This window comes from Pan paniscus, chromosome 8 (genome assembly GCF_029289425.2).
Source record: "Pan paniscus chromosome 8, NHGRI_mPanPan1-v2.0_pri, whole genome shotgun sequence".
Taxonomy (NCBI): Eukaryota; Metazoa; Chordata; class Mammalia; order Primates; family Hominidae; genus Pan; species Pan paniscus.
The window spans coordinates 135,850,992-135,993,757 of record NC_073257.2 but is presented as its reverse complement, the minus strand read 5'-3'; the positions used below and the strand labels follow the sequence as shown (position 1 = coordinate 135,993,757).

Sequence of the window (142,766 nt, the reverse complement as noted above, 5' to 3'; positions counted from 1 at the left end):
GGCCTTCAAGAAATTTCATTTCCTTGAGGACGTGGGTTTGAATTTCAGATTTGCTATGGATCCTCTTAATTTTTGTGGGTAGACCCTGTCTTCTTTCAAGGACTCAGTTTGTTCAACTGTAAAATGGATGTTGGTTTTGATCAATGGTTTTCAAATAGTGCCCTGCAGAATTCTAGTTCTGAGAGACATTAAGAGATGTTACAAAAAAAAAAAAAGAACCTAGTGAATAATATCGTTCACTTGGGGCAGGCTGATTTTGCCCCTCTGGGGCTACTTGGCAATGGCTGGAAACATTTTTTGGTTGTCATAAGGTGGGAGGATGCTATGGCATCTAGGAGGTGGTGGCCAGGGAGGCTGCTAACATCCCATAATGCCCAGGATGGCTCCATAGCAAAGAAGCATCCAGTCCCAAATGTCTATAGCGTTGAGGTTGAGAAACACAGCCCTAAAATTCTAGGTCTCATTTGAATATTAAAGGCTATGGGCAGGGCTACAGTAAAGAGCTCCACTTAACTTTTAATCCAGAATTCCTTACATTCATTTGCAGGCAGATTCCCTTTTTCCCCACCAGTCTGGGATTAATGTTCCTCAGAGCATGCTCAGGAAACTCTGAACTAGATGTTATCTACCATTTGTTCCAGCTCCGACCATCTTGGACACTATAGTCAGGGAACAGAAACCCCAAGAATGACTCTGGGACTTCTCATCACCCAGCTCTGGTGCAGGGCGTCTTGCAGGGGAAGTGTCCAGGAAATTCCGGGAAAGTTAAATTGAAGCTGGTCTTAGGGCAGGTTCCCTGATGCAGAGCCTGAAACAGAGACTTATTCAAGTGGTTTATTGGAAAGGAGCTCTCAGGGAAGAGTGACGGGCAGGAAAGGAGCTAAGCAAAGGGGTGGCCTCTGCTGGAGACCTGTTTCTGCCTGAACCCCAGGAGGTGGTGGGGTGGGCTGGAGAGCTCCAGAGCTTGGGGAGCTCGGGGTGGGGGTGGTGGGGTATGAGCTGATTACAGTGTTGAAGTCACCTTGAGTGGGAGGCCCATCTATCCTTCCTTCCATGGGTCCTTCCTGCACTGGCCTTGGCCTATGAGTGGGCATAGCCTCCCAGGTAAAGCTTCACCTCTCTGGAGGTGGGGAAGGCTGTGAGCTGTTAGCAGGCCAGCCTCACAGCTTCCAGGGGCTGCCTGCAAAAGCAGGTAGAGAGGAGACCTGGGAGAGGCACCAGCAGCCCCTACTACAAGGTGTAGCACAGCATGCAAGCGCTTAGAACTCTCAAAGAGCAGGGAGCCCCACTGGCTGGAGGAAAAGGGTGGTCTTTGCTTACCCGAACTTCCCTGGACTTTTAAAACTTCTCTCCCCCAGCTTTCTGGGATGCTATTGCTGCTGAAAATCATGGAGCCCCCAAGAGTCAGAGGGCTGCTAGGGAAGAAAGTAGAGGGGGAAACCAGCCACTAGCAATGTCAGCCACTTGGTGAACACCTGCATAGACCAAGCCCTTAGCCAGGGGCTATTTCAGAGGAGGCGCCTGGGTTCTGAGCGGTCCACGATCACACAGCTGATGGGTGTCGGAGAATCAAGACTTTTGGCCTCTCTTCACACTGTTCTCCACATAGGCCATAAAACCTCTTCAGAATGGCGGGGTGGGGTTGACAATGAAGTAAACAAGGGTAAAATATGCAAGTACATGATGGAGTTATTTAATTAGCCTCATATTTGGAAACATGTGGCTTCAAATTGGATGCTAGTGAAACATTCTGGCCCACATCCCCTGCTCTTCTTCCCAGCCCTGAACCTCATGTTCACCATTTCATGGGAGTTAGCCACTGACACTTCCCCAGCTGTTCACAGCCATTGGAAGGTGGAGGCACTTTCTGGGCAGACTTGAGAGGCAGCCTCTCTTTGTGGGAGGACACTGGACTTGGAGTCAAAGATTCCACTGCCATGGAATGACTAACAGTGGCATTGTATCGCTTCATATGGGTTTACTGTAATTTTCATGAGTAGTAATTTATTAGTGGACATTTAGGGTATTTTTTCCAGATTTCCCAATATTATAGGTAACAACACAATAAATATCTTTGTATATTCATCTCCACCTACATCTTGACCAATTCCCTCAGGATAAAGTCTAAAAATAGTTACAGGGTCAAATTTACCCACATCTTAAAGGCCTTTCAGAAAGACTGTGCCAATTTCAACCCCAGCATTAATCTAGGGAGATCTCATTTCTTTGCTTCCTCACTGGGCTAGGTCTTATCTTTGTTGATCTATTAGGAGAAAAATGACATCCTAGTGTTTTAATTTGCCTTTTTTAAAAAATGGTGTTAAAGAACAAAATTTCAACAAATTTTGTTTAAAGATCAAATTGGCTTTTATTTGTGGTTCATGAACGGGGAAGCATCCCATTCTTGTAATAGGAAGGAGCTCCTATGGACGGAACAGAGGAGGCAGACTTTACAGGCAGAAAAGGGCTAAAGAAACAGAAACAAAGAACAGTTTGATCACTTTGTGGTGACTTTCCTTATAGGGTTAAAGCAGACAGGACTTCCCTGATGCTGGCTAAAACTGGACTGTTTGGGAATTTGGCTATTGTCTCTCTCCCAGTTTCTCAGCGTGTCAGATAACTTCAGTTGGGTGACATGTGACTTCATCTTGGTGAGGCCTGGGGCCTTGTGTGGGAGCTCTGTCCGAATCCATGGGCTCCCACATGCTCTATGTAGCAATTGTGAGGCTGATACTTTTTCCCTGTGCGGATGACCATTCGCATCTCTTCATTGGAGGTCGCCCCCTCATACGCTTGGCCTGCTTTCCTGCTTGTCATCTTCTAAGCACACTTTTCTATTAAGACTCTCAACCCTTGGCAGTGAGCGGTCTACTGACTTTTTCCAGTTCATAGTTTGCCTTGTCTTCATTTTGCTGGAATCTAGTTTTGAAACCTCAACCATCCAGGTAGAGATGGTTCCCCAGGAAGTGGCTATTGGCAGAAACGCTGGTTTAAGGAAATTTCTCCCGCCCCCCCCCCCCCCCCGCCACTCCCACGTTTAAAAATAAAAGCTCAGCTAGAACTGGAGAGTTCAGTGGGGAAGAAGTTCAAGGGGTCAAAGCATATCCTGTTCCTCATTTCACAAATCATGCTGCTAATTGCCCAATTTAGAGAGATTTGGTGGCAACACTTGGCAGCAGGATGTGAATTGCCTCACACACAGGGACAGCTGAGGATGTTTTCATTTTGTTGGGTAGTGTGCACAGGAAGTCCCACGGGGGCTTCTGGGGCCCAGAACACTGGTCCTGGAGTCAGCAGACCTGGGTGTGAGTTCCGGCTGCACTGCTGATGGAGCTCTGTGTGACCGAGTTGTCATTTAACCCCTCTGAGCTTTCTGCGTCTGTAACATAAGCCCTGTAGCATTGTCGAGACCACCCAAAGGCGGGGAGATGTGGCATGGTCCTGCCTGCATGTGGTGATCCCAGGCCTTTGAAAGGACTCCCTGGCACCACCCTTCCCCTGATTTCTGAAGGGCGGCGTGATGTATCTTTATTTCTGCCCTCACTCCATGTGCCGGGATTCCATTTCCTCTCTCCATCTGTAAAACAGAGTTGTTTCTCACAGTGCTGAGGGGAATGTGGCCACCACGTCTCTGGACTGTTTGGTTTCTCTCTGAATAGACCTCTGGGTCTTGTACTTCTCAGGACTCCCCGCTGGCTGCCTCCAGGTCCCCACTTTGCAATCACTCTTCCTGCAGGAAATAGAAACGCAACAGGGGCCTTTGTCACTAAATACACACAAATCTTGATACGGTAATGGCTCACAGCTGCCGAGCACTTCCCGGGTGCCAGGGCCTCACTCAGGGCTGCTGAGGGGTCTCCTCACACGGGCCGTCCATAGAGTGGCCCCATCAGTCTTCCCTCTGAGGGACATTGGGAGAGGACTCAGAGACCAACAGGCAACCAGATGTGCACACACAACACATACCCAGTCACATTCATACAGACTCATATTCTCATACATCCACATCCACACACACAGACTCCTGCATAAAGACACACAAACATACACACCACATAGACATACAGACACACTCTTACACATTCTCTCACACATACTCACACAGACACATAGACACACACATGCTCAAACACATTCATACAAACACAGACACATCCACACAGACATACCCACTCTCATATATTTATAAAAACTCACACACACACATACACACACTTAATACACAGACTCACACATTCTCACATTCACACATGCAGTCTTACATAGTCACCAAGACACACACACAAACTCCCATATATGGGCACATTCAAAGACACACAGACATAGATACACACAGGCACACACTCACACAATGGTACCAGAGCCTGTCTGTTCTGTGCACATGATCTGGTTTCTGGCCACCACATATGAAGAAGGACACATAGACAGAGGTTCACTCTGAGGAGGGTGGTCAGGGTGGCCCCCGTGCCTCTGAGGATCCATGAAGATGCTGGGATGTCCTGTGAGGAGAAGAGATGACTCAGAGGGCCACCAAACGCTCTTGCAATGCTCCGTGAACTTTCCTGTGGAAAATCGAATGTTCTCTGAGGCCCAGAGACGTGACAAATGAGGACTGGAGGTTGGGGGAAACAGAAATAACTATTTGTTAGTGAAATGTGTGTGATGCAACTGCTATGATTTGAATATTTGTCCCCTCCAAACTCATGTTGAATCTTAATCTTCAATGTGGCAATATTGAGAGATGGGCCCTTTAAGAGGCGAATGGGTCATGAGGGCTCTGCCTTCATGAATGGATTCATCTATCCATGGATTATGGGTGAATGGATTAATGGGTTACTGTGGGAGTGGAACTGGTGGCTTTTTAAGAAGAGGAGGACAGACCTGAGCTGGCGTGCTCAGCCCATGTGAGGCCCTGGGCTGCCTCAGGACCCTGCAGAGAGTCCCCACTAGCCAGAAGACCTTCACCAGATGCAGCCCCTCAATCTTGGACTTCTCAGCTTCCAAAACTGTAAGAAATAAATTGCTTTTCTTTATAAATCCCCCAGTTTCAGGTATTCTGTTGTAAGCAACATCTCTGAACCAGGAGCTAGGATAAAGCCATGAAGAGGGCATGGTGCCATCTTCCTCAGTTTCTCAAGTTCACGCTCTCCTAGAGAGGGACCTCTAAAAGGATGACTCAGTTATGGTCTCTGTGACACTGACAGGGGATGTGTGGGGACAGAGCTGAGGGCGGTGGCCTGAGCCCCACTGTGGGAGTGGGCTCCCTGTTACTGGCTGTATCCAAGCAGGATGGGCAGCTGGTGGACAGGGATGCTGGGGCAGGGCCTCGAGACCTGGGTGGAGGCTTGGATGAGACACACATCCCTGGCTCACAAGTTGCTGCTGTTTTAGGTTTCTCACTGGGTGAGTCTATGGAAAGGAGATCAGAAAGAGGAAGTAACGACTCCTTCATCTCCCTATCCCTCGACCCCGGCCTCTGGTGGCCTTATCTGAGCATATCTCTAGTGTCAGTGGCTGGGAATAAAGACTGGCCGAGCAAGAAGTTCAGGTGATCAGTGCCTTAGTAAAACACAATAACAACAACAAAAACCCGCCAACTTCATGTTTCAGCAGATAATCAGTTGAGTTGGGGGATGGCCAAGGGGCAGAGGTTGAAGGAGGAAGACCCCCAGCTCTGCAACTGATTTGCTGTGCCTTTAGGCAAGGCACCTGCCCTCTCGGGCCTCTGCTATGATTTGAGGAGTTGCACTAGTTGGTTTTATGGCCACCTCAGCTCTGAAGGGCTGCACGTAACCCTGTACTGACTGAGCCCACAAAGGGTGGGTGGGCGGCACACCCTGCAATGGCTGCCAGGCCAAGATCAAAGGGCCAGGCAGGAAAGTTTCTGGAACGATGCTATTTATGCCTTTCTGGGTTTCTGAACAAAACCCCAGAAGCAGAAACCACTTACTTCTTAGCCCCCAGAGGTTTCTTTCCGAGGGTAAGCACACTTTCCAATGTGCTAACCAAAGACAGCTGCATCAGAACCGAGACTTTTCTTTAAACTGTCATCTGTAAACCTCCACACTGGACACAGCATTTGCCTACTGTAAAGCTTGGACGATAGCTTTAAATAGATAATCCTCAGGCTTTTGCATTTCAGCTGAGGCAAAATCCACAGCCAAAAGTAAATGGGAAAATTAAAAGCTTTCAGGAGCTTACATTTTTAAAATTGCAAAGTGCACCCAGTGAGTTATATGAAATGACTCAGTGTTACTAACTGGTCCCCAACCTCCCAACCCTTGCAGGAAATTGATGCTGGTCATGCGCCCACCAAGTAGGCATGAACTTTACATGATTTCTCTAAAGGTCATAAGACAGTTTGGTGTCCACTCCTTCAACCAGTCCTCACCCCAGGGGACCCAAGCATGGCCAGCTTTATGGGTGGGCACAGGGCTCTGGGCTCAGAAAGGCCTCCTGCTTGATTGAAAGTTCTGCTGGGATTGTCTCAAAATTCTAAATAATTTTTGAACAAGGGGCTCTGTGATAATATGACACATATTGAACTTTAAAGCAAAAAAAAAAAAAAAAACTCAAAATATGTAAGATGAAAACAGAAATAGAAAGAGAACTTGAGGAATCCACATTCATAGATTAACACAGCTCTATTGATCAAGCAGACAATAAAAGTGGTACAGATAATGAATTAAGTTAGATTTTATGAAAGAATACAGAAATAACCATGCAGCCAATATATAGGTATATAATTTTTAAGAATATACAGATGTTTATAAAAATGTATCATGCAGTAAATCTTGACTAAAGTCTCAACAAATACCAACAAATTAACATTATCTTAATGCTCTCTGTGAGCACAAGCGATTACATTAAAAATCAACAGGAAAAAGATAAAAAGCATGTTTGGAAGTTGCTATTGTCTGAATGTTCATGTCCCCTCAAAACTTGTATTTTGAAATCCTAACCCTCAAGGTGATAGGATTAGGAGGTGGGGCTTTGGGGAGGTGATTAGGTCAAGAGAGTGAAACCCTCATGAATGGGACCAGTGCCCATATGAGGGGCTTGACAGAGACCTCTTACATCTTCTAACATGTGAGGGCACAGCAAAAAGGTGCCATCTATAACTCAGAAATCAGGCTCTCAGACACTGTCTCTGCCAGCACCTTGATCTTGGACTTTCCAGCCTCCGGAACAGTGAGAAATAAATTTCTGTTGTTTATAAGCCAGCCAGCCTATGGGATTTTGTTACAGCAACCCAAATGGACTGACACAGAAGTTTTAAAATGTTGCCCAATAACTCATGCGTGAAAGAGGTAATCAGGGGAATTATAAAATATTTAGAACTAAAGAATAAAATAACATGGCCGGAAACAGTGGCTCATGCCTGTAATCCCAGCACTTTGGGAGGCCGAGGTGGGCGGATCACCTGAGGTCAAGAGTTTGAGACCAGCCTGGCCAACATGGTGAAACCTTGTCTCTACTAAAAATAGAAAAAATTAGCCGGGTGTTGGGGGAGGCACCTGTAATCCCAGCTACTCTGGAAGCTGAGGCAGGAGAATCACTTCAACCCAGGAGGCAGAGGTTGCAGTTAGCTGAGGTCCAGCCTGGGCAATAAGAGCGAAACTCTGTCCAAAAAAAAAAAAAAAAAAGAATAAAAGAACAGTCTAGTCAACTTTGGGATATAGCTAAAGCAGCACCCAGAGGAAAATGTGTAGCCTTAGTTATAAATAAGTTAAGGGTTCAACTGAAGTCCCTAGAAACAACCTTGAAGTAAAACTAAAAGAAAAAGACAGGCAAGAAAATGATAAATACAAGAGCAGAAATTAACAAAATAGATAATCAATTGTTATACTTGAGATACTTGAGAAATAGATAAACATGGTTCTGGACTTTCTTGTTTTCTTGGCATAAATAATTTCTTTAATAATCACACCACAAGCATGGTTATTTGTTTAATAGCTGTATTCCCTGTAAGACCATATTCTTTGCTTGTTTTGTTCACCATTTTATCTCCACAGCCTGAACCTTGATAGACAGATGTTCATTAAACATTTGGAAATGGAATGAGTGAAAGGAATCTTAGCCCTGCCATTTACTCTGCACCATTGAGCAAGTTATTTACTGAATCGGAGCTTCTCTTTCCTCATCCGTCAAACAGAGAGAAGGAAGCCTCCATCATGGGCTGCTGTGGGAACACGTTAAGCTTTTGTGCAATTCCCAGGGTAAATAGTCAATCAATGGAGAAAGGTGTAATTATGAGCCATGGAATTGGCTCTGACACTGGAGAATGCCCTGCCTGCCCAGCAGCTCCACCTCCATCAGGTCCCTGCAGCTTTCTGAAGGCACAAGAGGCAAGCTTGAGAGGAGCTGGAAAATATGGGAAAAGAGAATCACAAGGAGGCTCAACGAGGTGGCCAGTGCCGGAGGTGAGTCCGAACTGTAGAGGGGAGCCAGTGCATCCCACCCTGCCTCAGCTGCCCTGCGTGCCTTTTGCTGGAATTCTTACCCCCTAGCACTCGCATGGGTCCCTCCTTTTATCAGACGTGTCTTGATTCGGTCATTACCTTATGTTCTGGCCGTTTGCCTGTTAGCCCTAAGATCTAGCCTCCACTTTCCCCTGACCCTACTGTATATCCCTGGGTGGCTTCTGCAAAAAGTTTGCATTTCCCTGGGGAAGATGCATTTTCCAGGCATGTTTAACCTTTGGTTTCTGGTTATGTTCAGCTGATGGGAGATGCTCATGGCAGGTTGGAAGGCAGGGAGAAGGGAGAAGCCAGGATGTTTCTTCCCCCAAACCCCTCTCTGCTTTAGGAACTATCCCAGGCAGCTGCCCCATCTCCTCTGGGTTCCACATGCTACTGGGCCACTCTTCCTTGTATGTTGCCCTCTCTTGGGTTCTGGAAGCCCTTCCCTTTGTCTCTAGCTAGGGCTGGTAGCAGCTGCTGTTGTTGCTAATCTCTGGATAGACTCACCATGTCCTTTGCCCTTTCTTCTCTTCCAGCACCTTTGGACCTAGTTCTCTATATTAAAATTCTTTTCTTAAACCACCTGGTTGGGATCTGCTTTCTTGATTAGAGACTGAAGTTTCTTCTCAGAGAAACCTTCCCTCACCATCCTGGGAAAAGTAGCTCCAGGCTCTTTCCATTGTCTTATACCACTGGTAACCTTCTCAGCACTAACCAGTACCTGAAATGGTGAGTTCATGAATTGCTTCCTTGTTTATTGTCTTTCTCTTCCAGCGAGAATGCAGACTCCTCAATGGAGGACATGTGGTCACCCTTATATCCCCAGCACCCAGCAGAGGGCTTGGTGCATAGCAGGTGCTCAGTGAATGTTTATGTTCTGTCATTGGATGCCACTAATCTAATGCGTGGCCTTAGGTTACAGGCACTTTCTGTCCCAAGTTCTCATATTCTCACCCGCCAGTAAGAGTTGGGCTTGATGTTAAATATCTGAGATTCCGTGACTTTGCTTTGCAATTACTATTATAACTCAGCCAATTTGGAAACAACTCAAAATTTCAAATTTCCTTGTCCAGAGTTGTCAGCCTGGCTAACAAATGTCAGAAATCACTAACTCCTTAGAGTGCTTTGTTCTACTGGAAGGCCATTTGTCCTGGAAAGCCATCGCTCTATATTAAGTGCTCAAGTGTGTGTACTCATTAGGAAGAAATGGAACAGAGAAGCCATCATTCAGTTTAAGCAATGACCTGACAACATGGGCAGCTTGCACAAGCCATTCCAAATACCAGTAAATACGTAATTAAGGCGTTGGAGGCCAGCAAAACTCAGCCAAGTTCATTCGAAGCTGTCTCTAGCAATGCATGGGAAAGGCTGGAGGCTTTGTGTTTTGAACTCCAAGGCAGCCACATGCTGAGCAGTCATTTTTGTGTGGACACACCGCAGCACTAGGATTCTGTTGAAACAGGCATTGGGTACTAAGTATCTGGGCAGCTTCTCTCACCCCATTGCCACTGCACTCCTCGGGGCCCCCTCAGTTTTTGGTCCAGACCTTTCTCCCATGTCTCACTGGCTTTTCTGCTTCCAGAACACCCTCTCCTCTGCCCCATTCCCCTCAATCCCTCCTCCACAGTGGACTTTCTCAAATGCTTGGAGGACTGAATCACCCACCCACTTAATACCCTTAATAAGTTCCACTGGCTTCAGGACAATTTCCTGGCTCCTCAGCACGCATGCCAGGTTACTTAGGGTCTATTCTCCAACAACCTCTGATGCCTGACTTTAGCCACCCTCTCTTGGTGTGTGCTTTCTTTAATTTGATTTTATATATATATATATATTTTACACAGGGTCTCACTTTTGTCTCCCAGGCTGGAGTGCCGTGGTGTGATCACGGCTCCCTCTAGCCTTGAGTTCCAGGACTCAAGTGATCCTCCCACCTCAGCCTCCGGAATAGCTGGTACTACAGGCACCTGGCTAATTAAAAAAAAAATTATTTGTAGAGATGAAGTCTGACTATATTGCCCAGGCGGGTCTCAAACTCCTGGGCTCAAGTGATTCTCCTGCCTCGGTTTCCCAAAGTGTTGAGATTACAGGTGTGAGCCACTGCACCCGGCCTCGATGTGTGCTTTAAACACCATGTTTCTTGTGGTCTTCCCCTTCTACCTCCTGGTTTACCCTCCAGTATCTTTGCTTATGCTTCTGTTCCCTCCTAGAAAACCCCTTTCTTCCTCCTTCATCTGATGCTAACACATTCCTTTTTTTCCTCAATTTTTCAATAAAGTATGTGGTATCCAAGGGATATAAAGAATACACTACCAAGCTTAAGAAACAAAGTGTATCAACATGGTTAAAGCGCTTTGTGTATTCCTTCCTAATCCTTTCCTTACTGCTCCCAGGTAACCATCATTCTGAATCTTGTGTTTTACCTTTTTATAATGATCTTTGTAGGTGAATGTATGCGTGCATCTCTAAGCAGTATGCACTGTTGCTTAAAATGCTTTCACATGTTATGTGAATGATGTCATACTCTCTATATTCTCCTATAACTTGCCATTTTTGCCCTCTATCATGTTTTTGAGGTGCTCTGTGTTAATGCATAGAGCTCCAGTTCACACCCATTTTCAGTAAAGTACAGTATTTAAATGTGTGTGTGTTTCTGTGAGTGTGTGTGTTTATTCTCTCGTGGGACATTTGTTTTTGCTATTATTAACCTACTGCTGTGCACACTGCTAACCACATCTCCTTTGCACATGGACAAGAGCTCCTCGAGGGTATCATGCAGAAATGGAAGTGCAACTCATAGGCTCAGCATATCTTCAGTTTTACCGTATGTTGCCAAATAATTTGTTAAAATAGAGCAGTTTATATGCTGGTCAGTGGTGTATAAAACATTTCTCTTCAGTCTACATGGTTGCCTAACCTTTTCTATTGACAGGTTTACAAATTCTGACAGTAAATGGATGTAAAATGGAATCCCATTGTTGTTTTGACTTGATATTTTCCTGATTGTAGGCAGACTGTTGTATTTCCTCTTCTGTGAAATGCCTGTGTATAACTTTTGTCTCTATTTCTGTTTTGTCTCTAACAAGTTTTTAATGATTTGAAATATATTTTGGATAATCTTTTTAAAAGAGATGCAGGGTCATGGTGGTCTTGCTGTGTTGCCCAGTCTGGCCTCAAACTCCTGGACTCAAGGGATTCTCCCACTTTAGCCTTCCTAGGAGCTGGGACTACAAGCATGCACCCCTATGGCTGGCAATTTTTTTTTGTTGTTGGTGATATATTGCAAGTATTTTTTCCCTGTTTGTGGTTTGCCTTTTTTTGTTTGACAAAACATTTTTGTATTATTTGTATCTGATTAGCAAAATTTTTTTTATTTACTTAAATTGTTCTATTTTTTTCTTTTATGATTTATGCTTTTTGTCTTTTTTTCTCCCATATAATCTGAGGTAGGGATCCAGTTTATTTGTTATGTGGATAGCCAATTTTCCCAGCACCATTTATCTAATAGTCAACCCTTCCCCCTTCCAAATGAGTCAACTTTTTTGGTTGAATAAAAGCAATGATCTCAGATATTCTTGCCTATTTTATAATTTTAAAAGGAATGTTTTTCAGTGCTTTACCATCAAATATGATGTTTATGTAGCTATTTTAAATTTATTCTGTTGGATTAAGTAAAGTACCCTATTTTTCTAAATAGCCAGGAACTTTTATCATGAATGAGGGTTAAATTTTATCTAATGTCATTTTCTGTCATTAATAAGATGCCAATATTTGCCTTTAATCTCTTAATATAGTGAAATTACCAATAACTTACTAATAATAAACCATCTTTATTTCTCAAATAACCCAATTTGATGATGATGTATTATTATTTTATAGGCTTTGGTAGATTTGGGTTGTTAATGTCCTGCTAGTACTCTTGCATACATACTTCTGAGAGATGTTAGCCAGAGATTTTCCTTTCCCAAATGCTTTTACCTGGTTGAATTACCAAGGTTACACTAGCTTCACAAAATGGTCTCACCCTTTCTAGTCTCTGAAAGAGTTTATGTAAGTTGGAATGAAAAGTTTGGTAGACCTCTCTGGTAAAAACATCTGGGCCTTGCAGTTTTTGGTGGAAACTAATTTAATTTGTTTAGTGGTCATAGAACTGTTCAGGTTTTCTATTTCCTCCTGAGTCAGCTTTGGTCACTGTGTTCATTGGGACTTAAGAATAAGCTTGGCCGGGCGCAATGGCTCAAGCCTGTAATCCCAACACTTTGGGAAGCCAAGGCGGGCGGATCATGAGGTCAGGAGTTTGAGACCAGCCTGGCCAACATGGTGAAACCCTGTCTCTACTAAAAATACAAAAATTAGCCAGGCATGGTGGTGCAAGCCTGTAATCCCAGCTACTGGGAGGCTGAGGCAGGAGAATTGCTTGAACCTGGGAGGCAGAATTTGCAGTGAGCCGAGATCATGCCACTGCACTCTAGCCGGGGTGACAGAGCAATACTCCATCTTGGAAGAAAAAAAAAAAAAGAATAAAGAATAAGCTCAGGTGCAGTATCCTGCAGGAAGTCTTCTGTGACATCCCCTGCCCGTAATAGACTAAATTATCTTCCTACTAACTTCTACATTGTATTGTCATTCATTCATTCATTCGTACAATATTTATTGAGCATCTACTATATGTACTGTTCTAGGTGCTGGGGAAAACCAGTGAACAAAATAGAAAAATTCCCTGTTCTCACAGAATGTACATCCTAGTGAGTGGAAGGGCCGTCAGTAGACAATATACATGAATGACTTGTATGACAACTACTGGAGGAAAAAGCACAGCAAAGAAGGGGTCCAAGGAGTGTCAGGACAGGCAAGGCTGCAAGTTTTAATTCAGCAGTCAGAGATGTCACTGCACACACTCCTTCTTTAGGAAATATTTATGGAGTACTTACTAGGTGCTAGGTACTAGGATTACAAAGAAGAACGAAATAGACAATATTCTTGCTTTTGTGGAGTTTATTATCTGGTGGAACACAAGTGATACATAGGTAAATAATCAAATAAATAGAAATTATAGCTATTGATGAAATAAATCAATAGGTGCTTTGATAAAGATAGCAGGAAAGCTGGTGTTAAATAGGATGCTCTCTCTGAAGGGGTCCTTTGGGGCTTGGACCTGAAGCATGGGAAAGAGCGAGTGGGACAGAGCACCCCATGGAAACGATCTGCTCACCTCTTGTCTCATCCATGTGACTCTGAGCTCCTTGAAGGAAGAGATCATGAATTATTCATTCCTCATTTCCAGCATGGCACCAGGCCTGGCACATTAGAGATGCTCCACAAATGTTTGTTTACCTGTTAGGTAGAAGAAATCAAGAGTAAGAGCTGAAAAACATTTGAAAATTGCCGTTTGTTGGCTGGAAGAAACAAAGTTCATCATGCAGTTGGCTGACATTTATTCAACAAACACTAACCGTGCCTGGCAGTGGGTTACAGGTTGCGTGGAAGACCCCCTCTTTGAGGCGTTTTAATCTGGACGGAGAGGCAGACTGGAGTTATTCTCATTCGAGGCAGATCCAGGCCCGGGCAGTGCCAGCAAAGGGGTGGGTGTGCGGTCTGGCAGTGGGCCAGGGGGTGTGCTCCCATCAATGTTGCCCAGCCTGGGTGTGCCATGCCCTGTGGATGGAAAGGTGGATGTGGTGTTTGAGCTGGCCTGGGTCCTCCCTGGCTCAGGGCCCTGGAGACAGATCTGAGTAGTGACCAAACTTGAGGGAAGGGTCAGCTCCTGCTGCCAATCAGCTGGGCTTCTTGCTGACAGCAGGACACAGCCAACCTTGTTGAGAAGACAGCCACACAGATGTCATGGGGTGTCCAAAGACAGTGTCTAGCTCCTTCTAAGGCACCGGGGACACTCCTCTGGCCATCAAGTGGCAGTGTTTAAATGGCAGAAACATTTGCTACCTTGTCTCAGGGAGCTTCGTAGGACTAATGGGTTGATTTACACTCTGCAAGGCAGAAAAACGTCCTCCTTTGAGATGTGTCATCAAAACGGTGACAGCATTGGAAATTAACTGGGCAGGTCCATGTTTCTTCATTTCCTAGAGGTGTCCAAGTGACATTTTCTGCCAGTTTGCTTCATGCAGCCCTCCTCAGATAATCAGAAATGTGTTTACGGGCTTGGGCGTTTGCGTCGTTTGACTAGTGCTTCATGAGGGAAGCCAGCATGTATGGGAGTAAGAAAAACAAATGTTTAAAACACCTGAATGATAGCAATACCTTGTTGGATTATTTACTCACATTTTGCAAGTATGGGTTTCTAAGACCTGAGAATCTGCTAATTTCTTTCAGATACTCTCCATAAGTATTATGCATATTGAAAGTAACAGCGCTCTCCTCTACTAAAACAAAACTTCAAAAGGGATTTCCAACTGCCATGTGCTGCTTGTTGTGGGGTTGCTAGATGCCCCTCTCCCCTTCCCACCACACCAGCCCCTGCCCCATGGTAGAGAGATCCAGTGTTGGTAACCGCAGGTGACCACTGACTCTCTACTCTCCTTTTTGCCCAGGCTGGCCCTGTGCAGGTATTTCATGCTGGAACAATGCTTTTGTTTTTTCCCCTGAAAAATTGTGGGATTAAAGCAACTGGTGGTTTGGGAAGTGTACAAATGCTAAAAATATGTAGAAGTACCCAGGCAGCTTTAAGTGGTGCCATTACCTTCAAAACCAAGCCAGGCACATAGCTCGATAAACATTTGTGCAGTGAATGAATGAAAATGTCAAACCCTTGAAACATGGGGCAGGAAAAATGATTACACGGTAGCCGACTTCTTAAATTCTCTACTTTAGCTTGTTCTTGCTTTAAGAAAAGCACACGTGCCCATGTTAATTTTTAATATCCAGGAACTTCCAAGCCTCAGCCTGAGGCTAACTAGAAATATCAGTGACTCTGGAGAGATCTGGCGAAGTGACAGGAGAAAAAGTGTAGAAACGGCTTCCACCCAAGCGTCTGCAGGGAGGTCCCAGGACGTTGAGTGCAATGCTATCAATGACGCTATTTCAAAAGACTTTTTTCCTGACTTCATTTTTTTGAGCTACTTGGATTCCTTCTTTATCTTCTTATCCCATTGCTCGTGACCCCCAGGCTCCTATCACCCCTCGCTATTTTCCTGCTTTCTGGGTTCATCTCTGTCCTCTGGGGACTGGATCACATAGCATATGCGTGGTGGTGACCTGGAATCTGGGAGCATGAGGGAAGCTGAGAGAGGAGTGAATGACAGGTGGGAAAGCCAAGCAGGGGAAGGGGAGCAGGAACAGGAGCTTTCTACCTGCCCGTCCTGTTGCCCTGCAATGGGGTCGCTGGTGCCTGTCCCTCAGGCTTCAGACCCTGCGCCCCAGACAATGGGGCAGCACCTGGGAGCATGTGACTGTCCTGCCTCTGATGTGCTAGCCATGAGCCCTGGGTGACCGGGCTTTTCCACCATTCCACAGCATCAGGGTGCTCTGCATTCCTGGGTGGCTGCCTCGGTTTCCCTGTTCAGCAAACCAGGTCTTAAGCCAGTCCTAAAACGTGTCCTGAGCTGCGGCCTTCTTGGCTGGAACACTGACCAGTGGGCCTCCCTCCTGCTCAGACAAGGCAGCCTCTCTTGCAGCACCCACAGCTGGGTTATTTTCCAAAGTCCCTTTACACTTTCCTCTGACTCCAGCAGGTGAGTGGAGGCTCTGAGGCCCCTGTGCATCTCAGGGCTGAGCCATTGTGCATGACAGTGGGCTTGGACTGTGCACAGAGACTGTGGGGTCCCTCTTTTCTTCATCCCTCCACTCCAAGGAAGAGGCAGTGCCTCCCAGCTCCCCCTGGGAAGGCTCTAGGAGGGGTGGCAGGTGCTCAGCAGGAGATGAATTTGTTCATAGTGATCTGGCAGCTCCTAGGGCAGGGAGAGGGGAATGGCATTTGGAGAACACGGCTTAATCCTGGCCCTGCTATTCCTGCTAGTGCGTGTGACACTGTATAGGATGCCTAGCATCTCTGGGGCTCGGGTAGCACACCTGTAAAACCAGTGACCTACTTCTCTTGGCTGCTGCAAGAGTGGGGCACCCTGGCTGGGAATCGCACTGAGGCTGCATCCTAGCTTTGCTCTCTGGTGGCGAGAGCCGGCTGCCCCTGCTCCTCCAGCCTCAGAATCGGGCAGTCTAGTTTCACATCGCTTCCCCTTTGGAGACCAAGAATCACTCTTTATAAAAAGAAAGTGGAGAGGGAGAAATGGTGGCCTAGCACTCTGGGAGAACCCAGGCAAGGCCTTCGGGTGGGGTATGCTTTTGGGACAATGGCTGTCTCCCTCCGTGGATTGCACCTAGACATAGGCCTGGATCCTAGCAAAGTGGGACTCCTTCTTTAACAATCCCTGGAACAGATGTAAGTGGATGGGACTCCTCAGAGGACACACATAGGCAAGGCTTAGGTGCTTCTAGGAGTATCTCAGGAGGATTTGTAGGAGGAAATCAAAGCTGAAGCAGGAATCATCATTGGAAACCCCTTTGTGACATTAATTACTCCTCTTGGAGATGAGAGCCGTGTCTTCCCAGGAAGCTTTTAACATCCTGCATTATGGCCATGGATGTCTCAGGGCTCCACCAGAGAGAAGAAAGCTCGTCAATTATACATGGCCCGCTGCCCCGAGAGTGACTTGGTATTGACAGGCGGGAGTCTCAGAAGGATGATCTGCTGGGAGAGGGGATGGAATGCGGCTCATTTCCCAGGCTGCCCCAGCCTGGCCTCGCCCCACATAGGCTGAGCCTCCCCTCAGAAGTTCCTTGGGAGTGAAAAAAATATTATTTGTAGGTTAAAAGGGAAAATAGCTGTTTGGAGATGTGTGCAAAATGGGGCTAGTCAACATGTGTGGACGTGGAGCAGGAAGAGCTTGCTCTCTGGCTTTCCCGGGCCTGGGCTGGACCCTGGAGTTTGGATTTTTAAAAGCTTCTGCAGGAAAGGCCTTGAAGGACATCTAATCCATGTCCCCAGTTTACAGTGAGGCTGCACAGAGGGCAATGCAGTCGCTTAAGGCCACACAGCAGGTCAGAGAGAGTGAGATGTGGCAAAGCTGAAGGTGAGCCCAGAGAGGCTGCTTGGAAGGAGCCTGGGAGCCTGGGGTGGGGCAGAAAAAACTGCTCACCCTGCTAGGTTTTGTGGCATCACAAATACGGGAGGCCGAATGTCTGCTGGTTGCTCCTGGCCAGGACTTCAAGTGTCCTGAGGCCTCCAGACCCTGAGGATTTGGGGAGAGAACCATGACAGCAGAAGAGGAAGGAGACAGCAGGGTCAGAGGAGGGGTGGGAGGAGACAGAGCTAGGCATGTGATGGCGACCTGGGCACAGGAGTGGGAGTTGAAGCCGCCTGTGTCCTCTGCAAAGAGGAGGCTCTGGATAAGTATTTTCTAGGCACAGACCCTGCACCCAGCAAGGGCTAAGCACTTGTCACATGTCACCTGCTGGCATCCTCTCAATGGCTGCCCAAGACAGGTACAGTTGCTATCCTGTTAACTAGAGGTGACAGTGACCCTGGCTGCAAGAGGTCAGGGACCTTTCCCAGGCTCCCAGACAGCAGATGGCAGAGCCAGCCTGGGCCTGTCTTCTTAACTAGACAGGCTGTTCCACCTCCTCCAGCTGTGGGCTGCTCCCATGACCCCATCCCACCCCGCTGTCCCCACCACAGCCCTGCCTTCCCTTCTGGGCCTGCCCTCCCCTTCCAGCATGTGGAGGGAGAGTGCTGGGCTGAAGTCCAGGACCTGGTTCTAGTTCTGCTCCATGGCCCAAACTGTGGTCGCAGGCAAATCGTTTGTCCCCTCTGGGCTGGGCTGTCCCATCTCAGACCTCTCCCGGGCTGGCATTCACCGAATCCATCTTCTCTGGTGGATTCCAGATGGTTCTCACCCACCCCTCCCACCCACAGGAGCTGGATTCTCCTGAGTTCTCTTGTGACCGCTATCCCCACCCTCAACACCCCCATCCTCATGAGGAGGAGAAGAGGGCCCCAAATCAGCCCTCCAGGTGGGTGTCAGAAGTGGCAAAGTAGTTTCTGTCCACCCTGGGGATTGGCCCCAATTTTAAATACACACTGGTTAGAAATGTTCTCAGTGCATTTTGAGATTCTCTCCAAGCAGTAGTCATTGCTGAGCACCCTATGGGCAGTTAGGGCAATGTAGGACCAGGACAGGCCTGTGCAGGCACAGCTTGCAGTGCCCTCCAGCCTCCTTTGCCTCTGTCCAGGGCCTGGCCAGCCGAGCAGGGTGTAGGGCAAGGCTCTGTTGCAAGGAAGGAGTGGCGAGGGAGGGAGGACGATAACCCTGTGCAGGCCTGGCCTTTCCATAGCACGTTGACTCACAGCCACCCGTGAGGCTCACTGGGTCATCTCCTTTCCCCAGAAGAGGAAACCAAGGCCGGGAGTCAGGAACAGCGGTGCCACAGTTAGAGGCAGCAGCTGCAGAGTGGGGACTGGAGTCTAGCCTGCCATCCTGAGACTTGCCCCCAACCTGACCAATGTGGGATCCCAGGCCATGCCAGGAAGCTCCGGCTGAAGCCTGCCCATACCTGGCACTGTCCTCAGTCCTTGTCACCACGGATGACCTTCAGTCCCACTGGCCAGCCCTGCTGTTCTAGGGCCAGGATCTGTGCAGCCCCCAAGAGTGTGTGGAGTGGGGAGGGTGGCCGTCCCAGTGGCTACCTGGTCACGGGGGAGTGGGGAGGGTGGCCGTCCCAGTGCCTGCCTGGTCATGGGGGAGTGGGGAGGGTGGCCGTCCCAGTGGCTACCTGGTCACGGGGGAGTGGGGAGGGTGGCCGTCCCAGTGCCTGCCTGGTCACGGGGGAGTGGGGAGGGTGGCCGTCCCAGTGGCTACCTGGTCACGGGGGAGTGGGGAGGGTGGCCGTCCCAGTGCCTGCCTGGTCATGGGGGAGTGGGGAGGGTGGCCGTCCCAGTGCCTGCCTGGTCATGGGGGAGTGGGGAGGGTGGCCGTCCCAGTGCCTGCCTGGTCATGGGGGAGTGGGGAGGGTGGCCGTCCCAGTGCCTGCCTGGTCATGGGGGCCACGGGGCCCATCGAGAGGTTGGAAGGAGGCTTTGGAAGGTCAGGCTGGGCTTGGTACTGCCCTGTGAGAGGAAGATAATGGCAAAGGAAGGGGGCATTAGGGCTGATTCTGGACAAGGACTTATGTCTTTCCAAAGGAATGTTGCCACCTGGTCATGGTGAGCATCTAAGCAGGTCACTCTCCTGCCTCCAACCCCTGGAAGCGTGTCATTTCCCATTTTCCTTGGGGGCCAAGGGCCGAGCCCTCAGCATGGCCTGGGGACTGCACCGAGCAGTGGCTGTGGCTGGAGCCTCATCTTTGCCCACACCCAGCTCACCGGCCAGGGCCCCAGTGTCTGCCTCACCGCTGCCTTCCCCTGCCTCTCCAGTCCTGCTGCTGAGCCTCCTGAGAGATATGTCCCTGCTTTCCCCCTCTGCTGACCCCTCCCTCCTTCCCTTTGCACCTTGCTGGGGTTGGGAACAGAGCTCAGCAAAGGAGTGCTCAAGCTCAGAGGAGGAGGCCGAGCTTCTCCCAGCCCAGTCCACCTCCACCGCGGTGCTGGGCTGGCTCTGCAGGGGGGATCCTCTTGGTCCTTGGTGAGGCTGGTGCCCAGCCTGGCATTCTGGGTGGCAAATAAACCATGGACTTCTCAAACCACCAGCTGGCCAAGGCTGCAGCTGAATCCCAACACCAGAGCCTGGCCAGGTGAGGGGGCAGGAATGGCAGCTGTGGCCATGTTTTCAGAAGCCCCTCTGTACCCACAGCAAGGAAAAGAACAAGATGAGGGCCTGGGGTAGGCTGACCAGCCAGTGAGTGCTAACAGGAGGAGCGGCTGGGAGGCTGATGGCTGTGGAATCTTCCAGGGGCCGCTCAGGGTTGAGTGGATGGGGGGTTGGGGAGGGATGATCCTTCCTAGGCCACAGCGGCTAGAGGGTGTGGGGTGGGGTTGGAGGCCCTGGTGAGCACAGACTGCAGACTGGATAAACAGTTCATTTCTGTAGGCAGCTGTGCCACCCCTCCCCCAGGGTCCCACTTTGCTGCTCAGGGGGCCTCCTGGGTGAGGCCCAGGTAGGGTGAGGAAAGCCCGGTCTTGCCCACAGGGTCATCACAGGGGCTGCCGCCTACTCCAAAGAAAACCCTGATGGCGGGGCTTGTCTAAGGAGATTCAGGTTCCCTGGGGCCAGGGTCCCTCAGGTCCCTCAGGGACCAGGGGAGGCTGCAGGGCTGGTGATGCAGCAGGGGGCCAGGCCACTCCCCGCCAGCAGGAGGGCCTGCTTAGAAGGGGTGACTGGTAGGACCCTGGTAGGAGGGACCCATGGACAGCAGGGTTAACAGATCCCTGGGCTGCTCACTGAGCACCTGTGCTGGACTTGCTGCACCAACTGTGGGCTTGACCCAGTTCATTTCTCCCTCCCAGTCTCCTGGTCTACAAGCCAGAAACCCAGACTCACTCATGTTCTGATCTGGTGTGTCTGGAAGCCTGCACCCCCTTGGTTGGGCCAACTGCCCCTGTTGTCATCCTCTCGATGATGTCCTGATCATAGGATCTGGAAAACTCTTCTAGGCTTATCCAGTGCAACCCGTGAAGGGTGCATGAGAAAACTGAAGCCCAAGGCCCCAGGGCCAGGAGGGTCAGAACTGGGAGTGGAGGGGAAGCTGCCTTCCCGACACCCTGACCCAGGCAGTGAGCTTCCTTTAGAGTTGAGGCCAGCACCTCATGCAGTGGGGACGGAGGAACTGCCAGGGCTCTGTGGAAGACCCAAGGCCCGGGGCCCAGGAGAAGGGCTGCCCGTAGGTCTAGAGGATCCAACAGCTCAGAGGCACACTGGCGTTCCTGATAAAGAAACCTCAGCTCTGAGGTGCCAATTACGAACATTTAGACAAAATGCCAGCTTAAGTTCTCCCCACCGTCAGGCAGGGTTGGCAGAGAGCTAGACCACGGGCCCAGTGCAACCAGGAGGCAGAGAGCTAGACCACGGGCCCAGTGCGACCGGGAGGCAGAGAGCTAGACTATAAGCCCAGTGAGACAGGGAGGTAGAGAGCTAGATCATGAGCACAGTGCGACCAGGACTGCTGCTCCCCTGCACACAAAAAGGTGCTCAGGGCATACTGGGTGAGTGGAAGGCGGTGGAGGGGACAAGCTTGGACATCTGGTCTTGGCCTTGCATCCAGGCTGTCCTCAAAAGCTGCTCTCGGTCTCCAGTTCCTCATCCCTCACCAGAGGGTGGAGTGAGGCCATCTCTTGGGCTCCTTCCTCAGGCTCCAAAACCTCCCACTGCTGGTATCTGCTGCCATCCCAGAGTGCTCACGTCTGGCGTCCCCGTGGGTGCATGGAAAAGGCATCCACAGGGACCTTGCAGGAAGGCCCAGGCCACAGGCATCACAGGGCTCCAGCCAAGAGCCCCACGTGCTCACCCTGGGGAAGAGGCTGCTGTGGAGCACGACCACATGCATCTCTAAGTTCTGCTTCCACAAATGGGCTCCATGCAGTAGCTGAAGAAAGGCCAGGGTTTTGTAACTATGAGTTCAAAATGAGAATAGATTTGGTGTCTGGCAAGAATACCATATTGAGGAGTAATTTTTTTCCTGTTATAAATCCATTAGGAAATTAAAAATCTAGGCTGCGACTTTAAAATATGGAATGGAATTTTCTTCTGAGCCCCCTAGGTAAATTTTTTTCCTTGTTAAAGGCAGAAATCTAATGAATCTAAATCTTCTCATTGAGGATAATGTTCCCAGAGGCGACTGCTGTGCCTTAGCTATTCACTGACTTGCAGCTAGGATCAGATTTTCAAAAAAAAGTTAACATAAAATCTGACAATGTTTGCCCTGGGCTGGAACTGAAAGCTGAAGGGTATTAAGAAATACCTACTGTGTGGCAAGACACAATGGGTGCTGGGCCAAGGCGTGGAGAGGGGAGGGGAAGAGGGACGGGAAGACTCTGACATACGATCAGCCCTCAGCAGCTCCCAGCTCAGTGTGGGAGGCACAGACTGGAGAGAAACAGTACAGAGATGGTTTGACGAATGAGCATATCAACCAGGACAAGTGTACAACCAGGAAAAGTTAGTGTACAACCAGGATTAGTCAGTGTACAACAAGGACAAGTTAGTGTACAACATGTGAACACCCTAACACTCCACCAATCTAGAAATCAGAATGAGCAAACCTGGACCTAGAATAAACTCGAGACGTGGATCTGGGGCTGCAGAGAGAAGCCAAGTCGGGCTCTGCAAACCCTGGCATTTGACTGTGTGGGCAGAGCAGCTTCGGTCCTCCCTCATTATCTGTTCTTCTATGAAGGATTGAGTGGCAGCAGCAGCACCTCCATCCTCACCAACCAAGCCACCAACAGCAGCATGAACCAGAGAAAAGACCCACGGCGAGGCCCAGGGCTCAGAGCCTCACGCGCCACCTCCGATGGAGCAGGTGTCTTCATGTTAGCTCATGCCCCTAGTGGTGATCTTAAACTATCAAGAAAATTGCAGTCATCCTATTACGTGAGAATCCAAGAAATGCACAAAACACTTTATCAAGGTTTTTGATCAATGTGGTTGAATTTTAAAAACGTGTATCACTGGTCTGGGATAGTTGATTTCATTGGATGCACATTCCCCAACAATGCTGGCTGAAGTGCAAGTGTGTGTGTGTGTGAGATATGTGTGAGTGTATGCATGGTGTGCATTGGTGTATGTGTGAGAGTTTATGTGTGGGTGTATGTGTGAGTGTGTGTTGGTGGATGTGTCAGTGTATGTGTGAATGTGCATGGGGAGGGGTTATATGTGTGAGTGTGTGTTGGTGTGTGTGTGGGAGTGTGGGAGTGTGTGGGGGTTATATGTGTGAGTTTGTATGTTGGTGTATGTGTCAGTGTGTGGAGTGTATGTGTGACAGTATATGAGGGTGTATGCGTAAGTGTATTGGTGTGTCAGTTTGTGGGGGTGTGAGTGCATGTATGTGGGTGTGTTATATGTGTGTGTATGTGTGAGTGGGTGTATGTGTGTGCGGGTGTTGGTGTATGTCTCAGTGTGTGTGTGTTGGTGTGTCAGTGTGTTTGTGGGTGTGTGGGTGGGAGTGCATGTGTGGGGGAGGGGTTATATGTGTGAGTGTGTGTGTGTTGGTATATGTGTGTGTAGGAGTGTGAGTGCATGTGCGTGGGGGGGTTATATTTGAGTTTGTATGTTGGTGTGTGTGTGGGTGCATGTGTGTGTTTGGGTATGTGTGTGTTGGAGTATGTTTGAGTTTGTGTGTGGGTGTATGTGAGTGTGTGTTGGGAGTATGTGTGCGTTTGTGTGTGGGTGTATTGTGAATGTGTGTTGGTATATGTGTGAATTTGTGTGGGGATGTATGAGTGTGTTTGGGGGGCATGAGTGTGTGTGTGTAGGTGTATGACTGTATGTGGGGGGTGTGTGTGTGTGTGTGTTTATTTGCTGACTACTGAAGTGCCAAGGAGATGTCAACCATGGGCGTAAATGGTCAGGAAGGGTTTTAAAGAGAATGGGAATTTGCGATGACCTGAAAGGTGGGGAGAGTGCGTTGTAAGCAGGAAAGGCATAAGCACGTGAACATACTGTTTTGACCTCCAAAATCAGTTAACAGTTTTCTCAAAATATTTTTGCACAACTTGGTTGCATCTAAGCCCTATCAACAAAAAGACATCCCCTTGGCAAACATCCCAACAGGGCCATTGGAGGTTTAAGAATGCTACAAGGAACTTGTAGAGGTAATTCCTGAACAGGGAGCTCTGTCATAGAATCTCTGCAGTGCTAGGAGACCAGGTTATGGTTCCATCTCTGCCCCTGCCTAGCTGTGTGACCTGGTACGATGATCTTTCTGGGTCTCATTTTCCGTAAAGTCTGTAAAATGAGGAAGTTTGTCTAGACACCAGAGGATCGTGATCAGAGTTTGCATCAGAACCACCTAGGATGCTTTTTCAAGATGTGCATGTCCAGACCATACATGAGATCTACTGAACCAAGACATCCGGGGTGGATCTCAGGGGACCTAAGATGTCAAAGAAGGTCCACATGTGATTTTAGTTGTGAGCCGAAGTTGGGATCCTGTTGTGTTAGATAACACTGGCTCCTGTAACAAACAATGCCTCAAATCTCACTGTTCAACATGATCCAAGTTTGTTCTCATTCATGTGTCAATCCGTGCAAATGCACCAGCAGCCAACCAGCTTCCAGGTGATGATCAGATGACCCTGCTTCCTCTGCCTTGTGTCTGTCATCTTCAGTGTCATCTTCAGCTACCTCCATGGTCTCAGTGGGGTCATCTCCATGCTGGTGAGCTGGAAGAGGAGAGAGTGTGGAACATACTATGTGGAAATGTGTTGATGGGCCAGGCCCGAAGTAGTGTACACCACCCCCACTTCTATCCCTATGATGGTCACGCAGTCACCGGCCATTCCTACCGCACGGCTAGCTGCGGAGGGGGGTTGTCCACAGGAAGCAGGGAAATGGGTTAGGGTCACAGCTGTCAGTCTCTGCCACCAAACTAACATGAATGATTTTTTTTTTTTTGAGATGGAGTTTCGCTCTTGTTTCCCAGGCTAGACTGCAATGGCATGATCTCGGCTCACTGCAACCTCCGCCTCCCGGGTTCAAGCGATTCTCCTGCCTCAGCCTCCCGAGTAGCTGGGATTACAGGCATGCGCCACCACACCTGGTTAATTTTGAATTTTTTGGTAGAGTTGGGGTTTCTCCATGTTGGCCAGGCTGGTCTTGAACTCCTGACCTCAGGTGATCTGCCCACCCCAGCCTCCCAAAGTGCTGGGATCATGGGTGTGAGTCACTGCACCCGGCCCATGAATAATTTCTAAGATTCTTTTTAGCTGCAAAGTTCTGGAATGTTTATCTTTTTGCTGCCACAGTCCTCACTAAGAACCTCTACAAAGAGCTAGTTTCTTTCCACCTCGCATTCGAGTGTTTATCTGTGTCATCATCCGCCCCAGATGGTGCTGTCCCTGAAGCAAGGGTTGCACCTTATTCATCATTGCTTCTGTTCCCCAAAGCACCTAATGCAGTCTTTTGCACATATTATGAACATAATATTAACTGAGTGGATGACTTAAATGCATGATTTAGAAAAAGTTCATTAGCCCAAGGAGGAAGGGCAGGAGGCCTGGTGTCTGCAGACACAGGATCCGTCACAGCGCTGTCTGGTACTCAACTCTAGAGCCCTCCCTAAGCCTTGGTTTCAGTAGAATTTGGCAACAGCAGAACGGGCCTCATTAAGTTGTTGAAAGGATTAATGAGATAATGGTTGTGAAGTGCTGAGCACAACATCTGGGTGAACAACTGCATCTCCTTTCATCTTGGCATGGGCTCGTGCTACCTCAAGACAGTCTCCGCGGAGGTCATATTCACAACCGGCAGGACCGGGACTGATCAGCTCCATTTTGTATTTGCAAACGGCCTGGAAGTTTGGCATCATGGAAAATCACATCTAGGATGGTTGATACTTTATCCAGGGGGCCCAGCAGACTCTTGTGAAGTCCTGGCAGGATGAGGGACAACGTAACTGTCGCTAGAATTCCTCATATTTATGCAGTGCTTTGTGGTACTCATGGATCTTTTACATTTGTTTTCCCAGTTCAGGGTTCAGAAAACATAGTAAAAATTTTAGGCTTTGCAGGCCGTAGAGTCTCTGTCACGACTACACAACTCTGCTGTTTTAGTGTGAAAGCAGACACGGACAATGTGTGAATGAATGGCTGAGGTCATTTTGCGATGAGGTTTGATTTACACAGACAGGTGGCAGGTCGGATCTGGCCTGCTCACAGCCCCGCTGAAGGCTCAAGCTTGGTCACCTCGGCGTCACGCGACTCTTCCTGCCGCAGCTGATGGACCAGGGGTGACGGAACCCAAGACCAGCCAGGGTTTGGCCAGTGACCAGTCAGATTCTTTCCTTGGAGAACTGGAAATACCAAGTGAGCACATGCGGGCCGATCTGCCTACTCACTCTGCATCCCTTTTGCTTCTCAGTGCCTGGGCGTGGTGGGCACCTTTCGGTTACCCAGTCAGATGGAGGAATGGCCCAAGCAACCTGGAGACTAGTAGAGGGAATGTCAGCACTGCAAGACCCTGCACACTGGATTCTGCACACCGGGTCCTGCACACTGGATCCTATATGCTGGATCCTGCACACTCAATTCTGCAGAGTGGGTCTGATCAGAAGAGAAAGCAGAGAGGCCATGTGGCCCAGGAAGAAAGGAGAGGGGAACGGTGAGGCAAAGAGAGACAGAGGCAGAGACAGAGATGGAGACAGAAAGACACTGAGTCCTGTTGACATTCCAGCTCCACCTGAATTCTGCTGATTCTTAAGATAAACTCCCCTTTCTGAGCTTTCTCGTGTGGGTTTCTGTCCTGGCCAAAGCAATGGTGTGGTGAGAATCAGGATTCAGGCTTCCCAAGTCTATCCGGGCAGTTTTCTGCTATCAACAGCTCTCAACCCTTTGCCTTATAGTCTGTGAGTGGCTCTCCCAAAACCCCTGGGCTCCTCCACGCTGGACATGGAAGCAGGCTTCCTGAGAGCGTGGCCCCAAGTCCTGGGTGTCCTGGGCTCCATGCTGTTCCAAGCTCCTGACACCTCACTGCACGCCATCCTCCCACCCCCAGACTCACTCTGGGCCTGGAGAGCTCCTGGGGGTCAGGACGCACCTCAGGCCACCCCATCCATGGGTGGGCTCACTCCACAGCCTATCCACACACCACACACACACACACACACACACACTATACATCCATATACATACCACACACACACCCCACACACACATACCACACACACACCCCCCCCACACACATACCACACACACTATACTCCCATAGACACACCACATACCCACACCCCCATATACATACCTCACGCACACACACCACACACACCCCACACACTATACACCCATATACACACCACACGCACCCCACACACACCCCACACACTATACACCCATATACACACCACACGCACCACATACACACCCCACACACTATACACCCATATACACACCACACGCACCACATACACACCCCACACACTATACACCCATATACACACCACACATACCACACACACCCCCATACATGCACCACACACACTATACATTCATTTACACACCACACACCACAGACACCACACACACCCCCATACACACACCGCAGACACCACACACACCCCCATACACACATCACACACACTGTACATTCATTTACACACCACACACACCACACAAATGCACCACACACATCACACCACACATACATCTCTCACACACACACCACACACGCACTCCACACACACACCACACCACAGACAGCACACATACCATACACCCACATACCCCACACCCCCATATATACCCCACACACCCATATATACACCCCACACACACTACATACCCATGTACACACCACACATACACACACACCACGCACACCCCCATACATACACCACACACACTATACATTCATTTACACACCACATACACCACAGACACCACACACACCCATACATACACCATACCCCACACACACACCCCACACACACCCCACAAACACACACCACACACTCACCACAAATACACATGCCATACACTCATACCACAAGGACACCACATACCACACACACCACAGACACCACACACATCACAGACACCATACATATACCACATCACATATTACACACACCACATATCCATACCACAAATACACACCCCACAAATACACACCCTTCCACACACCACCCCCACCACCCCCCGCAGACACCACACAAATGCACATACCACACACCACACCACCCATACCACAAACACACATCCACACACAAAGCACACACTATACACACACCACAGACACCCCACACACACCGCAAACACACACCCCATATCCCCCACATCCACCCCACACGCCGTGCACAACAGAGACACACACACCACACACACACACCCTATATATGCACCACATGTCACACACACATCAGACACGTCCAACACCCCCGACTTCCTGCACCAGTTCCTGTTTTTTTACTGTCAGGCCCACCCTCTTGGGCCTCCTCTCCACACCACCCGCATCTTCTATGCAAGGGTCCTGAACAATTGGGCAGGATTCGGGCAGAGTTCCCAGGCCTCCTCATTTCCGCCTATTGTTCCCGGGGACTGTGTCTGGTGCACGTGGGTTTGTAAGGCGGAAGCTGCAGCAGGATGGCCTGTGTTTGTCTGGTTTATCAGTGATGGGGACAGTGGCTTCCAATTCTAATTTCTGGAGAAGGAACACAGAGGGGAGGCAATCCCAGTTCCTTTCTTTCTGGGCACTTTTTAACACATTTAACACAAATTTGCAAAATATTTGTGCAAGTGCCTGGCCAGGCACTAAGAAATGCTGGTGGGAACTAGGAAATGCAAAGGGAACTGGGAAAGGCCTGGCCTCGGGGGCATGAGGGGCTGCCCATGGTCACGAGGGGCTCAGGGAAAACAACACCGTTTGCTGGGCACTTGTGGTGTGCCTGGGACTGTGCTGACCACGCTCTTCCCCCTGCAGCCCCAGGAAGGTAGGCTCCGCTTCATCCCCACTTTAGAGATGATGATGAGGCTCTGATAGGAGGCTACACAGCTACTAAGTAGAAAAGCTGAGACCTGAACCCGGGTCTGCCAGGGCTGGGTCACCAGCGGCCCATGAGACAGGAGCTGGGGTACAAACAATTTACCCCAGCAGTCAGGGTGAAGAGCAGGCTCCTTGGCAGAGGAGGTGCTGAGGGAGGTGGAGCAGTGGCCAGTTCTGTGTTCAGAGGGGAACCTAGGAGCCCGGGGTGGTGGGAGTGCCCATGCCAACCATGAGGCTCCTAGGGCCAGGCCCTGCCCGGGGTCAGGGGCTGAGTATCCCCTGCTGCATCGGGGACCTTCCTTCCTGGCCTAAAGGGGCTTGGACCCAGCAAAGTTTCCTCCCCTGGCCTGCCTCCCCTTACCTCCTCCTCCCCACCTCCCACTCCTAGCCTGCCTCCCCGTCCCTTCAGGCACAGGTGGTGGGTGCAGTGTGATGAGCTGGGGCTCTTCGTGTCTGGAATGAGCTTAAATGTGAATGTTTCCCTAGAAAATTGCTTATTTCACTATGTGACAAAGGAAGAGCTATCTTTCTCCAATATATGGAGCCCTGGTCTTAATAATACCCTCCAGTGAGAAAGGGAGATGGCTCTGAGCCATCCTTCAGAGCACTGGCATACGCGGGCTGACTCACCTGCAGTTGGGAAATTAAAATGGCACAGGTGGGCAGAAGCTCCACTTGGGCCACAGCTCTGTTACCAGGGAAATCAGGAGTTCGCCTCCCCCTCGGACCCTGCGTGCTGCTCCCAGAGCCTGGCCCAGGCAGTGCAGGGAGCTGGGGTCCTGCTCAGGCTCTGAGATCAACTCACGGTGTGACCTGGACAAACTTCTCTCCCCTCTTGGCTTCGGTTTCCCCGCCAGCTCAGTGAAGCAGTTGGACAAGACAATGGCTGCATGTTAGAATCTATGAGGAGCTTTAAGAACACGACTAAGCCCAGCTCCAGCCCCAGAGATTCTGACTCCATTTGATTGGGGTGGGACCTGGTTATTAATTTTTTTTGTTTGTTTGTTTCTGCTTTTGTTTTCCAGGATGGAGTCTCACTCTGTCACCAGGCTGGAGTGCAGTGGTGCGATCTTGGCTCACTGAAACCTCCGGCTCCCTGGTTCAAGGGATTCTCCTGCCTCAGCCTCCCAAGTAGCTGGGATTACAGGCACCTGCCACCATGCCCAGCTAATTTTTGTATTTTTAGTAGATTCGGGGTTTCACCATGTTGGCCAGGATGGTCTCGATCTCCTGACCTCATGATCTGCCCACCACAGCCTCCCATAGTGCTGGGATTACAGGCGTCAGCCACTGTACCCGGCCAATTAGCACTTTTAAAAATGTCCCCCAGCAGATTCTATCATGCAACCAGGGTGGAGGGCCACAGGGCCAGATGGCTGCTCCCGTGCTCCCCCAGTTCACCTGTGGTGGGTGGGGTCTTTTTCTTGGAAGGAGACATGAGTCCATTTGAAAATCAGAACTGCTTCACCTTCCTCTGCATCTTTATTTTGTTGGTCAACTCAGAGAGTTTGCAGGTAACGTCATTGCATGGTTGGCTAATGCTATTGCATCATTGGCTAATGCTATTGCATCATTCTGGAGTGTTGGATGAATGGCCAGAGTGGTTAGAGTTGTGCTGTCTGACACGGTAGCTACCAGCCATATGCGCCTACTCAAATTTAAATGGATAGAAATTAAATAAAAAAGCCAGTTCCTTGAGTGCTCAATACCCACACATGGCTAGTGACAGCTGACCTGGGCACACAGATGTACAAGTTCCCATTATTGCAGAAAGTTCTACAGCACCGTGATGATCTAGAGGTTATAGTCCAGCCTTTTCACTTTACAGGTGGGGAAACTGAGGCCTGAAGCAGCTAAGTGGCTTCCTCTCTGTCTCAAAGCTGAGTGAGGCTGGGAATCCTGGGATCCTGACATTCCGTGCCAGAATCCTTCACTCTGGGGGAACTGGGGAAAGAGTTTGGACATGCGAGACTCAAGCCTTCCTGATCTACACCTTGTTTTTCTTCCTATCTGCCTCACCCGCTAACATGTACACTCAGTGTCTCTTCGCCCCTGCCAGGGCCTGGCCCAAAGCGGGTGCTCAGATATCTACTGATGGAATAAGGAAGAGCAGGAAGCTGGATGGAACCCTGCAGGGGTGTGCATGGTGCGAACAGGATGGGAAAGAGACCAAGGCAGAGAGGGAGGGTGGCCCCTAGTGACAAGCGCTGTCCAGAGGCTAAAATCAGGACCAAAAGTGTGCAGGGGCCTTGAGGGCATTTCATGGCATCAGGGCTGAGGGCAAGGACCAAGGCAAAGGACCGAGTTTGGGTGAGGCCAGGTTTGCACAGCCCCTGGCTCCATGTTTGGCTGTGTTCCTATCCTTCTGGAGACTTCTGTGCCAGGGTGTGTCCCAAAAGGCTTCCACTTCCTTGCCCTGGATCCCCATTCAGCTGAGGCCGGCAGAGCACTGGCCTATGAGGGGAGCAGACCACGCTGGTTAGCTGAAGCGCTGCCTTACCTGGCAGCTCCCTTTCCTGCCACACCAGGTGCAGAAGAAAGTGGATCTTCCTCCGAGGTCCCTCGGCTCTCAACCCCAGAACCTGGAGCTCCATAAGCCTCTTGACAAAAGAGTGCTGATTTGATCAAGCGTGGCTCGGAGCCAAGTCTGTTATCTGAAGAGAGGCCTCAGCCGGGCTGCTGTTAGCCCACGGCACCTGGAAACAGCCTCCCACTGCGGCCTCCTCCTCCTCCTGCAGGCCTGGCCCAGGCTGTCCCCTGGAGCCCCCACAGCCATGTCTTCACACTGACATGAAATCTCAAATGGAAGGTGTTTTTAGAATAACATTGAGTGGTTTTGTAGAAGTACAATTTCATTTCCTTTTCTTTTTTCATATTCTCAGAGGAACATATAACTATTAGTATTTTGGGGTTTTTTTAGTATTCAGGGGGCTGAGCCATGGCAATTAGAACAGTCACTTCAAAAATTCCACCCCAATGCTCTACAGTGGTGTGCTAATGGTGATCAAATTATAAGTGTTAGCAGGCTTCCTGCTGGAAGGAGGAAAAGAAGGGAGCAGCTTTGCGAGTTTATGTTCTGGTTTACGAGTTGGGAGCAAAGAAATAACGCTGGTGGGAAGGTGCCCTCGCCCCTGCAACATGGTTGAGATGTTACAAGCCAACAACACAAAGATGTGTGCTGGCATCCTTCACATCCCCATTGCGAGGTGGGAAGGGGGTTCTGACCGCCTCTTGAGAAGCAAGGCTGCTCCGTCCTTAGGGAAACCACACAATGTGCACAGTGGATGGGCTGAGGTCAGATGGCTGGCTTCCCTGGTTAAGTTGCCGAGTTCAACTGAGAGCTGGAGTCACTTGGTGTCATGCCACATCCATATAGACTCCAGTGGGGATGGCATTAGGTTTAAGAGGCCAAAGAAGAGACCCAGAGCCAGTGAATGAGACATGGGGTTTTACTGGGGGCTACATACAGAGGAGACAGTCCAGGGCCAGTGGGCTGGACAGGAGAGCCACAACCACTTGCAAAAAGCATGCACTTTATGTAGCATTTTCACTTAGCACCCTCCCCCTAACGACCTCCACCTGGCAACCTTCATGTGACCCAAAACAAAGGGCCTCAATTCCGTGTATGGCCAATGCTCCACGGGACAGGCCGGAGACTCAGATGTTCCTCATAGATGAGGAATGAGCCTCTGGGTTGGGCATTCCCGATTCCTTAGCTCAAACTCTGAACTGCATTCAGGTGCGTCTTCCATACAGGGTCATTCTCAGGGGATGCACAAGTTATTGCTGTCAGGTGCATTTACCATACACTGGGGAGATCTCTCAGCCAATAAAGGTGAAGCTAGGATTTGAACCCAGATTTGGGACTCTAAGTCACGCAGGGTTTTGCCTCAATGCACTGCAAAAAACCATCCTTTGGGAAGGCTTCCTCCTCTTTGTGCCTCAGTTTTTCTACCAGTAAATGGGTTTATTGGATAGACTCGACGAATAGTTTGTAAACGAGGTAGGATCACTACCTCCAAGCAGGTTGGGGGTTCCACGTGTGGAAGGGGTATTGGGGAGTGGTTAAGAGCCTGGAGTCAGACTGCCTGGGCACATGTCCAGCTCTGAGGCCACCTCTGTGGATGGGAGCAAATTACTTAACCTCCCCAGCCATGCCCATGTGACTGGAGAATGGTATTAATTCTCCCTTATTATCTTGTTAGAATTAAGAAGGACAGTCTACGCACAGGGCTTAGAACAGGGCCAGCCGTGTGTAAACATGTGAGTAGTCCCTGCAGCACTATTTGTCAGAAGCTCCAGGAAGGTGAGTGATTTGAAAAGTACCCCAAAGTGTCTTCTTCTAAAGGGGCCATAGGAGCCTGGAGGGGGTTGCCATCCACCCACCCATCCACCCAACCATGATCTCCTCACCTGATTGTGCTTAGGGGAATGTTGGCCTCATAGGAAAGCCCAGCAAATACTTGAGTGAAGATTTGCCCAAACCAGAGCCACAACTGGTATTTGAACAACCACCCCCTGCCTTGGTTTATTCCCATCCAACGATCCACTGACCCATCAGGAGGTTCTGTCCCTTGGTCCTTCTCACTGTTCCCCACCCCATCCTCACCCAGCTTGAATTCCCTGGGCTGTCATTATGACCACTGCCTCACATCCTCTTCCACGCCCCAGCCCCTTTTGCTTTTTTGTGCTTTCTGGGTCAACTACACCCCTCTTGAATCTACCTTTCTGCTACCTACCCTGGCCTGCACTCTGGAAACCAAATGTGGCTGGAGGAAGACACAGCCACAGTGCCTGGTCTGCCTTGGGATGCTGGACCAGGACCACACACAGCTGGCCATATGTCCACTCTCCTGTCCCTGCAAGCCCCAGGGCCTCTGCCCCATCTCCGCTCAACACTGAAGGCCTTGTACCTACTTTAACGAGAAAATTAAAGCAACCCAAGAATGTCCGTAAGCGCCCCACCCACCAGCCTGTTGGCCCTCATGATCTTCTCTCCTATTACTGTGGACAAACCATCTCTGTGTCCAGCTAAGGTCAATCCCTGGTGCCAGATCCCATCTTCTCTTTCCTGCTCTAAAGGACACTGTTCTAGAAATTTCCCCCTCCTCCTCCTTCAAGGAGGTTTCTTTCTTCATGGGTTCATTCCCATCAAAACCCAAACATGCCATACTTTCTCCTTGTAAACGTAAACCCCTCCCATGACCCCACCTGCCTTCCAACTCCAACCCACTCAGTTCCTTCCCTTCACAGCTAAACTCTTGGAGAACCTGGTCTCTACTCACCGTCTCCAATTTCTGTCCTCTTATCCTTTTATTTCTCCTTCCCTGATGTATGTTTTCTCTTTATATTTTTTTGCCACTGAAGTGCTACACATTTTACTTATTCGTCTCATCACCTGCCTCCCTACTAGAAGCCAATCTCTCTAAGGGCAAGGATTCAGTCTGGTTTACTCATGACTGTAAGCTTAATACCCAGAACAGTGCTGATGTACTAGGGCTAAATATATATATTTAGATTTAATATATATTAAATAATATATATAAATAATATATAAAAATAATATATATATATTAGATTGCACCATTGCACTCTAGCCTGGGTGACAAGAGCAAAACTCCGTCTCTCTCTCTCTCTCTCTCTCTGCTACCTACCATTTTGTGTCTTTAAGGGGTCTTTAGAAAGGGCTAATCATCTGTCACTGCTCACTGAGACATGTACATTCCAGCATCATCACAGAGTTATCTCCTTCCTTCCGTCTCTCCCTCCCTCCCTCCCTTCCTCCCTTCCTTCCTTCTTTCTTTCCTCTCTTCCTGCTTGCCTTCTTTCCTGCCTTCCTGCCTATCTTTTCTGTCTCTCTCTCTATAGAGAGAGAGAGAGAGAGAGAGACGAAGTTTTGCTCTTGTCACCCAGGCTAGAGTGCAGTGGTGCAATCTCGGCTCACTGCAACCTCCGACTTGCGGGTTCAAGCAATTCTCCTCCCTCAGCCTCCTAAGTAGCTGGGATTACAGGCATGCACCACCACACTTGGCTAATTTTTGTATTATTAATAGAGGTGGGGTTTCACCATGTTGGCCAGGCTGGTCTTGAACTCCTAACCTCAGGTGATTCACCTGCCTCGGCCTCCCAAAGTGCTGGGATTACAGGCGTGAGCCACTGCACCCTGACAATAAACATTTTTAAATGAATGAGTAGATGCATTCATAGATTACAGAATGCTTTCATGTACAACAATGAGTTATTTCACTGGATTTTCACAAATGAGGTGGTTCTCAGTGGGTCTCACTTTGCAGCCAAGGGGACAGAGACATAGGGGGTCACATGAGGTAGGATGAGGGTAGGATGAGGGTGGAGGCAGCCTCGCATGCACATCTCTGACTCCTAGTTCAGTGCTCCATCCTTTGCCCACAGCTCGCTCCAGCAAAGTGCTCCCATCTCTGTGTTCTAGGGCCCTGATGGGAGGGGCTTCCTGCCCACCAACTTTATTGATGGCCAAAAATGAGCAGGAGGCGCTGCATTGAGCCCACTGCCTGGTGCTTTAGTGCTCCCCTGCCCCCGCCCAGGGCTGCACTGCCATCGCCTTCCGAACCTGCCTAGTTCGGCAAAGCATCGATTGCATGGTGCATTGGTTAAGATATTACATGTGGGGGTGTCATTAATTCAAAGGCAATTAGGTGTTCGATATTTCTTATTCTGCCTGCCAGTAGGAATTAATAGAAAACCTTTCAATCAGCAACAACTGCAAAACAACTTCTGGCCCCAAAGATAATCAATATTAGCCAGCGGAGCCTTCTTCCGTCTTCAGGAGGCTATTCATTTCTGGTACTTTCAAAACCAGAAACGGACATTTCCATTTCCATCTTCTTCAGAAGCCCCTGCCCACACAGTTCTTTAGACACAGTCTTTAAAAAGACACAGTCATCTATACGGCTCTCTCAGGCCCTCCCTCCGCATGTCATGTTCCCAGTGCTAGGAGTATTCATAGAATAGCCTGCCCAGTGGGAAGCAGGTGAATGATGTTTGAGTTCTTTGGAACATTGGTTGCCACCTTCCCCTGAGCATCCCGACCAGAGTTGCTGGGGCCCATGATGGGAACCTAAGGATATAAGATGCTAATCTTGCCACTAGGTAGTATGTCCTGGAAGTCCTCCAGAGCCAGTGAACGTGACATCATCCCAGGAGACCCTCTGGAGCACTTGATGGTGTCTTCCCTTCCCTCTGCTCTGCAGGCCCAGTCCCAGAGCTGGCCTCTGCCTCAGTTTCCCTGCTTGGCAAGGTGCCTGACATCCTATCCAGCTCTTGCCAGCCCTCCCCCCTGGATGGGGCTGAGAGGAGGCCGTGTAGAAAGTTTATTGTTGAATTCTACTCCCTCTATCTCTTATCCCCCGACTTTTCCTGAGCTCACATCAATATTCTGCTCTCAAGCCTGCAGGAATTATGAGACGGACTCTTGAATAATGTCCATCAATGGCCTGGGAAGGTTTTTCCTCTGCTATTAGGGGCAGTCGATCTCAGACCCCCATATATACAACAGGGTAAGGGGGACTCTAGGTCAATCAGGTCACAGAGGAGATGCAGAGAATGATCTAGAACAGAGGCATCTTTTGCACCAGCTTCTCAGATATGTGGATTCATTGGAACCGACATCATTTATGTACTTTCTGGCTTTTCCATCCTCTTGTGGAAACTCCACAGGGTGAATACCCAGTACTTTGGGTTCATCCTAATGCTGGCCACATAGGCTGCTGTCTTGGAGACACCATGGGAGTTTTGAAAGCTGATGGAAAAATGACCATATAAGCACCTCTGCTGAAGCTCCTCACCTCCCCACTCCTTCCCTGACCCTTACATAAGGGCAGGGGACATACGAGGCTCAAAGAGTGTGAAGTCAGAGGTGAACCGTGAGGGTGTCCCTGGCCAGCTGAACCTGAGGGTGCTGGTGAAACTGGAGGAAGCCTGTGAATCCATCAGGGCACTGACAATTTTGGTTTGTGATAAGGTGGATTAGGGAGGGGTGTGGCTCAGCTCCGGCCAACACAGTAAGTGCTTCATTGGACTTTCACAACTGAGATAGGCCTCGGTGGTTCTTATTTTGCAGATGACTGATAAATAACCTGTTTAAGCGGAACCCAACAATGTAATATTGAATCTACGGCAGAGAATAAAATTTTAGGAGGCTAAAAATTGTGGTGAGAAAACATGAAAAAGCCAGCCCTTCTGTCACCTACACATTATACCCTCCCTCCCTCCCAGCTGAACTCCCTGCTTTCAATTCCTCCAGGGAACCCAGCTCCTCCGCTCTCCCTGACATGGACCTAATTCTTACAGAAAAAAGCCCCCCTCAAACCGCCATGTTACACTTGCCAAGGAGAGACCACCTCAAGATCATCCAGGCGGGAAATGACAGAGCCGTGATATAAGCCCAACCAAGTGTGATTCCCCGTTCCTGCCCCAATAGGGTCTCCCAAGAGATTTCAGATGAACTCCACACCAATGTCCCGTAAGCACCCTGAGCATCTGTTGTCCATGACCCAACAGTTAATGAGCATTTAGGATAAACAAGGTGGCTGCCTCGGGCAGGGTGGCTTATTGGAGTAGCAAGCATACAGGAGAGTAAATGCTCTAATTTTGTGATCTGTTTTCTTCTCCCAAGTCCCCACACTGACATTTCTTGGGCTTTAGGTCTGAGATTTACTTCTTCATTTATTAAAGGGAATAGGAGGTGATGGCTGTGATTATGTGGTTGTGTTTTCAATGAAACATGCTTTTTAATGACTGTGCTGACACAGTCAGACACACAGACACTCCGCTTGTCTCTGTGGGTGGAGAGACAATGCATGTTGTGTCTCTGCAGAGTTTTACTCATGTCGGCATGACAACAACAGTGGGAGCCGTGTTGCACGGGATGCCTGATGTCCCTCTAGGTCATGGCGCCATCTCAGCAGCTGGATGGGCTGACTGCTCCATGGGGGGGCTTCCCATCTCTGGTGAATGTTCTTTGCAAAGATGGGGCTGGCATGGACTGGTAGGCCCCTAACTCCTACTAGATTCCAATCCTTCCAGCTTCTGGCTCCCGAAGCCTCCTCCTGACAATCCATTTCCTTTATAGCAGCCTCATGTTTTTTGACCAGGAAGTGACCATCATCCATCCATCCATCCATCCATCCATCCATCCATCCATCCACCCACCCATCCATTGATCCATTCATCCATTCATCCATCCATCCATCCATCCATCCATCCCTCCATCCACCAGCATTCATTATCTATTCTCCATTGCCCCAGGATAAGACCCAGACTCCCAAAAACATCCTTAGGATGATGTTGTTATAAGCAATAGAAGGTCTCAACTCAAACTAATCTAAGACTTAAGGACATTTGTCATCTGACAGCCCAGAAATCCTGGCAGGGCTTGCTCCAGACAGGATGTCAAAGCTCTGACTTCACTTCTCCTGGATCCCATGAGCTCTGCCCATTGGCTGCATCTTCAAGGTGGAGGTGAGGTGCAGCTGCTCTGGGCATCACAGCCAGACACAAACATGACAGTATCCCAAGGGAAAAGAGGGGCTCTCTCTTCCACTGTCTCCTTCCTGCAGATGGTGGAGGTGGGTGGGGCAGGAGATGGCTTTAGGCTGTGGATTTTCTAATCCCCAGGAGAAGCTGATCATGAAGAGTGAATTCAAACCCCACAGGCTGTCTCAGTGGGTCTTCAGGCAGGCCAGGCAGAGCAGAAAAAGACAAACAACTACCTTCAGTGGGTTCCCAAGGTCCAGTGACTGGTCAATTGGGTACAGCCATGCCAACAAACCCATGCCCATGGAAGGCAGAGTCCCTCTCTTCTGCCCAGAGCTTGACACCATGCCACCAGTCATGGAAGGACAAATTCCAAACTGTCTGCTCACCTTGCAGCCCTCCTCCTTCCACCCAAACCCCCTCCCGGAGCTGACCATCCACCCACCCCCAACTCCTTGGGGACTCTCAAACAGCCTTCTCACTTGTCACCTTGGCTGTGCTTTTCTTTTGCCCAGGAAGGAAGACAATTGGCATAATGGTTCTTTGTGCTGGATGTGTCACCAGAGCAGAGGCTGTCAGAGCCCCTGCAAGCTCCCCTCTTCATCCTGCCTCCCAGCGCCCCACCCAGTGGCTCAGGCCCAGCTCAGCCATCTTGTCCTCCCTCCCCCAAACAGAGGTGGTGAGGGGCAGGGGCAGTCACATGGGCGCTGCTGCCAGAGGTCCTGAGGCCAAACCACAGCCTTCAGATGAGTGTCAGGGTGGAAGCAAGCGGTGAGGACTGTGGCCAGCCCATCCTTCTTTGTTTTCCTTTTGAACGAAGAAAGGAAACAAAGGCCCCATCACAAAAGTAACCTGCAACTTGAGTTGAGGGAAAATGTCTGGAGTCACCTGCCCTGGATGTACCTTCCTGGGCACAACTTGCCATTTGTCCCCAGTGCCCATTGGGAAACCCCCTCACTCACCCAGCCCCAGGCTCCACTGCGTAAAACGAAGGTCGGAAGGTGGAGCATCTTTTAGGTATTCGTTCAACAAACTTCACCAGGCACCCACTGTGGGCACCCCTGTGCTAAGTGCTGGCTGTAGATACAGATGTGGAAAGCATGTGGGCTTGGACAGGCTGTTCCTCAGTATTGGGGTGGCTAAACAAGCCACTTAACCTATGAGAACTCAGTTTCTGGGTTGGCAAAATGGGAATAGTATAGACCTCAGAGGGCAACTATTGGGATTAGATGAGATGTGTAAAGCATTTAGACAGAGCTCAGAACATGATAGGCAGTGATGGCAGCAATGACTGTATTAGTCCATTTTGCATTGCTATAAAGGAATACCTGAGGCTGGGTAATTTATAAAGAAAAGTGGTGTGATTGGCTCATAGTTCTGCATCATTCTGCAGGCTGTACGAGAAGCATGGGTCCAGGATCTGCTCCTGGTGAGGACCTCAAAGAGCTTCTGCTCATGGAAGAAGGCGAAGGGGAGCTGGCATGTCACGGAGTGAGAGGGGAGCAAGAGAGAGGGGAGGAGATGCCAGGTTTTTTTTTTTTTTTAACAACCAGCTCTCATGAAAACTTGCTCGTTACTCTGGTGGATGGCACCAAGCCATTCATGAGGGATCTGCCTCCATGACCTGAACACTTCCCACCAGCCCCCACTTCCAATATTGGGGATCACAATTCAACATGAGATTTGTAGGGGACAAACACCCAAACTCTATCAGACACAAAGCTCCTTCCCTCAGGGAGATCACAGGATACTATGGAAGCACTGGTTGGACTTGAGTTTAGCTGGGGGCTCCTAGAGGAGTGACTGAGCTGGGCTTCACCAGGCATAGCAGTCCAGGTAGGCATAGCAGTCCACATATGCGTACTTGGCATCCAGGTGTCTTTGCAGTGACTCAGGGACCGTGGCTGCTTTGCCCTTGGAGGTCCTTGGTCTCATCCCGAGGGAGACAGCACTTGGGGAGCTCCGCCTGCTCCTCTGGGCCTCAGCTGGAAATGACACTGACCCTCCTGCTCTCCGTCCCTGGATCAGGACTCGCCACGTGGCCCCGCATCATTGCAGAGGGGCTGGGAAATGCAGGAAAGCACATGGATACTCGACCAGCAGTAAATGTGCACCACTCAGAGGGTGGAGCCAGGGGGCTTCCAGGCTGGGGGAGCTGGGGCGAGAGGCAGAAGGGCATCTGGGAGCCGTCAGTCCTCCGGGTGCCTTCAGGGTGATGGCAAGGAAGGCGGGTGGGGGCTGCTCGGTGGCAAGGATGAGACGGTGGGTCGGGCTGGGCTGGGCCGGGCTGGAGAGCTCTGGCTACAATGAAATGAAGGCAGTGGAGTGTATAGGACACAGAGACCTTTTGGGAGGCTGTTGCAGAGATCTATACATGGGGGATGGACTCCTGAACTGGGGCTATGGCAACACAGCAGGGGAGGAAGAGGAAGGGCCTTGAGCTATCAACAGTGGAATCCAGCTGAGGACGGGGCAATTCCCAGACTCCTCACTTGGGCGACTGTCATTCACTGAGCTTGCGATCAGGGAGACTAGGGCAGCTTTGGGGAAAGATGACGGGCTTGTTGATGGATTGCCCCAACAGGCAGCAGGATACAGCATTAGAGGGCTCAGAGAGACCTGGGCCAGAGTCATCAACCTGCTGAACACCAGGTGCCCTGGCCACCTCCCCTCACACCCTGCAAAGCACCCACCACCCTTCTGCCTCTGACCCCTGCTGGGCACTGCTCAGCAGCCAGTCCCCAAAGAACAAAGGGGAGCCTGACAGATTAAAAAGCCCCGTGTGTTATCCTGGCAACAGAAGCTCGGAAGCCAGTGATCAATTCCCAGTCTGAACATAAGTAATCCCAGGACAGGCAGGGGTGGGCCGGGGGTGGCAGACATGAAGGTGCTCGTTACGGCAAGTGGAAGGATGCTTTTAACACAGAGACGGCCAGGGCACATCACATAAATATCATGCTTTGCAATTGTGGAGGTAATTGAAACATGATTAACCCCCCCGGTCTTTGGTCGTTGGGATTTGGAATCCAATATATTATGAACACTCTGTTCTGAAACTGGCTCTGTCGGCCTCTCCTCTGCAGACAGGAGCTGTTCTCATAAGCATCATAAAAAGCTTCGTGCATTATTGAACAGTGGAGGTAGTTTTCCTGTGCCCTGAAGTCCTTTGCCATTTTCTCTGTTGCATTCTGGCATTTATTTCAAACGCTCCTTTCAAGTCAACACAGACCCACCAGTTCAGCCTCCAGGAAGGAGCCCCCTCAGCCCCAAACACAAGCCCTCTCACTTCTGCGAAGAATCAGGTTATCTGGAGGTGAATCAGAGGCTAGCTCTTTACAAATCAAGCAGCGTCTACATTACATTCTAGCCATTTCACAGATGGGTAAACAGAAGTGCAGAGGAGTTAAGTCATTTGCCTAGTTCGCTAAGCAAAACCAAAATAGGGTGAAAATGGAAACCGAAAAACCTGTTCTGACTTAGGTAAATCATGGCCACACCCTGTGCTCTGCAGAGGGAAAACACAAGCTCTACTGGACAAGTGAGGATGAAGCTACCCCTGAATAATCCCAGTGGAAAGTGGCAGGCTTGGGAAATAGAGTCGTGCTCGCTGGAGCCTCTCTGCCCCACCGAGAGGCCTGAGTGCCTTTTATTAAACAGAGGACTATTCAACAATAAATATTTCTCACGCAAGGCCGGAGAAGTTACCACACTTGGCTCCCTCCCAGCCTGGCTGAGTCAGCAGGGAATTTGCCAAGGTGCGGAAACCTTGTGTTCTGTGGTTTTGGTGTGTCGTTATTTTTTAAATACTGAGCTGGAAAGCCTGAGGACTGCAAAACACACATGGATGCACCACCCCCATGGGTTCTGATCCTGAGAAACATGGGTTAGGCTCCTAGGGTGCTGGGAAGCTACAGCGGGAAATGGGTGGGTGGACGGATGCTACAGGGGATTTGGGAAGGGGTCAAAAGCAATGCTGTCTCTCAAATACAAGTTTCCTTTTCTATAGAATGGTTCGAATAAGGTGTAGACCCAGGGATGCTGTGAGATTAAGATTTTCGAAGTGCAGGGGCTTTAGCAGGGAGAGCGCTGGACTCGGATTTCAATCCTTCCTGATACAGTTATGACTTATCGGCTGAGTCCCTGGGTAAGAGGTTTCCCCTTTCTGAGCTTATTGTTTCACTTATAAAATGGGGCATTAATATTTCCTACATGAACCTTTAAGAGATAGGTACCAGGGCCCAAAGAACTGCATGAATATAAGTGCGTTTGCACAGAGATACTTACGGCATGATTATTTTTGGTGTGTTGCTACTGCAGCACTTTGCCTGGGGCAGGTCCTGTTCAGCCTTGGGACCTTGTTTATTTGTATTAGGCTTTTTGATGAGACTGGGGAGAGCTCCTTCACTAGGACTTCACAGAAGAGAACTCGTCTGTCAGTCCCTTCACATAATTAATATTCCAAATAAGAATTACACAGCCATTTCTATTAATATTTGATTCCTTGCCTCTTCAACTATCGGCTCAGTTTTCTGACTGAGATGAAAGAAGAAATAATTGTTTTTACAGCCACTCCTACTGAGGAGGCAGCTGTAGACCCTGATCGCAGCCAGGGAAGTAACAACTTTGGTTGGTTGGCCTGAGGACAAGAGGTGGGATGCCGGTGTTAGCCTCAGTGGTTCCTGCGGGGAGAGAGAAGCCCCCCTCGGCTGCTTTTGAGGCAGATCCTGAAGGAATCGGCTTCTGAGTTCTGAGTGCCTTGGAGGCACGGGGAAGGCCTTCTGGAAGGCTGGTTCAGACGTGCTCCCTGCTGGGAAGAGATTGGTGCTCCACTCCCAGGACTTACAGAAGCCCAGCCTGGGGGAGGCAGATAATTAGCAGATGGGGCCAGAGGGTGACTCTCAGCTTCGTCTCCAACACAGCCCCTGTTGGGCACCTGCAGGAGGCAGACAAGGACCTGGCTCGGAGGATGACTGGGCACGGCCTCCTCATCTTGGCAAAGACAATGGGGCTTCCCACTCTGGAAGGACAGAAGCCAGCCCTACACATGGTGCAGGGCCTGGGGGCCTCTGTGGTCCAGGAGATGTCCTTCTCCACTCCTTCACTTCTCAGAGGCTGGGCTCCTGCCTCCTGGAAAATTGCCCCCACCCGGGGCCCAACCAGAGGCCAGATATCCCCAGAGGCATGGGGATAGTGAGGGGGTAGCCCCTGATCAGAGTCTCCACCTGGACTGAATTCTTAGAATTTTATGTTGCCCCAGCATCCATTTTGAATATAAATTTAACTTTCTCAGACCAGAGGTAGAGCTTGGACCCACCTGACAGTTTCCACTTCTCTGGCTCCTCCCAGTTCCTTAATGTGTTTGATCCAGATATCTGCCTTATACCAGGCCTCCTGGTGACCATGTCCCCCACCACCTATGGGACAGCTGGGTACAGCCTACTCGATTCACCCCACTGATGTCCAGACTGGATGGACTGAGCAGATATGCCGCAGCGACCCCCTCTCTACCACAGCAACCCCATGGAACGTGTGCCTGCTTGCTCTAAACCCACCAAGCTAGAACTCCCATGGGAAATCTGCTTAGGTAAGGCCCTGGACCCCAGTAAAGGTTCTGGCCCATGGGTCCCCCCGGCCCTGCTCCCGACATGCTGGTGGAGCCTATGTGCCCCAGACAGCTCCCTGCTGCCCGCTGGCCCTGAAGCATGCTGCCCTCTTCTCTCTGGGACCTGTAAGTAATAACACCTGGTTCTGTTATTGCATGTGTTTTGCTGAGTTGCCTCCTCTGTGTCTCACTTGACTGACACACCCAAATCTACCTTCCCTCTTGCTCAGTGCTGTCCTAGACAGTGGCTGTCCTGGTAGGAATAAACTGGACACAAGTCAGGCAAGAGTCACAAGGGCATCTGCCAGCACAAAGGACAGGGACACCTGGTCATGGGTCAGACACTTGGGCCTCAATCAAGCCGTTCCCCAGGGCAAAGAAGCATCCCATGAAAGGTACACAACCACCTCCCCTGCAGCGCTGTCAGGGCAGGGCTAGAGCTTATAGCTGCTCTCCTAGGAGAGACCTGAAGGCCACATTAGGCGACAATATAACACCAGCCTTGGAGCCTTTGCAAATTCTGTTCCAAAGCGAGAAGTCATTGTGATGCCATGTTTAGAGGCAGGTGGCCCCAGGCAGCAGGGACACCATCAAAGGTGGTGTCCACTGTGAGTTGTGCCCCATCTGTAGGCCCTGCTCCACCTCTGTTTTGTCCTAGTCTCAGCTCCATCACCCCTCTACCCCCTCCCATGATAGAGCCTGGCCTGGCTTGGGAATAAAAGGAGAAAACAGGAAATAGCAAACCGCCCCAAGGATTGTAATTGTGACATTGTCATCTGAAAATGTTTGCAGTCCTTGTTGGCATATGCTGCTGGAGCAAAAACATGCAAATCTGGAGCAAGGTGACAGGTGGCCCTCAGGATCCTGGAGGAGACCCCTGGGTTCCAGTTTGGTTCTAGTCTGCTGGGGTGGGATTCTCAGACAGCATCTGGCCCATTTATGGGTTGGATGGTACTCTGAACAGGGCACTGATTCAAGGGCCAATGAGTCCCATCCCAACTCCTGCAAAGCTGTGTGCATTTTGCCAACTGCATGAGCTTGTAGACGGGGCAGTGTCCTCTCAGCCCTCCTCAAACACTTGCAGGCTCAGCTTAGCTGGAGCACCCGGAAGCCATTGGTGCAGAGCCACAGACTCAGCTGCTGGTGTTTATCACCCCAGAGGTTGCAAAGTGATGGCCTGTGGGACTCTCCTGCAATCTGATGGCATTGGTTCTCACTGTGTTGTACAATTATTTTTTCTGATTTAGTTGCCCATCCAAGATTTATTTTTTAAATTGGGCTATTTCACAATAATGTTCAAATTTCAGACTCCCATCCTCCATCCAGCGGGAGCTGAGACATAGCTGCTTCCTTGGATGGGCGTGTGTGCTCCACCGTGCTGAAGACCCGTTCCCTGTTGGCCACCTCAGGTCCTCTCATTCATTTCCCAGCCCCCCTGGCCTGGGTGGGTCAGGACTGCCCAACCATGATCTACACTATCTAAGAGAAGCCAGAACAGGGCTGGTGGCAGGCTGCGGTGTCTTTGCCTGAGCTAACAGGCATGCCCTAGTATAGTGCCGGGCACAAGGTCAGTGTGGGATGAGCATTCTCTTGCCCTGTCCCTTGCAGTGAGGTCAGAAGAACACTCACTGCCCCTAGACCCTGTGCTCTTTGAGGGGGATCAGCTTCTACTCCCATCCTTCCCCTGTGGCTTCAGCACAGCCAGTAGTTTGCTGTATCCTTGCTCAGCCCCTGTCCTTGGAGACTGGGGTGGGCTGGAGACCTGGACTCAGAGAGGCCAAGAGGCCAGAAGGCCTGGCTTTACCAGGGACCAGAAGGCCCAAAGCCCAATTCTGGATGGAGGGACCAGCCGTGAAGCTGGCCTCCCTCAGGGTTTCAGGGATGTGGCCCACAGGTGTAGGCCCCTGAGCTGTGCCTGGGCTGAGAACACGACACCTCAACCTCCTCAAATGCTCAGGACATAAGAGGCTTAGCAGACAACAGAGTAGTCACCTCTTAGACCTGGGGATGGCGGGAGGGGCAGGGTTTTCACTGGATGCTGAAACCAGGGTATGGAGGGCCCTTGGGCCCTTTCCCAGAGCAAGCTTGGGACAGAGGGTGGGGAGCATGAACAGTGCTTCCAGGTCTTGAGTCTTAAGGGCAGGGGATTGCAAGTGGGGCCCAGAGAAGAAGGTCGAGTCCTGAGGTGGGAGGAGGGGCCTCAGAGGCCATCTCTGAGCCCAAGCTTCCCTTGCCAGAGTAGATTCTCCCTGGCTGCTTCTGGTGCTCTCTCCATCCTCTGGCCCCTCTCCCACCTGCATTCCTCTTCCCCCTGCACACATGCAGTGTGCCCAGACAGGGCTCACCCAGACCACAGGGGATCCTAGGCGATGCAAACATCCAGCACTAAAGACAGCACGGCCACAGACTAAGAAGGGCAATTTGTTATCAGCTTTCTTAAAATCAGAAAGATAAAAATAAAACTGATGCATCTTCTTAAAACCTGATCCCTGTGAGAAAGCCTGCTGGACCCTGGGCCCTAAACTCTGGCACTCACTCATATTCCTGTTAACAAGGAAAAAGGACTCATTAGTACCTAGTTGGAGTTGAGTAACTTTGTTTTCTTTTCATTGTACTTACTTTGTGATTTTTTTATGGTAAATGATGGTGGTTTTTCCTTTGTGATGAAGACAAAAATTGTCATTTAAAATGCATTTTTAAAACCCTTTTTTAATGAATGTTTCCAAATATAGACCAGAAATAGGGATGAATGCCAGCATGCCACCCGCCAGCCTCAATGACCTTGGCTGGTCTCATTTTTTGACACCCCCAGCTCATCCCACAGCCCATTATTGAAGCAACTCCCAGCCACCATAGAACTCCGCCTGTGTATATTTCAGTGTCAACTGCTTCTGTGTGACTATATCAAAAGAACATGGTGAGTTAGTCATTGCACAGGGAGTCCCTGTGTAAAGCAAATCCCTGAGCATGGCCTGGAGTGATGTGGCTGGGAACACTTGCCTGGGCTGGCTTCTCACTGAGTGCGCAAGAACTTGCACCTGATGGGGGGCAGCCACCTGCCCCAGCCCTGACGTGGGCGTGGCACCTGGTTCTTCCCTGTCTGTAGCCTTTCAGACTGTGGGCCTCCCAAGGGTAGGGTGGGAGTCCTGGAGGCTCATGTGTGATGTCCCTGGAGCCTGCTCAGAAAATATTTGCTGAAGAAGTGGGACAAGATAGCTGGTTGGAACTCCTAACGCAAAGGGTGAGGTAGGCCAAATTTTAAATGACCCCTGGGATGGTTAATTTTTGTGTCAACTTGGCTGGGCCATGGGGTGCCCAGATATCTGGTCAAACATTTTTTTCTGGGCCTGTCTGTGGGGGTATGTATTAGTCCATTCTCACGCTGCTAATAAAGACATTACCAGAGACTGGGTAATCTAAAAAGAAAAAAGGTTTAATGGACTCACAGTTCCGCATGGCTGGGGAGGCCTCAGGAAACTTACAATCATGGTGGAAGGGGAAGCAAACATGCCCTTCTTCACATGGCGACAAAAAGGAGAAATGCTGAGTGAAGGTTGGGGGAAAGCCCCTTATAAAACCATCAGATTTCATGAGAACTCACTCACTATCATGAGAACAGCATGGGGGTAACGGCCCCTGTGATTCAATCACCTCCCACCAGGTTCCACCCACAACACATGGGGATAATGGGAACTACAGTTCAAGATGAGATTTGTGTAGGGACACAGCCAAACCACATCAGAGTGTTTTGGGATGAAACTAATATTTGCATTGGTAGATGGAGCAAAGCAGACTGCCCTCCCCAGGGAGGGCGGATATTTTCTAATTCAATACGGGCCTTAATAGAACATAGGGCTGAGTAAGAAAGAGTCCTCTCTCTCTCTGCCCCACTGTCTTTCACCTGGGATGCCGGCCCCCTCCTGCCTTCAGAGTCAGACTCAGGCAGAGACTTGTGGGCCAGGACTCCTTAGCTTCCATGATCATGTGAGCCAGTTTCTTATGGTGCACAAATACATACATGAGTGCATTTATACATACATCCTTATTGGTTCTGTTTCTCTGGAGAATTGTGACCTTTTCCCCCATCACCTTTACCTGTGCCCTGGTGTCATGCTCGTGAATATGTTGGGTTACATAAGAAACGAGGCTCTACAAATGTAATTAAGGTTACTAATCAGTTGACTTTAGCAGAGGGGATTATTTTTGAATTATCCTCGGTGGGCTTAATGGAATCACATGAGCCCTTAAAAGCTGGCAGAAAAGGAGGGCAGAGAGGTTTGAAGAGTGAGAAAGACTTGAAATGCTGTTGCTGTCTGGAAGGTGGAGAGGGCCACATAGAAGGAATGTGGGTGGCCTCTAAGCATAGAGAGTGCACCTATGTTGGCACCCAGCAAGGAAATGGGGGCCTTAGTTTTATCAGCAGCTAAGACTTGGATCCCTCCCCAGGACCTGTAGGTTTGAGCCTAGCCTGACTGACACCTTCCCTTCATTCTTGTGAGACCCAGAGCAGAGACTCCACCAGAATTCTGGTCTACAGGCTGTGAGATTAAAAAAAAAAAAAGATGTTGCTTTAAGTCATGAAGTTCTGGTAATTTCTTACTCAGCAACAGAAGGTCGATTCAGAGAGGGAGGAAATCCCTTTCTGTTCACTTCTCACAATGAATGATACCGATTTTGGGTGACTCTTGACAGGGGACAGTCCCAGAAGAGAATCCTCTTCCACATTTCATGTCACGGGGAGGGATGTGAGGCTCAGAGGGGGTCACAGCAAAGGAGGAATGGAGCTGAGGTCAGAGGTGGAGTCTGGGTGCTTGCAGCCCATGTCCCAAGTGCTCAGGTGAGCCTAGCACGGGTCTGGTGGGGGTGGGGCACACCCCTGAACAGGTGCTCACACCACTCCCCGCCCCCAGCTCTCACCCACACCCACAGCCATACCCACAGCAGGCTTCAATTTTGTCTAAGCAACTCCTAAGAGCCAACCCCCATCTAAGAGCAGAGAGTCCCTGGAAGCAGACACCAGTGTTCTGTGGTGACGTTGTCACAGGACTCATCTTTTCAGAACCACTCTGTCTATTGACCCTGAGCCACTTTGGGAAGCCATGTGGATGGAGCTGATGGGTGTCCAGGAGCCAGGGAGGGAGATGGGCCCAGGGAAGAGGCAGGACCACAGCTGCACAGCCTGGCAATGTGGACTCGGACCTGGCTAACCTTGTTGGTGCAGGGGAGGCACTAAGGATGGGCATCAAAGCTGTTTAGTCATGGGGCTGACAGGATCAGATCTGTGTTTTGGAAAGACCCTGGCTGTGTAAGTAGAAAGAACCAGTTAGCAGACGTCGGGAGAGGAGGCAGGGAAAGTAGCAGGAGGAGGCTATCATGACAGCCCCGAGGGAGACATGAGACCGGTCCAAACCAGCAGCTCTCAAAGGTCAATGCGCGCTGAGGGAGCTTATTAAATCCACGGGTGCCCAGGTGCCACCCCAGACACTCTGATTCAGATGACTGGCCCCACCCCACTGTAATAGAATCTCTGGTACTGGGGCCTAGGCATCTGCATTTTGAAAACTGTCTGTGTACTTCCAAGATGAGCCAGGCTTGGGAAGAGGACGGTGGCTCACTGAACTGGGGTAAAGGAGCAGCAGTAAAGATGTCATGGAGACTTCTCCCACAGGCGCCACCTGAGAAGGTGCATTGTGGACACTCACAGAGCCCGGGGTGGTGGGGGTGAAGCAGGTCTGGGTTGGAGCTGGCAGCAAAGCTGGGCTAGGGAGGAGTGCCCGTCGTGATGCACTGCTCGCCGCGTCTGCCTGTGGGTGTTCATTTCTATTATCCTCCTAAACACCGCTTTGTAACATTTCACTGCATTAAATGCTCAACCAGGAAAATGAAATTTATTTAGAAGGCTGAGGTATTTCACATCTAGGGCAGGCGACGCTGCTCTAAATTTACCAAGTCAGCAGCTCATTTTTGCTGTTGAATGGGTTGTAGATCTTATGACAGAAGCAAGTAAGTGAGAACGCTACCAGCTGTAAACTTTATCTTATTGGCGAAATGTCTATTATGCAGCTAAAAACATCTACTTAATAGGTGCTGTCCTTCAACAGTTGGTAGCAACAGAGTCTTAGGTGGTGATAACAATGACATTATGTCTCTTTTATCACCTGTAGGTTCTTTGTATTGTCAATTACTGGCTGCATATTCCTTCCGGCCTCAGAGGCTGTAGGATAAACAGGTTGCACCATCATGATGATGTGGTCATCCCTGGGGGCACTGGGGGTCTGCATCTGATTTTCCTTCGGAGGCTTCTGCCTGTATTTTAGGATCCCCAGTCTTCATCAGGACATAGTGAAAATCATATGAAGCTAACGAAGTCTGACGGATGAGTAAGTGCTAATCAAGCCAGGTGATTCCAACTGGGTCATTCGTAAACATTTACAGGCTCTGAGCTAGGGGAGGGGCATGCAGAGACATACAGGACTCCGTTCCTCTGGAATAGAGTTCTGAAATCTTAAAGCTGCCGCAGCACTTTTGGAACAAGCGAACTGCCCCTCAGGGGGACCCTGTAAGAGCAGACGGCGCTCGTGAATATACAAGTCTGGACATTGGTTTAAAACAAGCCCCATTCCTTTTTTCACTGAAGGTTTGATGCAGAGCCGAAGTCTGCTGTTCTAAGGAACCACTAGTTGTTATTGTCCTAAATCCGGTAGAGGTTTTGGATGGGGTGTAGGAAATTTTCACAAGAACCCAAATTTCACGTCGATTTGTGATGGATTAGCATACCAAAATGGGCTTAAAGTGCACTTAATGGATGCATTACTGCAGAAGGGAGCCGCCTAACCAGAGCATTGCTAAATTTATGAAATTGAGATGCACTTCAGGTTACTGAGCAGTCTAAATTTGTCAAAGTCACAGAGTGGGAGGCAGGTCGTTACTGGTGGCAGAGGTGGCAGAAATCTGAAGCCAGGGCTGCCAAAATGAATTTGAAGGCCTCCGCAATGACCCCAAGGGCTCCCTCACACCCAGGTGCAGCCCTTTTCAGTGGCAGGAGCAGGACCTGGGGCTCCTGAGCCTCAGTGTTTACTGAGCCCCTCCTAGCATGCAGGAGGCAGAGAGTGACAAGGTGTGTCCATTCTTTGCCCTGCCACACAGCGCTTCCCTAATGGGTCTGCCCACTATGAATTTGAATTCATGGGCACTGGTGCACACTCATGGAATAGGCATGGCCTTTTGTCTTTGAGTGTTTGGTTTGTAAGCCTCAGTCTCCTGGCCTGAAAAATAGGGATAAGTAATACTGGCCTCATAGGCATGGGAAAGTGCTTAGCACAGTGCTTGTCACAAGGTGGGACTTTGAAGGTCCCTTTCTTCAGGAGGGGGCTGAGTCTTAGTGACCTTAGTGGTTCCCACATTCAGCCCTGTGAGTGGCACACAGCAGGTGTTCAGAGAGTGTCTGCTGAATGAATGAATGAATGAATGAGTGAGTGAGTGAGTGAATGTGATTTTAAGGATTGTGGCAGGTCCCTGACATTCCAGGTTGCTGGTGTCCTTGTAGCATCTCTTACAGAATCTTTATTCAAGTTATACTTATTCATGGATTCAATTCATTACGTAATTGCACGTTAACAAACATTCAATTATGTGACTATCATGGGTAAAACTACTTGCAATAATAATGATTACTAATAAGAACTACTATTTTCAACTCTTACTGTGTCCCAGGAATTGTGCTGAGTATTTTTAAAATACTTTGTCTTCAGTCTTGACACCAGCCCACTGAGGCCATGTATCAGCCAGCTACAGCCACAACAATGCTGTGTAACAAAACACTTTGCAACATTCAGTGGCTTGCAACAATAAGCATTTTCCCTGCCTTGCTCATGTTCTGTAGGTTGCCTAAAGCAGCTCTGAGTCCTGCTGTATGTGGAGTGACATGGCTCCAGACAGCGAGTCAAGTTCAGGTTTCTTCCTTGTGTGTTCATTCTGAAGCCTCTCTGGAAGAGGCAGCAACATGTTCGTCTCATGGTGGACCACCAGAGCAGAGGAAAGCAGGTCTGGCCCTGCAAGCACATTCCAAGCCTCTGATCCAGTTATATTCCCCATTATCTCATTGTCTAAAGCAAGTCCAAAGTCAAGGAATGGGGAAGTACAGTCCCTGCACTGGAAGGCTGTGACAAGGATGCTGATGTGTGATAACCACCACGGGAGAATGAGGAGTTGGGATCAACAGCTCAATTGACTGCTCGTGGGTGCTACCAGAAGCCTCAAACTGAGGCACAGAAAGAAGTGACTTGCCCAGGGTTGCTCAGCTAGTGGGTGGCAGAAGTAGAATTTGAACCCAGGCAATTTAAATCCACAGTTGTGGGGGCCTAGAGTGCACACACGGGAAGTGGGGATTTATTTTCTGAAAGTATCTGCATTTTTTTTTTCTTTTTTCTTTCTTTTTTTTTTTTTTTTTGAGAGGGAGTCTCACTCTGTCGCCCAGGCTGGGGTGCAGTGGTGTGATCTCGGCTCACTGCAACCTCTGCCTCCCGGGTTCCAGGGATTCTCTTTGAATCTACGGGCATGCGCCACCACGCCTAGCTAATTTTTGTATTTTTAGTGGAGACGGGGTTTCACCATGTTGGCCAGGCTTGTCTCGAACTCCTGACCTTAAGTGATCCACCTGCCTCGGCCTCCCAAAGTGTTGTGATTACAGGCGTGAGCTACCGTGCTTGGCCGGTATCTGCATTTTTTTCAGCCGTGACTTGCTAATACCATGTTGGTACCAACCTCTCTTGCAGTTACACATTTATTTGTCTATCCTTCCACCCATCCACAGGGACCTGGCATTTGGGTGTTCTTTCAATTCTCTGCAATAACAGGCCCAAGTGCAATTCTTGGGTAATTTTTTGAAATTAAGGTTGAAAGGAAAAAATCACCTTCTAGTTAATCTCGGGCACGTGTATAAATACCTTTGGAAAGTCCCTGGTGGAATTCATATCAAAGCGGCACCGTGATTTTTACTTAAAAACAATTTGCTCCATGTCAACCGTGGTTTCTGACACCTGAATTTGAAAGTGATCTGGGTGGGCCCAGCGCCATCTCCATAACGGAGTTACGTGTTTACTTGGAGGGAGGAGAGGAAAGGCATTATTCCCTGGCAGTATGTGTGGCCCTGGAATAATGTTCCACACACCCTTACAGGAGGGGATTCCCTCCTCGCTGTTTCCACAGACCCTTCCCTGTGTTTGTTTAAACCCGTTGCACACTGGTCTGACAGCTGCCTGGCCCAGGGCCTTCCTTGCAGACGCATGTACAACCAACCCTCTTTAACAGCAACCTGCTCTGTGTCCCCTGATGCAATTACTCGAGTATATAAACCTCACTGAAAGGCAGGCTTTTCTTGGGAGCTAATAAATAAGCCCCAAAGCCACAACGTGTGTGAGACCTTGAAAAATGGCATCATCATCTATTGGGAATTGTGAACCCTGCAAAAAGCAGCTCGTTGTATTTTCAGAAATAGGTTTTTGTTTAAAAAAATAATAAAGAACAAAAACCACCAAGTGGAGTCTATATGGAAAAAGCAATCTAGTCTGAGATTCTAAGGCAAGTCTCTTTGCTGCATTCATCTTTCTTCGCAGATTTTATGTAAGAGGCATTATTTGCAGGAAAACAAGACAGGATTTTAAAGAACTCCCCTCTCATCCCGGTTTCCCATCTGCAGTTATAATCCTCTGATGGTGACCTCTGCATTAGTTGCCATGGGTGCTGAGCAGAAGTTTATGACCTCAGGGTGGACTGTAGCTTCAGGGGGGCGAGATGAAGCCTCCAGCAATAAAGAGATAATGGGGAGAAGCCACTGTCAGGAATGACCCTTCGGTGGCATGTAGTCTACAGTTAACGGAGCACTTTCATTTCCACTTCTGGTTGCTTCGAGGAAGAGGGTGCTGGACTCTGGCCACGGGAACACAGGCCGGCAAAAGACCGCAGATTCTTTTTGTCCCTTGGACCTCAGTTTCCTGAGAGGCTGGGCTTGGTGCTCCAAGCGCCCTCTGAGCGAATCTGCCAGAATTTCATGTGTCTTTTCTTTAACTGATGGCATCTTCAGCCCAGAGTCAGTGGAGTCGGCCACTGGTGCCGCTTTCTTGCCCTCGGGCTGTCCAGGTGGTTCCCTGGGGCAGCCGACTCCAGGCCACTGCGGCAGGCAGTGGCGATCGGGGTCCTGCAGAGCTTTACCTCCCCGCGGAAGCAAAACACGCTGGGCCAAAGAGCCGGGCCAGCCTTCCCGGGATGCAAAAATACAACAGAGGGCGCCGAACTCACCAGCGCTGTGGCCTTGAATATTAATGTACGGGCTGGCTCCAGACCGCCAAGTTCCTTAAAGATGTCTCTGGCGGCCGGGCGCGGTGGCTCACGCCTGTAATCCCAGCACTTTGGGTGGCGGGGGCGGACGGATCATCTGAGGTCGGGAGTTCGAGACCAGCCTGACCAACGTGGAGAAACCCCGTCTGTACTAAAAATACAAAATTAGCCTATTTTGCGTGGTGGCGCATGCCTGTCATCCCGGCTACTCGGGAGGCTGAGGCAGGAGACTCTCTTGAACCAGGGAGGCGGAAGTTGCAGTGAGCCGAGATCGCGCCATTGCATTCCAGCCTGGGCAACAAGAGCGAAACTCTGTCCTTAAAAAAAAGAAGTATCTGGCAAGGTGTCACTGCCAGATTTCAGGGGTTTCGATGTGCTTTTATTTGGAATCACCGCAACACACAAGCAGTGTTGACTCGGAGGGGGCGGGGGCAGGGGCCAAACCCACCGCTCGGCGCACACGCCTTGATCTCGCATTCCAGACTGGAGCTGATGTGTGTCAGCGCGACATGGGGCGGGGGGAGGGTTCTCCTCGGATGTTTCATTCGCCGTCTGCACGTCACTCCCAAACTTTTCCTCCCAGCGCTCGGGGAGTCAGGTTGACGCGCCCTGGATGCGGGGCTAGAGGCTCGGGGCTGGGCGCGCTCCCGCGGAGCCGGAGCCGCAGAGGCTCCCGGGCTGGACTCAGGCTTCTCAGGTACAAGTTAGGTGCCAGACGCCGAGGTGGGGGCGGCAAGGAGCGGCGGTAGGAGGTCTGGCCCTGGGCTCGGGGCTCCGGCGCCCCTCCGCGGGTTCGGGCCAGGCAGCGCCGGCGGCGGCCGGGGCTGGGCGTAGGGAGTCCGGGCCGGCGGAGGCGGCGCGCAGCCTCACTCCCCGCGGCGCTCCCGGCGCGGTGGTGGCGGTGGCGGTGGCGGCGGCGGCCCAGGCAGACAATGAACTTGCGAGCGCGACGAGCCGAGGCAGGTTTGGGCCCCGGGCTCCTTGGCCCGGCCTCCCCGAGGCTTCAGCGATCCCCAGCGGGAGGAGTCCCTTCGCCATTGGTCCTGGCCGCGCTCCGGGCGCCCTGCGCGCTTGAGGACCCCGCGGGAAGGGTTACCCAGCGGCGACGCACGCCCCCTCCCTCGCAGAGAGGACGCGGCCGGAGCGAGGGGACAGGGGACCGAGCAGTGGCGTGGTGGCGCCGTGGATAGCCGGTGGCCGGCGGGGGGCGCAAGCCGCGTGGAACGCACCGGTGGGCTGTCCGGGAGAAGGAGCCCAGTAGTCGGAATCGGGGCGCCCCTGCACCGCCCAGCTCTGGGAGCCGCAGGCGGGGGACCGACCGACGGACAGACCAGTGCTTTCGCGGTGTGAGCGCGCGTCTTTTGGCGGTAGGGGACGGGGATTCCCCCCAGCCTTGCGCTCCGCCCCCACACCCCTATCGCACTTTGGGGAAGTTTCCAGGCGCGGCCCGGGGCAGGTAAGTGGGCATCCGCCACTCTCTCCCCCGTCTCGAGCTCGGATGCGCTTCCAGAACCCTGGCTCTAGCCTTGCGGCGGTTCCGGGCGGGGAGGCCAGAGCTCTCCCGCGCCTAAGCCCGTGGGACCCGGTTCAGGGAAGGGGGATGGCGGGGGCGGGCCTGGGAAGAGATGGGGGAGCGGCTGAGCCCCGAGCGGTGTGAACTTTTGCTCCCCGCCCCCTCCTCCTTCCTCCTCCCCGCCCCGCCCCCACTGCTGTCCCCTCCCTGCGCCCCGCCGCGTCTCGGGAGGCGGCGTGACTCGGGAGTTGCCGGCGCTTCCCGGCGGTGGCGGCGGCGTCCCTGGCCGGCCTGGGTGCGGCGAGCCGAGCGAGGCAGCTCTGAGCCGCGCGGTGAGGCCAGAGGCGGGGAGCCGGGGCAGCGGGGCGGCGAAGCTGGGGAGCCGGATGGCAGCGGCCGGGGCGCGGAGGCGACGCTGGCGGTGGAGATGTAATGCGAGTCTGTTGGGTTGTGTGTGCCGGGAGATAGGACGCGGTGGCTGTGGGTGGCTGGGTGGCGGGCTGTGGCGCAATTGGCCCCCTGCGGTGGCAGGATAGAGGCGCCGGGGCGAAGGGAACCTTGCCTTTGGCAGAATGAATGAAGAGCCGTGGAAGCACCTTCCCGACTCCTCCAGGCAACCGATTGGCCGGCGTGCGCGCGAGTGTGTGCGTGTTGAGGCTTCGGAGCCGCCCGGGTCCTGGGCACAGCTGCTTGACCTCCCCGTCGCTGTCCGGGTGCCCACGTTGCCCGGGTGCCCACGTTGCCCGCCCGCCCTGCGCCCGGGGCCGGCCGGTGCGGCTGGGACGGCGGGTATAGAGGAGGAAGGCTGGGGCTGGGTTGCTGGCTGCTGACGGCTGGAGGTCCGCGCCCAGTGTAGGGAAGTCTTCGAAGGAGGCTGCCGGGCTGGAGGCTGGGACCAGCTCCTGGGGGCGGGGGCCCTTCTTCGTCTGCCTGCGTGCGCGGAGCCGCTGTGACAGCTGGGCGCCTTCGCCTTGTTCACGTTGGTTAAATTAATTGTACCGAGTTCTCGGGAATGAAGTGTGGCTCCGGGATGCCCCGCAGAGGGATGTGACAAGCCGGTCAGTGAGGCTGAGCAAAGGGGCTCACCTTGCCTCTGGGCGCCCTAGCAGTGCCCCCAGCCCCTCTTTATCAGCTGCAATTCCTGAGTGTTGTGGGATGCCTCGGTGGGTTAGGGTAGCCACCCAGTGTTGGAGCAGAAAGGCCTCGGAGGGCATCTGCACCCCCCTGAGGGGCCCCGAAGTAAACTGAGGCCTAGAGATTTGCCCAGCGTTTCTCCTGGACCCTCCTTGGACCTTCCTGGACCATTATCCATCCCCCACTTTCCTGCTCCTCCTCCCAGGACCGGCAACCTTGCAAAATCAGAAACCCTCCCTTCCAGAACATGGCACTTACTAATTTTACAAACTGAATGTTGAACTAGGATCTCTTGATTGATACATAAAGACATACATAGATCATATATGATTTTATTCAAAGTAGTATAGGAATAAAAATGCCTTCTAAGTAGGTAGGTTTTTGCAAACAAGTTTTTCTCCCCCAAGTTCCTGAGAAACTGTCAGAAGATTTTCTTTCTTGCCACCTCCTAGATGGGCACACTGAGCTGGTGAGGTAAAGTGGCTTGTTAATGGCCTTCCTGTGGGCACATAGGTGAGCTGGAGGTGGAGCTGCAGGTCTGGGCTTCCCTCCAAAGTCCAGCTCCGGAGGAGAGCCAGCTCAGGAGCCCTCTGCAGAAGTCCAACCCTGTCTTTGCGGCTCTCTCCTCTGGGCTTTGGATGATTGCAGTGAGCTGGCTGGTAGGTGAAGCATGCAGGGGTAGTTCATCCAGGATATTGTCCAGGGGGGTGGCAGGCAGGTCGGCCCACAGTGGTCACATGTGTGCCTTGCTTTTCTTGGATGATCAAAGCTCGCCATGTCTGAGCCACTGTCCTGGCCAGGGACCCAGCACGGTCACCGTGGCTGCTGTGAGGGCTGCAGTTTCCTTCCACACCTTTGTCATCCCTGGTTGCTGCTGCCCCTGGCCAGGAAAGGTGAGATATCAGAAACATTTGATTTTCCACATGCCTGGAAGAGAGAAGATTAATTCCTGCATCAAGAAGAAGTGTTTGGGGAAAGGTTGGTAAAGCGGGAAGCGGATTCTACTTATTTGGCGTCTTGAGAAACAGCAGACAAGAAACTCCAAGTTAACTAGCTGGGCCCCAGGAGTCTGCAGTAGGGGAAGCTGTAGATTAGTGCTGGATTGTGGTAGTCCAAGCCATTTCGAGTTCGGCTGGAAGGTCCCCTGCTAGTGGAGGGGGCTGGGGAGAAGAGGGAGACCCCAGGGCTGTCCTGAACAGGTGAGCACATGCCCATCTACAGGGGACAGACTAGACTCAGCTCCAGCCAGTTGGGGGGAAAACAGAGTCGATAGGTCTTGTGAATTTTTGAGAGGATTCTCCAGCCTGGGTATTTAAATGTGGGCTCAAATTCTAGAAGTATGGTAGAGGGTTAGGGGTGAGTGCCCTTCCAGGAGGTCTGAAGCTTGCCATCTGGCCCGGTGCTTATCTATTGGGAAGGGTGTCACTGCATCAGAGAGCAGGGCACAGGAGCCACACCCATTGTGGGCCCAGGGACTAAGAACTGATGGCTGCCCATCATGCCTGCGGCCAGGTCCCTAGGCTGGAGGTGAGGCGGGCAGAGCTCCTTCATGTACTCGTGTGCCATGTGTTCATTCAGCAGCTGTTGAATGAATTCCCATGATGTAGAAAGTCATCTGCATGAACCATTTCATATAATTCCTTTCACCAAATAGATCCTACAGCTGAGCCTCTGGGATGATTTGGCGGGGCTAGGACAGACAGGGTCCCAGCCCCATGGGATGGGGACAAGCGGAATTGGCTGTGTAGACAGACAAATGGTCCAGAAGCTGCCATAAGAGCCCAGAAGGGTGGTGATGCAAAGCAAGGCTTGGGAGCAGGGGTCGGGGAGTGGAGGGTGGACTCGGGGGAGTGTGAGGAGTCTCCTTTTCCAGGTGTGGACATTGAATTTCAGAGCAGTGGGTGGGAGGCACCCACCCCCTGGACAGGGGATGCTCAGGTATAATATTAAGTTGAGAGTGACTTGCCCAAGGTCACATAGCCAGTAAGTGGAAAGTCAGGGGGTCTCTGATCTCCAGCTCTTGGCCAGCTCCTTCATCTCCACTGTACTGGGCTGAGGCCTCTTAGAAACTCCCAGAGGAGTGGACACTCCCTGTAATTGGCAGCTGTCATTTTTCCCATCTACACGTTCAGGCCCTGTCCCCGTTCCTAGGGCCTCAGCAGGCCCAGGATTGCAGAGATGCCATTTGGAGCACATTTGTATGAAAAAAGAGTCGTCTAAATTCTAAAAGCAGAGACTGTTTTTAAAAGTGGTAGCTGACTTGGGAGCGTCATTGATCTGAGCAATCAGCCAGCGGACGTCTCTTTAGCAGCTTGTGATTTGGAAGTGACTCAGTCACTGGTGAGAATCACGCAGCCTCCCTCCCCTTCTGGTCTGTAAAGGGGATGCTCAGGTATGAGATTAAGTTACTTCAAAGGGTCACTCTGTTCCAGTGCTGTGAATGAGGAGATCATGTTTGCACTTAGCTGGCTAAGTGTTGGGAGGCTGAGTGTTTCCACTGCTCAAGGCATTTCTTTATTGGCCTCCAGTATGAGGGTCTGATTTCTTTACTGAGATAGTTTCTCCTTTCAAATAAAGCACTGGGACAAAATGATTTATGTGTAGACCTGTGTCTCCACAGCAGGAGATGGACCATAAATGGAACAGTTATCTAATTAGTGTGTCCAGTCTAGGTGTCTAGTTAGGAGTGTCCAGGAAGAAGGAGAAAGGTTTTGTGTCCATTTGGGCCAACATAGATTTTTTAAATTGTAACTATGGGAGTTGGGGAGGAAGACAGTTCATCGCAAGACCTATCACGTGCTGCGTCCCTATAGGTTTGAAGCTTGCCCTCTGCTAGACAGGTCACACAGGTGTATCCCTTTGTGTCCTTTAGAGGGCTGGGAAGCTGTTGGAGATGACACACAGCAAGCTCTCAGCCATCCGGATGTGCAGGAGGAGGGATTGGGAATGACGGTGGAGGCAGGAGGGAAATAAGGGGGTGAGGGGAGAAGAACAACTGTGGCTCCAGAAGGAGGAGGCGGCGTGAATCAGCAAGTGGTTAAGTTGTGGGGAGGTGGCAAGTGGGAAGCAGTTTCTCATCTTCGCTGATTTCCAAAGGGATGGAGAGGAAAGGAGACTGTCTGCATCAGGACCTGCAGCGTTTCTGCCCTGCAACCCTGGGCCAGGTGCATGGGGGCAGAGAGTCAGCGCTCAGCACAGAGCACAGCACTCAGATCAGTGGGCGAGGTGGAGCTCGTGCAAGTCAGAGTTATATAATGCCGTTGACAGGCACCTTACGGGGCTTGGCAAAGTGCAGCAGGAGCCCGGGGTAGCGACTTTGAGATTGGAGTGTTCTGGGAAGACTTCGCCCCCTGGCTTGAGGGCGGGTGTCTTTTCAGAGTTAATACCTGCCAGTGCTTGGCACAGTGCCTGGCATCCAGTAAGTGCTCAGTAAACACTGGCTCGGGTGATATTCTTCAGCCCGGAGCTCCTAACCGTGCATGTCTCCATATTTGATTCCAGTATATTCTACCTCAAAGGATATAGGCAGGAGCCCCTGCAAGCCTTGGCTCCAGCTAGGTTTCCTTAGGGTGGCGGCTTCACTCTCTGGACTCTGTCTCCTCATCTGTGCGAGGAGAACACTGGTAAACAGCTACCCTTCAAGACCCTTCAGCTGACCTTGCAGCCAGGCTGTGGAGCAGCTCCGCTGTGCCCATATTTGATGCAATTAACCAGAGAGAGGAGACCGCGTGGCTCTAGGTGGAACTGTGCTGGTGTAGCTCGCTTGTGAATGTTACATCTCACCCCACTCTCAGCTTAAAAGAGCCCAGAGGGGGCCTGGAGGGGGGGGCCTCCTGGCTTCGGCGGGCTCTCCCTGATGCCTATTTTACATTTCTAGAACTTATCGTGGCCCAGGCCTTTTAGATCTCTGAAGAAAGTAAGGCTGGCAGATCCTCAAAAGCAGAGGGTATCATAATAATGGAAACTTGGACACTTTCCAGAATTGCATTTGTGGTAAAAATATTGAAACAGACAGCCCAGGCACCCAGGTGCCTGGAAAATACCCCAACATGGGCAAATAATTAGATACAGGCCAGGCACAATTATGTTTTTCTGACAATAGGCTGGAACTTGGTGGCTTAGCATTTTCTCTTGAAACAGAATACGCCCCTGCCGGACCCTTTTGCTCCCTGTGGTCAAAAATATAGTGGTGTGACCAGCAAGGGGGAGGGCATACAAGGAGAAGTGGCGATCCCATCCCTCCCAGGGTGGCCCTGGATCTATCTCAGGGAGGTTCTGTCCTGCTTTTGCTTTTCTGTGTCCCTGTAGGTAGCTGTCCCGAGGGACTGGGCCTGTGGCACCTTTGCTAGGAGGCCAGAGCCTGCATTTCAGAGTCGAAGAGGTCGAGAGAGGTGTAAGATGTATTATCTTACCCTTCCACGAAAGTGGTCTGGGCAGCTGTGTTCCCTTTTGTAACCCCTGGCAGCTCACTCATGCTGATGGCGGTAAGTTCACCTGTACCTTCACGTTTCTTGTCAGCCAAATATTTGGCACCCGTGACGTGGACGCTCTTTTAGCCCAGGTGTGAGATTGCATAGGCACTGGGTGGGGCAGGGCAGGTAGTGGGTAGAGCCTGGGATCCACGCTGACTCAGGTTCAAGTTCATGCAGTGCTGCTTCGTCCCATTACTGTGGCTCTGAACAAGTGGCTTAGCTTGCATCTCGGTTTCCCCATCTGTAAAATGGGGTTAATGATCTCTACCTGGTTGGGTGGCTTGAGTATTTGAAATAGTACAATTCAGGGTTCAGGGGAGCTCCCCACATGGAATCACTTTTTTCTGGGTGAGGTCTAAACCTATGGAGAGATAGAGGAGGAGGAGGAGGAGGAGGAAGGCAGGTGGAAATCCGCATGCGATGGCTGTTCCCGACTGCAGCTGTTGTTGGAGAATGTGGCTGAACCAGTGGGCAAGGAAGTGGAGAACAGGGGCAGTCAGGCAGACCCGCCCACCCCATCGCCTGTGGAGCTGGAGGAGCCTCTCCCAGCAGGGCGAAGGGCCTCCTTGCCATGGGGAAAGGCAGGGCTGGGCTGTCATGTCCAGGCCCTCCTTCCATATTCCTGGGATGGTGTAGAAACCACCACGTATAGACAACAGGAAAGTTACACAGGGGGAGCTTCCTCCTCATGGAAGGAAACATCTGGGGTGGTGGAGAACAGTCGCCCTGTGGCAAGGAATATGATGTGCTGGGCTCCGTGCCCGGCCCACGGTTGGAGGGTGGTCAATGGCATCTGTTAGGTACGTACTTGGTAGAAGTGGCCACAGTGTGTCAAATCGGTGTTGTTGTCTGCTGTAGGAAATAATCTGGCTTTAAATTCAAGAACATCTCTTTCCTACTTGTTGGCAGAGCATGATTGAGATAATGGTGATCCATGGATCTCAAGGTCACATTCTAAGTTGAACGCAATTCACAGGGAGCTGAGGTAGTGGTCGACTCCTAGCCTGGGCCTGGAGAAGCTTCTCTGCCTCCTCTCTCTTGGTCCCAGCCCCCCACAGGGCCTGTGCTTTTACCAGACCTGGTTCCGTGTTTGCAACGAGACGCCTGGCCAGCCGGGCCTGGACCTGGCTGCACTTGGGTCCCCCGGCCACTGGAGAGGGGGAGCCCCCACATTTGCCTACTTCATCATCGAGCCCCCCACCCCCACTGCCTTCAGGAAGTGTTTGCCAGTCATTCTTGCTATCTCCTCCCCGTACCTCCCTCCCCCATCCAGGTGTGGATCCTTCCTCCTCTGAGCTTCTGCAGTTTTCCTCTATTGTATTTCTCAACCTTGACCCTGTCCCACACGGTGCTGGGCTCCAGTTTCCTGGGTGCAGTCTGCTCTCCCAGCCTGATGAGGCTCTCTTCAGGAGGAGGGTGTCTGGGGCTCACGGTACATCCATGTAGCTGGACTCTCACTTAGTGGCCAGTGACTGCCATGTGTTGCATTAACGCATCAATTAAAAATGATTCTTCCAAAGGCTAGGTTCTCCTGGAGGTTTTATGTGAACGCTGAGTTTGATAGTGTGGCACAGGAGAGCTCACACTTGTCACTCAATTTCCCAAGGAGTCGAGAGTCTAATGGAATAACCTTGGATTTCCTGGCATTAGGTTTTGGGGCTATGAAAACATAGTGACCACAGTTTTTTGTGTCTTGAGAGCCTTAGGGGAAAATGTTATGGAAATTTGGTTGTTGTTTCAGGAATATAAGCGGAGCCGTCTACTCAGGCGAGAAATGTGGAGGCTGCTGGTGTTTCTTATAGCTGGTATAAATAGCTTGGCTTCAAGTTCCATGCTCCTTTGTTTGGAATGTAAATATTTGCATTAAAAATATAAAGTATGTCCTGGCATGTATTTTTAGGGACTATAATTTCCAAACCCCAAATCAGACTATGGGTCTACTGAGGATTAATTTTCTCTGCTTTGTGAACCTGTGTATGTAAAGAGTCTTCCAAATGTACACACCAAACCCTGTTTGCTTTGTGCATGGAAGGAACTGCCAGGATTACAAGAAAGCAGGGTTGCCCCGGGGAGTGTGGGCCGAAGGCTTGCGTTTCTCTCCACACACTTCTGATGGTTCTGCCTGGTAGCTGCAGCGGCCCAGGGCGGTGGGGTGGAGGAGTTTTGGCCGAGATCTTGTGGGTATCATCAGGGGCCTGGCTTCTCTGTTGTTGGTTTCCTGGACATCCAGGTGGGGATTTGGCTGCAGCTGGCTGACCTCTGTGTCACGTAACCAGATGCTTGACTTCGGAGTTGCTGTTGCTCTAGGAAGATGTTCGGGAGTTTTAGTGTCCTTTCTGTGGTCTGGTGGAGGGAGCAGGAAGTTCTCATGTCCGGTTCAGAGGTGAACTGTGAAGGCCTCTGTGTGGTGTCTTCCTCCACTGGATTCCTGGGGGCTGTTTAGCTTTAATTTTTCTATGAAGGACAACCCGGATGATTGGTTAATCCCTTACTGTGGGTGGGATGTCATCTCTAGTTTGGCCTCGGCCTGTTCTCGGTAGTGGGGGGCTTGATGGGGCAGCAGGAGCTGGGCAGGCCATTTGCCCCTGGTATGGGGGAGCTTGTTCCTAAGGCTCTCTGGGCAGCTTTCAATGGTCACCTTCTGGCCCAGAGGCTCTAACGGAGAAGGTTGGGCCATGGAGGTCAGCTGGCCTGCAGGGGAGGACCGAATGCAGGTGGGCCCCCAACTGGCAACCTCCCTCTTGTCTCATCACAGGATGAAGGGCAGATGAGAAGACAGCCAGGAGGGTCCTGGGCCCTCAGCTGTGACTCCCCGAGAGGCAGGTACCAAGGGCTTCCTTTGTCCTTGCTTCCCAGCCAGCGCCTGGCCCCTGCCCTTGGGAGGGTCAGCTCCTCCTCCGTCCCACTGAACACTGATGCCTCAGGACTGGACTCCTTGGGGCAGCAGAGACCCTTCCGTCTTTCCTTCCCTAGCTCTGCCTTGCAAAGGTGCAGCCTCCTGAGCCTCAGAGTATCTGACATCTCTCTGCCTGGGCACCCTCTCTGAAACATTGTGTGGGCTTAGAAACTGTGAGCCTTGGGAAGGACCATCTTCCTCTGAGCTCTGGGCGTGTTGAACTGTGGAGGCTTACCACTTCCTCACCTGTGGTCATCTCCAGCCTGACCCGTGGTGGCGTGATCCTCTCTCATCATCTGTCACAGTTTTTAATAAAGAAAATATGTTCCAGAAAGGCCGAGTCCCATGCCGCATCAGGTCAGTGATCCAAGTGCATTATAGCGAAAGTCAGAGGAAATAGCTGCTTTTAGGACACGCTGAACTTGCCTAAGAAAGTTATTAGTGGGAATAAATGAGGGGGCAGAAAGCATGCTCCGACTAACGAGAACAGTATCAGCCTGACATTTTGTGTCGTCCTAACTTTGAAAAGCTATTTATACCCACTTGATAGCAGTTTCTATGAGAAATTAGATATGAGGAGATGTACAGAAGAGAAGAGTGGGAGCTGGGTGACTGTGAGCTCCTACTCAGAAACATCTTCCAGGCAAAAAAAAAGAAAAAAAAAGAAAAAGAAAAAATCGTTTGCTCACCTATCAACAATAGAAAATCCAGGGATCTTTTGCATTGTATAAAATTTGGCTCAGAGAAGAAAAATGATGTATTGAAAAGAAGATGAAGCTTCAGTTGCCATTTGAGTGGTGGAAAATAAATTTGCTTTTGGCCATTAAAATGGAAACAAGTCGATAGAAAAATGCAGGCCTGCCCCCTTTTGAGTCAGCAGTTTTTTTGGTTGATGGAAGGGTGAGAAGACGTGCTCACTGGAAGTCACCCGCTGGATCACTTAGGAAGCCACAGAAGTGCCGAAGGACATGCATGTGTATCTTTCAAAGTTCTCAACTGATTTATTAAAAAAATCATAAAGCAGACTTTTGAAAAACCTGTTCAATCTATTCTTCTTTAACAGCTTTACTGAAATGTAATTCACACACCATAAAATTCACCCAAAGTATACAATTCCATGTTTTTTAGTATATTGACAGATACGTGCAACCACTACCACAGCTAATTTTAGAACTTTTTTTAATCTCAAAAAGACATCTTGTACCCCTTAGCTATCACCCCTTTATCTCCCCATTCCCCCACATGTACCCTTCAGCCTTGAGCAACCACAAATCTACTTCTTGTCTCTGTCCAGCCCAATTCCTCTATTGTGGACTTTCGTATGAGCAGAATCACATAGAATGAGGTCTTTTGTGACTGGCTTCTTTTACCCTGTGTAACTGTCATGGTTCATCCATGCTGTGGCATGCGTCAGCACTTCCTTCCTTTTCATGGCTGAATAATATTCCATCGCACGGACAGACCACAGTTTCATGGATCCATTTGTCCATTGATAGACACTTCGGTGGTCTCCACCTTTGGCTCTTATGAATGAGGCGGCCGTAAACGTTTGTGTACAAGCTTCTTTGGGTGTGGACATGTGTTTCCGTTTCTAGGGTTATGTTTTATGAGATGTTTTCACTTTCTTCTAATAATAAGATTCATTTTTTAAACAACGCTCTTTCCCTGGCCCTAGAAAAGGCTTTGTTCTTAGATGGGATCCCGATCCCCCTGTCAGTGATCCTGGCTGAGATACTGAATTGTCTGAATTTTAGAGCTGGAAAGGCCTTCGGGCGAACATGGTTCAGCCCCTTTTTATAGATGGGGAAGCTGAGGGCCAGAGAGGCCACGCATAGACAGGATTGAATACCGGTTTTTGGAGTTACAATCCAATTACTCCAAAAGTTCTCCCTAAACTCTTACTAAAACCCCAGGTTGCCTTCTTGACTGGCCTGGGGCAGCAGATTAAGGTGGGTTGGGTGAACAGATGGTGGTTAGCTTGCCCTCTTTTATGTGATTATGGGTCAGGGTTTTCAGTTATCCAATGTACTCTTGCCTGTTTTCCTTTCACCCATCTGTCTGTCCATCCAATGTCCATCTGATGTCCAAGGCCCAGAACATCTCCCCATCCACCAGCGGCCGAATAAGAACTGCAACTTGTGGCGCCAGCATCTTTCTAGTTCTTTCTCCCTCGCGGTGATGGGCGGCCCGGCTGCTTATCCGGGGAATAATTAAATTAGGAACCAATTCAGAGAATGAAATTTTATCTGATTTGGCCAAGCCCATAATAAGCAAGGGGCTGTAATTGTGACTCCAGGATACATTAGGAAGTTGTTTTTTCAAGGGTACGCTGGGTGAAAGCATTGAAAGAAATATGTGGAGGCCAGGCCGGGAGATCTCCCTGGGCCAGGTTTCTTGCATGGCCTGGGGGTGTGGTCCCACAGGGCGGCTGTGTCCTCAGGCTGGTCCTTCCAGCATTTATGTTCCCAGGCACCACTTAGCTCTGATGAGGTAGATAAAAGTGTTTTGTGGCTGGAGTGTTCTCTGTGCTTAGGAAAGTTCTGTTAAAATCCTTATGGATATCTATCTCATTGTTATCACTGATATTCTAAAGCACCTTTACAACTGTAATAAGAAGTAAACTTGGCAGAAACTCTGTGGCTATAAATCAGGGGCGCCGCTTTGCAACCCCCACGGAGCTTATTGAAAGAAATGCACATACTTTGGTTCTACATCAGCTCTGTTACATCAAGTCTCCGGGGATGGATGCTGGGCATTTGTGTGTGTGTGCACGCGTGTGTGTGTGCATGCGTGTGTGTGTGTGCATGCATGGACCTGGATTCGTTAAGCTCTTTAGCTAAGAAACACTGAGGGAACTTAGCAGTGATTGTAATCATTCTTCTAATGAGAATTTCCAGTTCTCCTATGGCAAAGATAAGGGACAGATAATTAGCACAGTGGTCTCAGGAATGAGCCTCATTTGTCCTCAATCTGTGATGAGACTTTGTGACTGTCTTTGAGTTTCATGTTCAGATTCCCTGATTGTAACTAACACACGTTGTTCATCACTTGGTAGCAGTGGTGGAATTTTAGATCTGTTTTTCTCTTGGGGAAGGACCCCATTCTCATCCCCACAGTGGCCCAGGCTGGAGGCCCAGGAGTCTCCTTTGACAGATAGCTGGTCAGTGCAGAATTGCCTCCTTTGTGTCTCTGCCACTGGAAGGTTATCTGTTCCTTCAGAACAGGAAATGTGTCTTATTCAACGTGGCATCCCCAGGGCCTAGTCCATGGGAAAGAATGATTGGGCCGATGGACAGACAGATGGGTGAAAGGAAAACAGGCAAGAGTATAGTGAATAATTGAAAACTTCGACCCATAGTGCAGGGATGGTGAGTGTCTTTCAGATCGTCTGTTTATAGCTGGGGAAACGGAGGCCTGCAGAAGTCAGTGACTTGCCCTAATCCTTCAGCTTTGATCAAGAAGAACATTTGGGAGCCTGGCCCTTCAATGTCTTCAACTCTTCTGACTCAGGCTCTGCACATCCTCTTGAGAGTCACCCTCCAGTGAAAAGAACTCTTTATTGAGGCCCTGCTGTGTACCCCATGCTGTTCTAGGAGCTGGGGATCTAGCAGTGAGTTAGATACACAGGGTCCCAGTGCTCACAGAGGGCATATCCTCATGGAGAGAGACAGGCAGCAGACAAGGTCGCAAATATCAGAGAATAGACAGGCATAAGGGCCATGTGCTGGAGTGACCAGCTGGTGGGCGGGAAAGGCCTTTCCACAAAGGTGACATCTCCGTTGATTCTTGAATGGTCAGAGGGTGCTGCTGTCTGATGCTTGGAAGGAGGGAACAGTCAGTGCCAGGACCCCAAGGGGAGAACCTGTTGATGGGATGGGATTCATTTATGCTCGGGAGAAAGAGACTTGGTTTATTGGACGCCTGGGTTGATTTTCTTCTCTTCTGCATCCTCTGCACTGACATTTGCAGCTCTGCCTTCTCCCCGTCCCGTCTCTGGGTAAAGAACACCTGTCTGATGCTCGCTGGCCTGCAGCTGCTGCAGAGTTTCAGAAAACAGGGCTAGCAAAAAACAAAGCAAAACCCCAACATCCCTGTCCTCTCACTAAGGGCTTGGCTGGGGAGGCAGAGTTATTTTTATGTAAGCACATGCTTGAGGGGGGACGTCTTGGGGTGGGCAGCTGAAACCACACTCATAAAAACAAGACCGAAATAGGACTGTGAATTCCCAAAGGTGAACACAGGCCGTTAACTTGAATTTGGTGACAGTTCCATGCAGCCTAGGTCCTGGAGCGGGAACCCTTTGGAGGGGGATGAGGCATGGAAAACTGTTTGCTGGTTTGGCCTCTTCTTTAAGCATTGCTTTCCGGCCCTGGCTGTGACAGAGACCTGGCCCTTGCTCAGGATTTGAGCCCCCTCAAGGGGAAGTTCTTCCTCCCTCCTGGTGCTGCCTCCAGCTGTTTCTGTCTCCTCGTCAGTAAGAACCTCTGTTTCTTCAGGGCCCTGCTGTTGGTTGTCCTCTTGTTGCAGCCACCTCCCTACCTGCGAGGGAGTGGGCCCCAGGCTGCCTCTCCATCCCAGGTCCTGCTGTTAACCTGGGTAACCATGGTCTCCATGGGGCAGCACTCTGGCCTCCCAGGTCCTGCATCAGGACACCCTGAACCTTGTCTACTCCCGGAGTGCTCCATACCACATGGAGTCCGTCCTTGTTAATGACGTGTTAATGCCAGGCTTTCTTGTGGAAACCACACCCAAGACACCAGCTGGTCAACCTGACACACAGTAGGGCCTCAACGGATTGTGTCATCAGTTATTTTCATAAACTTTAAATCTCTTTCTGGTCTCCCCAGACATCCTTAAGAGTGATCCTTTGTCACATTGCAAAGTTTTCCCAATAAATATTGGTCAGTAGTTGTGACAGTAATATACATCTCCATTTTATGTTGTTGACTAATTTTTAAATGGTGGACAAAACATAAATTTTTCTACATTTTAATAAATGGAAAGATAAAAGAAATATTTTTTTCTGAGTAGTTTGGTTTAGAATCATTCCAGTTGTTCATTCAGCATCTCTTCCCAAGTCACGTGAGACCCACACCAGGCAGCTGTGGCTGTATTGACATGCTGAATGCTTGCTCAGAGTCCCCATAATCTCTTGGCACTCCTACATGCTGCCTCATACTTTTATTTTAATTTTTTATTTTGAAATAATTTCAGACTCACAAGAAGATGCAAAAATAGTACAGAGTCCCTGTGTACCCTTCACCCAGCTTCCCACAGGGAGAACATCTTATGCAACCCTCAGACATGATCAAAGCCAGGAAACTGACACTGGTACAATACCATTAACTGAGCTGCAGACCTTATTTTTCTTATTAAACCTAGGGATCTACAGCATTTTGGAAGCATTTTAGAATTTCATAAGCTTTAGCATTGTTGTTTGTCTTTTAGAGGATGTTTCAATCCCTTCCAATTGACAATCAATTAAAATTCGTTTCTGTAAGTTCAACAAATACTGGAGGATGAATTTCGCAGGTTCCACGGGTCCACATGGTGCTCTATGGGTGCATCGTCTCTGATGGGTGCACAGAGGTGACCTTCTACCTCAGATCTGAGAGATTCTGAGAGATAAAGAACCTTAGACAGTAGTTTGGTTTATAGGACAGACCAGGGGAGCTGGAGTTCTGATAATGGAAACCAGGCTGCATTGAGTATTTAGTATGCTTTAGGTTTTATCTACTTTATTTCATTTCATACACTCAGCAACCTTTGAGGTAGATACAGTTAACATCCCCATTTTACAGATATAAGAACTGAGTTCAGAGGAGTTCACCCTGCCCACATTCCTGCAGCTGGATGGTAGAGTTGGGCGTGGAATATAGGCAGTGTGAAGTCAGAGACTGCTTGTTCTTAACCTAGCCGGGCTCCCTCCTTGGCTCAGGCCTGCACAGTGACTGCTCTGTGCCCTGGGGCTGTCCTGACTTCTCTGAGTCTCTGTTTCTTTACCTGCAATGCAAGAGGCTTGTGTGAGATCTGCCGTGTCCCTTCCATTTCTGAGTGCAGGTGGTTTTATTGGTGAAAACAATTCTACCTGTAGAGCTAGAAACACCCAAGCAACATCCAAATGAAATTTGTACCTTGCCCCTTGTAGGTGCTTTTAAGGTTGGTAAAATTTCTGCAGCCTAGTTTGGTTTGATGGGAGCCTCAATTCCAATTGAATTATACTCTGGTGTATTTTAATTAAACCATCTACAAGCTGATTTTATAAAGAGGCAGAATCCCCATGTAGTGAGCTGTGCCTGCCTCCCTCTGCGCTCAACTCTGGAGCCGAGTGAGACTCGTAATAACCAGAGGACTGTGCGAGCTGCTCAGGCTCGGCCTCATGGGCAGCATTAATTGTGAGATGCCACCGGAACGAGATGCGAGGGCATTATCAGCATATACTTAATTGATTTTGCATTCTCCACAAAGGAAGGTTAAAATTAAGCTTGTTTGTAAATGGTGTTTAAACTGCGCAGGCTTGGGGATGAGTTGCAGAAACTAACAGAGCAGGGCACTGGTTGGAGGGCCTAATTTTCTCTTTAGGTGGTGGACAGAGCACATCACTCAACTAAGGTAAAGATTTTCCCATTTAAAGGGGCTGAAAGAGTGTAAGCCTCGGCTTGTAAATTTGACAGACAAGGCCTCCGCTTGAGTGCCTCAGGGATGGTCTGGACTCTGGGGATGAATGTGTAATCACATTAGCGTGATGAATTAAAGGGCCCCATATTTTTAAATCCTCAGGCAGAGCTGCATTAGAGAAGATACTGTTCGAGATCAGACTTATGATAAACAGGCTCATGGAAACAGCCTTTGCTATCCTCATTCCTGGTATAGAATGTAAGATTCTGATTGTCATTCTGACATGCCCCAGGAAAGGTCTCTCCTCAAACCCAAGATGAGCTTTAAACCTGAGGTGGAATGCCATTCTCTAAGTATCTGTTCTTTGGCTCTAACATATACCAGGAATGAGAACAGCACTCTGGGTGTGTTCTTACTCTCTTTAATCCTGATAAGAAAACATTTTAAGTATCTCCAGATCCATCTGTATAATTTGCAAGACGCAGTGCAACATGAAATGCATATTAAAAATTATTAAGAATTGGCCGGGCGCGGTGGCTCACGCCTGTAATCCCAGCACTTTGGGAGGCTGAGGCAGGCGGATCACGAGGTCAGGAGATTGAGACCATCCTGGCTAACACGGTGAAACCCTGTCTCTACTAAAAATACAAAAAATTAGCCGGGCATGGTGGCGGGCGCCTGTAGTCCCAGCTCCTCGGGAGGCTGAGGCAGGAGAATGGTGTGAACCCGGAAGGCGGAGCTTGCAGTGAGCCGAGATCGCACCACTGCACTCCAGCCTGGGCGACAGAGCGAGACTCCGTCTCAAGAAAAAAAAAAAAAATTAAGAATTTAAAAATAGGGAAAGCAGAACAATACATCCTGCATAGGGTGTTTCTGAGCAAAGGGCCCTGTGTGATGGGTCCACGCCCTTGGAGTTGGCTCTGGGATCTTGTAGGATGCTGATCCTAGACCCATGTGATTTATAGCAACTTGTGTGAATTGTGAACTCCCCGGGGGCACGGGCTGCAGCTGAATCACCTTGGTGTGCTGGGAGGGGTCTGGCTGGAGGCCTGACCTAAGCACACGCTTAGGAAATGCCCGCTGAGCTGAATCAACTAACTCATGGAGCCATCAGCCTGGTCTGCTGGGGAAATTTCATGTGACTTTCTCAGTCTCCACGCATCGGGAATCTGGGACAGTCTACCGCTAGGCTCTTCAGAACAGACAGGGACAAGGACCAACATTCTCTAATGAAACTCACTGACTTGACAGCTCAGCTTTGAGAAAAGAAAACCTGAATACAAAACCCATCTACATTATGTGTGTGTATAAGCCTCAGGTCCTGGTGATTTTTCACTGTAAAATGGAAAAGATTGACACACAGTGGCTCTCCGGTACCTCTGTGTGGTTAATGTGTGTGTCTGTCGTGACTCTGTGGCTCAGTCCCAAGAGAGGGGCAGCCCATCTCCCCTGGCTTTTCATCCCTGATGTCCTCTCTATGAGCTCTGCCCCTCCCAGTGGAGTAAAATGCTCCTGGAGACAGTCTAGGATTTTAGGGGCCACTGTAGGTCATCCTTGTCATTCTGGATCCCAGAGAATGCCACCTTGCAAAGTTGAGGGGGGCATAGTGCATCTTGGTAAGGAAATAAAATCTCGCCCAGGAAGCATCTCTCCCTGGAGCAAGAGGCTTGGAAGGGCCTGGGACTCCTTTGTGCTGACTCTGTTCCTTCCCTGCAGGCTGGCCCAGACTCAGAGTTGCCCTTTCCCCTTTGCCAGTGGAGAGGGAGAGAGGAGCATCCAGGGCCGGCTGCCAAAGACAGGGGAGGTTCTAGCCAAGGAAAGCCTGGACTTTTCAGGTTTTAAATTGGAAGAGGGGTTCTTGAATGAGCATTAAAGTTACTTTTTTATTGGAAGGGAGTGTAGCGGGTGGATGCCGTGCTCAGAATACATCAGGAGAGAGCTGCCCAAGTCAGATCTCTTCCGAGCAGCGTCTTGGGGGAGTGACTGTGCACCGCTGCTAGATTTTCCTCCCTTTGTCCTCGGTTTGTACAGAGGTCACTGGAGATGTGAGCTCAAAGGGAGCCGGGACGCTGTGCTCTCCTCTCATTGTCACAAGTCGATGGGCCTGAATAGGCTGTGACACTTGAAGAAAGAAAGAAACCATCCTTTATACCTCCTGGCTGGGGAGAGAGAGCAGGGCAGGAAGCCTGCAGTGCTGGAGGCCAAAGCTACTCCCGTGGAGCCTCAGATGCGTGGAGGGAGGTCTGTGCTGTTCCTGGGTGTCTGGGATTGTACCCTCCCCACCGTGGGGATGCACAGCCTGTTCTTAACTTATTCAGCAAATAGCAAACAGCACCTCCATGTTCAAGCAAAAGCTGGCTTTATTTATTTTCCCCATTAAGCTATCCACAGTCATTGTTTTCACTTTCAAAAGCAAAATAATAGGAAAAAACTTCACAATATTTGTATTACCTGATGTAGGAGTCTGAGAGAACTTGAATAATAAGTCTGGCTTAGAAGTATTAGGGGAAAAATCTTGATCCACAAAAGAGAAACAGAAACATGAAAAGAGGAATGTGCTGAAACAGTCCTCCCTGCAAAACATCATTAACTCCGCGGGGGCTGGGAGCCTGTCTGTCTTGTCCACACACTGCACCCCCCTGCCTAGCACAGCCGCATTCAAAAGGAAAGTCAGCCCTGGCTGCTGGGAGGCAGTGGCGAGTGAGACATGCCCAGGTCCTGTCCTCATGGAGGTTAGAGTCTAGGAGGTGAATGAGGTGGAAACACTTGGGCAAAGGATCATTTAATTTCAGTTGTGATGAGCTGGGGACAGGAATGGGAAGTGGTCTATGAGCAAGTTTGCTGATGCCGTGAGCCCAGTCTGGCAGAGGCGCGGGGTGCATTGGAGAGCTCCAGGTCATAATGGAGGAAGCTGCGGGGAGGGAGAGGAGGCAGAGACTGCAGACGTGGCGAAGGTGTTGAGTGTGCAGGGGGAAGTTATGTAAGTCCCCAGTGAGGTGCCTGGACCCAGAGTTCTCATTTTAAGGCTTAGAATGTGCTAGAATCCTTGTTTCTAGAGACTGGATTGATGATCACAACTGGGTGATGCTCCCACCTAGGCCCCCGCCCCTACCTGCCACCTGAATTGTGCCCTTTGCAGTCGGGTGGCACACTGTTTAGTGTCTCCTGCTCACTGCCTCCAGGGTTCCAGGGACTTGCTGATTTTCTGTCTCTACTGAGAGATTTGAGAAATTCTTGAAGCAACTTGCCAAGTAGAAACCGTCTAATGGCATCAGTGCAAGGATTCGGTGTCTTTCCCAGCCGGGGGGCACTGGCCCTGCAGAGATGAAGTGGAAAGATCCCGGGAGGGAGAGCAAGCTACCTTCCCTGGGGGTGCAGCAGGCGTGACTTGAGCTTGCGCTAATCACACCCACTTCTGCCCTGAGAAAGTCTTCTATGGAAAGAGGCTAAAAAGACTATGTGGAAAATATCTCTTTTAAAGCCCCCATTTGAGACCTCTCCCCTGCCCTGTGTGTGCCTAGCCCGTAGGTTGCTGCCAAGGTGAGCAGGCCCGGGATGTGGCTGGGGAGGATCTACAGCCTCCTGGCCGAGTCCACCCAGGAGGAGCCATTTAAGACCCTGGAAACCCATCAAACCTGGCAACTGGAGGTCATTAGCCGTCTGACTGAGAGGCGGGTCGTAAAATAAGCCCTAAGTGGTTACGAGCTCTGTTAACCATTTTAAAATGCACAAACAGAGGAGCTTTGGTTTGGCGCCTCTGAAAGGAAATGGGCGTCGTCTGATGGGAGAACATTCCGGGAGAACATTCGCCTTCATGGTCAAGGCGCAAGGACCAGCCTGCATTGGCTCATTCATGCGCCTGTCGAATGGTTGCTGTGCCCTTTGCCTCTTCCTTGGTTTCTGATGGGGCAGAAACTTACCACCATGTATCTAGCTTTCTTTTTTTGGTGAACTTTTAAGGAATTGGAGTATAACCTTCATGCATTAAAGAGCATCTATCCTAAGTATGCTGCTTGATGGATTTTCACAAACAGAACTCACCTATACAACCAGTACCTAGATCAGGTATACAGACAGCACCCCAGGACCCCCGGGCTCTGTTCTGGTCATTAACCACCTCTCAGCACCCATGCAAGGGAAATTGCTATCCTGACTTCCGCGGCCTGGGTTTTTGGCCTGTTTTGTGCTGTCTCTAACTGGAATCGTGTGTGGTTCTCCTTTATATCTGGGTTCTTTTGCTCAGTACTACATCTGTGAGATTCTTCCCTGGTGAAGTTTGTCCATTTTCGCAGCTGAATTGTATTTATCCGTTCTACTGTGGGTAGACACTGTGTGATTTCCAGTTTTTGGCCCTACAAATAGTACAATGAACATTCTAGTTGATGTCTTTTGATCAGCATATGGATGCCTTTCTGTTGGGCACATAGCTAGGATTGGAATTGTGGTCTTTGGGAGTGAGTATGCCCAAGCTTCAGTAGATAATGCCAGTGTTCCAAGCAATTGTACTTATTTACCATTCCCATCAGCAGCGTATGAGTCTCTGGAAAGATGAAATAAGAGCCTGGAAAAAATGTAAGGTGAGACTGACTCCCTTTTGTCCTCTGCCCAAGTTCCCAAAAAGAAGAGACCCTGGGGGATAACAGCTGGCCCTTTTTGCATTGAATGGGTGCACTGGAAGAGATAAGGCTTCTGGGATGCCCCAGAAAGATGCACCTGTCCCTCCTGGGGTTCTGCCCACGTGGTCACGTTTCACTGGAAGCCAGTCTGTTTCTGAACTTGCGGATGGGGTTCGTTGGTCTCTGAGAAGAGCCCAGAATTCAGCATTTTAGTCTCCATGCTTTGGGTGTCTGCATGCAATGAAGCAAAGCCTCCAGGCTCATCTTTGAGATGAAAGTGGCTGGCCTGGTGGCTGGCCTGGTAGCTGGCCTGGGTTTTCTCTTGGGAGGGCTTGAGAGCTGCCACCATTTAATGGTTCAGTCAAGAAAGGTTTTTATTTGTAGATCAGTCTAGTCTCAGAACCAACTGGTTCTGCACCCACCCCCTGGACTTCCAACCCAGTGTTCTAGGTGGAGAAAGAGCTTTCCTTGTGCCAAAAGCTGTTGTTTGGTGTGATGAGGGGTCCAGAGCAGTGGGAAGAGGCAGCTGACATTTACTGAGCCTCCTGCGTGCTCACGAGAACTCTGAATGCAGGTGTGCTGGTCTCCCCAACCACACAGGAAGTGGAAGAAGAGAGGACTCTGCACAGTCCCTGAGCAGCAGAGCCCCAGCTGGGGTGTGTGTCCTGCCCTGGCTCTGTCAAATTTGTAACTCACAACAGTGGCAGTGGCTGGCTAAAGGAGACTTGGAAGGAAGGAAAACCTGTGCCCAGGTTATTGCCCGGCTGTCTTCCCTACCCCAAGTAGATTCAGTAAATCTGGGGCAGGGCTTGGAAGCTGTTTGTAACAAATGCCTTAGGTGAGTTTTACTCAATTTGGGGAAGCAGTGACTTCCCAGGCCCTTTTGATGAGAGGCTGGGTAAGGAGAGGAATGGAGGAAATAAGAAACAGATCTCACGCTCCAGGAGCGCCTGGCCTGAGCAGCCCCGTGCAGGAAGCTCTCTGAGGAGCTGGACAAGCTCTGTGTCTGCTGCTCCACAGGGTCATGCTTGAAATGTGACTAGGACGGCCGAAGAATGGAAATTTTACATCTCATTTACTTTTAACTAATTTAAATTTAAAAGCAGATACTTAATTCAGTTATTAGAAAACTTTTAAGAATGTTTGGAACAGCTTGGGTCCATAACTCCTTTTCCGACTCTAAGTCTTATGACATCTAGATACAGCTCAGGTACTTCAGATGAAAATGTAGCATCCAAATTGAGATGGACCTAAGTGTAAAATACACACTGGAATTTGAAGACTTAGTATGAAAAAAATGCACATTTTTAATTAATAACTTTTATACTGACTACATGTTGAAGTGGTTATTTTGGGTCTATTCGAGTTGAACTACATGAAAATTAACCTCACCTGGAACATTTAACCTAGGTATGGGCTCACTGTTTTTGTTGGGCAGTGCTGCTCTGAGGCACTTTCTTGCTGGAATTTGACTTAGAGTGCTAGGGAGTTGAAGGAGAGGAGAGAAGCCCCAGCTGTGGCCCCTTGTTTGGCTCACGTGGGAGCAGAGTTTCAGGCTGATGGCACACCTGGCCCTACAGATGGCCACAAGGCCACCTGTGATGGGTCCGTTGGGCTCTGGCTGGCCTGTCCATCTCCTTGGGTACTTTGCCCAAAGAGGGAAACTGCCCGTTCCCTCCAGGTAGTGCCTTTAGAAAACGAGAATCTTCTCTAACGCTCTGGGCTAGGAAGAGAGAGCTGAGCACGTCTCACCCTGGGCTGCACTGCATCTCACACAAGTGGGACATGGCCTGCTGCTGGTCAGGGTGAGAACTCTGCCTTTAAATTAGAATCAAATCAAATCAAATCAAATTGAATTCTTTACCCCAGTGGGGTAGAGAGCACCGCCAAATACTAAGCTACAGGAATGTGGCCCAGAAAGCAAATTAGGTTTTATTTCTGCCTCCTGCCTTTGCCCTGCTGTTTCTGGAAGAGACCCCATAGACAGTGCCGTGAAGGGCAGCCTACGGAGTCTGTGGCAGGCAGGGACTCGCAGGTGAGCCTGGTAGTGGGTCAGCGGGTTCTCATCCATGGCGCTCAGCCCGTCTGAGGTCATCTGCCCTCTTCTTCATTGGATTCTGGAAGCCTCCCCACCAGCCTGCGAGATGCAGCTGAACAGGGACTTGTTTTGTTTACTGCTGCATCCCAGGGCTCTACACTTGAGCCTGACACAGAGTAGGGCTTTAATAATCTTTATTGAGGGCCGGGCACAATGGCTCACTCCTGTAATCCCAGCACTTTAGGAGGCCCCGGGCAGACAGATCACGAGGTCAAGAGATCAAGACCATCCTGGCCAACGTGGTGAAACCCCGTTTCTACTTAAAAAAAAAAAATCAGCTGAGCATGGTGGTGCGCACCTTTAGTCCCAGCCACTCAGGAGGCTGAGGCAGGAGAATCTCTTGAACCTGGGAGGCAGAGGTTGCAGTGAGCCGAGATCGAGCCACTGCACTCCAGCCTGGTGACAGAGCGAGACTCAGTGTCAAAACAAAAACAAAACAAAACAAAAAAACTTTACTGAATGGGTTCATTTGGAGGATGACCCCTAAATCTGATGGTCAAATATGGCCTTCATGTTGACCTTCCTGAAGTGACATCCCCGTAGGTGGGCATATGCATTTCCCTTGGGAGAGATTCCCAGAGGGGCCTCTGGCTTGGGATTGGCGAGGAACCTCAGACCTACATTGTGTTTTTACTCTAGATCTGTAAGTGCAGATTTTTCTTTTTTTTCCAGAAACTGTTTCTTGGACAACACGGCAACTACTTTCCATTGCAAAGAAAAATCCTGTCCTTTGTGTGCTCTCTACAAAGCACTCACACAGCCAGGCTATATCATTTGTTCCTGACAACATGCTGTGGGGGACATCACCATTTTCTGCATGTCCCCAGGAAATGGGCGGGACCACTTGTCCAAAGTCCTACAGCTAAAGGGAGGCACAGTGGCACCTTAGATTCAGGAGAACTCCCATCTTGGGGTGACTTCTTTGCCCTCATTATATTCCACATGTCATGGAACCTAGTGAATAAATCTGGTTTGGTCAGGCCTGGAGCGCAGAAATGTTAAAGGCAGGCAATGAGAAAAAAATCTGCGTCCTTCCTCGGGGGATGAGCTGGCTGACTGGGAAGGTCCAGGCTCAGACTGGCCTCTGCCCAGGTGTCCTATGGCAGGGGCTCGTGGAGGAGCACTGTTCCTGTTTTCTGGGTCCCCTGCTCTGCCTCACCTGTTTAAAGTCAGTGACTCAAATTTTTAAAACTGTGAAACCGTATACTGTCCATCCCTGTTCAGCCTTCCCCAGGCCACGGGCCCTGCACGTGTCACTGCTTGTTCATGGTTCTCCCCTGTGTCGCCTGTGAGGCTCACTCATCTTGATGACTCAGAGACTTGCCAGAGACCCTGGACTCCCCGTCCCAAATTCCCCGAGCCTGGCCCCAATGATTCTTGCAATGTTACTCTGTTCATGGTGCCTCTGCCCCATTTCCGTCTGTGCCATATCACCAATAGTGGGGGGGGGTGGTCCCCCAAACAACAGGGACTAACTTGAACTTTGCAAGACTCTTGAATTTCCTGGCTATATTTATGATCTGTATGGCACTGATTTGTACTAGAGCTGAGCCTGCAGAAGTCAGTTGAACCCATCCTCTCTATATTCAGGAGGACTACAGGATGTAGGAACTCAAACGGGATGTTGATCTGTGGGAGTTTGCAACTTTGTGCCTAGCAGCACAGACCTGCCTCCTTGGGAGAGGCCTCTGGGGAGGGATGCTAAGCCGATGGATGTCTGTGCAGAGACAAGGGACTGTCCTCTTCACCTGAGAGGCCATTCTCATCCTGCCTAGTCCTGTCTGATTCACATCTGACCCCAGCTTAGCCCAGACAGAGACATGTTAAAGCATGTTCTGATACTTTCTAGCTTGGATTATCTCCTTGTATGCTTTCTTTGTATACTTAGGGCCCAAAATACCATAAGGTGGAACATTCTAAAGTAAAAATGATCCCCTTTTTATTGTTTGAAAATTTGTGTTTCTTATTAAAATAGAACATTTTACAGTTATTCACAAGATAAGGTCTTACTTTAAAAATAACTATTTTCCTCTGTCTTTCTGACTTCTTTTTTTAATTCAAGAACAGGGATATTAAGGCAGGTGATGAAAGCAGAATTTTTAATAAGAGCATAGTGATGCTTTTCACAACGGACTTAGAAGACATTAAAATATATGTGTTTTGATCTTTTTCTGGATTTGAATATGAAGGACTAGTTATTGCAACAGACAGCAAAGTAATTCATTTCGGATGCATTTCAGCAAGCCAGCCCTCTAGGAGACGCTGGAAGAACATGTGGAAGTATGTGACACAGACCAGACTGGACATGTACCCGGCCCATCAGCTAAAAAGCCAAAGAGCAGGTAGAAACAGGAATAACAGTGACAGTGATGGTTACCATGATGAGGAGCACTGCCAACGATTCCTGAACTTCCCAGGTGCCCTGTCCTTGCTTGGTGCTTCCCATGGATTATCTCAGTCCTCCCTGTGGCTCCATTAGACTACATATTGTCACATCATCCCCATTTTTCAGATAAGGAACTGAGGTGGGCTAAGTGTCAGGCCGTGGAGCCAGGATGAGAACTCCAGCTGTCTAGATAACCCATGTCCTGGTAACTGCCACTCTGCTCCCGAGTGGTCAGCACGTAAACCACTGCAGCGTGGGGACTGACTTCACCATCCCCTTGGCTCTGCCTCTGACCCCCTGAGCAGGTGGGAGCTCGAGCCAGCTATTCCGGGAATTAGGCATATACTCATTTTTTGCTTCAGTTATTTCACTAATTAAGGCAAAGTTTCTGGTAGTTTGACATTACGTATCTGGATAATTGCCTCAATGTATCATTTTCACTTTGCACCCTCAGACACAACCTTTAATGAAACTTGAAAACCCAACTCTCCTTGGGGGAAATGATACTCACTTCTGTTTCTAGGCCAGGCGCAGTGGCTCATGCCTGTAATCCCAGCACTCTGGGAGGCCGAGGCCAGCGGATCACGAGATCAGGTGTTCGAGACCAGCCTGGCCAACATGGTGAAACCCCGTCTCTACTAAAAATACAAAAATTAGCGGGGCATGGTGGTGGTCGCCTGTAATCCCAGCTATTTGGGAGGCTGAGGCAGGAGAATCGCTTGAACCCAGGAGGCGGAGGTTGCCATGAGCTGAGATCATGCCACTACACTCCAGGCTGGGTGACAGAGCAACACTCCGTCTCAAAAAAACCAAAAAAACAAAAACCGTCTGTTTCTAAATCTGTTTCTGAAAGTAGTTGAGGGCGCAGACTTCCAGTTATAAGCTTAATTGCCCAACATGCAGAAGAAGTCTCCAACTTCCCTGTTTATCAGGCTTGAAAGTCAGCCTTGGTTTGGGGCAGATGGCCTGCTCCTGGTCCTTATCTGGGAGATGAGAGGTTCCGACAGTGTGATCTCTCAAGTGCCTCAGTTTGGATCTGAGCTTCTGTTCTAGCGGCTTCCGTGCCCAACTGGATTGCACGTCTTAGGAAGCAGGACAGAAGTGCACCTGCACTGATTACTGAGCAAATTGGTCTGAATAAGTGCAGTAGATGCCAGAGATTTCCACGAATGATGTGAATGTGATCACTGGCCAGAAAATATCCATGGACGATAAATATCTGGGCTTCATGCTCTGAAAAATGTTCCTAATCTCTTCTTTGTGATCCCCAAAGAGATTTTTAAGGGAGTTTGGAAGTCTGCCACTTGCAGAAGTCCTGGTGTTCCCAGCACTAAGTGCAGGATGTGGAGTCTGGGGTGCGACTGTCTTGTCACTCAGATGGGGCTGCATGCCCGGCACAGTGCTAAGTGCAGCCAGTTTCTCTGGAATGTGCAAATGGCCCCTCTGCCCCAGCTGCAGAGCGCCTTGGGGGTGGCTCAGGTCCTAGTGGGGATAGGAAGAATGGGACCAAAGGAGGAGGCTGAGCCCAAGGCATGTGCTGTCACCAAAAGTGCTGGCTTTGTCTCAGAAAGCTGTGGCTGGGTTGGGCTTGGTTGCTCAGGGGAACAGGGAGACGCAGCCCAGGAAATGAGCTGTGGCTGGGCTGGAGCCCACCTCCCCAGGAGGGAGGTGCATGGCAGCCCAGGTGGGGTGCCCCCATCCTAAGATGAAAGGTCTCCACCCCTTGCTTAAATTGTAAGGTGAACGCTTTTGGCCATTTCTAAGGAAAAGCACCTTTGGGATTTGTTCATCATCCTTCATTTTTGCTCAAGGTTTTGGGTGTGAAAACCTCAGAAAAACTAAATCAACCAAAGACTTTCCAGCGATGTCATCGACTGTGTTGTCATCCAAAGGGGAAAATAATCCCAGCTTATGAATATTTAGAAAGAAGATAATTGCAAATTGCTTTGTGACCGTGTAAACTCGTTTTTTTTTTTTCTTTCCCCCAGCCAGTTACATAAGAGGAAGTGTGGGTCAGTCCCAGAAATAGATGCAGAAGCAGTGACAGAACACGTCTTGGCGGTGGTGGAGAGAGACAGCCCTGGGTTCGAGTCCCAGACTCGCAGTGTGTTAGCTAAAGAAGTTTCAGAAACATCCGTCTCTTTCTTTCCATTTCAGCCTCCCCCCCCTTCCCCTAGCTGGTCGACGCTCAAAGCTCTCCTAGCCCAACACTCTGTAACTTGAGGAATAATGTTTTAAACCCCCAAATCTAGTCCTCCCATAAAACCCAGTGAATCTCTCAAATGGATTAAATGGAGGCACTCATGTAATTAGATAGGTAACTGGTATTTTGCCTTTTCTGAAGGGTAGAAGAGGGGAAAAAGTGACTGAGGGGACCAAATCAGACAAAAAGACAAAAAGACAGAAGAATTCGGGTTTTTAGTTGATTCCGAATCAACTAAACGTTGCTTTTGAAACGTTTCCAAGTTTCCTTTACGGGAAAGGAATGAAAATGATCCAAAAGGGAGGAGGGATTTTTTTTCCCCTTCTTTTGTCCTGAGCTCAGTACCTGGGATTTTGCGGCATGTGCTGAAAAATTATATCTTCTGGGTGTAGAAATTTGCCTGAAAGGGTTATATGAAACTGAGAATGGGTCAAAACAAAACAAAACGGAAAAAACAAGACTTCTGGCCACAGGTAAGAATCATATAATTTACTGAGACATATCATTTTGGCATGTTTTGTTAAGGGTGAAAGCTAATTTGGAAGAGGCAGGAAGGGGCTCTTGAGGTTGGTGGGAATGAGATGCCGTAATGGGGCCCGCAGAATCACCCTTGTGTCTGCTCCCAGCAGGACTGGCGGGGGAGGGGCAGGGAGTAGCTCTCTGTGGGTGTCGGGAACCCCAGGGCCAGTGAAGCCTGGGGCCAACCCCCAGCAGTCCCACAGCAGGGTTGGGTGACAACAATTTGCCTGAAAGTCATGGAGAAACAGGTTTTCAGTGACATAGAGACTAAGCCTAGAGGCAGAATTGTAAAACCTACCAAGTTTTATTACTTATTTACTTTTTTCTTCTTTTTGAGATACGGTCTTGCTCTGTCACCCAGGCTGCAGTGCAAGTGGCATGATCATGGCTCACTGCAGCCTGGGTCTCCTGGTTCAAGGGATCCCCCGACCTCAGCCTCCCAAGTAGCTGGGACTATAGGCACCACCACTATGCCTGGCTAATTTTTAAATTTTTTGTAGAGATGGGGTTTTGCCATGTTGCCCAGGCTGGTCTTGAACTCCTGGGCTCAAGCCATCCTCCCACCTCGGCCTCCCAACATGTTGGAATTACAGGCAAGAGCCACCGCGCTCCGCCCAAATTTTAAATTCAACCCCCGCCCCCAACATGTATTGGGCATTCTCTCTTTATGACTGGGCTATGTTTTTATGTGTGTTGCCTGCCTATCTTTATAATTATCTTCAGGACTTTTTTTTTGTAAAAGTGAACAAAAGAAGAGACTCTTTTGCCTTCACAGAGCGGATAAGACTGTCAGCTGGTTAAGGCAGATGCTAGTCAGACAAGCATACACAAAAAACAGAAGTGGGAAGGGTTGGAGGATCAGGGCAGGGCCAGTGTGGTCTGGGGTTTCAGGGAAGGGGTCCTTGCCTGAGATCTGAAGGGTGAGCAAGAGTGAATGCATCTAGCAGGGCCAGTGGTGTTGGGGAAAATGGGATCTGGCTAAGGAGGCTGGGAGAGGCAGAGATGGACACACAGAGACAGTGAGATAAAGGCAGCCAGCAGGAGTGGGGGCTCGGGGGTGGGGTTGGGGGGATGCAGTGCTGCAAGGGGGATTGAATGTTCCCAGGTACAGCCCAGCAACGAAGAGGGGCTCAGGGGTTGGGGGACCCGCCCAAAGTCACGGAGTGGGTATGGTTGTTTCATGATCTCGTGGTGTCTCCTGGGCTGCAAGCCCCACAACGCCAGGGCTGTGCCTACGCTGCACACCCTGAATCCCCATGGACTCCCAGTCAGGGGCTTGCGTTCTGCTCCGTGGCCACTGCTGTACATTTGCAAAGATGGGGAAGGCCTTGGGGATGGGGAGGCCATCACACAGGCACTTTGATTGCATCAAGCGAAATTCTTACTTATTCTGAAATGACTTCAGGTCTGAAAAACTGTGTGCTTTGATCAAATATTTATTTTTCTGAAACAGAAACCAGAGCAGTTCTTGATTGTACCAGTCAGCTTGAACCAGTCAGCTACAATGACTTTTCGTAAGTCTATTTTTTTTTTTTTGAGATTTCGTTTTAGCCCAGGAGGAAACCTGCTATCTGCAAAAAAAGTCCTGGCCTTCATAATGAGGCCTGAATGCTTTCCAGATCTTTATGAGAAAGATTCCACTCTTCTGCGATTAATTCAGAGAGGTTACTAATTTCTCATACCATAGATCATTTGCTTTGTGGGAGATGACTGTGCCTCAGCCAAGATCCACTTATTATTTTTTGAACAAGTTTTTTTTTTATTATCATGTTTACATAGCACTGAGGACACAAAACAACGCTGGAAGCTCAGCTGTCTGATTCATACGCTGTATCGCTGCCTCTCACTTCTCCCTTCCCCTCTCTACTCTACCTCTCTGCAAAAGAAGTCTTTCCTTCCAGAGCTGGCAGCTGCCCCTGTTTCCTGACAGGATGAGCAAGACAGCGGTGGTTTAAGCAAGGTCTTCGCTGTGCTCCGGAGAGACGTGGGTATTCTGGGGGAACATGCCTTTGTTATAATATTTATTGAATGTTCACTTTTCCAGCTCTGAATACTGAAACTTAGTGAGATTTTTTTTTTCAAGCCATGCCCCATCAACACTTTTAGGTTGTCTCTAATGGAAAAGAGAAAAGAAAAAGATTCCTTTTTGATAGACTGGGCATATCCAAGTTCAGTGTCTTGGGTGATAGGTCTATAAATAAATACTTGTTTGACCTATTTTACAGAGGTTGGAAATCTAGATTCTAGATCTGAGTGGAGTTATCAGAAACTAGGTCTGTTATCTAAAAAGCTAGAGGAAGTTGACAAGGAGAAGGAGGGTCGGAAATGACCTTTTTTTTTTTTGAGACGGAGTGTCGCTCTGTCCCCCAGGCTGGAGTGCAGTGGTGCGATCTCAGCTCACTGCAACCTCCACCTCCCGGGTTCAAGCAATTCTCCTGCCTCGGCCTCCGGAGTAGCTGGGATTACAGGCGCCTGCCACCACGCCTGGCTAATTTTTGTATTTTTAGTAGAGATGGGGTTTCACCATGTTGGTCAGGCTGGTCTCAAACTGCTGATCTCAGGTGATCCACCCGCCTCGGCCTCCTAAAGTGCTGGGATTACAGGCATGAGCCGCTGCGCCCAGCCTGAAATGACCATTTTTTAGTTTCTTGTCTGGATCTCTCTCTCTTTGCCTCCTGGTGTCTTGGTGGGACCAGCGTTTTCATGGCCACATCAGGGTGGAGAAGGGCTCTCTCCCAGCCTCTCCAAAGCAGTTTTGTTCAGACATTGCTGGTCTGCATGCAGCTTTAGCCAAGCCCCCCAACTCTTGAAAATGGGAAACTGCTTGATGAGTGAATGTGAAAGTACATGTCCCCATCCTCCATGAGGTGAGAGGGCTTCAGCTTGCGTTTAAGTCCAGCTCTGCCTCTTACTTGCAGTGTGATTTAGGGCCAGCCACTTCACTGTCAGAGCCTCGGGCTCCCTTCATCCTTTTTAAAAGTATTCGGCCACTGATTCCGGCTCGGCTGGGTCTTTATACACCAGGCCAAAGTCCTTACTGTTGAGCTGAGATCCTGTTTGCAGAAACAGGAGGGAGGAAAGAAAAAGAAATGAGGCTGCTGGTGGTGGTGGTTGCCGTTTGTTGAGCAGTTGGAGTTGGCAGGCACTATGGGCATATTTTTGTGGGGATTTTCCCGTCTAATCTCCACACCTGTCCATGGGGTCGGTACTGCCGTTAATCTCCCTGCTACAGATCAGCGAAGGGAGGCACCGAAGTGCAAAGCAGTTTGCCCGAGGGCACACAGCCGGTAAGGGGTTGATACAAACCAGATGGCATGTGTGGATGTTTACCTGCCTCTGGGTTTTGGCTTTTCATCTTTCTTCCCCGCCATGTTTCTCTTTCCACAAGGGTATGTGCCCGTTCCTATGTGCCCAGCAGCTGTATGGGATGAGATCCTAGGCTGCCTCTGTCAAATGCTCTTTGGGCATTGGTGAACATTCATAAAACAGCATCCTCTGGGGTCACATTGTCCCTTTTGCTCTTGGAGCTGGAGTTCCTTTGGTCTGTGCGTGTGTGTAAAGATGCATGCCCACTCCAGGGAATTCTGTGGTCTGCTTGGGGTTTTCCATTGCAGTGGCAGAGAAGACAAGGGAAAATGTCCTTCCCGGCTGCACTCCCAGGCCTGTCATTTGGAGTTGAATGGTAATAGAAGGGTTTTTTTTTTTTTGATGATTTATAGTATGTCTGGAGGAAAGATGTTATTAATTCAAAGATAACTTGAGAAAGGAGGGGACACAGTGCAGCTTGGACAGAGCTTCCCACTGGTGCTTTGTGCAAAGTCTTCAGCCCACCTCTGCCTTGCCTCATGTGGTCCTATGGCCTCATTTCAATTCCCTATTTCGCCTGATCTGACGAGGGAGGCAAGGAGTGCATGCATTGTCAACAGATGAAGAAACTGAGGCTCAGAGACATGTCTTACTGGACGTGAACTCACGTCCTGGAGGCCTAGGCCCAGTCCGTTTTCTATTTGCCACACCATTTTTTGTGCAACATTTATTATTTCTTCTTTATTATCTTTGTAGTTACAAAAGTGATGCTTGCTCTATGTAAGTAAAATTGGAAGCAAGATGGAATGTGTAAACAGAAAGCATAGCACCCCAAATGCTACCCACAATCAACAATGGGAAACTGTGTGGGGAGTGTATTAGTCCGTTTTCACGCTGCTGATAAAGACGTGCCCAAGACTGGGAAGAATAAGGGGTTTAATTAGACTTACAGTTCCACCTGGCTGGGGAGGCCCCAGAATCATGGTGGGAGGCAAAAGGCACTTCTTACATGGCCGCGGCAAGAGAAAATGAGACAGAAGCAAAAGCGGAAACCCCCGATAAACCCATCAGATCTCGTGCTTATTTACTGTCACGAGAATAGCACGGGAAAAACCGGCCCCCATGAGTCAATTACCTCCTCCTGGGTCCCTCCCACAACACGTGGGAATTCTGGGAGCTACAATTCAAGTTGAGATTTAGGTGGGGACACAGTCAAACCATATCAGGGAGTGAATGTGAATGTGCATGTCCCATCCTCCATGAAGTGAGAGGCAGTTTGGGCTTCAGCTTGTGTTTAAATCCAGTTCTGCCATTTACTTACAGTGTGATTTAGGGCAAGCCACGTCACCCCACCCAGAGCCACCATTTTCTTATCTGCACAATGGGGCGATTACACCTACCTTTAGTGTTGTCTAAAAGTCAGAAAGAGATGAGAGGAAGCAGGTTCCCAGCTTGATGCCTGCCATAAAACAGCAGCTCATCCTGGTTCCTTTCCCTTTCTCCCTACACCAGTGCTTCTCAAACTTTCCTCTTCGTACTCAAAGGTGAAAGACAGTGAGAGCTCCCTGGGGTTTCCCAGGCTGGCCCCGACAGCTTGCAGCCAGCAAGGCAAGCTGGATCTCTGCAAATTTTGTGTCAGTTAGTATATACGTGGATATAACTTCATTTGAAAACAATGTTTTCAATGTTTGAAATTTCAAATATTTTAAACATGGAAGCTTCAGTTTGTCTTACAGCTTCATACAGCTCCTGGCTAACCTCTGCACACTGGAGGTAGAGGGGCTGGCACACCTCCACATGCCCACATGCCCCTGGTGTAAGCACACCTTTGCACACTCCTGGTGGGGTTGGCACACCTCCACATACCCCTGAGGGTCTGGCACAACTCCACACATCCCTGGGGGCCTGGCACACCTCCACACACCCCTGGGGGGCTGGCACACCTCTGCACACTCCTGGTGGGGCTGGCACACCTCCACACACCCCTGGTGGGGCTGGCACACCTCCGCACACCCCTGGGGGGCCTGGCACACCTTCGCACACTCGGGGGGACACACCTTTGCACATTCCTGGAGGATCCTGGCACAACACGTTTCTGGGGGGGCAGACACACCTCTGCACACTCACTCCTGGGGGAGGTACACTTCTGCACACTCCTGGGGGCGGGGCTGGCACATCATACACTCCTGGGGAGGACCAGCACACACGGGGGGAGGGTTGGAACACCTGTGCACACACTGCATGGGTGCTGGCACACCTGTGCACACACTGCATGGGGGCTGGCACACCTGTGCATACACTGCATGGGGGCTGGCACACCTCTGCACACTCCTGAGGTCCCTACAGCCAAGCTGGGTTGGTACTGGAGCTGTTCTCCTCACCTCTTGGCAGGCTTAGTAAGGGCTGGGTCTGTCTGGGGGCAGACAATGAATGTCAGCTGACTTCAGGTGACCCCCTGGAGAAACTCCACTCGCCTGGCTCTAAAACCCTCCAGAGGACCTCGCCATTTATTTGGGTTGCTTGGTCTTTCCATCAGAAAGAAAGAAATTCCAATGAAGGGTTTTCAGGCCGTTCTTCTCATTGAAGGGTTAACCAGATTCTTATTTTGCTCATCTTTGGAAATAAAACAATGTTTAGAACTACCCGGATCAGCAAGGCCATCTGGTGGGGAGTGTGCAGCTGCTCCCCTTTCAATCGCGCCGCCTGTAATGGATTCATTCTAGGGTGCATCGTGCATCTGCAGAATCATGATTTGCAGTTGGTTTTGAACGTGTGAGCTATGTGTCCATGCGAGACCTTTCTCCTCTGCCCGTCCTGAAGGACATCTGGGCTGGGCATCTTCCACTGTCCTGCAGCCTTTTCGCTCTTCGTGAAGTCAGGTCAAAGTGGGCAAGGGGACTCTGGGGACCTGAGAGTGGACAGAGTCACCCTTCTCCTTCTGTCCTTAATCTGTAGTCTCTGTGCATTATACTCTGGGCTGCTGCTTTTCATTCATTTCTCTATCTGTGTCAAGGAAAAATTGTTGAACAGCAACTAGAATGTACCACTCATCTTTGTAGTCTAAATACACCACAGCCAGAATGACCCCTATTCTGAAAATGGGTCACTTTTTCCTGGTAATTAAGGTTTGATGTTGCAGGTGTTTGAGCCCCAAAAACGTGCAAAAAGAATAATTATAATATGTATTAAACATCCTGGGCTCCTGAGATCACTGCACCCATGAACAATGCTGAGCCTTCCACATTGACTTTGAGATGTAGAGAATGAGGGTCTAAATGGTGAAGGGGTTTGCCTGCTGTCATGTGGCTGGTTAAACCATGTGGCCGGTGTTCAGCCTAGGCCTTGGGTCTCCAGTTCATCCCTAGGCCAGCTCGCTGTCCTGTATTCTGTAAGTCATTTGGGGGAGGAAGTGTATAGCATTACATTCTCTGGGCTACAGTTTCCCCACCTGTAAAATGTAAGTAGTAATTGTACTGTCCTCTTAGATTATGACATTTAAATAGAATAATCCATAGCAACCCCAGCCTGGTGTCTGGACACAAGGAAGCCCTCAACACATGTTAGCTGGTGTCACTGTTGTTGTGACTCAGCAATAAGAACTCTGTTCTGGATATTTGCTGGATATTTGCCATGCTTTCTGGAGCTTGTTCCCTGACTCTTTAATTTAAAAGTATTTATTGAGCACTTACTCTGTGCTATTCAGGATTGAGCACTACTGACCCTGGCCTTTTATGGATCTTGTAGTCCAGCCTCGCCTCCTTACAAGTGAGACGGGTGGCCGGTGGGCTGAGTGATGGCTGACTGTGCTCCACTGTGAGCCTTGAGTTCTGAGCAGGTTCCCCTACAGCTGCCAATAACAGCTTCGTTCGCCTGCTGCAGGAGAAAGGTCACAGGCTTTGCAGCCACACAGACCAGCGGTTGGATTTTGGCCCCACCACTGGTGAGTCCTGTGACTCAGGGTTATGTGTTTAACCCTGCTGTGCCTCAGTTTCCCATACATGAGTCGGGGAATCTCAGTGCTGACCTCAGAAAGTGCCTTCAAGAAGGGACCTAGCATGATCCTCTGCAAGTGGCAGACACTGGACTATCAGGCGTTTCCTTCTTCTTTTGCCGTCAACCCTAAACTGACTCCGTGTGCTGCTGAAATGCTTTGCAGCTATATGACTGTCCTCGCTTTGTTCCCTAGAGCCATTTTGGTAGACGCGCTTCTCGGCACACCCTGTAAGCTCCTCTTGAGTGGCCTCTGCCTTATTGGAAAACCGGAGTCAGTAGGTATACAAGCATGAGAAAATCTAGTCCCTACACTGGTGTGATTTACTACTGGAAATAATAAAATGAGCACTCTGAAGTAGTTTTTCTCTCCACTTGGTTTCAGAAAAAATTATTGATTGTGTCACAAAGACCTTTAGAGTCTTTTGTGCACATTGAAATCATTGGGGGAGAACTGCAGCATGAACATATTTGAAGTCTCTGGTCCACCCTGCCCCTTCGCTGAGAAAACCTGATTATTTTGTGCATTTCAGAGAGACTGGGACATCTGCTGTGTTTGGCCCATATCTCGGGTGGTTGCACAAGGGAGCTGGAGCTGATTACCCTATTAGAGAGCAAGCTATCACAGAATAGGAAAAAGACCCCATTCTCCCTCCTGCCTGCCACGGCCAGAGGCCCTGGTTCACTGAATCACTGCTGTTGTTACCACACTTGTTTGGCTTCCTGGAGCAGAGCTAGTTCTTCTGCAGATTCTCTGGGGCTGGGTGGGCTTCACGGCTGTCCTTGAAATGGGATATACAGTCCCGAATGTGGGCATTTTTCTGGAGCCTCTGGAGTCTTTGTTCTGGCGTTAGATGGGATGTTCCCAGAGGACCCAGGCTGTTCACTTATTTGTCTGTACGAACGGACACGCTGCAGCCCAGGCCTGTACGACTGGACACGCTGCGGTCTTTGTCTTTGGAGCCCCAGCAAATGCAAGCCCTGCACATTAGTAGGTATTTAAATAAAGAGGTGCAAAAGTGCGTGGGCCACTAATCTGGAGAAAACCCTGTGTCTCTTTTGGATTAATTATCTGGCTAATAAAGCAAGCGCTGTGCCGGCTAGTCAATGCTCACTGCAAAATCACTGGCCTCTGAGCAGCCCTGAAAGACATAACAGATGAAGATAATGAGTTTTTATTAAGGAGAAATTAACTTCAGATCATACACCCATGAGTGTTATGGCCAAAAGGGGTAGTCCCAAATCCATATCTTATATACGGAGAAACAGAGGCCCTGAGAGATGAAGTGATGCTCAGGGTGACCAGCCAGGTTAGTGATCAGGACACCAAGTAGCTCCCTGCCTTGCTGGGAAGGTCCCTCCTTTGCTGCTCTGAAGTTTTAAAATGCAAATTATCATGGAAGCCACCACCTGGGCCGCAGCGTGTCCGGTCGTACAGGCAGGCCTGGGTCAAAGTGTGTCCGGTCGTACAGGCCTGGGCCTCAGAGTGTCCGGTCGTACGGGCCTGGGCTGCAATGTGTCCGGTCGTACAGGCCTGGGCTGCAGCGTGTCCGGTCGTACAGGCCTGGGCCCCTGCGTGTCCGGTTGTACGGGCCTGGGCCGCGGCGTGTCCGGTCGTACGGGCCTGGGCCGCGGAGTGTCCGGTCGTACGGGCCTGGGCTGCGGAGTGTCCGGTTGTACGGGCCTGGGCCGCAGCGTGTCCAACTGCACACAGCCCAGGCTTCTTTGATGTGCGGGGACAAAATAGGAGTTGGGGGCTGCGCACCGGGGCCTGCCTCCTGTGCATGGGGCCAGTTCCATTCCTGTCCATTTGTCTCAGCTGCAAAGGTAACTGACAAGGGACAGCCCCGCCTCTCCTTCCTCCCTTGCCCCTGCCCGCCTTTCTTTCTGTCCTTCCTTCCCCTGTCCCCACACTTGGCACCAGGCCAGCCTCTACACATCTCCGTTCCCCCATCCCTTGTCTCTGTCCTGGAGCTGTACCCGTCTCCTAGCACACTTTCCCGGCTGCAGGAGACAAGCCTGAGTGATGAATAGAGTCTGAATTGAGACAGGTTAAGACAATGCCCCAGGCCGACAAGGCATTCAAAGGAGATTGAAGGAGGTAGGGGAGTTTCATCCCATCAGCTGCCTCCTGGGATGCTTCCCTCACCTTCCTGTCCTGTGTCTCTGGGTGAGACTGCAAATCTGTTTTCTCGGAAGGGATTCCTCAAAAGATTGGAAGGGGGAAGGGCACCAAGGGCCTGGAGAAGCCGCTGGACTGTCTGAGGCCAGGCCTGGGTGGTGGGGTAGAGGTTAGGATGGGCTCCCTCTTGAGGGATGGTGGTAGACTGAGTGTCAGGCTCCTGAGGCCTCTTGACCCATCTTTCTATAATGGGCTGCATGTCCTTGGGGAAGTACAGACCACACTGGCCTTGGTTTCTCCTCTATAAAAGGCAGGCTGGATGCAGGTACCCGCAGGTTTGTACTGGCAAGTTGATGATTTGCTGGAGCCCACCTGGGTTTTGCCCTGGGTCTGAGTGTACCCACCATCATTGTTGAGGGGTTCCGGGTGTTTCTTACTGTGAATGACTGCAGTAGAATCCTCAGGGATCCCAGGAGCTTCACTGTCTTGCATTTCCCATCTGTACAGCAGTGGCTGGTTTACCCCGGATCTTTGGGGATGGGTGTGTTTCTGGAAAGTTGGCCCTTGCTGTTGAGCACTGAAACAAGTTCTGGATGGGCATGGTCATTTGAAGGGGGGTGAGCTTTTCCAGAATTTTCCCCACAGCTGTGCCAGGCTCGCCAGAGCTACGGGCCCTGGTGACAGGGGTGCCCGAATGATCCTGGCCAGCTCAGCTTTTTAGTACCTTGTTCTACTGTAGAACTTGGGTGTTACTTCCTGCATCTGTGTGGCCACCTGCCTTTTCCAGGGCATCACCTCAGATAAGTGGCAGACAGGAAAATTGGACACCGGTGTCTGGAATTATAATATATGCACACTGAAAGCAAGTAACCCTGGAGTGAGGACCCAAGGGTCTCTCCAGTAATAATGCAAGGAATCCGGGTCATTTACTGAGAGGCAGGGGAGCCAGAGATCACCTCCAACCCCCTCCTCGTGAGCTCTTACGTGGACTCCTGAACTGCATCTAGAAGCCAACTTGACACCAGGCAGACAAACAAAAGGGAAGCAAACACATTTTGTTAGTTTTACATGGACCTAGGAATCTTCACAAGAGAGTGAAGTTTGAAGGAGTGGCCAAAGCAAGATGTTTTTAGACCTTTTAGACAAAGAACAATCAATTTCAGAAGAGACAGAACAGAAGGGACCTGGTGGAGTAATATACATTTCTAGGGGAGTCTCTGGGAGATCTATAGGATGTGTAACGGCAGTGGAAGAGAAGGGTTACTTTGTGACGTGTATTTATCCTGGGCCATTGCAGCCCCCAGTTCCCAGGCTCTGCTGAGGAGGGCCATTTTCTTGGCCTGGCAGGGGAAGGGTACTCCTCCCAGAGGAGTCTATGGCTTGGAGTATGCAGGAAGAGACAGGTCAGCTGGCCCTTTCTGAAACTATAATTTCTTCAATGTTTTCGACTCAAAATAATCAACATATCAATTTGGCATGTTTTGGGATGGCTCATCCTTCCACGGTGTGCGGGGTACTAGACTCTGGGTTAAGCATTTTGTGTATGTGACCTCGTTTCTTCCTCACATCCACAGTAGGAGACTGAGATCATTTTATTCCCATTTTACAGATGAGGAAACCTAGTCACAGAATGGTTAAATTCGTTGCCTGAGATCATAGAGCAGTTACAGACTTGATTCGGGTTGAAATGCAGGTCTGCCCAACTCCCAAGCCTGGCATAATGTCTTATTTTTGACTGCTTGGAAACCATTTTTCCTACATCCCATCTTTCTACCAAGTTGAGAATCAGTGAGCTCAGGACACAGGGGAGGCGCTGGCTGCATATTGTAGAGATCTGATCTTGGAGAAATGCCTGTTTATTATGGATATGGCTTATGAACTAAAACAATAGCATTGAATGTACGTTGTATGCATGTAAGGTAGTTGTGATTAACCAAAACCAATGTTGATGACGAACTTAACAGAGAGTCAAGTGTGCTTTAAAAATAAGCTTAAAAAACTGCTTGGGTTTTGTATGCACAGATTTTGGGCCAGCCAGGAAGATCCCTCAGGTTGTGGTTTGAGGATACCTGTTTTAGACAAAGCACGGGTGATGTGTCCCAGTCATCAGGAAAGATGAAATCTGGCAAGGAAACCGTAAGGATCAGATTACAGGAAGGGCTTGCTCAGGGAGAGCAAGGAAGCAAGGAAGAAATTAGTAACTGAAAAGAGGCAAGGAGGAAGGCCTCTTCATCAGGAGGCGGGGGAGTGTGGGGCAGTGGATAACTAAAACAAAACAGCTGTGGTTGTCATAAACACATTTTGTCAGAAAATAACCTGGTGTGTTATTTTCTGATGTTTCAGCCATTGTGTCTTGATTCGGGAACAGCTCCCTTCCGAGTTTCTTTTTGTTTGTTTGTTTGTTTGTTTGTTTTTGAGAGAGGGTCTCACTCTGTTGCACAGGCTGGAGTGCAGTGGTGTGATCACGACTCACTGTAGCCTCAACCTCCCCAGGCTCAAGCAATCCTCCCACCTCAGCCTTCCAAGTAGCTGGGACTACAGGTGTGCACCACCACACCCAGCTAATTTTCCTATTTTTTGTGGAGACAGGGTTTTGCCATGTTGCCCAAGCTGGTCTAGATGACCCTGGGCTTGAGTCATCCGCCTGCCTAGTGCTGGGATGACAGGTGTGAGCCACTGCGCCCAGCCTCCCCTCTGAGTTTCCATCATTACATTGGCCTATCTGCTGCTGGTGGTAGCCAACCTCTGGGAGGCAGAGGTTGCAGTGAGTAGAGATCACACCACTGCGCTCCAGCCTGAGCAACAGAGTGAGACTCTGTCTTGAAAAAAAAAAAAAAGAAAAGAAAAATCAACCCTTTATTATGTCTCTGGTGTCTTTAGGAATTGGCTGGGATCCAGCGGGTATTGGCTGCTCTGGGTGGGCTCAGCCAGGTGGCCCTGCTCCACCTGTCTCCCCCTCCTCCTGGCCAAGCAAGTGTGCAAGAGGACAAATGAGTACACAGGACATGTCTTAGGGCCTGGCACGTGCCAGCTTTAAGCCCACTTCTGCCTCATTCTGCTGGCCAAAGTGAGCCACCCAACTCAAACCGAAGGGTGGAGAAATACGTCACTCCTGTAGCTGAAGGCCCTCCAAAGTGGCAAAGAATGTGAACATGGGAAGAAGAAAAAATTGAGACCAATAATGCCATCTATGGTAAAGAGTAATAAATGACTATCAAATTCCCACTGTGGGCCAGGACTGTGCATCTGTAATACCAGCTAACATTTATTGAGCACTGACTATGGGCCAGAGACTCTTTTTTTTTGGCAGACTCTTGATCTGTCGCCCAAGCTGGAGTGCAGTGGTGCCATCTTGGCTCACTGCAACCTCTGCCTCCTGGATTCAAATGATTCTCCTGTCTCAGCCTCCTGAGTAGTGTGGATTACAGGTGTGCGCCACCAATCCTGGCAAATTTTTTATTTTTAGTAGAGATTGGGTTTCATCATGTTGGTCAGGCTGGTGTCGAACTCCTGACCTTGTGATTTGCCCGCCTCAGACTCCCAAAGTGCTAGGATTACAGGCATGAGCCACCGCGCCCGGCTGGGCTAGACAGTCTTTTAAGCACCTTACATGAATGAGTTCACTGAATGCTTACAGCACTGCCATGATACAGGTCCTGTGATTATTCCTAAGTCGTATCCAAAGAAATGGGGAGAAGAGACGTTTAATATCTTGTTCAAGATCAAACCTGGGCAACCTGGCTCCAGCACTCGGGCTCTTAACTCCAGTGCTGTACGTGATCTGTTGCTAGCAGGGACTTGTTTTGAAAAATACAGAGGCCCAGAAACCTTAAGTGATTTGTCCAAGGCCGCTGGGTGGACATGGACTTGGAATCCTAATCCATGTGACTGCTGTGTCCTCTCCGCTGTGCTATGGGCCAGTGAATGTTGATGGAGTGGTGTGGCTTTATTCTGCTTATTGACTGGGATGTGATCAAAACTGTCAAAGTCCAGATAGAAGACTGAATCTGATGATTTATAATTTGTACAGAACTCTTCAGTCTTGTTGGCTTTCTTCTCAGTCTCAGCAACAACCTTCTATCTTTGAGCTACATGTGAAAAATGTTCCTTCTCCTACTTGTTGATGAATAGTCCTTGAAAAAATATATTTCCATATATATAGCCTAGAGAGGAATGTCAGCAGTTACACATACTAATCAGAAGAAGGCTTTGTGTTTTAGTAAAGGTTAATTAAGACCCATTGAATTTTTTTTCCTTAAAACATAAAAGTAAAATAATGTAATTAGCTATTTTTTTCCCTCTCTGTCCCCAGAGGGCAAATGTAAATGTTCTACCTAAATGAAGCTATTTGTTTAAATCCATCCAGATTTCTTCTGAAGTTTCATACATCTTTCTTCTGCTATATCAGCTTATAGTTACAATAATTTAATAAGTTTTTCCTAGGGTGAAATTGGATGCCCTTTATCGATCTTACACTGAGGGGGCATTCAATTACTTAATCTAAAGTGGTATTTCTGGGTCTCTCAATTACAATTTTGTTATAAATGGCTTGCTAATGATGCTTGGGTGCATAGGTTAATAGGGGGTGTCCAAGCAAGGGCTGGGTAATTGAACACTTTCTATTTTGGGACCCGTTATCTGATTTCTCTCCTGGTGCCAGGTTCCCACAGTGATGGTCTGCAGCCATCAGGCTCAGAATTGAGCCCAGGTGGGAAGCAATCTCACTGAAATGTATACCTGAATCCTTTGGTTTAATACATGAACGGAAGTGCCAAGGGCCCCGTCTTGTCTGAGTCGACCGGCACCAAATGTGGACATTCCAGACAGGTGAAGTGCAGGGGGCATACATGACTCCTTTCTGAAGGAAGAACCACTTGAGTGTTAGGTTTCTGAATGACTGTTCTTGGGATAATTTGTGGCCTATGTAAAAGGCCAGATACAGAACGTAACAGCAATCCATTTTCCTTTCAATACCACCCCATTAATTGGATTTTTCTTCCCTGAGTTATGTTCTTTAATAGTTATACATAGTAAACTATTCTATACATATTTTACTATGTATATTTACTATACATAGTAAACATTCTTTTGAGGCCAGGCGTGGTGCCTCATGCCTGTAATCCCAGCACTTTGGGAGGCCAAGGCGGGCTGGATCACATGAGGCCAAGAGTTCGAGACTAGCCTGGCCAACATGGTGAAACTCCGTCTCTATTAAAAATGCAAAAATTAGCCGGGCGCAGTGATGCATGCCTGTAATCTCAGTACTCGGGAGGCTGAGACAGGAGAATCGCTTGAACCCAGGAGGCGGAGGTTGCAGTGAGCCAAGATCGTGCTGCTACACTCCAGCCTGGGCCACAGAGTGAGATTCCATCTCAAAACAAAAAAAAGAATATGTAGTATGCCTTCCTTCTTGCACTCGAGCAAATCCCACCCCTGACTTTGGCCTTCAAGACTCTACAGAGCCTGGTCCCTGCCTCCTCTCCCATCGGGTTTCCACCCCCATCAGCCTGTGCCCCAGGGCCTACCCTGCCAGTAGCCCTCATGGGCTGGGACTCCCCACAGCGTCTCTCTACGGGGCCTTTGCTTCCCCTGGTCTCCACGTGACTGGCTTCCTTCTTGTTCAGGTTTCTCCTCCAACGTCCCCTCTGAAATCAGGTCTTCCCTGTCACCCTGTGTATCATACCTCCCACTTCTTTAAGGCAGTAGCTCCAACCCAGGGGTGATTATGCACCCCAGGGGGCATTGACAATGCCTGGAGACATTTTTGGTTGTGACATCTCAGGGGAAGGGGTGCTATGGCATCCAGTGGGTGGAGGCCAGGGTGCTGCTAAGCATCCTACCGTGCGCAGGACAGCCCTGACAACAAAGCATGGGCCAGCCCTAGGACGGCACGAAGCATTCCAAAACCCTGTTCCAATGGTTGTATTTTTCTCTCCCCCTTTTCTTTATTCTTTTCTGCATAGCCTTTATCTAGCAGCATCTGTGATTATCTTATTCATTTGGGACTTCTTTATAGCTTGTGCCCTGCAGCCCCTACCTCTGGTGGGACAGAAGCTCCACTTGGGAACAGGCCTCCTCTCTGGGTCAGCCCTGCACCACTCGCGCCCGTCAGGGGAGGTCTTGTCTGGAAGCCGCCGGGCTCTAGGGCCTTCACTTACAAGGGACTCACCTGGTCTTCAGATTTCTTGTCCATCTTACTGAGTATTTGACATACTATACAGTGGCTATCGATTTTGGTAAAAACTTGTAAATGTAAGACAGTTTTATGTTTTTTTCTCAGAGAGGCCCCCCCGCCACGCCCACCCCAGCCCAGGGGTATTTTCCAACACCAGCAAATCCTCCAACTCCAGAACCTAACTGATTATCTTACCATTCAATTCAAGTCTGCCCCTACCAGAGGCAGCCTCAGACTCTACCGGTTTGAGGGCTCGGTCTCACCAGACTGCCCCACTTCAGATGCCAGTCCCAAGTATTGGGTCCCCAGGTTACCCGCACATCTGTCCAAATTGGCTAAAAAGGCAAGAGTGTCCCACAACCTCCTCAGGTTCAGTAATTCACTAGAATGACTCACAGAACTCAGGAGAGTGCTTGACTCATCATCAGTCTATTATAGCATAGAATGCAGAAACAGCCAGCAGATGAGACGCACGGGGTGAGGTATGGTGGAGGAGGGTGTGTGGAACTTCCATGCCCTCTTCCTCCACTCCACCCTCCCAGCACCTCGAAGGATCCACCAACCTGGAAGCTGCCTGAGCCCTGTGGTTTAAGGGTTTTGATGGCAGTTCCATTACAAAGGCACGATTGGTTAAATCATCAGCCACTGGTGATTGACTTAATCTGCAGCCCTTATTCCCTACCCGGAGTTTGGGGGGTTTGTTGAAAGCTACTCACTGAGGCTTGGTCTTTCTGGTGACCAGCCTCCATCCTGGAGCTATCCTGGCCCGCAAAGTGTCACCGCATCAGGATACACTCAGGTATGGCTGAAAGGGGCTTGTCATGAATGACGAAAGGTGCTTCTCTCACCCCATCATTCAGAAAAATTCCAAGGATTTTAGCACCTGTGTACCAGTACCCGAGGATAGAGACCAAATACTCATCTCTTATTTCCACATCACATCCCTCATCTTGTATTGGCTTTTGGTCTCCCCCTACCTGGACATGCACAACACTCAGCTGTTCTTCAAAAGGTATTTGTTGAACAAATGAATGAATGAATGAAAGAATGCTAGGAGCTGAGAAAACACTGTATCTGAGTGTTTTGCTAAGGCTCTTGCAGCATCTCGAATTGCCTCCTCAGGTCTTTCTGTTTAGGAAGCGGGACTCGCAGAGGCCGGGCTGGTTGGTGGGGGCGGCTGCCCCGCAGACATGCTCTGTGGACCCGGTCCGGGCACCCCATCTTCCCTCCTCTCTGTTGAGACTGTCGGCTGCTCATGTTTTTACTTTGCTTGAAATGAGCTGCCCCTGCCCTTGTTTAGGAATGTTTTGCCCATTCGTTTGGGTCCAGATTATGTACATTCCTATCTTGGAGCTTCAAAGTCCGTGTTTTGTTTGCTTTTTAAAGAATCTAATTCGATTTTCTGCAGCAGAAAGACAGGAGGGTGCGAATTCCCTCCCCGCTGAGCTGCTGGTTGGAGTCTCATTTTTAACCCCAGCTTGGCCCTGTCTTGGACATGTGAAAAAATGTTTTCTTGGCTTTAATGATGGAGTTTCCAAGTAGGGGATCTTGCCCTTTTGTTTCTTTAGTTTGGAAGAATTGTTTGTAGCAAGCGATGGGTCAGGGGTGGTTGAGCAAGTTTGAACCAGAGGTTGATCCTTGAGGTTTCTGACATGTCCCTCCAGCTGCCCTCATGTCCCTCCAGCTGCCCTCAGGGATAAGAGATGGGGGTAGGGCCTGAGATGTCTGGCCTGGCTTCCCAGAACTGGCCCTTTCTGCATCCCCGCCCCAGCGCCTCTGCAGGACTCAGGTCTCAGCCTCTACTGACCAGCCTTTCTCAAACTGGCTCCTTGATACCCTAGTGAGATTCCTTGGCCAATTATGTACTTCCAACTTTGTGTATTATATTCCTCTCTTGTGGATTCACAGGGCTTATTAGCATATCAAAGGCCCTGAAAAGTTCAGCTGTAAAGAATTCTGTGTAATTCTGTCCATTCCACATTTTCTCCAAATAATTTAAGCACAGAACACTCACCAACGGCAAGCAGAACATTTTGTGGGAGGAAGACGTTTTGGGAAACACAGCTTGGCTATTTCTTGGCCACCATATTTTGAGAAAACATGAAGTTTTCAGTCCAAGGGGCATGAACATTTCTTCTGTTGAGTTCTGATTGTTTAATCCCTCAGCCAGTACATGGCGATCTTGATGCGCGGTTAGTTAATGCTGCCTCTATGGAGACAGTGAGGGTTGTTTGAGGGGTGGCGTGGGTAGAGTTGGAGATGAGTCTACCACTCTTGGGTAATTTTCAATTGCTAAAGAATAATCATGTGGTATAGGATCTCTCATCTTTGATTCCATTTCAAATGTTTTTGGCATTCACTGACAATGAAAAATCACCATCATAATAGTTGATGATGCTATTATTATCAATGCTATCTACCTTTTATGGTATGCTAAATATGTGGCAGGCATTATTCAAACTGTTTACATGTAGTAGCTAATTTAGCACCTGTTAAGGTGTCCTTATTATCCTAATTTTACTATTGAGGAAACCAAAGCTCAGAGAGGTTATGTGGCTTGCTCAGGGTCACACAGCCAATTAGTGGTGATCTACCACTGCTAGAAACTAAGTAGGTCTCCTTTTATGCTTATCCATGGCTCTTTTTACGACATCTACAAAGAAGTGTCATTTGGGCAACAATATATTTTATAACCACAGGATTCTATTAATGGGTTTTTAAGAATCATATCTTGCTCGAGATGATGAAAGTGAAAAATTATGTCAGGGTCTGAAGCTCTGTGTCACTCGAGGGAATCCTATACATTGGATTTAATTGCTTAATAACTTGAAGTCAAGTAGTTTTTTAATATGATACATTCTACTGAAGGAGAGACTCATTTCATTGTTTCTAAATTTTCATTAACTTTTGCTTCCTAATCTGATAATAAAGGTTAACTCTAAGAAAGAGACTGCTGATGCCAGCGAGAGGGAAAAAACACATTTTCTCTGCCTGCTCCCTTTCTAACCATCCTCCTTAGTATTCTTGAGATTTTTCATTGACTGAAAAGCACTGATATTTCAATCCATCCCTCAAATTTGTAGTCATTGACTGTGCATGACTCTGAGAATGATCACAACATCCTGGGATTCAGAGATCCTGTACCTGAGAAGTATCAAGGCAGAGGGATTAGGGGAGATGTGGACTATGCACAATGTGAGACGTTTGATGTGGCGCTGGTGGTGCTGGGATTGGGGCCATGTTTGGTGGCAGAAATTGAGCCCCAAAGCCAGCTGCAAGAACCTGAAACCTCTTCCTTTATCCTCGCGATTTTCTATGACTTGCTTAGAACCAGGCTGGCTTGGCTGGACTTAGAGGTGGAAAAGAGAGTGAGCATCTGTCTCTCCTTGGAGGATGAGCTTTGGGTTATTGCTATTACCACACAATGTAATAAAGCTTCTTGTCTTTCTGTGTAGGAAATCTGGCATTTTTTAAAGTTTGCGCCCCACAAAGAGGAAATATTCCAAAGGTACTCAGGATGTAAAAGGGGAGATCTTCACAGATGCCTCCATGGATGGCATGGCAATCCATCCATCAATGAGAAGACCATGATTTCTTTTAATTTTCTGTGTGTTTCCACATTCCCCAGTGAGAATTCTTCCACCTTTTTTTGTGCCATGGGAAAAACCTGAAGGGCAGGCAGAGCTGCTCCCGAACTTGTGACCTTCTCTGAGGTTGCAGCGGCTCTTGTAGAACATGACTCTGGGACATCACTTCCTTTTGTTTTCTTTCGGAGCTGAACCAAAGAATGTGCACCCTCTTTCTCTAGTGCTGTGGTGTCTGCTTATTTTTGTATTTGTGCTTTCCATCCATCTTCTGTGATCACAAGGCATTCTTAAGGTTTTCCAGCACAACTTGTGGACATCCAGACTCGTGGGGGGCCCACCCATGGCTCGGTAAGCCAGCAGCCCAGGACACTGGCACTACCATGAGGCACTGCATTAATTGCTGCATACAGCTGTTACCCGACGGCGCACACAAGCAGCAGGTCAACTGCCAAGGGGGCCCCCATCACGGTCACCAGGCGTGCCCCACGTGCAAAGGAGAAAACAAAATTCTGTTTCGTGTGGACAGTAAGCAGATGAACTTGCTTGCTGTTCTCGAAGTGAGGACTGAAGGGAACGAAAACTGGGGTGGGTTTTTGCGCTTCAAAAAGGGGAAGCGATGTAGCCTCGTTTTTGGACTGATAATAATGACCTTGGTAATGGCTTCTTACATCCTTTCTGGGGCCCACCAAGAGCTTCTGATCTCATCACCTTTCCATTACGGAGGCTTCCCCAGCAACCCCAGCTTGATGGATAGCGAAAACCCAAGTGACACAAAGGAGCATCACCACCAATCCTCTGTAAATAATATTTCATACATGAAGGACTATCCAAGCATTAAATTAATTATCAACAGCATCACAACTAGGATTGAGTTCACGACCAGACAGCTCCCAGACTTAGAAGACCTTAAGAAGCAGGAGTTGCATGTGAGTAGCTTTGTGCTAATCTTGACTGATTGGTTGATTTTTAGAAATGAGTGCTTTTCTTTCTATCACCATCTTTGGGAACACAGAAGGAAAATGACTAAAAAATGTCTTAGATGTAGCAAGGATCATTTGACAGCCTTATGGATTTGAATGCACTGGGAGAGTGCTATTTGCTTACGCTATGGAGTGCCAGGAAGGGAATCTGCTGTCCTGAACGCTGGGCTAGGCATGTTCAAGGGCCGCTGGCTCTCATTATTGCATTCCAGGACTTCTTGCTTGACATGTGGTCGTGGTAGTTAAAAGTTGCTTTTGCAGATCACCATCATTTGGGATTTTAAAGTTGCGTTAAATTTGATTTTCTGCTTCTATTCTACATTTTAATCTCTAACGGCAATTTAAATATACAACTAGTAAAAAGATTCTGCTTAATTACCGTGTGTGCGTGTGTGTTGTGTAAGTGTCAGAAAGGTAAATTATGGTAGAATGGATTTTAATTAAACTTTTATCTTTATTCTCTCCAAGTTTTTTTTTTTTTTTTTTTTTGTGGGGCGGCGGGGGAGAGGAAAGCACAGTCATTGACCGTCTACCAAGTTTTGCTTTATTTGTTAATCATTGTCAAATATTAGTTCAAATCTGAACACGGTCGTCAGTCTCAGGGCAGGTTCCCATTGCGGTTAGATTGTGTCTTTGCTCATTTTCCCCTCCTCTGTGTCTCTCTTCCTCTGTTTCCTTGCAGATGTTTTCAGTCATCCCCAACAAATTCCTTCCAAACAGTAAGAGCCCCTGTTGGTACGAGGAGTTCTCGGGGCGGAACACCACCGACCCCTACCTCACCAACTCCTACGTGCTCTACTCCAAGCGCTTCCGCTCCACCTTCGACGCCCTGCGCAAGGCCTTCTGGGGCCACCTGGCGCACGCGCACGGGAAGCACTTCCGCCTGCGCTGCCTGCCGCACTTCTACATCATAGGGCAGCCCAAGTGCGGGACCACAGACCTCTATGACCGCCTGCGGCTGCACCCTGAGGTCAAGTTCTCCGCCATCAAGGAGCCACACTGGTGGACCCGGAAGCGGTTTGGTGAGTGCCGGGTCCCAGGGCTCCTGTCTGGTCTCGTTCCTTCATTCGTTCATTCCTCCCGCAACGTTAGTGCTGGGGTTGGGGGGCGAGGGCGGCAGAAAGAGATGGCACAATTCCCTTGTTAGGAGGCTGTTCCCAGGCAAAGACCCAGCAGGGTCTGGAACTCGGTTCCCAGCCATGCAGTGAGCATTGATTGCCAGCTGTGTGCAGGACACGGGGACGAGTCAGAACTGGCAGCTCTTCTTGTTCCAAAAGCCCGGGCACATGACCCGAGCAGTCAGCAGTAAGTGCCAGTGGCCAGTAAGGGCCAGTAAGGGCCAGCAAGAAGGGCGTGATCCGGGCTCTTGGCCCCCAGCTCTGTGCTATTCCCTGCTCTGTGCCGCTCCCAGCTCTGTGCTATTCCCTGCTCTGTGCCGCTCCCAGCTCTGTGCCGCTCCCAAGCTCTGTGCCGCTCCCAAGCTCTGTGCCGTTCCTCTGCTCTGTGCCGTTCCTCTGCTCTGTGCCGTTCCCTGCTCTGTGCCGTTCCCCTGCTCTGTGCTGTTCCTTGGCTCTGTGCTATTCCTCTGCTCTGTGCTGTTCCTCGGCTCTGTGATGTTCCTCTGCTCTGTGCTGCTCCCTGCTCTGTGCTACTCCCTGCTCTGTGCTGTTCTCAGCTCTGCTGTTCCCTGCTCCGTGCTGCTCCCTGCTCCGTGCTGCTCCCTGCTCTGTGCTACTCTCTGCTCTGTGCTGCTCCCTGCTCTGTGCTGTTCCCCTGCTCTGTGCTGTTCTCAGCTCTGCTGTTCCCTGCTCCGTGCTGCTCCCTGCTCTGTGCTACTCTCTGCTCTGTGCTGCTCCCTGCTCTGTGCTGTTCCCCTGCTCTGTGCTGTTCCCCTGCTCTGTGCTGTTCCTTGGCTCTGTGCTGCTCCCTGCTCTGTGCTGTTCCCCTGCTCTGTGCTGTTCCTCTGCTCTGTGCTGTTTTCAGCTATGTGCTGTTCCAGCTGCAGTCACTGCACCTGGGGGAGACTGAGTTGCTTCAGGCCTCAGCTTCTCTGACCTGCCCCGTCTGCCTTATGGGTTCCATATGATAACCACATGGAGATAATTCTGGAGGCCTTGCTCTCAGCCCTTTGCCGCAGGCTTACCATGACCACTGCCCATCCCTCTCTGCTCCAGCTTAGCCCCATGCACCCTGCGGTCCTCAGATCACTGTTTCCTCTTTGTAACCTTTTCCTTGTGCCAGGAGAGGTTTGGTCACTGGAGCTGAGGGGTGATACGTTCCTATTGTCAACCAGAGTCCTGGCAGGCCACGAGGGTGTTTTCCAGTAATGGACTCAGGTTGACTAGAAGGGAATCTTCAAAGTTTTCCCTAGACCAACTCTTAATGTGTTTCCCGACAAACGTTTGCTTTCATCCTTTTGATGTTCGTCCTACAGTGAGCTAGAGCTAAAGTGTAAATGTTTCTTTTGTGGTTTAGCAGCGGCCGCTGTAGGAGCCAGGGTTTCACATCCCTATGCATTTGCTGGACGTGTCTGAACACACTCCCTTGCTGTAGGGTGCTCCCCCGAGGCTCACAGTGATTTCCCCTTAATGAAAACCAGCTTTCTACCGGCAGGAAAGGAGGAAGAACAGAAGCGGGCCTCTGGAATCTAGTCTTCAATGTCACCTTGAACTTCTTGTTGCTTTGGCCACGGATGTTCTCTTTCCAATTTCCATTGACTTCAGGAGTTGTGGTGTTGGGAAGTGGATTTTTAAATGTTTGCAAGTGAAATTTATTTATTTTTCAGGCAGGGGGTGAATTTAAGCTGTATGTGGCCGATGCCAGAATCCATGTCTGTCTAGAGTATGATCAGTTCCCCTTATTGTTTGGACAAAGGGCAGGGTATTTGATTGAACAGGGGGAGGAGAGAGAACATCAGGCAGGTGCTGGCTGGGCCCCATGAGGAAGGCATCATGGAGTTTATAGGATACTGCCCTCCTCTCTCCTGTGGGCTGCCCTCGGTCCTCTCTCCCTGTTTGACACAACACATGCATCCTGGGTGTCATCGCTGCCCAGCCACTTAAGAGTCCCACCTGTGCACAAGTTAACCAGCCCCAGACTTTGTCCCTCCAAGCAGACATGTTTCTAGCTCTTGAGTAGGTGTTCCAGCCTTTAATCTGCCGCTGTCTAGCTTAGTGGTGGTATCTTCCAGCCCTTGAAGCATGCATGGATTGAAGTGGGTAGCCAGGCCGCATAGACCCCCACCCCCATCCCCAGCGGCCCTTTCTGAAGCTTACCTGGGCTGAGCCTCTTGCTGCTGTCGCCAGGCCCTTTAGGCCTTTCCATCTTTCTTTGGTTGCTGTCTGGGAGGCCATCGCTCCAGCAGTAGCAACTTTGTCCTCAGTATCTCCTGCTTCTTGGTTCTCATAGGAATCGTCCGCCTAAGAGATGGGCTGCGAGACCGCTATCCCGTGGAAGATTATCTGGACCTCTTTGACCTGGCCGCACACCAGATCCATCAAGGACTGCAGGCCAGCTCTGCAAAGGAGCAGAGCAAGATGAATACAATCATTATCGGTAAGGCTTCTGTGTCACTCTGGCAGGGCTAGCACCCTCCCTGGGGTCCTGGCTCAGGCTCCAGGCCTAGCCCAGCTCTGCTTCACCTCCAGAACATTTACATGGTGGCAGCAGACTTCTTTTGAGCCTCCACTTCTCCACCTGGCTGTCACTCTTACCACTACATAAAATGTTCACATCACTTGAACAGTTACTATAAAGCGGAAATGTTGACTTTCTAATTCTTTGGAGACTTAAGGACAGCTGATGGCTTTCTTGAGAAGTTGCCATTTCTTTGTTTTTAAGAAATTAAGCAGGGATATTGACTTCTTTTCCTGATGTACTGATCTGATAAGTTTGGATGGGGAATTATAAGTGCAGTTAACTGGTTAGTCATCGATTTGCTGCTTGGGGCTTTTGTAATCCCTGGCCACTGGGACCATATAAGACGGAGGCAGCTTCTCCTGAAATAGACTCAGCTCTGACACATCGCCTATAACTAACTGCTGTTTAAAAAGCCTAGCCCCTGTCAACCTCATGCCTTTGGGCATTCAAAGTGAGGTTGATTAATAATAATTTGTTTTAAATATTCACAAGAATATTTTATAAGTAAACATACATATTTACTCTTTAAAATTTATTTTTTATTGTATAATTTAAGGTGTACAGCATACTGTGATGTTTCGATGGAAATAGAGACAATGAAATGATCGCTACAGTAAAGCAAATTAACATAGCCATTTTTTTTTCACAGTTACCTTTGTGTGTGGGGAGGGGGGCGTGTGTGTGGTAAAAGCACCTGAAATATACTGTCTTGGAAAATTTCCAGCATGCAATACAGTATTAATAGGATTAATAACTACAGTGCACATGCTCTACCTTAGATCTCTAGACTTGTTATTTGCCTGACATAATTCTTTTTATTGGATTCAGCTTAGAAGGCGTTTATCCACTGATGCCTTCTAAAAGAGAAATTGAGTCACGTTTTGCTTAAATTGTTTACCTTAGATAGTGATCTATTTTTTAATTTTCCTAGATCTGTTATATTTGCAATCTCCAAATTAAATAAATCTATTAGCAACTAAGAGGAATTGTAATCAGCCCTTTGAAAGATGACTTTTTAACTTAAGACTCTCCTGTCCAAGGGGACAGACTTACGTGCCTAAGTCCTGACTTAACTCTTTTTTTTCTTTTAAACTCAAAGAAATTAAGTCACTGGGAGTCACCTCCATTATGATTTGGCTGTTATCTAGTTTTTTGCAAACTTGGGAGTCCAAACTCCCCAAATCTCAAGTCTGACTTACATTTCATTGTGACTCCTATACCATATGCCTCTGGGAAAATCACATGTTCTTATGAAAGAGCTGAAAATATGTATTCTCGGGCCAGGAAACAGAGACTAAGACAATGAATGAAAAAGGAAAGCCTCAGTTTGGTCTCCTAATTTTGCTTGCTCCAAGATTTTAAAAAGAACGAAAAATAAAATCACTGTGCTGATATTTACTTAAAGCAGAGTTTGGTGAGTTCTATGGTAGTCTTGTGGTGTGACAAGTATCTAGCCCTGCTTGGGCCAGCGGCCAGTTCTGTGCCTTGCGGCCAGTCATTTTTCCTGTTCCTGGACTCTGTCTGCACCTCTGCAAAGTGGGATTGTTGGACCAGGTCAGTTCTAGACTCCTTCCAGCTCTGAAATGTGACTCAGCTCTGCCCTAGCTCTTCCTCTTTGTTAGATTCCGGGCAGAAACAGCAGGATCTTTCATCATCTTGGGCCCCTAGGTCAGAGAGGACCTTTCTTCTGCTGTCTTTTTGACAGCTAGAGTCACACAAAAGGTTCAGGATTCAAGTGGCCTGAACGTGATGGCTGAACTTGAGGCCAGAGCTTTAGACATGTTGAAAGTCTCCTGCCTCTACTCCCAGGTACCCCACGTGGTACTCTTTGTTTCTTGAATTGCCGTCGTCCCCCTTATGTCTTAAGGTCCGAGAGAGGAGGGGCCGTGCTTTCCTCCCCTGATCTGTCCCTGGTGCCAAGCACAATGCTGAGTACAGATTAGACACTAAGTTAATGCTTCCTGGATGGACGAAGGATGGATGGTGGCTGGATGGAAGGAAGACAGTCAGATGGATGGACAAACACCTCCATGGCTCTAAAACCAGTTCATTTTTGAGATCTGACAGAATTTGTGCCAATTTAGCTAGAGAGTTCACTTGTCCTTTATATTCTTATTCATTGTGAGTAGAATTTTCAAGGGACTTCTGATTGACTCGTTTTTTCTGTATCCTAGGGTATTATCTCTTTAAAAAAAGAAAGAACAAAAGGCCAGAACAGAGCTGTTCACCTGGATGTGATTACGCATCCGACAGAAATGATAGGGGCCTGCAGGGATATGATACACTTGTCACTGACCAAAGAGACTCAGTCATCTGGCTCAGTCTCTCCCCAGATAAGTAACTTTCAGATGTGTCCTGTGGTCCTTGGCATACTGTCAGGAAATCAAGTGTAGAGCTGATTGATGAATTTCCTTTTTCCTAAACACACACATATACACACACACACACATACACACACACACACTGTCTCTCCTCAAACCCTCAGGAAATTTGGCTTCATCCTCTGAGAGAGTCTGTGCTGTTGGAATGCCTGCCTGTGTCTTGGCATCACCTCTGTGCTGGGACGTGTGTTTGCCATTTACATCCTTCACTCGTGAGGACCATGATGAAATGTGAAACTGGCTGGGACCCAGTTCCCGTTCACCCAGCCTGCACTGAGTAGGCGCCAGCTGCGTGCAGAGCAGTCGCCTCGCAGGAGACAGGGTGTGTGAGCCCTGTGGCAAAGCCCCTCTCTCTTTTAGTCTTAGAGTATGCTCTGTGATGAACAGTTACAGCTTCAAGGAAGGAAATCACACTCAAATTCCTCATAAGGGTTAGTGTTCCCACCCTCCTCCTCTCTCCTGACGCTTTGGAAGGAAATCATCTAGTACCAGCTCCAGGCTCCTGGTCTGCTAGACCAGTTCTCGGCTCCTCCCAGCTCTGAAATGTGGCTCAGCTCTGCCCCAGCTCTTTCTCTTTGTTAGATCCTGGGCAGAAATGTCAAGGCCTTTCATCATCTTGGGCTCCCAGTTCAGAGAGAACTCCATCTATTATTACTAGAACCATCTACTGTATAGAACATATATTGGAATACTATACAGGAAAACCATTTTCAAAACCACCTATAATTTCCCACCTAGATAACTGCTGTTTATGTTTTGGTGTGTTTTTCTGACAGACTGCATTCTCAGTGGGCCCTTAAAATGCCACAGAGCTGTGCACCATGAGCAAAGTTAAATACTGTGAAACTGGGGGCCCAAGCGCTAGTGAAGGTTTCATTTTTGCTCCCCTTGGAAAGAGGAGCTCAGGGGTGGGGGCACTCAGTGTTGCATGGATCGCCTGGACTTCCAGACAGAAGTTTTTGGGGTAGAGGTGGGATGTGGCTGTGGCGGGGGGGGGGGGCATCCAACCTTCTCTCTTTGGAGTCCCAAATTCCCGCTGCTTAAGAGGAAGGCATCGGGGCCAGGTTTGGCCTCTGGCACCTAGAGCCACTCTGTGGGAGCCTGAATCACACCCCTGCTCACTTGGAGTGTTTTCTGTTTCCAGGGGAGGCCAGTGCCTCCACGATGTGGGATAATAATGCCTGGACGTTCTTTTACGACAACAGCACGGATGGCGAGCCACCGTTTCTGACCCAGGACTTCATCCACGCCTTTCAGCCGAATGCCAAACTGATTGTCATGCTCAGGGACCCTGTGGAGAGGTGAGCAGTTTCTGTGTGTTGTATTTGGGGTGAGAAGAGGAACTTTTGAAGAACAGTGTTCACCTCTCATCACAAATAAGATTTTGTCTCCTTTAGAAAAAATTAAACAGGTCGGGTACAGTGGCTCATGCCTGTAATCCCAGCACTTTGGGAGGCCAGGGTGGGTGGATCGCCTGAGGTCAGGAGTTCAAGACCAGCCTGGCCAACATGGTGAAACCCCATCTCTACTAAAAATACAAAAATTACCAGATGTGGTGGCAAACTCCTGTAGTCCCAGCTACTCGGGAGGCTGAGGCAGGAGAATCGCTTGAATCCAGGAGGTGGAGGCTGCAGTGGGCCAAGATGGTGCAACTGCACTCCAGCCTGGGTGTCAGAGTGAGACTCCATCTCAAAAAAAAAATAATAAAATAAAAACAAACAAAAATAAACGGAACTTGCAACGTTACTGCTGTTTCTTACGTAAGTGTTATTCTTGAGGCTGTCCCCACTGAGTTGACTCGTGTTGCAGATGGTTTTCTTAACCATTCTGATCCTGGTCTGTGTGACTTCAGCCCCAGCGGGCCTGACCAGGGGCACAGGACGGTTCCTTGGTACTGTCAAGGCGAAGGAAACACCCTTAGAATCAGGGGCGTAAGCTTCTCCACGTGGTTTAACTCCTAGAATTCTGTGTCTCTCCACGTGGTCGATGCCTTTATCCTTGTCTGCGTTGAATGTACAGTTTCCAGCTTTCCTTGACAGACCAAAAGGAAGAACAATGATGAGCAGAGCAGCTTTGCTTTAAGATCAAGGGTTGCCCAGTGTGGGTGAGGCCAGGGTAGTGGGATATTGAACAGCCACTATGGGGCGGCCCGGCTGGCACTGGGCGCTGCTTGCATCATTGATGCCTGTGTGAATGCAGAATCTCAGGGCTGCCAGGACCTGAAAATTATTTAGTCCAATGCTCCCTCCAATACCACCACATCAGAGCTAAGGGGGCGCCTGTCTAATCCGAGGCCCTCTGAGTCAGGGAATTCTCCACGCAAGATGGCCAGTGTAGCTTAGGACAGCTGTGTTCCTATTTTGAGACCAGGTCTGTTTTGGGGGAACATCCACTCATTGGTCCTCTTTCTTCTCCATAGAGTCAGACAGACCAAGTCTAATCCTTCCAAAACAGGAGAGGCTGGCGATATTTAAAGACAGGGACCACAGCCCTTTGTGTCTTATTTTCCTTTGGGCCAACTACATCTTCTTATGGATTGAATTATGCCCCCCAAAAAGATAAGCTGAAGTTGTCTCCCCCAGTGTGTATGACTGTGACCTTATTTGGAAATAGGATCTTTGCAGATGCACTCCGGTTAAAATGAGGTCATGCTGGATCAGGGTAGACCCTCATCCACCCTAAGACACAGGGAGCATGCCTCGTGACGAGGCTGGAGTGATGCTGCCACCAGCCAAGGGGTGCCAAGGAGTGCTGGCGGCCACCAGAAGCCAGGAGAGGAGTGGAACAGATTCTCCCCTGGCACCCCAGAGGAACCACCCCTGCCCCACACCTGGGTTTCAGACTCCAGCTTCCAGGACACTGAGGGAAGAAAGTCCTGTCATTATGCACCACGAGTTCGTGGTGATTTGTCCTGGCAGCCCCGGGAAACTGACCCCTGGGATCCCTTCCTCAGGTGGCATACCTTCCTGGCCCCACGTATTTGCCAATTATAACAATAAGGCGTGTTTGTTGTGGAAATTTTGGAACATATATTGGAAAACTGTTTTCAAACTATTAATTTCTCACCTAGATAACTACTATTTATGTTTTGGTGTATTTTCTTCCAGACTTTTCTATGCAAATAAGTGTGTGTGTATGTGTGTGTGTGTGTGTGTGTGTGCACTTGGGTGTGACGGGACAGTCTTATGTCCTGCTGCTTTCACTTTCCATTGTTGCCCCCCAAAAACATGCTTTAAAGTCTGCTCTGGTCACACTTCTGAGCTGATGTCCCTCTTGTGGAGTCTGCATGGCTCCCGCTGCTCTGAGTATGACCTGGTCAGGGAGAGGCTGGATCTGCCCTCCCTCAGCCCCAGCGCCCTGAGCCTGAGCTCTTGGTGGCTGTCCCGGTGCCATGCCTTCTAGCAGGTGCCAGGTGTGGTTTCGCTCCCTGCTCTCTGCATCTCCCCTCTGTTGTGAGGCAGGCACTGACTTGCTGTCCCTTGCCATGTCCCACCTGCTGGTTCCCGTGTTTTGGAGGCAGAAATCGGCCCTGCTGAGTGGTCTCCCTCCATCCAGCAGGGCTGACACACACTAGCCGAGCTCTCATGGTGACATAACTGTCACCTTGAGCTGACCCCTCGCCGCCCCCGGAGGTGTTTGCATAGCTGCTCTGCCTCCCTCCCCCACACAGCCCCCAGCTGAAGGGCGCAAGTGCTCGGTGTGCTCATCAAATGTTTTCCTGTCGCTGCTGCTTAGTTTCTCATTCTGAGAAAGGTCAGACCACGCCTTAACCTCAGGGGCGGAGAGTGCACACAGCAGCCTTGTGTACTGTCTGGGCACAGAGGGGTGGGGGCCCATCTGTCGGGACTGGGTTTGGTGTGTGTCAGCCCTGCCTCTGGGCCCTGGGAGACTGGAGCTCCCAGTGGGGACGTGGGCATGGCTGTGGTTGGTTCTGCAGAGTAGGAGGTGGGGAGAGTGGGGCTCCAGAGTGGGGAGATCCAGAAGGAATTGACCTGGAGAAGACTGATGCCAGACTGGGTTTTGAAGGATGAATAAGAGTTTGCTGTGTAAACAAGGCAGGAAGGTGGGTTAAGATGAAGAAGCCTTCCAGGCAGAGAGAAGGACAGGTGCAAAGGAAAACACCACATGTTCTCCTGTTTGGGGTGAAGCCAAGGTCCCTGTTAGGGGGTGGAGCCAGGGTCCGTGTTAGAGGATGAAACCAGGGTCCCTGTTAGGGGATGAAGCCAGGGTCCCTGTTAGGGGTGGAACCAGGGTCCCTGTTAGGGGGCGGAGCCAGGGTCCCTGTTAGGGGATGAAACCAGGGTCCCTGTTAGGGGATGAAGCCAGGGTCCCTGTTAGGGGTGGAACCAGGGTCCCTGTTAGGGGGCGGAGCCCGGGTCCCTGTTAGGGGGTAGAGCCAGGGTCCCTATTAGGGAGTAGAGCCAGGGTCCCTGTTAGGGGTGGAACCAGGGTCCCTGTTAGGGGGCGGAGCCAGGGTCCCTGTTAGGGGCGGAGCCAGGGTCCCTGTTAGGGGGTGGAGCCAGGGTCCCTGTTAGGGCATGGAGCCAGGGTCCCTGTTAGGGGATGAAGCCAGGGTACCTATCAGGGGTAGAGCCAGGGTCCCTGTTAGGGGTGGAACCAGGGTCCCTGTTAGGGGGCGGAGCCAGGGTCCCTGTTAGGGGGTAGAGCCAGGGTCCCTATTAGGGGGCGGAGCCAGGGTCCCTATTAGGGGGCGGAGCCAGGGTCCCTGTTAGGGGCGGAGCCAGGGGTCCCTGTTAGGGGGTGGAGCCAGGGTCCCTGTTAGGGGGTAGAGCCAGGGTCCCTATTAGGGGGCGGAGCCAGGGTCCCTATTAGGGGGCGGAGCCAGGGTCCCTGTTAGGGGCGGAGCCAGGGTCCCTGTTAGGGGGTGGAGCCAGGGTCCCTGTTAGGGGGTGGAGCCAGGGTCCCTGTTAGGGGATGAAGCCAGGGTACCTATCAGGGGTAGAGCCAGGGTCCCTGTTAGGGGTGGAACCAGGGTCCCTGTTAGGGGGCGGAGCCAGGGTCCCTGTTAGGGGTGGAGCCAGGGTCCCTGTTAGGGGTGGAGCCAGGGTCCCTGTTAGGGGGTAGAGCCAGGGTCCCTATTAGGGGGCGGAGCCAGGGTCACTGTTAGGGGTGGAACCAGGGTCCCTATTAGGGGGCGGAGCCAGGGTCCCTGTTAGGGGCGGAGCCAGGGTCCCTGTTAGGGGGCGGAGCCAGGGTCCCTATTAGGGGGTGGAGCCAGGGTCCCTGTTAGGGGTGGAACCAGGGTCCCTGTTAGGGGTGGAGCCAGGGTCCCTGTTAGGGGTGGAGCCAGGGTCCCTGTTAGGGGCGGAGCCAGGGTCCCTGTTAGGGGGTGGAGCCAGGGTCCCTGTTAGGGGATGAAGCCAGGGTACCTATCAGGGGTAGAGCCAGGGTCCCTGTTAGGGGGCGGAACCAGGGTCCCTGTTAGGGGGCGGAGCCAGGGTCCCTGTTAGGGGGCGGAGCCAGGGTCCCTGTTAGGGGGCGGAGCCAGGGTCCCTGTTAGGGGTGGAGCCAGGGTCCCTGTTAGGGGTGGAGCCAGGGTCCCTGTTAGGGGGCGGAACCAGGGTCACTGTTAGGGGTGGAACCAGGGTCCCTATTAGGGGGCGGAGCCAGGGTCACTGTTAGGGGCGGAGCCAGGGTCCCTGTTAGGGGGCGGAGCCAGGGTCCCTATTAGGGGGTGGAGCCAGGGTCCCTGTTAGGGGTGGAACCAGGGTCCCTGTTAGGGGTGGAGCCAGGGTCCCTGTTAGGGGGTGGAGCCAGGGTCCCTATTAGGGGGCGGAGCCAGGGTACCTATCAGGGGTAGAGCCAGGGTCCCTGTTAGGGGTGGAACCAGGGTCCCTGTTAGGGGGTGGAGCCAGGGTCCCTGTTAGGGGGCGGAGCCAGGGTCCCTGTTAGGGGGCGGAGCCAGGGTCCCTATTAGGGGGCAGAGCCAGGGTCCCTGTTAGGGGGCGGAGCCAGGGTCCCTGTTAGGGGGTGGAGCCAGGGTCCCTGTTAGGGGTGGAGCCAGGGTCCCTGAGTATGTTTCTTTCTTCCTGGAGTTCTGGTCCCACCTCTGCGGACACCAACACCACAAAGGTGAGTGCTGGAACAGAAGACAGCAGCACTTTGCAGGTGCAAGCAGCTCAGCTAGGAGCAAGACCTGCCAAACTCTTCTCTCTTACCCCAGCCTGAGTCTGCCAGCTAGAAGGAGGCTCACAGTTCACAGCATGGTCCCCCCAAGTAGTCACCATGTTTTCTTCTTTTAATAACAAATACTCTGTGTATCCTAGGAACTGAATGTGAAAGCTTCTTGCCTCCCTGGTCCTCAGCCTAACAGAAATAGTTGGTCAATTCAAACACATATTCAGCCCCTGCCACAGGCTGGGTGCTGTGCTGGGTACTGAGCATACGTGCCCTGGTGAACAACAGTGGCGACCCAGTGCCTACCCCCTGGGAGCTGGTGCTTTATCAGAGAAGTGGGCGGCGGCTTTGTCATGGCTCATGTCCTGGTGCTGAGGAGAAGGGCAGGATGCCAGGGCAGCAGCGTGTGTTAGGACGCTGACCCAGGCCTTGCATTGCCTGCTGTACTAATTAGTACTGCTGCAGAAAAAGTTTGCCAAAACTTAGCAGCTTCAAACAGTTTCTGGGGGTCAGGAACCTGGGTGCAGCTTTACTGGGTCCTCTACTTAAGGTCTCTCATGAGGCTGTGACCTAGCTGTCATCAGGCTGGGGCTCGTCAATGTGCTTGACTGCAGAAGGACCTGCTCCCAAGCACACATGGTTGTGGGCAGAATTCAGCACCTCAAGAGCTGTTGGAATGAGGAACTTCACATCTTTGCTGGCTTTTGGCGAGAGGCTACCCTCAATACCTCACCACAGGGCCTCTCCGGTATGGCTGCAGGCTTTATCCAAGCCAGCAAGCTAGAGCGTCTGCTAGCAGATTAGAAGTCACGATTTTTTCTAACCTAGTCATGAGTGTGAAATCCCATCGTCATTGCCATATTCTGTTGGTTAGAAGTGAGTCATGAGGTCTAGCCACACTCAATGGGAAGATACTACAGGGTGTGAATACCAAGAACCAGGGATCACTGAGGACCGTCCTAGGAGTCAGCCACCTCCCATTCTGCACCTGATCCTCAGGAAATGGGCCTGGGCTTTGCAGCCAGGAGAGTAGCTTCCAGCTTGATCCCAGCTCTAGTGGCAGAGGAAGTGTGTTTATGTGCATATTTTCTGTGTAAGTTACTGACATAGCAGCTGTTTCATTTCTTCTTAAACATTTATAAAAATAAGTAACAATAGGAATTTCTTCTTTTTCGAAGCCCATGACCCATGGCCTATCTGAAATGGCTGGCGCGTTTCCCATCTCAGCCAGAAAGGATGATAAATACTGTGTGTTTAGGTCACTCTTGAAGAAACAAACACTCTGAGCCCAAGTTCCATTAGTCTAACGGGATCCTGGGCCATTAGCCCTGTTCTGTGACCTTGCACTTCTGTAAGCAGGAGATTTTGGGGGTTGCTGGCTGCAAGTTGGATTGGTCCAAGTTGTTCTTTTCCTTCTATAAATTGGCTTGGAGAGGGGAAATACCACTTTTATTTTTAGTTTTAGGTTCACATTCAGGCTTTACTTCTATAATTGATCCAAAGTAGAGGGTTTGAAAATGTTGGAATTTTAAGCAAAGTCAAATCACTTTTAAATTTCCAGAGAAGGATTCAAGTGGCAAGTCCATTTTTTTTTTTTTTTTTTTTCTGGAGGAGAACAGAGGAATAATGGAAACAAGTGGACGGGATGGTTCATATGGCCAAAGAAGCCAGCCAAGAATTCATGTTCCAGTTTCCTCTCTGTAAGAGATCATGACAATTTAAAACTAGCTTGATGCATTCCTATGCTTAATTGGGCCAGTTAATTAAAAAGAAGCCACCAATTGCAAGCAGAATTTTTCTTTATTTAATCCCATTCGTAAGTGGTAAAGACTATTCTTTTCAAACGCACCTCACATTAGCCTCCTGCCTCTTCATTTGTGAGACAGTTGATAGTGTTTGTCTCTTAATTCAGAGGCAGTTATAGCCCCCATTAAATGTGAAAAATGCATGGAAGGTGCTGGCACCTCCAACCTAGTTGCATTCCTCTTTTATTCAAGGGACATTTGGAGTGGGGTCATGTACCATCTGTTAAGGATTTTACAGTGTCTATGTTTGGGGTTTGATTCTGTGTGTAGTCTTAATGCAATGCCCAGAAACAACCCACCACAGGAATGGTTCATTTTCCCATTCTGTGATGATGAGTCCAAAGGGAAGGAGAACTCAGCTCGGTGAAGAATTCAAACTCGATTTTGACCCAAACCCCTGGAGTCTTGGAACCTGGCTAGTTCTTTTCTTCATCTGCTTATATAAACGGATTTTTTAAACAACCCGTTGGACTGGTCAAATGATTCAGTTATGACGATAAACTAGGAAAGGAAGCAGGCTTTTAATGAAATGGATTCTGTTATAGGCAGTCACTCATGGGGACACAGAGGAATAGCAGGGCTGAACATTTGGGCAGGAATCCTGGTTTCATCAGTTTCACTCTGTCTGCAGAGTGTGTGAGGGGGCCTGAGGGTGGTGCACAGCTTTCACCCGCTGAGTGTCTGGGAGGTGTACCGGGGTCATGGTGGCAGGAACACAGGCATTGGAACCCCAGCCCTGTCACTTACTGCTCTGTAAACTAGGACAAGAAACTTAACCTCTCTGTGCCTTATTTTCTCATCGGTAAAATGGGGGAAGATAGTCCTACCTCCAGGGTAGTGAGAGTTAAATGACTTAATATTTGTAGTAACGTGTTTAAACAGTGCTTGACAAATGGAAAATATGTAACCATTATTATGATTAGGTATCAGTTATTACTAATAATAACAATAAACTGATCACTCATTTACTCACTCCCCAGAGTTGCAAACCACATAACCAAGTTTTGGTCAACAGTGGACCCCATATATGATGGTGGCCCCATAAAGTTATAATCCCGTGTTTTCATTGTGCCTTTTCTATGCTTCAATACATAAATTCTAACTCTTATGTTACAACTGCTCACAGGATTCCTGCGGTACAGGCTGACAGCATAGGAGCAGTAGGCTGTACCTCGCCACCTAGGTGTGTAGGGGGCTGTGCCATCTGGGTTTCTGTGAACACTCTATGACATTCACATAATGACATCACCTACTGACGCATTTCTCAGAACATATATATCCCTGCTGTTAAGTGACGCTTGGCTGTATTTATTGAACACCCTTGATGTGCTAGATGCAAGCTGTACATAGGAGAGGAAAATCCATCCCGTTTGCTCTCATGGAGCCTCTGTCTAGTTGAGGGAGTGGGGCCAGGCTTCATGTAAATGACTGAGCTGGGGCAGCCCCTCAGAGCTATCTCTGGGTGAGGCTTCTCCCATCCACCCATCATTGGACAGGACCACCTGTGGAGGCTTAACCTTGGTTGCCGCTGGTGGTCTCTTCAGCTGAGGCTCGTTCCCAGGAGGGACTGGGCTGTGAGTTATTAGCAGGATGGCTCCCCAGTTTTGCAAAGCTCTGTAAATAGGAAGGACCCGGTATTTGTGGATGCCTAAGCCTGGATGCACCTCATTCACCTACTTCCACATCAGAGAGAGCAGGATGCCCGCCCTAGGGCAAAAGCCAGCACACACAGAAGGGAGCTGAGCCGGATTCATGCCTTCGAACCGCAGCAGAACTTTGACTTGAGAATCTCTCTTGCTATTCAGGCAGCACCGGAAGCCCTTCTCCAAACAGCTCAACTTCCCCCAGCCCCTAGAAGCACTGATTGAAAGCCCTGGATGTGTTCTCAATCAGAAGAGAGCCTGGCACTGGGAATGTCATGCGATGTTTTCTCTAGAACAGATTTGCACAAGGATTAAAACGCAGGCTGTTCCTAGCACTGAGGGATTCATTATTGATTTAAACCATCTCAAAGGGAAATTAGGAGAACGCCTCTGTGGAGAAGAGATGGAATGAGGAGAAAGCCGTGGGGGTGTAGAGGTTGCAGCAATAGCCACGGATCGATTTCTCTTTCTCACCTCTCCCTCCAGCTCTCACTCTTTCCTTTTCTCTAAGATTTTGGAAGATTAAGAATTACAAGGGTCCTTGTGAGGACTACTGTAGTGCGGTGTCTTTATTGAAGCTGCCTATTGATTCCTGGTGGGTTCAGGCATTTTGCTTCCCAGAAGCTGCCTGTTGACACACCTTGATATGGGCCCTGGAAGCGGCACGAGGTCACTTTAATAGGACTGAGCTGTTGAGCCACCTGAGGTCAAGGGGGTTGGCCTCGATCACAGAGCGGGGAGGGAGAGCTGGCAGCACCCAGGCCAGAAGGACAGCTCGGGTCTTTGTGAAGGGGTTCTCTGAAGACTGTTCAGGAGGGACTGCCTGGTGAGGCGCCACATCTTGTTATTGGTGGGAGAAAAACCACCAAGCTGAAAACTCCGAAGTGTTGAACACTGTTTATGTTTTGGGGAAATGTTTGTGAAGTCCTTGGCAGTCCTGTGTATTCCCACACGATTGTTTGGAAAGGACGGTTCCGAGCAGGAGGAACACTATAGGGAAAAAGAGCTCCGTTGTGTCTGTATCTGCAGAGATCCTAAGGTGAGATGTGTGCCCGCTGGGCTGGGATCAGGGAGGGCACTTAGAAACGACCCTGGGGCAGCCACAGTTCAGGGACCTGTCTCACCCGGAGTTCTGGGCTGCTTAGTGAGGTTGATGCTGTTGAAGGAGGGGGTGGCAGCACATGTCACATACTGGCCCCGCCCCAGTGTGCAGTGGCCATTGCCCTGCAGTGAGGGGCCCACACCCTGCGCCTGGCTTTATAACCAGGGGTAGCCCGCCAATCCTCAGTGCACCCCAGTTTTCTTGCTTGTAGAAACATCTGCCATGAGAGTCACTGGTGAATCACGAGAAGGTGCTTTGTAAACCACGCCAGGCTCGGAGATGTCAGGGATGCTTGGTGTCGCCTCTGAGAAGTGCTGCCTCCCAGTCTGTGAACAGTTACCGGGGCCCTGTGATTGGATGCTCTGGAAGGAACAAAGAGGGGCTGGGAACCCCACTCGTGCACAAGGAACCTAGGGCCTGGTAGGAAATAGAATGGCCCCAACAAACAGGGCACCTGTCATTCATTTGGGCGTTTTTAGGACCAAACATGGATGTTTGTAACTGGCAGAAAATGAGCCTCACCAGTGTCACCCCTGTGTTCAGTCTAAGGTGACCTTGGACATTCCCTCCAGATCAGCTGGCCTGGCCAGTCCTGTCTCATCCAGCCTCCTGATGAGACAGTCACAGTTTGTGATTCAGTGGAACAAAAGGGCTCCATCTCAGCTACATTAAATGGCCTTTTTTTCCTGGTAGGAAAAAAATATATAATCATTATTGATGGCACCATATCACAGGCTGGGAATTATTGATCAGTGATTTAAATTCAGATGCCAGCAAATGGAGAATAACAAGGCCAGGTGCCCTGGCTCCCTCTCATTACAACCCTCACGTGGCCACAGCACTGCAAGATGTTGTTGAGGGTGAATTGGAGGACATGAGTGTGTCCCCATCTCGGGTCCTCCTGCCTGAGGAAATGTGGCCGTTCCAGTAACTGTCATTGAGGAGCCAGCTGGGGGGTTGGGGGGTGTTTGAGGAGCACGGGGAGGTGGGGCCAGCGTCACCGGGGTGAGCCAGCCCAGGGATGGTCACCTGCTCCCAGCCGCCTGCAACTTCAGCACCAGCTTGGGATCTTTTCTCAAAGGTGGCCCTCTGAGAAGTCCCATGCGTGGAGCAGTAACTGGAGGACATGTCAGAGCTCAAGGCCACCAAGCGCCTGCCCTTGTCTGAGCTGAAGCTGAGATTGAAGCTTGTGCGTTTGGGTGCCTTTTGAGCTGGGTGATCTCAGTGACTTCTGACATGAGTCCCTGTGGGAACTGCTGTGTTAGAACCAGCAGTCGCTCATCAGGGTGATGAAAACATCTTGGGACTGGGGAGTGGTGGTGTTCACACAGCTGTGTGGTGTATACTAAAAACTGGCGAATTGTTCACATTAAATGGGTGGATGCTACGGTACGTGGATCATTTCTCAATATAAAAACGATATGAACAAAAATACAAAAGGAGGAGGAACCCACTGTGGAGAGAGGTTTTCCCAAACTAGTGGCCTTGGAGCCAGGTCCTGCAGAGTTCTCCACATAGAGGCCAGGCCGATGAACAACCACATCATCACTTAGGAACTGGAACCGTCAAACTCTAATGAGCTATTGCGATCACCAAGGAATATTAGCTTTTCCAAGAGATACAAGATCCTGCAGTGTGTTCCAGCTTCATGATAGATGCCTGAATTCCCTTTTGCTGTTGCTGTCACTTTTCTAGATGCCCGATGTGATGTTCCGTAAACACATTTGCTGTTCCCGACCGTGGCATTGGAGTTCCTCACGTTTATCCTAAGTGTTTATTTGCCACTCTATTACATTTGTAATTGTTTATCAGTCTCCTGTGACTTATTAAGTAGTTCTGGAGTAGAATTGACTTTCTCTTCCAAATCACTGTGCACCTAAAATAATAAAAACACCTAAACAAACAAAACCCGAAACTATCAGTGCAGACGGCCAGCACCCACTCTAGTCAGCTGTGGATTCGTCTCCTTGCCTAAGCTCGGAGGGCAGGGGCCACATCCAGCTGGGTGAGCGGCTTTGGGGTCAGGCAGGCCTGGGTTGGTTTGGGTCCCAGCCCTGCCCTGGAGCTTCCTGGGCTGCGTGACCATGGGCAAACTCCTTAACCTCTCTAGTGTCAGCCTTCTCCCCCAATAAAATGGGGTGGCCCACATCTCATTATGGGGTTGTGAAGATAGACGCAGAGCATGCATGCAGCACCCTGTACAGGGCATGGTGGTGGTGGCCCTCCCTACCCCCCAGCATCCACATCAGGAGTGGAAACTGAGAACATTGCAGGTACTAAACCCGGAAAGCAATCACACAGAGCCCTGTCGGGAGGAGCCGCAGCAGCTCCCGCTTTAATAGTGATCAACTCACCAACCTCTGCTCGCTGGCTCAGAACAGCACCCTGTAGGTGTCCCTGAATGAATTCAGCAGTGGTCTTGGGTAATCATCCAGATTTTACATAGTAGGGCCTTGCCCACTGCTGGCCTCTCCTTTGTCCCTTGGGGAGAGACATGGTCACTTTCAGAGGCACTGGATTGATGGAGCCCTATGCCCCCTAACATACATTTCCCATCCCACCGCTCCTCCAGGGGTCCCAGGACCCCTGCACTGCACAGGAAAGGGGCTGAGCAGTACCCCATGAGCACAGGCCCAGTGTGAGGGGCCGCGCCGACAGCCTTCTAAAATAACCGCAGCACAGAAGGCCTGGAATGCATTTGGACTTATATTTGGAATTGTCGTTGGAAACAGTCCTGGCCAAATGTAATACCCATCTGTTCGGGATGGTTTGAGAGTAAGAAAATGAGGTGGCTCAGCTGGAGGGGGCTGGGCAGCCCTGAAACTCAGGGCTGGGAGGGTATCAGGTCCCCTGGCCCCCACGCTATCCTGGAGCCCTCCTTCCCTCCAGCCTAGGCTGCTCCTGCCTTCTAGGACGATCCCCTCGTGTTAGCCTGCCCTGACTGGAGGTATTTCCCCTTGCCTGCAACCAGGCTTTCTTCCCAAACCTTCTGCCCGCTGGTCAGTCCTTCAGGAGTTCGGGACTGGGCTCCTTCCTGCTGAGTTTTTGCATCTCCAGGGAGAGCAGCCAGGTTTGGTGCCCAGCACTGAAAGCAAGCGTCCGCTGAGGCCGTGAGCTGCCTGTCGCCTGGCTCCACCCTCCCACATTCCTCATGCCGTGCCTCTGTTAATGCATCCTGGGGTTGCATCCGTGCCCCTGCAGTTCTGTGATGATTCATCGTGAGCTGTGTGTTTTCCATTCCATTGGTCTCCTTCCCCCACTTCCTCATGGGATAGTGGATTTTGAAGACTAAAAGGTAGACATTTCAGTTTGTTTCTGTACGTTTCATCTTGTTCCACAGTGTGCCTGTCCGGCCTTTTGACGTCCAGTGGATACTTGTTCTTGATATGTTTGCTGTTCTCAGCATTTTCTGAGTGGCTTTAACCTATCCGAGTGGCTTTCCCCCACCCAAGATTATTAACTCACTCTTTTCCCCTGGAGAGTAGTCAAGGGGGAAATGATAGCTTTGTTACTTGAAGACAATCTTAGGAAGCATTCGCTTAATTCTTGGGGAGAACCCACACAGTGCTCCCCCGTCTCAGTGCTCCCCTGAAGGGAAGTGCTCCTGTCCGCATTTGCCTTCCTTCATGCTTCCTTCTGGGAAATGTGGCCACATGACCCCAGTCCTCCCCTACCCTCAGGGCCACTGTTCCAGGGTCTCAGGGTGGCAGAGAGGTGTTGGCAAAAATAACTCCTTGGAGTAATTGGTCTTCCTTAGAATTGGGGTTTAAAATCTGTCTGGTTTCCTAGGGCAGTCATAATAAATCACCACAAACTTGGCTTCTTAAAACAACAGAAATGTAGTCTCTTACGATTCTGGAGGCCAGAAGTACTAAATCAAGATGTCTGCAGGGTTGGTTCCCTCTGGTGGCCCTAAGGGATAAAAGCTGTCCCCTGCTCCCAGCTCTTGGTGGCCTCCAGCAGTCCTTGGCGTTCCTTGGCTCATAGACACCGCGCTCCAGGCTCTGTCTCCGTCTTTCTGTGGTGCTGTCTGTCCTCTCCTCTTTTTATAAGGACACCTGCCATTGGATTTGGGACCACCGTAAATCGAGGAGGATCTCGTCTTAAGATCCTGCACTTAATGACATCTGCAAAGACCCTATTTCCAAGAAAGGTCACATTCACAGGGGCTGGGCTTCAGACTTGGACATAATTCTTTGGTGTCCACTATCCATCCAACTACGGAATCCAGATGGTGGCCATGGCTTGTGGTGAATCTAGTCCCTGTTCAGATGTCTGTGACACAGCAGGATGCCAGGGACCCAGCGTAGTTTCTCGCAGTGGGGTTCGAGGGGCTCCCAAAGCCCACTGCCAATTCTCTGAGCAGATCCAAAGTACCCAGAGGTGACTGAGAGGCCAAAGGAGTCTCTTTTCATCCAGCCGAGGAAGGAGCGTGGCCTGGCTCTCAAAGGCTGTACATGTGACTCACAGGAAGTGAGGTAGTGAGTTCACTTTAACCCACCTCAAACAGATGAAAATCAGCCGTTTCACCTGCTAGGGGTGGGCTTGCCTGGTTTGAACAGTAGGTATGTCCCAGTTTTTCCTAGGGATTACTTCTTGATCTCTGAAGAATTGTATGGAATCAGCAGATTCCTCATGAAGTGACTTTGTATTTAAAATCAAGACAAGCTTAGGTGCTTTTGTTTATTTATGAGCCAAATATCTGCAAGAAATGTTATTACCACAAAGAAAATTCTCAGTATGGAAACCTTCAGCCAGTGTTTGGGTTTGTGTGAGGTAATTTATGTGATGGAATTCCAGTTCCACCAAACAATTTGGGTAGTTCTGTGGGCATCTTTGGTAAAAACTGGGCTTCGAATTCTTATTTAACGTGGGATTTTATGACAGTTTCAGAAGCATCTGTTACTTTTCATTGACGTAGTTTCTTGGGCTGAGCCATAATATTGACAGGACTCATAGGAAATATGTGAGCCAGGAAGGGTACCCCTCAGACCAGTTGCCACCTGGCACCCCTCAGTGCACACAGCCAAACCTTGCTTGAAGGTTCACACGTGTCTGATTTTGGCATATATTGACCAGCCATTTAGGTCATAGTAACCATGAGCGACCCTATGGCGACAGATGCCGTGTTTCAGTTTTGATGTGTCTTCTAATTCTGAAGAAGGAAAATAGCACAGGTGATGTTGGGGACACCAGTAATAAGCTGATGTGGTGTTGTCTTGGGGAATATTCTCAGGCGAGTGTGGATCTGGGGAAATCTACTCAGTGGCCACCGAGCCCCTTTGCTGACTGTCCCTTTGGACAGTTTGGCTGGCCAGGCTGTGGTAGATGGAACACTCCTGTTCTGGTGGGTGTTTTGATTCTAGGAACTCTGTGGGTAGATCTCCAACCGCTCAAGGCTTCCAATAGGTGTCCTCTGTGGACACTGGCCGTGGATGAATTCTAGAGGGCTGTGTCAGAGGCACCCGATGTGCCAAGGCGGGCTACGGAGGTGGATAGCTTCTGGGCCTGTCCCTAAGAAATGCTGCTCCTCATATCATGACCTCAGTTAGAGGAGAGGGCAGTGGAGAAGGCGCATTTGCAACAGACCCTGCTATAAGGGAGCACAGTTTTTGCAGGATAGTGTGTGGCTGAAGGTCTGGGAGCGTTTGGAAGTATGGATGGCGGCTGGGCATGGTGGCTCACGCCTGTAATCCCAGCACTTTGGGAGGCTGAGGTGGGTGGATCACCTGAGGTCTGGAGTTCGAGACCAGCCTGGCCAACACAGTGAAACCCTGTCCCTACTAAAAATACAAAAAATCAGCTGGGTGTGATGGCGGGCGCCTATAATTCCAGCTACTCAGGAGGCTGAAGCAGGAGAATTGCTTGAACCCGGGAGGCGGAGGTTGCAGTGAGCCGAGATTGCGCCATTCCACTCCAACCTGGGCAACAAAAGCGAAACTCCGCTTCAAAAAAAAAAAAAACGAAGACGGAAATATGGATGTCAGATACCTGGATGCGTGGGTGCAGAATGAGAGTCACAGAATTGCCTTCCCTGGAAAGAGGGGAAGCCAGGTTGGAGAAATTGAAGGAATAGAAAGTATAGAGCTTTGAGGAGAGAGAAGTGTGACCCTGTAGAGCCACGTAGGCCACGTTTTTCATAAGCCCAGTTTCACCCTTGGCCCAGAGATGCAGGTGTGTGTGCAAGAAGAGAGTGGGACATATGGCAGGAAGGTTGAAAACAGACAAAAAGGGCTGCAAGGAGAGATAGAGGAGAAAAAAGAGTAGGAAACTCACACCCTGAATGTTCTGTTGAAGATAAAAACACCTCTTTTTTTTTTTTTTTTGAGAGAGGTTCTCACTCCCATTGCCCAGGCTGGAGTGCAATGGCATGATCACGGCTCACTGCAGCCTCAACTTCCTGGGCTTAGGTCATTCTCCCACCTCAGTCTCCAGAATAGCTGGACTACAGGCACGCACCACCACGCCTGGCTAATTTTTTGTATTTTTAGTAGAGACAAGGTTTCACTATGTTGCCTGGGCTGGACTTGAACCCCTAGGTTCAAGTGATCCTCCCACCTCGGCCTCCTAAAGTGCTGGGATTACAGGCATGAGCCACTGTGCCTGGCCCTGACATTTATTAAAATGGCAATGCAGGCCTTCTTCAGGACCATTGTGGTAGGTATAGGGACTGCCATGACAGTTTTTCAGTAGAGGAGAGAGACTCCGAATACAACTAGGAAAAGTAGGGATTTTAAAGCCGAGGCAGGTGGATCAGTTGAGGTCAGGAGTTCAGGACCAGCCTGGCCAACATGGTGAAACCCCATCTCTATGAAAAATACAAAGAAATTAGCCAGGTTTGGTGGGCAGGCGCCTGTAGTCCCAACTACTCGGGAGGCTGAAGCAGGAGAATCGCTTGAACCCAGGAGGCGGATGTTGCAGTGAGCTGAGATCACGCCACTGTACTCCAGCCTGGGGGACAGAGTGAAACACTGTCTCAAAAAAAAAAAAAAAAAGAAATGCCAAGGAGCAGGGCGAGGGGGTTGGTGGCTAGAAAATTACTAAGGGGAAACATCAAGGGGGAAGGGGTGGGGATTCTGGCTAAACCAACCCGATGGGATTCTTGCTGGAGACAGGCCAGGTGGCCAGGCATCTCCTGGGGGTGGTGGACTAGGAACCTGATCAGATAAGAAGGGTGGTCAGTTAACCAAGGGTGGGGGATTCTGGCTAAACCAGCATAGCAGTGTCAACAAACAATATTTTGACAAATTTAGTTTAGAGATCTCACTGGTGTTTATTAGCATGGTCCATGAACAGGGCAGCATCCCATTCCTGTAATACGAAGGTGCTCCTGTGGGCCCAGCCAGGTTCTGGCTTTATAGGCAGAAACGGGCTGAAGAAGCAAAAACAGGCAACGGAGAGTGGATTGTTCATTTCAGAGTGACTTTCCTTCTAGGGTTAAAGCAAAGGGGACGTCTGACTGGTTGCTGTGTATCCCCTGGTTTTTTGGAAACTGGCCCATTCCGAGTTCAGTTCAATTACGTGGCACCTAGCACAGATGACTCTGTTCTGGCCTGTGGGGGCCTATTGCAGAAGCTCAGTCCAGAACAGTAGCCTCTCATACATTTTATTTAACAGCAGGATTCTTGCTAAAATAGGGTGGTGCAGAGATGGACCTGGAGGTAAAAAAGTTGAGGTCTAGTTGGGAGGAGGATACAGAGGAGCCTGAAGTGGGTCAAGGAAGACGATCAGTTCCCATGTGGCAGCATTCTGCCATACGTGTGCGTGGTGTCTAGGAACAGATCTGTGTCCATGGGTAAACGTGTAAGTCTGCAGGTATTCCTGTGCATATGTGGGGGTGCTTTTACATCGTGTTAAAAACAAGGTCCCTACCAACCTAGAAAGATACATCTCATCATTTTTTTTTTCAATGTCAGGAATGCGTATGCAAAGGAGTGGGAATTTCATGCGGAATTGTAATATTGTGAGAGCAACAGATGCTCTTATTTTTGTTCCCTTCAGTAGAGGAGAGAGGAATGAGAAGGTGCATAAAATTTTCATGGCTTCTCTTTGCTAGTGTACCATTTTTGTAATCTGGTATTATTTGAAGCTCCCTGTTACTGTGAAAACAGAGGCTGCCTGAGATGATAGAACAAGCAACACCATAAAAGCGGCCGGTGGTTTGTGTGGGGCCAGTATAGACATGTCTGGGTCTGGAAGAGCTTAGGTGGCCACGAGAAGGGCAGGAGCTCGGAGGGATGAGGGAGGTGGCTCATCTGCAAGGGAAAGAAGAAGGGTGGTTGTGCTTCAATCAGGAAAACTAGATAATGTAATTGTACACTGATTTTCATTGTCGCCCAAATGGTGTGATTGCACGTTCATGGGTGGTAAAAATATGCATTTATTTTATTCACAGGTTGTACTCAGACTATCTCTACTTTGCAAGTTCGAATAAATCCGCGGACGACTTCCATGAGAAAGTGACAGAAGCACTGCAGCTGTTTGAAAATTGCATGCTTGATTATTCACTGCGCGCCTGCGTCTACAACAACACCCTCAACAACGCCATGCCTGTGCGTACCCCCCGAGCTGGCCCCTGGCAGAAGGAGCTGGTTTGTTGTTATTATGCAAGCGGCATTGTGGGTTTGCGTTTCAGCATAGGAACAGAGAGAAGCGTTTTAATGTGCAAATGCTGTTCCCCATTATTCATGGATGTAAAAGCTGAAAACTGATGGGCTCTTGGTCTAGCTCCCTGCCTTCTTCCCTGCTGGTCACCTGCCACCTCCCCCTCCTCCCTCAGCAGGAGGATGAGGGTGCGTTTAGGAAGATTACCATTTAGCAAGACACCCGGCAATTAGAATCGGCAGACACGAGGACACCCAACTCTCAAATTGCCTTAAGAGCATTCTCTTGAGCGGTGGATTGTTTTGTTGGTTTAAAAAATTACCCATCAATGATTTTCAATGCTTCTTTGACAGAGTCTCAATTGAAAAACATTTTCTGTTGATTCCTCAATCGTATCTCTTGTTCTTCCTTCAGAACTATGTCTGTAAATTTCTAGCCTTTTTGAATGCAAAAAAGCTGTTATTGGTGAATTCAGCACCTTTTAGCCCCGGGATAGTTTTCCATGCTGGGCTCCCTGGGCTGGCTGTGTACTTCAACAGCAGGGCTTATGCAGCGAGCATTGCTGCTGCGTGTTCCAGAGTGGCTTTACAAGCCTTGCTCTGCTCAGCGTCTCGCGTAGCAAGGCACCAACAGGCCTGCTGTGGAGTCTTGGAAGCCCCCAGGTGGTGGGACTTCAGGCCAAGAGGCTCTGCCCCCTCTTTCTTACTACAGAGGCCGTGGGATCTGGGAGGCAGCATGCAGGGGCAGCAGGTGGGATTCCAGGCTGCCCTGTTGGACTTTGTAGTTTGGCAAGGAAGATGCCACAGGGACACAGGTAACCCCAGAGCCTGCTCTGGTGCCAGGTAGGAGGAGTACACTTTGGAACCAGCCATTGGTGTGGGTCAGGTTTCCAGCTTGGCCATTTGCTGGCTCTGTGACTCTAGGCAGTTGTCTCAGCCTTTCTGAGACTCAGTTGCTTTGTCATACAATGGGGTAATAATGCTGCTGTACCAGGCTGTTGTGATGGGTCTGTCTTGCATTCCTGCGTTCATTCTTGCCACTATGTCCCCTGCATGACGCTGGGTCCTGGGGCCACAGCAATGCCAGGACAGGTGTGGTCCTTGCCTTCCTGTGCAGCTGGCGGGGAGAGAAGATGGAGGCTGGGCAGGGAGCTCTGGCCACCAGAGAACCACCTGAGAACAGGGCTTCAGGCAGGTTCTTAGGAGAGGGAATGTCTGTGCTGAGGCCTGAAGAGTTGGCCAGGGAACTGAGAGCAGCGCGTGCCGAGGCACAGCGGTCAGCACCACCTACCATACAGAACGCAGCCAGCCGCCCGGTGTGGGAGATGGGGGGCACTGAGGCAGGGGGCTTGGGTGCATGGCACGTGGGGCCGCACCACCTGGTCTAGCCTCAGAAGAAGTCTAGACATCACCCTGAGAGAGATGGGACCCCTCAGAGGGTTTTAAGCAGAAGATAGTGTAGGAGTGGAAAAGGAGTATCTCACTACTATGTTCATGGCTGAGGCACCTATAATAAAAGACGCGAGAAAGCACACATACTTGTTTAACGTAAGTTTCATGTAACCCGGGAGGGAGCCTTCATAAGGAAACGGAGACCCTTCATAAGGAAACGGAGACCCGGAGAAACGGGAAACCTGTGCGTGTTTGTGCTTGGGTTTGATGAAGAGAGCAGTCGGGGAGAGGGCCATGATTGTCAAAGGGGGAATGACTCAATGGCTCTGTGGCCACCGTCACAGGGGACACAGGGTCTCGGAGAAACTCTATTTGTGTGTGGCTTGACCAGCACAGCTTGTCGACCCGGCTTCGTGACCCAGAACCGCTCTCAGCTGTGACTCTTGGCCCTGGACCCCTATGGAGTGAGTCTGAGAGAGCAGGCAGGGCAGCCCACCCCATCCTCAAGGCAGCTCCCTGAGGGCGGTCTCAGGGCTGGGGCTGGCAGGAGGAAAGGGGCGCTGGCATGATGCCTCAAGGTGGGGTTGTGGTTTCTTCCAGCACTGATCATGATGCTGAGCAGAGAGGGGTGCCCAGTGTGCTGACAGACACGAATCAAGTTGCAGCTGTGACTCAGGCCAGGCCCATTTCGTGCCACATCTACACTTTCCTGGTGCAGGTGGCTCTTCCATCCTGCAGGCCTCGCATGGAGGACCTTCAGTCCTGGCATAAACAGTAATAGCAGCAGCTCAGAGCCAGGGCTATTGTGGGTCAAATGCCGAGGTTGGCACACAAATCGGGGAACGTGCTCGCGGACTGGGTTTCCCCATCATCCTACCATGCCTGATTCAATCCACCCACGAGTCCTTTTCCCTCTTTTTCCCAGTGTTTCTAGAGAGCTCCACTGTTCTACCCTCTGCTATTGCCCTGATTCAGCCACTGGCCCTTTCATTGCAACCTCCACCTGCACAGCTTCCCTCTCTCTGGGAGACAGCCCCTCCCCAGACCCCTTCTCACCTTAATCCATTGCACCAGGCATCTTTCTAAGATGCTGAACTGCCATCACTATTGATGGGGTTCAAGGCACACTGCCCCCAAATATAACAGCTTGGCATTTGAGAAAACAGCAGAAGCAGAAAGGCCATTCTTGCCTCCTTGTCCCCTCCTCTGAAGCTGGCCATAAAACGCTCAGAGCAGAGGTGCCCTCCCTGTACATCCTAATCTCTGAAGATCCGGGGGCACAGAGGCGAATCTGAACAGACAGGCCTGGCTGTGTCTCCCCCAGTGCATGACCATGAGATAATTTCCCTTTACAGGGATTCGTGGCTCCGAGCTCACTTCTTTGGCTGGCACTCATGCTCTCACTTAATCAGCCAATATTTATAAATGCAAAGCAAAGAGAGGAAATTCCCCAGCATTATTAAATGATATAATTGGAATCCTAAACAACTGTAATTACAAACAAAATGTGTGACATCGTCAGGAGACTGTCTCCAGGTGAATTTAAAGCATGGCTGGGGGATTTGCCTACTTTAGTGTGGGAAGCAAGGGTGCACCTTTGTCCCCCGAGGGTCAGGGGGTGCAGGACCCCTCCAGGAATGAATCTTGAGGGAAAAGTCCAAGGAAAATCCAAGAGGAACCAAATAGGAGTGTTGTCCCATCTTTGATAGGGGCCTCCTTTCAGGGAAGGAAGAGCTTGGTGCACGGCCTTCAAGGCTTGTCTGAGGCCAGCACCCTGACTGAGGGAGGGATGAGGAGGAGGAAGGCATTGGTGGTTCCCGGCCCCAGCCGGCCAGGTGACCCAGTTTGCCTGGCTCCCTTCTCTGCCCAAGTGCCTCCTGGTAGACAAGAGCCACCAGGTGGAGCCTGCCGAGGAGGCTGTGTGTGCTGGTCAGAGTACAGATGGGAAGTGATGGATTCAGCCAGTGTAGACTCAGCACCAACCTGGCACTACACCTTAACACAGGCCCTCCCATGCCTGGGGCTTCCTACTGGGAAAACTGAGGCTCAGGGAGGCAGCCTTCCTCTGGAGTCACAGCCAGTACACAGAGGATCTAGGACCCAAATCTAGGCCTTTTAACCCAGCTTCCCCTAGATGTGTGTTTGGCCTCAACATTTCCCCAACAATCTGATCTTCAGTGGTTGCTACTCTGCACCCATGGCATGGCAGGCCCTGGTCCAAGGGAGAAGGTGCAGGACGGTGCTGTGACCAGTCGTGTGCTTGGAATGAGGCCTGTGTCTCCACCTTGGCGTTTCTACCACATTGTGCCTTTTGAAACTTTCTCCTCTTGGTGATCCTGCGTGACTCTCAAAACAAACCCGATAGGTGGGTGGGAAGACAGGAGTCAGTCATTGTCACTGTCAGCAGATGAGGACAGTGAGGGGCAAGGTATCCGGCTAATGTGGTCGTAGAAGGTGCCAGAGCCCTCCCCTGCAGGCCCTGGGACCACTGAGTTCTCTCTGCAGGAGACTGCCTGAAAAGGACTGGGAAAAGTGGGGCAGGTGTGGGCTTTGCACTGGGGACTCCTAGGAGGAAGCGGCTTAAGCTGGGCTGGGTTTAGATGGGCAGGGAGAGGCAGGGCAGGGGGTACTCCTGACCCAAGGCACAGTTTATTTTAATAGCTTTAAATAGTGTTTCTTGCTGCAGAAGAGCTAATATCTAATATGCACGTGCGGTCTGCTTGCTACCGGGCACTTTGTACCATGCAGAGTGTGCCGACTCCCATCCAGTGCCCTGGGGGCAAGCCCTTGGATAGTTTCTCCCACACAGAAGGGAGGGTGTGCCCCTGCCCTCCTGCTGCGGGTCAGCACTCCGACCGTGAACTGGAGAGCACAGCTGAAACTGAGCCATAAGTTCATGGGCGCCATCGTGATCCTCCCTGTGTTGTGTATGCTTGAATCTTCGTGATAAAAGGTTTCTAAAACTCCCTCTGTGGGATCTAACCTTTGTGCATTACTGCCAGCCCCTGTCCCAAGCCCTTTCAATGCATCGTCTCATTAGAGATCCCCTGAAATCCATCCCTGTTTTACAGATGGGAAGACTGAGGCTCACAGAGGTTAGTTCTCCCATCCATAGCTGGTATCAGGCAGGCTCAAGGTTCAATCCTGGATCTGCTGGCGTTTGACACTCAGGGAGTTTTTGCCTTCCCTAGCTGGCTCCTAAAAGCAAAGGGTTTTGCTGGCAGGAGGCCTGGGCTTTTATGTTCAATTTTGCGTTTTGCTGAGGATGACAAGTCAGTAGCTTAGCAGGTGCCTCTGCTCAGAAGAGATCCCCAGGGGCAGGCTCAGTGGACAGGAGGGGTGCAGCAGTAACAGATTGTCCCTTAATCTTCAGTCCCTGGAGAACTCACACACCAGAGAAAGAGCCAGGCAATCAGAAACCCTCCTTATATAGGTGAATTTTCATTTCTGGGAGGAGAAGCCGGTTTCCCTCCAGATGTGAATCCCAGCCCGGCCACAGCCCTGGGAGGGCAGCTTTGTAAGGCACCCCGGGCCCCGGCACACCCTGCTGGAGTCATTCACCGCCTTCCTGTGGCACCTGGATACAGGGGCAGCACAGACCCCTCTGCCTCTGGCCAGCCCCCGCCACTGTTCTGCAGCACACCCTACCCTGGGGGTTGCTCAGAGGGGCCGGTGAGCCTGCCTCAGAGCAGGGTCCCGAGAAGCCTGATGCCTGGATGAGCAGCAGCCACAGCCCCTGGGAACTTGTCAGAAATGCAAACGCTCTGCCAGTCCCAGACCTCCTGAATCAGAAACTCTGGGGACGGGGCCATGGTGTGTTTCTCAGGCCCTCCAGGTGGGTGTTTGTGGGGTCCGGTTGGAGAGCCACCAGGGCTCTTGTCACCACTCCCTCCTTCGTGCCCTCTGGGGTGGGGGAGACTTGCTCCAGGGCTTGCTTTACTCTGACTGTCTTCTCTCTCCACCCACTCCTTTTCTCCATTGTGTGCATCACAAGGTGATCGCGGAAGTCTGTTTCTTTACCAGTTGAGCTCTGTCTCCATGAGATTGCAGCCTCCCTGAGGCCAGGGCCACTTCTGTTAGCAGCAAATCACCATTGCCTAGCAGGGTGCCTGGCACATGGTGGCACGAGCTCAGCTTATTTGCCAAATGAATGAATGGGGACTAGTGGGGAGGCTGGCTGGGGACTCCCAACTGAAATCCCTAGTAGGGGACGGAGAGGCTCGGCCAGGTACCTGTCTGGGGAGAAGGGGGGACTGGGACTGTGCTCAGCTCAGCCTTGGCTCTCGATGGGGATTGCTCTTCCCTGGGGCCCTGCATGGGGGACAAGCTCCACAAGCACAGGTGACCTGGCTTCAGGTCCTGGCTCCAAGGGTATTGGCCACTGACCCTGAGTAGCCCCCTGCCCTGCCCTGCACCTCCGTGTTTCTGTCGGTGAATCAGCTGGCACGGTTAACTTCAAAGGCTTCTTGCAGCTCTGATGTTTTCTAATTTTAAGCACATTGGGCACTTGCCCTAAATACCCTTTTTATTTTTGTTCTATTTTGATTCTCTGTCCTATACCGGGAAAAGGTGAGGGGAAAAAAAATCTGCTGGGGGCTGTCTTTGTCCTGTCTTCATGGTGCATATGGTTGCAGTAGTGATACTGCCTGCACCAGAAACTGTCACTTCAGGTGACCACACTCCCCCTGCCTGGCAAGGGGGCTGGGGGTTGGGGTGGGAATTGAGGGGCCTTTGGGGCAGATAGATCAGAGGGAAGGCACAAAGCGGGAGGGGAGCTAGCCCCGGGAGAAGCGGCCGAGCGCCAGGAGGCCTTCCCCGCCTGCAGCCCCTGCGGTTTCCTCTTTTCCTCCGCTTCCTGGCTCAGCCCTGCCTGCTGAGGAGGACTGTGCTGCGGTGCAGGCCTGTGTCCACCTGAGACAGCACAGGGGGCTCTCATGAGGATGGACACAAACAAGGTTTCAGAGAACTATCTGTCAGGTGCAGGTGCCCAGCCAGGTGCTCGGACATACCACAGCTGCTCTAAAACACCCCAGCCTGCCACAAACACCTGGCTGCTTTCCTTCTGGAAAGTTCTCCTGTTGAAAGGCACGTTCTCTGGAAAAGAAAAACCGCATCAGACTGGTCTCCTCTACGAGGCACAGCCTACAAGCCTGCCAGGGAGACAACTGAAAAGCCCTGGGAGGCGGGTGACTTAACAGCGAGTTGGTCTCGTCATGATTCGTCTGCGTTGGAGGCGACAACGCATGTTTATTTCTGAGACCGGCACGTTCTCGTTTTCTCTTTCGTTTCGGCCCAGCTTGAGGTCTTTTTTCTGAGCTGGCATGTGAGGTAGCAACAAAGTGTGGGTTGGAAACAGCTAATGAATTTTGAAGGCAACTTATCCACTCTAATTGCTTTTCTTCCTCTCCATCCTCCTCCGTGGTTAGAAAAATAATGAAATGGGAAAAGAATAGTTAGCATCTATACATATTTTGCCCAATCTTTCATTGTCTTATTGTTAACACTGTATTCAGCAGTTGCACCTGAGAACCATGTTGAGGGCCAGAGTGCAGGCTTTGCAAGGAGGGAATGGTGGAGAAGCCACAGTCCCTGCCCTCAAGGTCAAGGTCCAGGTCAAGTTGGGCAGGAAAGGAAATGTGACATGAGAGTGTCTGCCTAAAAAATGGGAACTCCAGGGAGGAGCCTGGGGAGCCAGGAAGTGCTGCATGTATGAGAGGATGAGCTGGAAGTTTAAGCCAGGCCCAGGACTTTCTACACATAGAAAGCCATGGAGGCTTTAAGCAGGGCTGGCTGTGGCCAGATCACTGCTTTGGAAAGCCCATGCTGGTGGCAGGGTGCATATGAGAGTGCAGAGACCAGGGGAAGGAGGACCAGCCAGGAGGCTGTATCAGCTTCAGGCAGGTGTAGATGGGGCATAAACAAAGGGAGTGGTGTGAACTGGGGAGAGGTGGGAGATGAGAAGTTCTGGGCAGACACAGATAGGCAGAGCAGGGTCCCTGGGCACTTGGAGAAGGGGCAAGGGGAGAAGCCCTGGAGAAGGGGGCCTCACAGCAAAAGGGGATGAGGCTGTTTTTTTCTGGAAGCTTTGCTAAGAGTTTAGGGTGAACTGTGGAGTTAGAGGAAACTGTTCCTAAGACTGCTCTCACTTCTGACACCAGTTGCAAGTTCAGGAGAGATATTCTCCAACCCACCTTCAGGTTTAGTAATTTTCCAGAAGGATTCTCAGAACACACTGGAGGCTATTACACTATTGGTTATGATTTATTACAGGGAAAGGATGAAGATTAAAATCAGCCAAGGGAGAGGAAGTGCAGGGGGCAGACTCCAGGAGGGGCCCAAATGCGGAGCTCTGAGTCCTCCTCTCCCTGTGGAGTCATGGACGGTGTTAGTGCCACTGGCCATGGTATGTGGCAATCCTCGTGGAGTATTGCCAGGCCAAGCCTTGGGGGTCCAGGCCTTTTACTAGGGCTCCGTCACATGCAGATGCTGTGGCTGACCTTTAGTCTCCAGTCCTACCAGAGTCAGAACTGATACCATGTGGCCCAAGGCCCCATCATCAATCTCAGTGTTAGCCTGCCTATGACCAAAGCCCTCAGGCCAACCAAGACACTTCTGTCAGGCAGGACATCCAGAGGCCCAGACATCACCCCCACGAGCCGAGGGAAAGGCCCGAGTTCTCTCTGAGTAGAGTTAAATCTTCACCACACGGCTTGCAGTAAGGCACGAGAGAAGGAACAGAAGGGTGAAGACCCGGGAAATGGGTACTGGAAAGTAGAAAGGACTTAAATAGGAACATCCTCCTGTGTACTTGGTTCAGTAATGATTAGATGCTGAATTACACACACCCTCACAGTCAAGGATGTTCCTCTGGCATCAGGCATTTGGCTCTTCACTCATCTAGGTTGTCTTTGGGGTGTCTGTGGTTGATTTTTCACATCCCGTTGTGTGCTGGGCATAGAGGTCACACTGGGAACAGAGAAACAGCCAGGATATTGTGCAAGGAACATGTACACCATTGGTGGCCACAACCTTGACCTCTTCCCTGCACTTCAGTCCTTACCTGTGAAATGGAGGCATGAAGCTACCCACAGGGTGTTGTGAGGATTAAATGCAACCCCTAATATAGGAATTCTTTGCACATGTAGCACAAAACCCCCCATAAAGAAGCAAGAACACCTTGTGTTAAAATCCAGCTTCTGAAAGTAACTTTGCTAGGATAACTCTTTTGTGGTACAGTGAAATGCCATACCACTTTGGAAAGGTGCCCTATGGTGTTGGGGCAACTGCTCCTGAAATAATGCCCTTCTTCTGTGGTCCTAGGTGAGGCTCCAGGTCGGGCTCTATGCTGTGTACCTTCTGGACTGGCTCAGCGTTTTTGACAAGCAACAGTTTCTCATTCTTCGCCTGGAAGATCATGCATCCAACGTCAAGTACACCATGCACAAGGTCTTCCAGTTTCTGAACCTAGGTATGAGTGTGGTGCTTAGATTGACGGGGCAAAGCATGAGCTCCGTGGACTTGTTCTGGGAGTCCTCTGGGGCAAATGCAGACCTGGTCAGCTGGGTGGGAATGGGCTGAGCTGGGAGGCCTGGGGATGTCCTTCAGGAGGCCTGTTAAGTACCATTTATTGAGCACTAGCTGTACATAGGTCATTGTGCACAGTATGGTGAGGGATTCTCTGGAGAGAAGGAGATGGTTTCCCTTCTGGGAGCTTATGGTCTAGTGAAGGGAGAGGAGGAAGCCATAGCTCACCTAACTGAATGACAGGTAGGATGCCGTGGGGAAGGTCAGCACTGTCACGTAAGGTACGTGCTGATGGTTTGGGATCCCAGCTACTGCAGGGATGAGGAAGCCTTCATGGAAGGAAAGGGCCTGAGAGCTGAGCTCTGTAGGACCAACAGGATGTCACCGGGGGGCTGGAGCAGAGGACATGGGGCTTGGAGGAGGGAACAGACAGATCATTGCATCATCTCTGGTATTCTTGGAAATTCCAGGAGTCAGAGCCTTGTGGCTGAGTTTTGGCTGCTGATCATGGATGCTGGGCCCCTGGGGCATGAGCTCCTGCCCTCAGCCTGTGGATACCAGCACCCCCAGGGGCCTGAGAGTCACTTTGTGGTGACAGGCCACACTGCTGACTATGGTGATGGCTGGCAGAGGCATGTGCTGGCGGAGCGAGTGCTGCCCATGTGGATGGGGCACCGAGGGATGGCTTGAAAGGCTGAGCAGGCTCGAACAAGCCGCCCTCCTTCCCAGAACGCCTCCTGCAGCCCTGACTAATGGTCTTGCCCGGGAACTTGGTTAATTGAGTATTTCTGGAAATATATCTGCCTGCCACTGGGACTTGGGCCTCTTTGATCATTTGATTTTGTTTCTCCTTTTTTTGGAGTTTGATGAGTTCTTTCCCTTCCAAGGCTTAGAATCATCTTTCTTTGATTTGACCACATGTTGACTCTGTCCCATTAATGAGCTTGTCTTTTGTCCCCAAGATGGATAGTAAGGCCAATTCTGTATTTCATATGGCCCTAGGATGCTGGGACATGCTTTTTCTGTCTATGGGCTAAGGACTTTGGCCAGATCCCAAGAGCCCCCGGTAAAGAGGCTTGAGCAGTGATGGGTTACACCAAGAAGCTGTGGCCCAGAGGGCGGGGCGTTGGGGTCGCAGCCCCTGCTGTTCTGTTTCAGGGCCTCTCCTCACTCCAGAGGGCGGGGCGTGTGGGTGACTGACAGCCCCTGCCGGCCTTTTCCAGGGCCTCTCCTCACTCCAGAGGGCGGGGCGTGGCGGTGACTGACAACCTCTGCCAGCCTGTTCCAGGGCCTCGCCTCACTCCAGAGGGCGGGGCGTGGGGGTGACTGACAGCCCTTGCTGGCAGGCCTCTTCTCGCTCATCTCCTTGCTGCAGATGGAGGTTCAGCCAGTGGGAGCTCTGGGCACAGGTGGCCTCCTCCCAGCCCTCCTCCCTATGGCCACTTCACAGCAAGACGCACAGGGTGAAACTGTGCAGGCCCAGGGACCTTGGCATGAGCAGCCTGAAGTAGAAACGATGATGGCGGAATTCCAGAGGGCTGCTGAGCAGGAAAACCGAAACCCATGGGCTGTGCTCGGCAGGCCGCACGTTCCTCCAAGGATGGGCTGACACCCGTGGAGAGCAGCCCACCAAGGGCAATTGGAAGGGAATCCTTGAGGTCAGCCTTAGACGCTGTATCATCATTAAATGCCAGCTGGGCTCCCCCGAGGGTGGGCATCCTGCACCCGCCGCAGAATTTCTTTGCAATTTCCTGATGGTGTTTCCACCTTCCTCCCTCAGTGCTTCCAAAATGGATCCAGCCAAAGAATTTTAATCCCTAAATACATTCTCTTAAAGGAAACTCCTGTCTGAATACGAAGCATAGCTGGGATTTTTGCAAAGTCCCTTTTACTTCCTGCCATGCCTCCTGCCTTACGGGACTCGTCTTCTTTTATTCTAGGGCCCTTAAGTGAGAAGCAGGAGGCTTTGATGACCAAGAGCCCCGCATCCAATGCACGGCGTCCCGAGGACCGCAACCTGGGGCCCATGTGGCCCATCACACAGAAGATTCTGCGGGATTTCTACAGGCCCTTCAACGCTAGGCTGGCGCAGGTCCTCGCGGATGAGGCGTTTGCGTGGAAGACGACGTGAGAGCTGAATTGTTGCTGCACGTGCTGGGCCCGCCAATGCCGTCATCATCAGGATTTTACAAATCTCTTTGCGGGGAACTGTTTCACTCATGGTGTGGAAAACCCCAGGACTCTGCCACTCTAGGCACACGTGAATTATAACCATTTTGGAATTTCCTTTGTGATGTTCGAGAGCTCAGCAATGGACCCCTCACAGAGCTCCTCTATCCGAGGCCATTGGAGACCCCAGTTTCTCAAGAATTCAGCTCTGCTCTGAGCGTCCTGGAGCTTGGGGATGCAGCCAGCTGGCCTGCACTGGGTGTGGAGAGAACACCTAGGGAAGGCAGCCCGGCCCTGCCCGCCTCCGCCTTCTGGAGATCCTCTGGGTTCTGAGTCAGCAAGCCAGAGGTCATGCCACAGGCCTGGCTGGAACTTACACTTCACGTTCCCTTTTTTTCCCCCTAGAGATGGGGTCTCGCCGTGTTGCACAGACTGTCTGTATTCAATGGCTATCTTCACAGGTGTGATCATACCACATTCACTTCTGAAACACTCTTGTTGCGATCGCTAACCTCACTGGGACAGAGAACCGCAGTCTTTCGAGAATGGAGGCTCTTCATTTTTTTTTTCTCCTTTACTCCAAACTCAGCCCTCCAGTTTCTTCAGATGTAAACCCTGTTAACGTCACTGTTTCCAAAAGGAAAAAAATAAGTCAGTTTTTGGCAGCACCTTCATCTTTCTGACCTCCTCCTATTCTGTCCTTGTGGACTTATGTTTAACATAGAAAATGAATGCATTTAAAACAAAACCACTTTCTGCATTTAACCAGTCCTGGCTCTCTCTCTGCTGCCTCTTTATATGTTTTCTCAAGAACTTCAGTTTATAATTGGAAGGGAAATTTTTGCTGTTAATGCCAGAATGAGCAACCTCAAGGAATTGAATACTTCATGGAAAATCTAGGTAATTCAAGCCCTCATCAGGTTTACAAGATCATCAGAGAAACAGAGGATTTTAATTTTTAGTTCTGGCCGGCTACAGGCTCCATTTCTCTGCCTTCCCATTGGAAATAGTTTATTTCCACATTCTCCACTGCGTGTGGTCAAAGTTCCTCACCCAGCAAGGGACTATAGATACTCGTGTCCCAATTCCAAAACACAATGCACAAGCTGAACTTGGGCTGAACGTGGCGTGTTGAGATTTGGAATGAGGTTTCTAAGAGCCGTGTTCTTCATGGAATTTTCCAGGCTACTTGGCAGCTTGGTTTACCGATGGATGGGCTAGAGATCTTGTCGTTTTCTTGGAAGTCACAGGGAAGATTGAAGAGAACGCTTGAGCATCCTTGGCAACAGCCCAGGTGGGACCTGGATGAAGCTTTGCACTCAAGTATTGTCAAGGGAAGCTTCCTGTGAACCAAAGTTCTCAGGCCAAGGTCTCGCCCACCAAAGCCAGAAAGTGCAAGCACCCATCTACCCAGCTCTAACTTGTATGTGTGAGACAGACCAGGCTTCGGGGGTAGGAGGATCTGCAGTTGCTCAGCCGTCCCCTCCTGGTGGTGGTGTCTTTCTGCCATCAGAGAAGGGACACACAGCCCGTTTGAAGGTGTGCAGAGGGCTCTGAGCGCCAGGATGGCCGGGGCTGTTTTTGCTACTGAAGGATCGTGTGTCCTGAACTCCCACTTGCAGGGACAGTCCCCACCTTCTCTATAGCCGGCACTGGGAGCAGCCGCCAGCAGGGAAATCTGGCCTGAGCACAAGGATGCTTTAGGGAGAGATCACTTCAGTGTGTGTGTATATTTATTTGCAGTACAGTGTGCGTGTGTGTGTGTGTGTGTACGCGCACGTGTGGGTGAGTGCGTCTTCTGAGTGGGTTCTGTTCAGTTGCTAATGGGGCTCCTCCGCTCTGGACACAACCCTTTTATAGATTAATTTCTCTGCCAATTAACTTGTCATTTTCAGTACATAGTTTACTATTCCACACCAACCATAATTACAACAAGGGATTTTTCTTATGCACCCCTATGCATGTGAATAACATGTGGTGTAATTCTGCTTCTTACAGAAGTATTACTGAAGGTATTATTTCCAATATTATTTGGTTTATTATGCGGATCTTTTTTATATATGCAGTCCCATCCCTTCTGTGCCACTCAATGCCATCCAGACGTGGTTTTTCCCTCCAGGGGCCTTTCTCCAGAGGGCACTTCGGCTGCCTCTGCTTCCTCTCGTTCGAGGCCCGGCTCTTGCTGACAGAATAGGTTCCGTTCTGGGCGGTGGTTCTCAAGCCTGCCATTCAAAACCAAAGCAAATTGGAGCATTTCTCACAACATGGTATTGAAGTTCCTTTTTGTTCTCAAAAGCCGTGACCGTGTTAAATTGTACTCCCTTAGTCCTGTAAGGTATGTTAAGTGAATCGCAGTTACGCTGTACTTTTATTAATATTTAACATAATTAAAGATGGACCCATAAGAGTGACGCCTGTGGAGTGCGTGCTCTTCCTCTGCAGCCAAGCTCTTCCTGGTGCATGAGTGAATCGCAGTGGTTTAGTGTGGGACCTGCTCGAGTTGTGCAGGCTCTGTGTAAAGAGGAGTTACAGCTGTGCTGGCTGCTGAGAGACGAGGTGTGATTGTGCGAGCAACAGGCAGAAGAAAACTCAAGACCAGAGAGAAAAGGATTCAGATGTTAGCAGGGACTCCCTGTGCGAGTCCTGTTGGGGTGTGAGTCAGGGTGGGAGGTCTGGCCCAGCCACAGTCAGGCCTAGCGTTGTCTTCAGACCTTCAAATTTGAAGGTTAAGTGACCACAGGCCTCATTCCGGTGGCCTGCCTGGCCCCTGGCAGCTGTGAGTTTGAGACCCCTGGTGTCTCTGGCACATGTCCTTATTGCTGAAGGCAAGCCCGCAGAAGGAGGTGGTGTGCACTCAGGTGGGGCAGCCAGGACAAAAGACCACAAACAACGGAAACTGATTTTCTCAGTCTGGAGGCCAGAGACCTGAGATCAAGGTGCCGCAGGGCTGGTTTCTCCGGGGATCTCTGTCCTTGGCTTGCTGATGGCTGATTCTCTCTGTGTGTTCATGTGGCCACACACACACACCCCTGCTGCCTCTTCCTCTCCTTATAAGGACACCAGTCGGAGTGGATGAAGGCGTGCTCGGACAGCCTCATCTTAACCTCATCATCTCTTTAAACAACTTTATCTGCAAATGCAGTGACATTCTGAGGTACTCGAGATTGGGACTTCAACATACGAATTTGGGGCACACTTTTCAGCCCATAC

At 50.1% G+C, this 142,766-nt stretch overlaps 1 protein-coding gene across 6 annotated transcripts; it reads left to right on the top strand.

The window, feature by feature from the left end:
- The first annotated feature begins 52,152 nt into the window (after positions 1-52,152).
- On the top strand, positions 52,153-141,967 carry CHST15 (carbohydrate sulfotransferase 15). Of its 6 annotated transcripts, none has more exons than XM_063607556.1 (8): positions 52,153-55,242; positions 102,049-103,106; positions 103,843-104,182; positions 106,569-106,715; positions 110,325-110,481; positions 128,264-128,420; positions 137,184-137,331; positions 137,858-139,309. In XM_063607556.1, the coding sequence occupies exons 2-8, from the start codon at positions 102,561-102,563 to the stop codon at positions 137,890-137,892; spliced, it is 1,530 nt and encodes a 509-aa protein (XP_063463626.1). In that variant the 5' UTR covers positions 52,153-55,242; positions 102,049-102,560; the 3' UTR covers positions 137,893-139,309. The 6 variants fall into 6 exon arrangements, with proteins under 6 accessions (XP_063463626.1, XP_003816348.1, XP_008967613.1 ...); XM_003816300.7 differs by lacking the exon at positions 137,858-139,309 and adding an exon at positions 139,328-141,967 and having other exon boundaries at positions 52,155-55,242; XM_008969365.5 differs by lacking the exons at positions 52,153-55,242; positions 137,858-139,309 and adding exons at positions 55,869-56,001; positions 139,328-141,967.
- Positions 141,968-142,766: the final 799 nt, after the last annotated feature.

Coding starts and splice junctions, on each gene's coding strand:
- CHST15 (XM_003816300.7), top strand. CDS start 102,561: ATGAGGCACTGCATTAATTGCTGCATACAGCTGTTACCCGACGGCGCA. Junction 104,183..106,568: donor GTGGACCCGGAAGCGGTTTG/GTGAGTGCCGGG, acceptor TGGTTCTCATAG/GAATCGTCCGCCTAAGAGAT. Junction 106,716..110,324: donor GATGAATACAATCATTATCG/GTAAGGCTTCTG, acceptor TTCTGTTTCCAG/GGGAGGCCAGTGCCTCCACG.